The following is a 134,425-nucleotide window of genomic DNA, read 5'->3' as shown; positions in this document are numbered from 1 at the left end:
CATGGGGTTTGCTTTCGCAATTCATTCATTTAATAGAATTGTACATCTCGGAATGCAAGGGATTGGAGGAGATGATTTCAGTGGACAATGATGACGATGATGAGATCAGAAATAATAATAGTTGTACACCGCTACCCAAACTGAAGTATCTAGAACTAGAGAAATTTGTTGGTTTCTTCTCCGAGGGGAATAATAATGTTCTGCTGCTGCTGCTGCGTTGGCCCTCATTGGAGGCACTTCATTTTTGGAACTGTCCAAAACTGAAAAGATTTCCTTTTGGAGCCGACGATGATGATTTGCAGAGACTGAAAAGAATTGGTACTAGGAAACCTGCCGAAATTTGCGGGATTCGGTGACGGAGATGTTTCGTACAGGAGGAGGTGTTGGCCCTCATTAGAGGAGGTTTGTATTGTGAATTGTCCAAAACTGAAAATGTTACCTTTTGGAGCACATGGTGATTTGCAGAGTGAATAAACTGAAACTTGAGGAACTGTCGGAATTCGTGGGCTTCAGCGAGGGAGATGTTTCGTACACTAGTTGTTGTTGGCCCTCATTACGGTGGCTTACTCTCAAGAACTGTCCAAAACTAGAAACATTTCCTCTTGCCCCGCATAATTTGCCCAAACTCCAGTATTTGATACTTGACAATCTGCCGGATTTGGTTAGCTTGGGCGAGAAGAAGAAGAATGATACTAATACTTCCTTCACCACCATGTGTTTTGCATGATTCTTGGTCCACCATTTTGTCTTTCCTCCAAAAGTGAGTAGAGAAAGGAGGAAAGAGAAAAATAACAATCATATATAATAATGTAAAGGGCTATTACTTTCACAGACGATTCAGGATGTGACGAGAACTATTTCTTCGTATCTTGAATAATGTTAAAGCTTATGACGACTACTTCATCCAAAAAAGGGATGCAATAGGTCGTTTAGGGGAATCATTACAAATAGTTCATTTTTCCAGATGTCCAAAATTGGAAATATTTCCTTTTAGTGTAGATAGTGCACCTAATTTGGAGAAGATCGTCTCAGAAGAAGATTTAAAATGGCAAGAACATGCCACCAAATTACGATTTAGCCCTCTCATGGAGCGGCCATACCTTTCTCTCTCCAACAGGTAAATCTTGAATCATCCCTTTCTCTGTCTCTCTCTCTCTCTATATATATATAATTGACTTTATTATTATTTCTAAATAGGTAGTGAAGGACGGTAGATAAAGGTTATGCACCATCAACTGAAGAACTACTGAAGCAATAGCTCCCATGATGTACCACATAACATATATATATATATATATATATCCTCTCTTTGTTGAAACTGTCATTACAATATATTGCAATATGCCTCAGAACAAGTATATGCTATAGTTATTTTTCTTTATAAATATATGTCTGCACAAAATATGATAGTCTCAACCAGATGGCTGTTGAGGATTAATATTTAAAGATCATGAAAGTATGCTTATCATGATAAATTAAAGAAAAGTGAATGAAAAAAATTTTTGAAAAAAAAAAAAATATATATATATATATATATCATAAGGAAGACAATCCTACTATTCAACTCAGATTTTTAGATCCTCTTTCTGTCTCATCCCAAATACAACGAGTGATTTCATTATCACAATTAACGATCATTTAAATCTCAAGTGAGATTGAAGTGGGCCTAGATATTAAATTTTGGGCTAGCTTTGTTGGGCCTCCAAATCTTTTGGTATGAGCACTATTCTATGCGTCCCTGATGATAGTTCGTTGAGCTATATAATCAATAGATTTAGAGTTGTGACGTTGATGTATTCATGCCATCTATTTGATGCACCAAATCAAACCGGGCATCATTTATCATTTAATGACCACAAAAGAAATTTCATTAGCAACAGCTGCAATAACGAACAAAATTAATAGTAACCAAAATATGCCATTTACAATCATTTGATTTAGCCAACCACGTTACATTAAAGTGGAATTCTATAACTTAATTAAAATTTTGATTTCATGATAGAAAGTTGCTAACTGGTTGCATTTGCAAATGTTCATTTCTTTAGGCTAATAAGAATGCTTTATAAAACTCGATTGATATAATTAAACCTCTTCAAATTAACATAGCTTTTGTAAGCAAGAACAAGAAATAAAAGTTAGGCAACGCTTGGGATAGGTTTGAAGCTCTAATACATAAATAAATAAAATGATACTCCATTTGCGGTGTCAACTATTAATTGATTTTTCATTTCTTCTTGCTTCAAATTATTAACTTAGCTTTAGAATAACTTGAAGAGTAAATGCTCCACTTGCATCTCATCTTTAATTACCCGCAAAGATAGGAATTCTTGTTTGTAAATGAAAAGTATTGACAACAAGAGAAACATACATCTTGTTTTGAAATATTAATCTTCTCTTAACGATCAATAATTTTATTCACAATAATCTATGCAAATTAATTCGGTAATTAAAGCATCTTCTATAACTTGTATTTAAAGTGTACTCTTTCATAAATAGATGCTGCATTATTTTTCCATCCTTCTTCTCTATAAAAGCAAGAGGTTATCTCATCCATCTTTCAGCTTCAGTGACAGAAATCAGAGGTGCCAATTGTGAGTGTGGCTTCAATTTATTCAAAGATCTCTCTATAAGAAAGAATACACAATTGCAACAATTAGGTAAGCAATTTGATGTCCTTACTATACCTTTAAATATATATTGATTCATTTGATTTATTTTTAGGGGGGTTTGTTAGATGAAAATTAAAGGTAAAAATAAAAGTGAAAGGTGACAAAAATGAAGATCAATTTGTTTAGCAATTTGTTCAAAATGAAAAATGTTTCAAAGAAGTTATTGAAAAATACCATCTCATAGTTTACATAGCATGAAAGTTACAAGAAAATATAGCGGTTTATCTAAATTGTTCTCCTCTCTCTTTCTATTTTTGTATCTCTCTCCTTTGCTTCAACTTGTTTGTTTATTGAGTGATATAAATCAGAGTCCTCAATTGTGAGTGAGATTTCAATTTATTCGAAGATCTCTATAAGGATACACTACAAGAACAAGTAGGTAAGCAATTCAATGTCCTCTTTAAGCATGGCCTGTATTCCCAATTCTTTAAAATGCAGATTCATTTAATTGATTCAAGTTATATATATAACTTGAATCAATTAAATGAATCTGCATTTTAAAGAATTGGGAATACAGGCCATGCTTAATATATATATATTGACAGATAAAAAAAATTGTCGTTAGTCCAGGCTCTGCAGACTCCAATTGATTGAACTTGAAATAAGGTATGTTTGAAAATATATAACTACCTTTACATATTTCAATTTGAAATAATGTGTCTACTAGAGTAATGATTGATTCATTTGTGACTGAATTATTTACCTTTCCTCATGAATTCTGAAAATACATTGTATTCCCTTGAATTTTTAAAATTATAATGCCACCCCTACTTTTATGTTTGCATTACACATGCCACCCGCAATTTTGCAAAAATTCAACCAACCTGAATGATACTCAACATTGGTATATGTATATGAATATATATGTGTGTGTGTGTGTATTTATATATGAATATTTATAAACAATTTTTGAAATAAAATATAAATTTTTATGTAGCCAAATTTTACAAAAAAATGTAGTAAGCAATTCAACTAAAACAGCATTCCTAGACTCAAAATACAATTTTGAGAGAAACAAAAGTACCAAATTAACATTCCTCAACTAAGTAATTCTATGTACTAGCAGAAATTCAGGTCTCTTTGGTTAAATTAGGATCATAGTTTCGGAATATGTATGTGAATCAAGATCGAGAAAAGAAAGTTTTCCAATCACCGACTCAAACCCATTGTCGAATCCTACTCAGCGGAATATGGAGCTCCTTATGGATAATTTTTTTTTAACTTAAAAGTTTAGTGATCGCGAGAGAGAGGTAGAGATCCGAACTTGAGAGAGATAGAGATATGGATGGAAGTAAGTTAGATGTTGAAGACAAGCAACGAAAAATTCTTGAAATAACCCTTCCTACCTTGATCCTTTGATCAACTCATTTTTAATTTCTCATTCGTTGAATTATTGATCTAAATAACAAAAATGTGAACTTTTTGGTAGCTCTTGATCCTCTATCTACATTTCATCTATAATTAGTGAAGTTACAATCTATATATTTACTTATTTAGTATTATTAATATTTATTTTAAACTTTTTAATTCTAGAACTTCTTTCTAAACCTCTAACTTAGCATTTACTCCTCTAGTTTCATAAATTAAAACAATATCATTAAATCTCATTCTGAATGTATTTTATCGGTAAAGATCTCATCTTGAACTTGTTAGTTCATCTAAAATGAAGGCAAGAAGATATGGGTAGAGAAGAGAGCCTTTCGCTCTTTTCCTTTTCTTATTCCCCTAGTAGATTTCTAGCCTTCGTTTACTACTCTTTTTCTACAATGTTGTTTGATCAAATTGAAAATTAAGTACTGAAAATTTTAAGTGCTAAAGTTTTTAAGTGGTAATTAAAAATAAATATTTTTTTTTTTTTTATATTTGTTTGAATTTTCAGCATTCAGTGATAATTGATGTTCCTATCACTTAAAAAATTTATCCCATTTTTTAGTGACGCTTATCATTTTTAGTGATATTCAAATTATGTTACCTAACACGCTTAATTGGATAAGCTCTTAATGTTGGGATTTATATGCCCTGACATAGCAAATTCCTGTTTGGATTAAAGTGACATATGTTCCTGACGTTTCTGAAATATTTATGTTTTATACAATTGGTGAATTCAATGTATTATATTTCAATTCATTATAGAATTGATAGTATCCATTTGATTACAAGAGATATTTATATATATGTATGTGATGGCAATCAATGCATGATATATAAATAGTAATCATAAATGGTTCATAGTCGGTAATTATGGATGGACCATAATTAATTAAGATTTGAACTGAATCTGCGTTAGGTTGAGATATATTGCGAGAGTCATCGTATGCAATTGCTCCTTATCACCGTCATGGCATTTGACTCTTAAGCATGAGAAAATTATAGACTCCTTTATTAATTAATAATTACTTTGATTTGTTCGGCGGATTCTTCGGGATCCTTAGACCGACACTTTGGGTAGTTATGTAATTAATAGTTAGAGGGTTATATTTTCAATATTTGTATCATTGCTACTTGTATTTATTTTGTATTGATTATGGTTGATCACAAAGTAAATTCGAAAGCCTTCGTGTGTTTTTAGACAAAATGATTTATTATATATTTATTTATTTAAATTGTTATTTTTGTCAAACAAATGTTTTATTGTGATCGAGCCAGAAATAATCAATGGTACCAAAATAAATATATTAATTAAGTAGTCGAATTGATGGCTTTATTTATCCGATAACTAATTATGCATAGAGGGGTCAAAGTGCAATATTGACTTAGAGGTTATTTATTATTTAATTGGAATTCAATTACTTTCTTTTAGTGGAGTAGAAATTAATTTATGAATTGATTGAATTGGGTCCATTGACCGGGCCAATTATTAATTCATTGTAGCCAATAAAATAATAAGCCCAAATGATTCTCACTCATAGCCCAACTTGATATTGGAATCATATTAGATGTGAGACATGTGAATTAGAGATTGAGAAGGATTTGTTGTTTCCTTTTCTTTATCTTTATGTTGCCTATAAATATACATAGTTTATGTATATTTTGGTGGTGATTTTTAGTAGAAGGAAAAAGGAATATATTTTCTCTCTCTAGAAAATTAGGGTTTATATTCTCATCTAATGGAGGCTCCCACAAGCCTAGTTTTCCAAGGTCATTCATGGAGGCTTATGAGTGATTCCTAAAGGCAAAACAATTACCAAGAAGATGGAGATCTAAGGAGAATGCATCTTGATAAGGGATCTACAATAAGTAAGAACATTCACTTTAGAGGAAAGATTTAAAGGTTTACTCAGACCTTTGATGTAAGTATTCAATTCATTAATTGAATGATACATCATATTTTTATTTTTGCATAAAACTTGTTTCTATGTGATGAATCAAGATCTATGAATCAAAATCCCTCAAAAAGTTTTTAAATCTAGCACGTTTCCCAACAGTGGTATCAGAGCATGGTTTGATTCATTACTAGAGATCATGTTTTTATCAAAATTCATCATTCATGGATCCAATTTTGATATGCATATATTTATTTATTGATGTATGTTGATGTATGAATTAATATATTGATATATATTAATACATGATGATGTATGTATATTTGTGAATGAATGATGATGTAAGTTTAGGCCATGGATGAAACTTATAGCTTAATTGAATGTAATTTTATCTTTGGATGAATGTAATTAGAGCTTTGATTTAGCCGTTTGAAAATTCAATGATGTAATTTAATTTTTTCCATTGTATTTCAATTTGTAAATTTATTTAAAGCCATGTAATCTTCATCAAATGATGCTATGAAGCTTCAGGAAGGTTCAAGAGAGTTTATTTTGGCTTCAGGAATTTTCTGGAATTTTTTAAAATTTTTCTAAAATTTTTTCGGAATATTTTAGGCCAAATAATATTTTCTGAAATTTTTTACTATTTTTCTGGTATTTTTCAGCATTTTTCCGATGACCGAAGCATTGCCGGTGGCGAGACAAGGTGCTGGAGGAAGCTGTAATCAAGTGCAGCACAAAACAATTGCATCTGGTGCGTGAGGAGCACGCGCCAGAGTGAGGATGCTTGCTGGCGCGTGAGGAGCACGCGCCAAACCAAGCAACGATCTCCACGCGCGTGGCAGCGCGTGCCACGTGCCAATCTTCCTCCCCAGCGCGTGGCAGCCCGTGAAGGCACGTGCCACGCGCCTAAACCTCTCCCCAGCCCGTGCAAGCGCGTGGGGATGCGCTGCAGCTCCTCCAGGCGCCTGCCAGGGCGTGTAGGGTCCTCCAGGCGTGTTCCAAGCGTCGTTTTGCTTCTCCTAGCGCGTACCAGCTCCTACAGGTGTTTACAAGTCGTTGGTGGACGCCCGTACAGTAAGAATAGTATTTAAATGTTAAAAGCTGAATCCATTGACCATTTAAATTGCTTCTGTCTGTTATTTATTTATTTATCTAATGCATGGAATAATTAATTATTTATTATTATTATTCATGCATTAGATCCATGATATTTATTTAAATGACTTGATTTATATTAATTAAATTATGAAAATTAATTGGATTTGATTACTAATTAATTTGAGGGCACTTATTGGGAAACGAAAAATCATTTTTGTAAATTATTTTTGAAGTGTGCCTCAAATTAAATATTAGTGAATCGTTTAAAATCCAAATATTTTCTAAATTTAATTGGATTAAAATCAAGACGTTTTGCATGCATTATATTATGTAAATGAATAAAATGAAAACCCTAATTATAAATTATTAAAAATTGAGTGGGAGCGGGGATTTTTATACAATGCCCCATGGCCTTCATTATTAAAACCATTGTAATTAGATCTTCAAAAATAACGCCCCACACATGATTTGAAGAGTCTTAATATTATAAGAATGGTTATCTCATGAAAATTAGATCTTTAAAAATAAGGCCCTACGCATGATTTAAAGAGTCTAGATTATAATGGCAAGATATTTAATATTTTTATTTTTCATTAGAGCTTTAATAACGTTATACACTCAATCTAAAATCAATAGTGTTAGCTCCTCAACGGAGTGGTCTACACTAGGTGATTTTAGAAAGGCTAAACATAATCGGGAATCATTTCATATAGATAGACAAGGCATTGTCTTAAGATATATGGAGATGATGGGATTTGCTCGCCAATAGTAATAATGAATTTCACCAACCGAATAAGTTATTGGCGTATTGGTTATCCAATTTTTCATGCAGTGGTTAAGGGACCCACATATTATTATTTTAATGGAAGTGCTCACCTAATAGCAAATGAATCTCTACAATAGTAATAATGAACTCCTTCAACAGGATAAGTTATTGACATATTGATTGGTTGATTTATTATGCTACAGAGTTGAGGGACCCGCATTAATTAAAAGGGATTGTTCACCAATAATAATAATGATCTCTTATTCAATTGAGATTTATTATATTATATGGCTAACAAACTCATTTTAATTTTAAATATGCATGATAGTATTAATAATTCACCTTGCATATTGTATGAATCCATTTATATTCAGATTAATTATGTCTAATTCATGTTATCTACTTGCTAACATATTCAATATATGTGGACCTCTTTTATAATGACTGGAAAAGGAACTTAGATATTTTATTCACAACGTAAGAGTACAAAATGTATTTAATACTCCTATACCTAATTCCTTTATTTTAAGATACTTAATGAGATGTTTTAGTGAGATTAGATAGGGCATATGCCTAAGTACTGTGTCAAATTTAAATACCATCAAGATAGCCTGAGGAACTCCAGTTTGATATCGGATTTTGAAAAATGATTGTTTATTATTTAAAAATTGAACTGGAGGTCAATAGGGCTGACTTGAATGGTAAGTTTCAAATTGACATGATTATTGCCTTGTTACCAAAGTGGTTCGGTTTTTCAAGAGTAAACTAAATAAGGAATCAGTTTGAGTTCACACTCGCTGATATTCTTATAGAATTGGTAACAGATATAGGGATAATCAAAAGTATAGGCAATCCTATTAATCTAACCTAGTCTATACCATCTTCTTCTAGGCCCAAATGGACGGGCAAAGTAAAGAAGAAGGATGATAATAGGACTAGACTAGCACAAAAACATGGGTATCCAAAAGGTTAAAGGGAATAAGGCAGTGTATGTTGAAGGCGAAGAAAACTGTTTCTTTTGTCGCTAACTAAGACACTAAAGGACGAACTGTCTAAGCAATGACATGGCATAGGAAAATGTATATTTAATCATTGAACCATGTTATGTGGTTGTATCTATTAATTCCTGATGGATAGATTCTGGAGCCACTAAACATGTTTGCAATTGTTGCAAGGATTTCAGGAATCCAGAAGCCTCGATATTATGGATATATATTTATACTTGACCTGATGTCAAGGTTGTAGCAAAGTCAGTGGGAGTATTATATATGAAATTAGAGAGTATGAGGATATTAGTATTAGAGAATTATCTTTATGCACAGAAGTTAGACACAATCTAGTTCATGTTTCACTTGTGATTTATAAAACTGTATTATTATTTTGTAAAACTGGTTTTATAAAATTGAATAGATATGCGATTACTTCTGGTGCATTAAAAGATGGTTAATATACTATAATCACAAGCTCTTAAGATTTGCAGGATGTAGAAACTAATGTTGCATCTTCTAGATTGAATGTTAAGAGAAAATTTGTTATTCCTGACTCATTGTATTTTTAATGTCTATTTTTGGGTTGTTATCAATCAAAATGAGATTCAAAGATTGGTCAAAGAAGGTTTATTACCTAGTGAGGCAGAGGAGCCTAATCCAAACTTGTGAATCCTGTTTTGAAGGATAGATATCTCTAAGGGCTTAATTAGCCAGATGAAATAGACATAAAGGACAATTGGAGTCGGTACACACTGACACGTGTGGTCTTATGAACATCCAAGCAAGATTACTCACGTTTTGGATAAGTTTATCTGATGCAACACAAGTCTTAAACTCTTGGTATATTCTGAGAAGCTCAAGACTGATGTGGAGTACAGATTAGATAAACTTATCAAGACACTTCGATCTGATCGAGGATATGAATATTTCTTGGGATAGTGCAAAGACTATATGGTCAACGAGGGTGTTGCGTACCAGTTTTCCGCAATTGACGCTAAATGGATTTAGATGTCAAATAGGAATAACAGAATTCCGCTTAACATGGTTAGATCTATGATCAGTTATACTACATTATCTCTTTCATTTAGAGTTTAGCTTTGACGATATCAATGCACATTATGAATTGCATTCCATCTTAGTCTGTCTCAAGGATTACCGTTGAGCTGTGTTTTTGACTAAATCTTAGTTTGAATCACATGCACATATGGGGTAGTCTTGCACATGTGCGCTTGATATGGACAAGTAAGTTGGAAACAGATCATACGCATATAGATTTGATAGCTACTTTAAAAGTCACTAGGACGGATCATTTTATGATCTCAATGATAAAAGTTGATTGTTTACACTCACTGTTTATCTATAGGAGAATCATATTATGAATCACATACCTAGTAGCATAGTGTTAGAGAATATGGTATGAGTACCAGATGTACCACAAATGAACACACTTAATATAGAGATTAAGAATTATAAATGAATTCCCTATTGATGCGTCAGCATCATCTAGTACACAGATTCCTTCATCGGTACATTGATGTAGTGGGAGGATTATCATCCAATTCGACAGAATCATGTTTTTAGGTGAGACCATTATGGACATCCTTGTTAAACATGAGTTGGACCCAGTAAGCTACACGGAAGCGTGAACCGATATGGATACAGATTGTTTTGGCAAGTTACTATGAAATCAGAGTTGGAATCCATGTATTCTAATAAATTTTGGGATTTTGTAGAACTTTCTAGTAAGGTGATACCTATGAAAGGCAAGTTAATCTACAAAAAGATACCAGAAGATTTCTTAGTGAATAAATCATGAGTGTACAAGGGAATGTCATTATTTTTCTGATTCTATATATATTGATTACATCCTACTAATTTAGAATGATGTGGAAGTTTTGTCATCAATAAAGAGGTAATTGTTCAATTACTTTTAAATGAAGAATTTTCAAGATGTAAGCTATATTCCTAGGATCAAGCTTTTGCAAGATCAGGTTAAAAGGAAAATAGGCTTATCTTAATAATCTTACATTGATAAAGTTTTGACTAGGTTTGGTATGCATAACTCAAAGAATGAGTTCTTACTTTATTGATATGGATTGCTCTCTCTAGTAAGTAGTTTTCCAAGACTAGTAGAGGAAATTGAGAAAATGAGACTGAAACTATATGCTTTGGCATATGGAAGTCTCATATATGCCATGGTCTATACCAAATAGGACATCCGCTACATAATAGGGATAGTCAGAAGATATCAATCCAATCCTGGACTTGATAACTGGTCTGTTGTGAAAAATATCATTAAGTACCTAAGGAGGACCAAGGATATCATACTCATTTATGGATGTGATGATATGGTCCTAGTCAGGTATGCTAGTTCTGATTTTCAATCAGAAGTAGATACTATGAGGTTCATGACTTAGTGTATGTTCACTTAATGGAAGGGAAATCAGTTGGTAGATTGTTAAGTAGATTTCAACTGCTGACTCAAACCTGCAGGTGGAATATATTGCAGCCTTAAAGGCGGCAAAGGAAGCCTATTGGTTTGATCTCACCGATTTAGAGGTTATGGAGTATACTAGCCTGCCTATTGAGCTATGTTGTGACAATAGTGCAGAAGTAGTCCAAACCAATGACCCAAGGTTCTATAGAGGAACAAGATACACTGAGAGGAAGTATCATGTTCTACATGATATTGTCCGGCAAAAAAATGTACTTGTAGCTAGAACATTGCATTGGAACACAACTTTGTTGATCCATTATCAAAGGTGTCATTGATCAATAATTTTGATCATCATCTGGATAATATTGGAGTTAGGTGCAATTTGAATTGGCTATGAGGGTAAGTGGGAACTGTTGGGATTTATATGCCCTGGTATAGCAAATTCCTGTTTGGATTAAAGTGACATATGTTCCTGACGTTTCTGAAATATTTATGTTTTATACAATTGGTGAATTCAATGTATTATATTTCGATTCATTATAGAATTGATAGTGTCCATTTGATTACAAGAGATATTTATATATATGTATGTGATGGCAATCGATGCATGATATATAAATAGTAATCATAAATGGTTCATAATCGGTAATTATGGATGGACTCATAATTAATTAAGATTTAAACTAGATCCGCGTTAGGTTGAAATATATTGCGAGAGCCGTCGTATACAATTGCTCCATATCACCGTCATGGCATTTGACTTTTAAGCATGAGAAAATTATAGACTCTTTTATTAATTAATAATTACTTTGATTTGTTCGGCAGATTCTTCGGGATCCTTAAACCGACACTTTGGGTAGTTATGTAATTAATAGTTAGAGGGTTATATTTTCAATATTTGTATCATTGCTACTTGTATTTATTTTGTATTGATTATGGTTGATCACAAAGTAAATTCGAAAGCCTTCGTGTGTTTTAGACAAAATGATTTATTATATATTTATTTATTTAAATTATTATTTTTGTCAAACAAATGTTTTATTGTGATCGAGTCAGAAATAATCAATGGTACCAAAATAAATATATTAATTAAGTAGTCGGATTGATGGCTTTATTTATCCGATAACTAATTATGCATAGAGGAGTCAAAGTGCAATATTGACTTAGAGGTTATTTATTGTTTAATTGGAGTTCAATTAATTTCTTTTAGTGGAGTAGAAATTAATTTATGAATTGATTGAATTGGGTCCATAGACCGGGCCAATTATTAATTCATTGTAGCCAATAAAATAATAAGCCCAAATGATTCTCACTCATAGCCCAACTTGATATTGGAATCATATTAGATTTGAGACATGTGAATTAGAGATTGAGAAGGATTTGTTGTTTCCTTTTCTTTATCTTTATGTTGCCTATAAATATACATAGTTTATGTATATTTTGGTGGTGATTTTTAGTAGAAGGAAAAAGGAATATATTTTCTCTCTCTAGAAAATTAGGGTTTATGTTCTCATCTAATGGAGGTTCCCACAAGCCTAGTTTTCCAAGGTCATTCATGGAGGCTTATGAGTGATTCCTAAAGGCAAAACAATTATCAAAAAGATGGAGATCTAAGGAGAAGGTATCTTGCTAAGGGATCTACAATAAGTGAGAACATTCACTTTAGAGGAAAGATTTAAAGATTTACTCAGACCTTTGATGTAAGTATTCAATTCATTAATTGAATGATACATCATACTTTTATTTTTGCATAAAACTTGTCTCTATGTGATGAATTAAGATCTATGAATCAAAATCCCTCAAAAAGTTTTTAAATCTAGCACATTTCCCAACACTTAATCCATTCAGAATTAAGTGCTGAATTAAGTTATCAAACAACACCTACGTCTCTCTTTTCTTCACTTCCTTGTTCATTTGATTCTAGTACATCAGATGGCTTGAGTTTCTTTTTTTTTTTTAACTCATCTTTGATTTTTGAGCTTTGAGTTTCATCATCATGTGGCTTATATATGTATTTCAAATTCATCATTAACTTTGAATCTTCACATCTGTGCAAAGCTTTGATTAACTTGAGATTAGTTTTAAACATGATTAACACACTCAAGTAAGCTCATTAGGTTCATGCTACAATAATTTGCTATAATCAAAATTGCTAAATATCATTGGATTGAAACATCCGGGTTAACAATCCTTGCTACAAAGCTAGCTTTAAAAAAAAATAAAAAATAAAAATAAAAATAAAAATAGTTAGGAGATGCAAAGAATAGCACTAATGCTCCATTTGGTAGGATGGGAGAAAATTTGATAGAAAGGAGAGAAGAAGCAATGAATGAGACATCCTTAGAGAAGAAATTGTGTGCTTCCCTTTTTTTGTTTAGTTTGATGGAAGAGAAAATAATTAAATAATACATTATTTTGTTTGTTATGAAAGAAGGGAAGAGAAAGTAATAATTTTAAAGAAAGTTTTGTAATTTAAAATTATTTATAATAATATTGTTTTTCTTCCTTCATATTTGGAGGGAAGAAAATTTGTGAAGGAGACAGATGATTCATCCATCCTCTTTTATCTTCTCCTTTGTCTCATCTTTACCAGACGATAGAAATTTGTTTATTCCTTCATGTCTTCCCTCCATCTCTCTTCCTTTTTGTCTTCCCTCCATCTCTCTTCCTTCTTTTCTACCAAATAGAGCATAAGTGCACAGGTTAGGAAAAGTAACATAATCTAGATTAATGGTAAGAATAATGGTAATGATATGAGAAGGCTAAAATTAACATAATTAGAGTTAATAAACATAGGATAATATGTAACTTGATTAAGATTATGCTTTTGGAAAGAGTAAAATGAAATAATAAGATTTATATGGAACCAACACTAAGTTGGAAAGAGACGGTTGGAAAGAGACAGATACGCTTTTTTATACTAGTAGTTGAAGTAGGTCTAAACTTTTGAAAACCAAAAGTAAATTTTTTTTTTTTTTTTTTTTTTTTTTAGTTAGCACCAAGAACTCACCTAGGCAGAGTCCCTTCGCGACCCACCCTAGGCTACAAATCTGGGAGTACAGAGTCTCGCCCCAATGATACACCGGATAAGTCGGAGAAATTGAATGACTTGGTAGGAGTCAAACACTGGTCGATTGGGTGCCAGCCCCAAACCCCTACCATCACTGTCAAGTTCTGGGGGCAAACCAAAAGTAACTTGCCCCCCAATATAATCTAATTATTAATAAAGATATTTTGAATTTACTAGTTAGACTTTATGTGGGAAGCTGTAGTACCCGCATTATTATCCATTATTTTTATTTTGACAATACTGAATTTTTGACTTCACATGCTAATAATGATGTCTGGTTGTGAAAATGTGCAGTGGCCATGGGTTTCTTTCAGACTCTATTCCAAAGACATTTCTAGGACAATTTCTAAAGGGGCCAAAGACGTTGCCGAATACACATATGGCAAGGCCAAAGACGTTGCCAGGCGAATTTCTAAAGGGGCCAAAGCCCTATGGCATAGCCCGTTTTCTAAACGGGTGGGAAAGATTGCAAATGTCGTGGGTGCCTTCCAGACTCTGTATGAAGTTGGCAAATACGCATATGAAAAGGCCAAAGACATTTGGAGGGCGATTTTTAAGACAAAGGAAGTTGAGAGGCGATCAGAGCGGTCAAAGGAAGTTGAAGAGCGGTCAGAGGAAGTTGAAGGGTGGTCAGAGGAAGATGAAAGGCGGTCAGAGCAGTCAAAGGAAGTTGAAGGGCGGCCAACGATCCTTGTGATTCGTCTGACCAGATGATATTATGTATTTGGTTAGCATTAATTGTTTAAAAAAAAATTGTGAAAAAGTATTATTTTCATAAGTTTGGATGTTAGGAAGGTGAAAAGAAAATAATTTTATATATCAAAACTGTTCTTACTAATTTAATATAAATAATATACATGGTATAAAAATATATATATGATTGGGTTATGAATAAATAAATAAATATATATATATATATATGTCAAAATACAAATTTGGTGATTGAATAGTTTTTTTTTTTTTTTTTTTTTTTTTTTTTTTTTTTTTTTTTGTGTGTGTGTTTTTAAGTTTGCAATATTAGCTCACTTCTTTTGTTAGTGAATAAATAAATAAATAAATAAATATATATATATATATATGTCCAAATACAAATTTGGTAACTGAATAGTTTTTTTTTTTTTTTTTTTTTTTTTAATAAAAGGGTGGGAAAGTTTGTAAATGTCGTGGGTACCGTCCAGATTCTGTATGAAGTTGGCAAATACGCATATGAAAAGGCCAAAGACATTTGTAGGGCGATTTTTAAGAGTGAAGTTTGCAGTATTAGCTCACTTCTTTTGTTAGTGAATAATATATATATATATATATGCCCAAATACAAATTTGGTAACTGAATAGTTTTTTTTTTAATTTTTTTTTGTAGTTTGGAATATATATTAGGAATCTACTACTGTATTTGATTAGCTCACTTTTTTGGTAAGAGTGGAAAAAAGTCCTAATTTTAAGAATTATAAAGTTTAAACTAATAATAGAATTCTAATATATCGATGAAGAAAGAAGGGCATAATAAAGTATTAAAAATAATTAATAAGGACATAATAAGAAATCAAAATATAATTATATAACTTTTACGGGCGCATAATAAAGAATGCGCTGGGCTAACCTACCAGCCTGTACATATATGTCTATATTCATATCTATCTATTGAATTTTACGCAAAATTCACATTTAAAAGCACTTTAATAGTTTAATTTACAGTTCACAACTTTTTTGATAAATAAAATAAGAAATAACAAAGGATATTGAATCTACAATCTCTCATTCACCCACTTTTATTAATAGTTGGTGAGCCTGTTCTTATTGTAAGTTTGTAACTAGCTTTAATTTTTTCCTTTTAAAAGTAATTAATTTAAGGAAACCCCCAGAAGTTCCAATTTGGTTTTCGAAAATTTGGTTTCTTTCTAACATGTTTTCAACTTCTTTTAGTAGTTAGTGTTAGGATAACTATTATAATTACATGTCCATTTTTAGAGTGTTTGTAAGACCCCTACCGATTATAATTAAATCTCCTTATTTATGGAGGTAGTCCAAATCATGTTAAAATATTGTGTTGTGGGTTTGTCGGTTGGCAACGAGCCGGAGATGATGACGGCAAGGGCAGACCTAGAACTTTAAGTAAGAGGGGTAAGACTAAAATTTTATAATAATTTTAAGGGAACATTAACAATATTTTCAGAGTATATATTAAAAAAAAAAAATAGCATAGTATATTAGTAAAAAAATAATAATAATAAGATTTATTGTTTGGACTCATTTATCATTTTCTCACACCCAAGTAGGAAATTAATACACACAAATAACCAATATATATATATATATAAAGCTAGCTAATATGGAACCAAAAAAAACAATAGTTTGTTAGTACCATAATGAAATACTCCATTGTGACAAGCATCCACCACAGAATGTGGAAGTATAAAATTGAGGATAAGTTTTCAAGATGATAAAACAAGTTCGAGAATTTCTTGTCAAGAAAAAAATTAAAAATCTACTAACATATCAGTTGCAAAGTACCGGGAAGTAGAAACCATAAATTAAGAATTGGAATTTACTTATTTGTCCTGGCACTTAAACTTCCTATCTTTATCACCCCATATTTAGAATCTAATTCAGAAGGTAAAAACTACATCAGAAACTCCATCACACTCTTCAATCCAAGGAAGGTTCAAGGTCAGTTCTCCATCAGTAGCCATCCATTCAAAGCCAACATTGGCACCATTCAAACAGCACTTCTTTGGTGACACACTTGAGTAAGCCAAGAACTGCCCTCCACCTTTAACTTTAATTTTGGCACTAATCTCTGAACCACCCTCACTGTAATCCAAGCCAATTATGGTCCCTCCACTGTTGAACATGTTGGTCAATCCAATGGGTGCAAATTTGGTGGTCAGGCCTAGCTTCTTAACTGGCACAAAGCTGAAAATCTCAAATGAAGATGATTTAATGATGATCTCAATAGAGGACATGGGCGTCGCTAAGAATAGCTTCTCAGCCTGGTTTTGATAGACCGCGAACTCCTCTGCTTCACCCATTTGTGTTGCTTCCATCTTCTGGTCCCATTCGATGTCACTGACACGCACATGACCAGCCATTGGTTTGTAGCAGTGTGAATAGCCCTTAATTCTTTGTTCCTTGGGGTCCCAGCCTGCTCCTTGGCAGTTGAAAGCACCCACCACCCCTCCATACTGTAAAACATACAGAGATTTCTCATGTCATGATTGACATAGTAATTCAAATTAATTACACATACAAACTAAGGATACAATTGAAAATTTTGTTTCAAGAAAATTTTTAAAGTATGTGGATGGGTCCTCATTGAATGATTATAAAACCAGGAAAAATTTAATCCAATTGTAGCCTAACTTAAATCTTTTTAGTGATAGACATTGATGATGGTATAAGATATATAAAGCAGAATATTAAAAAAATTAACTAGATCAAAGTGAGGGGCAGAAACCTTGTTGAAATTCCAAATCTTGAGAATGGTCTCACTGTCAAAAAGAGGGTTCTTGAAAAGGCAGTCTCTGGTTGGGAGAGCAAAGTGCTGGCACTTGGGAATGGTACCATCTGGGAACACAAGTAGCTTTAAAAGATCGAAATTGTGACCTCCCACTGAGTCACTCACATAAACAGGTCCACCACAGATAGCCCTCGATCCAGCATGAAACTTGGCACACAAATGGTCTGATTGAAACATATCCCAATCAGGCTGTATAATCTGACCCATCCACAAGCTGTTGTAGGCACAGTGGATCATATGAACCCCCTGTAACCAGTACACTCCATTTGGATCTCCATTTGGATCTTGGAACCAGAAGTCATCACCTGCAAGGAATATATATATATATATATATAACTCCAATTTGACGATTTAGCTCATACCTCGACTAGAGATACTCTATTTTTTAATCCAATCGGGACTTCTTTAGAAGTGATTAAAAAATCTTACCAACTCTTCCCATAGAAATCTGCTGTGTCCCGAGTAAGAAGAAGTCATTACATTGTTCCATGCTAGAGATGAGTCCAGTTCCTTTGAAGTTCTTGGAAAGGGATTTTGAAAGCCCCTCGTAGTAAGCCTTTGCAAGCTCAATCCGGCCTCCATATTCCTCACCAACATATTCAAGTGTCTGTAAAAATGTAGATTTTAGTTATGCAAGAGAGTGGAAAAGCTACAAAAATATAGTAAGAAAAGATAGGGACTTACATTTATAACATCCACTTTGACTCCTGTAATTCCAACTTCGGAAAGGTAGGAGTGCATAGAGTCATAGAAATCACTGGCTTGATCAGGATGAACAAGCCCAATGCCTCCTTCAACAATTTTCACCACTGCAAGATCACTCATTGTCCCATCAAGCCCTGAAGAGACTTTGCAAGGAACTGTCTTTGAACTGAGGTGAGTTGTTCCTGGCCTAACACCGCCCCACGCGCCACATAGAGCGTGCCAAACATAGATATCATCCAAACCTTTGAATTGTGCTCTCATATCCCTTGTAAAAGCCTTCATTCCATTATTTTCTGCTTTGCAGGAACAGCTCCCACAAGTTTGGCTTGAACCACCATCCTGTTCTCCACCAAACATAGCATTGTACTCTGGTGCCAGTTTTTCAATTTGTGATTGAAACTGGGACAAGTCAGTGACACCAGACTGAATGGCCTTGTCGCGAGCCTTCTCTACGTTCTCAAGCTCAATAGCTTTCGAGATAAGCATCTTTGGCCTCTTGGAATCAAATGGAGGTGGATTAGGACCCAAGATGGACCCTCCCTTGTATTTTTTAAACTTGTCACATTCATCAAGCCTATGAATCCTTGCAGTCATTTGAGTCCCACCCAAAACAAGATTTTTGGCGTCCTCGTGGGGGTCACCACCATCTAGATTGATGCTTTGCCATCCATCATCAATAATTAGAAATCTTGGTGAGACACCTCCATCTGCAAATTCCTTCACACCATGCCAGACACCGGCAGGCTCAACCGTCAAGTAGAATGCATCCCAAGTACACCAACCAAACTTGTCAACAAGGGATGGTATTGACTTCTCTTCTAAGAGCCTAAACGTATTGAGATGGACCCTAATAGCACTATAAGCCTCTTTCATCAAGTTGTAGGGATTATCAGACATGTGAACATAAGCAATTGCATCAAAAGAAGATGCTTTGACTCGAGTGGAACCACTTTCAGCACATATCATGACATGACCATCTGTGCCCGGACGTAGAGCAGACCTGAAGGAACCATCAATGATGGGCATGATGAGGACATATGACCTTATTTCAGGGACATCTAAGAGTAACCATTGGGTTTCCATCTGCAAATCTGACCCACAACTCCCCACCCACTGTGTAGTCCACCATGTTTTGAATCGAAAAATGCTCAGAAAGTCCCTACCGTTGAACATACCTAAGGAATTTATCAACATATCAGATGGTTCCTCCTTACTGAATCCAAGGAACCCACCCTTGTTTGATATGGACTGGACACGCTGAAACAGGGGAAGTGGAGCAGCAGAGGAGTGACATATGGAAGAAAAACTTTTGAAGGAGACATTGCTCGGGACTTGAGAGAGCAACGGAACTCCTTTGACACAGAATTTCCCATCAAACAAGGAAAAGCATTCATCCTTGTTATCATCGGATATTAAGCTGAAGATGGAGTTGACAGGAAGAGCCATGACAGAGGAAGAACAGGGGAATGAACTGAACTGAACTGAACTAAACAGGAATGAACTGAACTGAACTGAACTGAGAGATGAGAAATCAAGTAGAAACTAATTGGGTTTATATAGAAAACAAAGGATGTGGATATAGAATAAAAATCATTGAAAATTTCCAATATGAATCAAATCTACGCTTGAAAGGAAACATGAAATAAAGCAAGCAAGCACAAGATGAACACAACCGTTTTTGAGGAAACCCAAAACCGTGTCTTCAGATTGCTGCTCCTTCAACAGATTTAATCATTAAGCAGCCCGCTTTTCCTTAATGCAGCATTGATCCCTACGGCTAGTTGCCCGAAAACTAGATTGTGGAAATCTTTGATCATTTAGGAGAATATGGTATTTGTATTACAAATATGGCAGCTAATTTTTTTTAGTAATGTCACAAGTTACCAATTAAAATATGAACATAAATTATCAATTTAAAGTTACAAATTAAAATATAAACATAAGTTACTAATTAAAAAACAAACATAAAATAAATAGAATAAAATAAAATTAGAGAAAATATATTTAAAAATGATCTTGAGGAATAGAAAAAATATAATTAAAAAATAATATTATAATTATAGAAATAGAATTAGGAAAGACCTCGGTGACTAAATTATTATTATTATTTTTTTTTGGAATATAAAGAGAAGTTTAGATTAGAGAAGAAATATAATTATGAAAGACCTTTAAAAATAGAAGAAATAGAATTAAAAAATACTTTGAAGAAAATTTAAAATTTTAAAAATATATTTATTATAATTCAATAAAAAAAGAAATTTAATTATCTATCTATCTATATTATTATTAAAAGTACAAGGGGGTGTCAAGAATTTCAAATCATCATTATTTATAAATAAATTATTAAAAATAAATAAATAATAAAATAAGTTACCAATAAAACTACAAACATAAGTTACCAATTAAAATATAAACATAATTTACCAATAAAAAGTTTCCGTTAATGAAATAAGTTACCAATAAAAAGACAAACATAAGTTGCCAATGAAAAGTTAGCAATTAAAATAGGAAGGCGATATCCGCACTCCACTTTTTAACTTATTTTATATTATTAAAAGTACAAGAGGTGTTAAGAATTTCGAATTATCATTATCTATAAATATATAATTAAAAATAAATAAATAATAAAATAAATTACCAACAAAACTACAAACATAAGTTACCAATTAAAAGTTACAAGTAATGAAATAAGTTACCAATAAAAATACAAACATAAGTTGCCAATTAAAAGTTAAAAATTAAAATATAAACATAAGTTATCCTTAAAAGTTACAAATTAAAATATATATATCTATATCTATATCTATCTATATATCTATATCTATATCGATATCTATACTATTATTAAATGTGCAAAGAGGTTCAGTATTTCAGTATTTATTTATTAATATAAAAAAATTATTATTATTTGATATAAAACTCTAAAACTTACCTAATAAAATTTAAATTACCTATTTATCTATCTATTTTATTTTTAATAAAACTCTTTCACATTAGACAAGATATATTTAAACAGTTTTTATAAAACTCTAATACAAATTACCTATTTATCATTTTATTATGAGTTTTTTAAAAAATGAAAATCTAATTAGACAAGAATTATTAATATGAAAAATATTTATTAATTGATATAGAAATATAAAATAATTACCTTTTATTATGAGATTTTTAATAAAAGGAAATCTAATTGGACAAAAATATATTTAAAGAAAATAATATAATTTCTTTAAAACTCTACCACAAATTACCCATTTTATTTTCAAAAAAACTCTATCACTTTAAATAATGATATATTAAAAGAGTTTCTATAAAACTCTAACACAAATTACCTATTTATCTATTTATTATTTTGCGTTTTTTAATATAAAAAAAATCTAATTAGACAATAATTATTAATATAAAAAATATCTATTAATTGATATATAAAATAAAATAATTTTTTGAAAACTCTACCACAAATTACTTTTATTATGAGTTTTTTATTAAAAGGAAATCTAATTAGACAATGAAAATTTTAAAGTAAATAAAATAATTTCAAAAAAACTTTACCACAAATTACCTATTTTATTTTCAATAAAACTCTATCACAGACAAAGATATATTTAAAGAGTTTCTATAAAAATCTAACACAGAGTTTTTTCATAAAATAAAATCTAATTATAGGACTATTAATAATATAAAAAATTATTTATTAATTTTTTTTTTTTTTTGAAAAAAAAAAGAGGTTTTAAAACAGTTTCAATAAAACTCTAACACAAATTACAAAATTAATATGAAAAAATATATATTACAAAATTACAAAATTAGTGCACAGAGTTTCAGTGTTTCAGTATTTAGTGTCTTAATATTTCAATATTTATTACAAAATTACAAATTATTTATTACAAATTACAAAATTGGTGTAAAGAGCTTCAGCGTTTCAGTATTTATTTTTTAATATGAAAAAAATATTTATTAATTGAAAAAAATATTACCTAATAAAATTCAAATTACAAATTACCTAATAAAATTAAAATTACCTAAAAAAATTATTTCAAATTACCTAATAAAATTAAATTACAAATTCCCTAATACTTTTATAAAAGAGTTTTTATAAAATTCAAATACTTTTATAAAAGAGTTTTAAATTACGTAATAAAATTCAAATTACCTAAAAATTTATTTCAAAATATAAACAAATATTCTTAATTAAATTCAGATTTTTCTAAAAAAATATTTCAAATTACCTAATAAAATTCAAATTACAAATTACCTAATACTTTTATAAAAGAGTTTTTATAAAATTCAAATTCCAAATTACCTAATAAAATTCAAATTACATAAAAATTTATTTCAAATTACCTAATAAAATTCAAATTAAAAAATACCTAAAAATAAATAAAATTACCCAAAAATTTATTTCAAAATATAAACAAATATTTATTAATTGATAAAAATAAAAAAAAAAGAATTTTTATATAAGAGTTTTTAAATTAACTAATAAAATTCAAATTAACTAAAAATTTATTTCAAATTATCTAATAAACTTCAAATTACAAATTACCTCATAAAATTAAGATTACCTAAAAATTTATTTCAAATTACCAAATAAAATTCAAGAGTTTCAATAATTACCTAATAAAATTCAAATTACAAATTACCTAATACTTTTATAAAAGAGTTTTTATAAAATTCAAATTAAAAATTTCCTAATAAAATTCAAATTACCTAAATATTTATTTCAAATTACCTAATAAATTTCAAATTACGCAAAAAATTATTTCAAAATACAAACAAATATTTACTAATTGATAAAAAAAAATAATAAAAAAATAAAAAAAAAAAAGAAGAAGAGTTTTTATATGTTTTTATAAAATCTACTACAAATTACCTAATTTATTTTATATAAAACTCTAATACATATAACCTTTATTTATCTATTTAGTATGAGTTTTTTAATTTCAGTATTTCAGTACTTATTTATTAATATAAAAAAATTTTACTAATTGATATAAAAAGAGTTTTTAAAAGTGTTTCTATAAAATTCTAATACAAATTACTTAATTATCTATTTATTATGAGTTTTTTAATATAAAAAAATATAATTAGACAATGATATATTTAAAGAAAATAAAATAATTTCCATAAAACTGTACCACAAATTAGCTATTTTATTTTGAATAAAAGTCTATCACATATAACCTGTATTTGTCTATTTATTATGAGTTTTTTTAAAAAGTAAATCTAATTAGACAAGGATATATTTAAAGAAAATAAAATAATTTCTATAAAATTACTCTACCATAGATTACCTATTTTATTTTCTATTTCTATAAAACTCTAGCACAAATTACCTATTTTATTTTTTATAAAACTCTATCACATATGACGTATATTTATCTATTTATTATGAGTTTTTTAAAAAGGAAATCGCATATCTTAATTATCTATTTATTATGAATTTTTTAATAATAAAAATATATAATTAGACAATGATATATTTAAAGAAAATAAAATAATTTCTATAAAACTCTACCACAAATTACCTATTTTATTTTCAATAAACTCTATCACATATAACATGTATTTATCTATTTATTATGAGTTTTTTTAAAAAGTAAATCTAATTAGACAAGGATGTATTTAAAGAAAATAAAATAATTTCTATAAAATTACTCTACCGCAAATTACCTATTTTATTTTCTATTTTTATAAAACTCTAACACAAATTACCTATTTTATTTTTTATAAAACTCTATCACATATGACGTATATTTATCTATTTATTATGAGTTTTTTAAAAAGGAAATCGCATATCTTAATTATCTATTTATTATGAATTTAAACCCACTAATAAACGTTGAAATAAATAGATAAATATACGTCATATGTGATAAATATGTTAATTTAAAAAATCTATTAAAGCTTCACACCTAAAGTCAAAAAAGTACTTAGAATTATTTTATACACTTAGTTACTTAATAAATTTTAGTACTTTTTATCTTTTATTATTTTATGTTGTTAACCTATTATGATTTACAATTATGACTAATTGTTTAAAATTATGAATTTTAATATTTATCTAAAATTAGTATTTATATCATAATTAATAATTATTTAAGTAAAATTTTGTAACTCCTTAAATTTTAATCTTTACTATTAGAATACTATTTGTTCATGATTCACGACTATGCAAAAAAAAACAATGCATTTGATTTCATTAATATTTTAAATTGTAATTACTCGAACAATTTGCTAATTAAATATTTTAAAATAAAATTTATTTTGATAATTCTCTATAATTTTTAATTAAAATTATAAAATAACTTTTGATCACGTGCATCGCACGTGGTTTTTACTAGGTGTCTTGAATTTCAAATCATCAGTATCTATAAATAAACTATTAAAATAAATAAATAATAAAATAAGTTACCGCTAAAAATACAAACATAAGCTATCAATTAAATAATAAACATAAGTTACAAATTAAAAGTTACCAATTAAAATACAATCATAAATTACCAATTAAAATACAAATATAAAATTAAATTAAATTGAAGGAAATAGATTTAAAAATGACCTTAAAGACCTCGGTGACCAAATTATTTTTAGGAATGTAAAGAGAAGTTTAGATAATTAGGTTAGAGAAGAAATATAATTAGGAAAGACCTTTAGGAATAGAAGAAATAGAATTAGGAAAGACCTTTAAGAAACAGAATTAGAAAAGACGTTTATTTATAATGTATTTATAATATTAAAAAAAATATGGAATATAATAGTATAAATTTACCATAGCAATTTACTTTTTCTTTTCATTATATTATATTTCAAACTCTTTCTCAATTATAAATTAGTTTTAGTATTTCAATACATTAATTTATTTAATTATATAGTAGTAGAAAATTCTGAAATTCAATAAAAGAAATCTAATAAGAGAAAGAAAAAAAATACTAAATTTCAATCAAAGAAAATATATAATATTAAAAAACTTATTTATTAACTTAATAAAAAGAAATCTTATTAGAGAATAAAATATATACTGAATAAAAAAAAAAAAATCTAATTAGAGAAGGAAAATATATAATATTAAAATATATATATTAATTTACTTAATAAAAAATATATATAATTAGAGAATGAAATGCTAATAATAATAATCATATAATAATAGGAAATACTGAAATTTCATAAAAGGAAACCTAATTAAAGAATAAAATATATAATTTATTTCAACAAGTACATAACAACAATTATATACCCATAGAATCTTAAAATAAAAAATTTTATATACAAAATAATTTTAAAACTAATCTACTAAAATTTAATAAAATAAAATATAATTAGAGTAGGAAATATATAATTGTGACGTTTCCGATTTTCACCATTTTTACTTTTCCGAAAAAGTTTGCTGCCGCAAGGGCATTTTCGTCTTTTCACCTTTTTCGCATGGGATTGAGTTGGGTTCATTTGCATTTTATGCATTTTAATTTAAGTGGTTTATGTGGTATTTGGATGGTGGTATGTTCTATATGCATTTATGGTGTAAAATGAAAGTGAAAGAAAAAGGGAAAAGAAAAGAAATTATGTGGGACCCACCTTAACCATTTAAGTGGTCTAAAGACCACTTTGGCTTATCACTTCTCTTTCACTCCCGTAACTCTCTTTTCTCCTCTTATTCTTTATTTTTTTCTTCTTTCTTTTTGCAAGCTTCAATCCTAGATTTCTCCCTCATTTCTTGGTATTTTTGGAAGCCGTTTGAGGCAAAACGAAGAGCACGGCGAGCTCTACGCGTCTTCCTAGGGGTTTCAAAAATCTAGACCCATTTTGAGGATTTTGCATCAATTTGAGGTAGGAGTTTCTAATCCATGAGTTTCTTGCTCCCTAGTAAATCAATCTTTGTAAATTGATGCTTAACATGCTTAATTGTGTTGATTACCTTTAAAATAGTTTGGTTTTGTGTATAGAATTCATGATTTTGTGTACATGTGAATTTATGTAAAAACATGTCTAAATGTTGATGTTATGTACTTGTGTGTTTGATACTTGTCAAAGCTTACTATGTGAAAAGCATGCTTACTTGTTAATTTTCATACCTATGGTGTTATTAACATATTGGAAGTTGTACAATGGAAGCATGTTGATATGTGTAGTGTGTAAAATCTTCCATCTATCATGGCATTGAGAAAGTATTCATTGTTCATACAAGTCATTGGGCATGAAAATGGGGAAAAGTGTTAGAAAATGAAAAGGGAAATTTCGGGAATCAAGGTTTGGACAAAAAGAGTTTTGATAAAACCCGGTTGCCGCAGAGTCACCAAAGGGCCGGTAGGTTAATGTAACTCAGAGGGAATTAGGGAGATTGCCCTAGCGTGGTTGAGCTATCTAGGCCCCTCGATGACGCTGCGGAGTCACCAAAAGTCTAGGGACAGTAGCCAATCCTTCTCTCGGCGCTGAGGGGGTACCAAAGGGGGTTACATTAACAATTTGAAAAGTGACCGATGAATGGTTTTGAAAATGGGGAGCGACATTGACACGCATTGCATTCCATTGCATTAAATTGTTAAAATTGAACTTCGATATGATGTGTGCTATTCCGACTTAGCATGACCCTAACTCTTATTGTTCTATTCCATGTTTGGGTTCACGGGGATACAAGAGGTGTGTCTTAGATACCACCTACTGAGCAATTTGCTCATCCCATTTTATTTAACATTTTTCAGGGCCGAAAAAGGAATTAGTGGATGCCGATCCCTCTCAAGCATGAAGAGGACTAGAGATCTATTTTGGCACCTTTTGCATATTAGTTAATCTTTTGTAAAGTCACAAACTGTGGAAAAAAAAAATAATAAGAATATTCATTTTTGCAAATCATGGTCATATAACTTAACCAAGATACTTGATTACTTTTTATGTAAATTGAGACTATGTAAATGCTTATGTTGAAAGGGGGATGATGTTATATCTTTGAGAAATTAGTAATGGTTATATCTGTGTAATGTGGTACATTTTGCTGTGAATTCGGAAAGGATAGATAAATTTTGAAGGTTCAAGAGAGGCCATTGCATATTTTTTTATACATTTAAGCAGGTTGGCGTAGGCCCCTTTTTAGAAGAGGTCATGCCGAATTTTATTTAAATTGGCATCAATTTAGGGTCGTTACAATAATATTACCAACAGGCCAGTGGTCTAACTGTACCAGACTCCTACTCCCCAAAGGGAAGTCAGGAATTTGAGTCTCAGTGGAGACATGTGTGTATAAGTACTAATTAAGAAAAAATATATATATTTATATAAATAATATTTAAAACTTATTTATTTAATTTAATAAAGAAATTTAATTAGAGAATGAAATAGTAATGATAATAATATAGGAAATACTAAAATCAATAAATGAAAATCTAATTAAAAATGAAATATATAATATCTATACATTAATAAAATTCTAAACTTATAATGCAAAATTATTATTTTATATATGTTGAGGCTGAAATTCGCGCAATCCGATACGATACCGTTTTCCTGCAAGGAAGAGAAGAGAAGAGAAGATGAACCTTGACGGCACCGGTGTGGTGCCTGCCAAGAGTTCTCCGATGATCAAATTAGTCACGGAGGTCTAAAAAAAAGGCAGGGATTAATAATAGTTTTTACGTCGTACCTTCTTTAATGGCTTGATGCCCTCTTTATGACTGTCGATTGGAATCAAAATCGTTCCGCTGATATCGATGGTTGACCTTATCTTCCGCTTGTGCGAAATCATAGGAGATTTATTATCAGATTTGTCGGAATATGATTTAATCCTTTTGACCTCCTCTAGTTATAGTAGGATTATTCTTACTTGTTGAACCACGCCAGATTTGATTTCATTATCCTTGATAATGAAATCTAATCAATCTTATCGAGGGTAGGGTAGGTTTATATTCCCTATCAGTTGCCCCCCATTCCCAAGCTTGCACGTCTAACTTTGGGAATGTAATAAATAATAATAATACTTTTTCTTCTTCTTTTTCTTTTTTTTTTTTTTTTTTTTTTCAACCTCGGTGAACAGTACCTGCGGGTACTATTCACGTAAATAGTAACTTAGGGAATTTTTTTTTTTTAATACCCCTTTGAACAGTACCCGCGGGTACTATTCCCGCGGGCACTATTCATGTGAATAGTAACTCAGGGTGTTTTTTTTTTTTTTTTTTTTGCACCCGAGGGAACAGTACCCGCGGGTACTGTTCCTGAATGTTTTTTTTTTTTTTTGGCACCCGATGGAACAGTACCCTCGGGTACTGCGGGTACTGTTCATGAATAGTAATAATAATAATTTTTTTTTTTTTTCAACCCCGGTGAAAAGTACCCGCGGGTATTATTCCCACGAGCACTATTCATGTGAATAGTAACTCAAGTTTTTTTTTTTTTTTTTTTTTTTTTTTTCACCCGAGGGAACAGTACTCTTCCTTTTATAAGGGAATAAATTATACGAATTTCACTCCTTAATAAGGGAATTGAACTTTACGAGTTTTACTCAGCTCGTCCCTTTAGTAAGGGAATTGAACTTTACGAGTTTTACTCAGCTAACCTCTTTAATAAAGGATTTTTATTTACTATCCCTTATTGTAAGGAGATATTAATTATGGGATTCATCCAACCCAGGTCCTTGTAGTACAGGACATTCATTTATTATCCTTATATTACAGGGATATGGATTACGGGATTCATTCAACCCGGGTCCTGATAATACAAGATACTTATCCCCTATAGTCCAGGGATATGGATGACGGGATTCATTCAACCCGGGTCCTTGTAATACAGGACACTCATTTACTATTCCTTTATAGTACGGGGATACGGATTACGGGATTCATTCAGCCCGGGTCCTTGTAATACAGGACACTCATTTACTATTCCCTTTTAGTACAAGGATACGGATTACGGGATTCATTCAGCCCGGGTCCTTGTAATACAGGACACTCATTTACTATCCCTTATAGTACGGGGATACTGCACGTATAAACTAAAAAGAATTTTATTAAAGACCATCATTATTAAAAACAAAATAACACGTGATGGAGCTACCCTCCATTTAAAATGATTAACTAAGATGCCCCCAGTCTTTATTGTGAATGACTTGATAAGGCTAATTCCAGCCGCGAGACAATTTCTAGTCGGTATACTCATTTGAGTCATTCTCATGATATGTGCTGTCACTCTGGCTGAAGAACGATTTCTTATATTTGGTATTATTTTTATCACTGGCGAGAGGGGCTGGCCTCTTCTTGTCCTCTCCTTCCTTCCGTGCACTCATGGTGTCTTCAGCGTTGATGTGTTTTTGCGCTCTGACTAACAACTCTATCATGCTGGTGGGAGGTTCTTTTGATAAGGAGAACAAGAATTTGGAGGTTTGGAGTCCTCCTATGAAAGCGGTCAAAGCTACCTTGTCGTCCGCCTCTTCTATCTGCAACATCTCTGCGTTGAATCGGGTGATGTATTCCCGAATCGACTCTTCCTTTTGTTGCTCCACGGTAAACAGGTAGGTAGCCAGCCTCCTATGCCTCTGACCTGCAATGAAGTGGCTCACAAATTGCTTACTCAATTCTTTGAAGGTGTTGATGGTTCCTGGCTTCAACTTGTTGAACCAAACTCTCGCTGATCCCTTAAGTGTAGTGGGAAAAGCTCGGCACATGATTTCATCTGGCACAACGTGTAAATGCATAAGAGCTTGAAAAGTTTCCAGGTGATCGAGGGGATCTTTGGTCCCATCGAAGCTTTCCAACAAGGGCATCCTGAACTTGCTAGGTAGTGGACATTTCATAACGGCGGGACTGAAAGGCAAGTTAGTCCTTTGTACCAGGTCATCTACGGCGGCAGGACCTTTCCCTTTCATAACCTGCATTACATCTTCCATTTTCCCCTTGAGATCCTTGATCTGCAAGTCGAGATGGGTAACTTTCTTTGTCTTTTCCTTAAGACAGAATGCTATGCTTTCAGGAGGTCGGGAACTCCGTAGGAAAGATAGGTGAACCACCTCTCTATGTCGGGTTCCCACCTGATTTTGTTCCACTTCAGTCTCATTTTGGGGGGAATGATTATCCCTCTCTTCAAGATTTTCATTACCTTCGTTTGGACTTGAGAGATCTTGTCCTGGAAAGTTTTGTTGAGCCGGTGGAACAAGGTGTTGCAAGAGTGTTGCATTTTGCTGGATTAACTGGTTCATACCCTGACTCAGAGTTTGAACCTGTAGTTCCAACGCTGCAAGCCGTGCCTGGTCGTTTGGGACGTCCAGGTTTTCACCCGACTCTACCCTTTGACCAGATCCCTGCGACGGTGTTCCTTCGGTAACCATACCGGACTGCAAACGTATATACCCAACGAGTAATTAATTGATTCAAGGGAATCGTGATTCCCACAGACGGCGCCAACTGTTGAGGCTGAAATTCGCGCAATCCGATATAATACCGTTTTCCTGCAAGGAAGAGAGGAGAAGATCGATGAACCTTGACGGCACCGGTGTGGTGCCTGCCAAGAGCTCTCCGACTATCAAATTAGTCATGGAGGTCTAGAAAGAAGGCAGGGATTAATAATAGTTTTTATGTCGTACCTTCTTTAATGGCTTGATGCCCTATTTATGGCTGTCAATTGGAATCAAAATCGTTCCGCTGATATCGATGGTTGACCTTATCTTCCGCTTGTGCGAAATCATAGGAGATTTATTACCAGATTTATCGAAATATGATTTAATCCTTTTGACCTCCTCTAGTTATAGTAGGATTATTCTTACTTGTTGAACCACGTCAGATTTGATTTCATTATCCTTGATAATGAAATCTAATCAATCTTATCGAGGGTAGGTAGGTTTATATTTTTCCCTATCAATATATATATATATTGATCCTTTACAAATTTTTTACTTTAAGTTTTTACACACTTCTACACACGTGCATTGCACGTATATATATACTAGTAAAACATACAATATATTTATATACATACGTGCAATGCATATATATATATATATATATATATATATATATATATATATATATATATATATATTAAACAAAAGTTTATATTAATAATTTTTTTTTATTACCTACCAAAAAAAATTTATTTTACTTTACTAACGAACAAAATTATTAGAGCCCTAACACTAACGGGTCCATTTAGTAGCCCTTTTTGTTGTTTTTCATTTCCTAGGAAGTAGAAACAATGTTCGTGTTATACTGTTATTTATTTTGAAAAAAATAATATGTTTGATAATTAAAATTTGTTGCACGATGTTTAAAAAAAATAAATTTTATATTATACGAACTTTAATAATATACCATCACTTTCAAATAGAAAAGTCTAAAGAAAATTAGTATGACTCATGACAAAGACAAAGAAATATTGTAACAAATTACCATTAAAAAATTATTTAGGTAAGTACTTATTTATCGAAAATGTACATTAAAAAAAAAAAAAACTATTAACATTTATATGGTAATATAGTAATACTCCGTAGTATTCTAGTAGATAGATAGAATAGATATATTTATATAGTTAATAGGATGAAAAGAAAAAAAAGTTAATAGGAGTGAATGATGAGAGCTGAAAAGTACACATTTAAACCCCTTAAGCTTGAGTATTCTAGGACCTTTATCTATCTTATTTATCCGTTTTAGTACTTATTTGTGTTTTTATCTATCTCAGGTCAATAATGTTAAAATGGGCTAAAAATGAGTTCTTAAGGCCTTTTTGGAGTCAAACTAAGTCTTAGCGATGATTCGGAGCAAAAAGAGGCTGATTTGGAGCAAAAAGAGGCTATACTGAAAAGCTAAAAAGTTGGATGGATCGTAGAAAAAGTTGGATCGATCGAAAATAAGTTGGATCGATCAGAAAAGTTGGATCGATCAAAAAATAAGTTGGATCAATTGAAAAAGTTGGATCGATCGAAAATAAGTTGGATCGATCGAACTGGACATGCTGGCAGCAAGCTGTCACTTTTTCCGTGCGCGCCCAAAAGTTCACCTACCAAAAAGTTGCGGGATTAGATATTTTTGAGTATATATTCTAGACTTAGTGACTAAGAAAAGGACCTTCTTTATAAAGGGAAGCAACCCATTTGTAAAAGAGGATTTTTAGCTTTTATCATTTTATTTTCTAGATTGTAATTTTTATTTTCTCTCTCTAGAAAAGTTAGAGATTAGGGTTAGAAGAAAAGAGAGAAGTGGAGGCACATCTCAAGAACACAGTTCTAAATCTACTATCTCTCCATCTCTAGAGCTTAAAAGAAGAAGAAGAAGAAGAGGAAGAAGAAGATGGAGCCATGTTTGGAGCTTGATTCCATGACTACATCCACCTCCTCCATGATTGACTAGATCTACACTTAGGGCTTGGATGAGCCCTAAGTCTTGTGTAATCTAAACCCTTGTATTTCTATTTTTAGGGATTTATATATATATTGTTGTGATTAGTGTTCTAACCTTGTGAATTTCATGAATCTTGGTATATTTTTATGATTTCCATGGTCTAATTCTTCCTATTAATTCTCTAGTTTATTTACATGTCTATGTGTGATTAAATTAGTTTTTATGTCTCACATGATTCATATGGGTTAATTCTTCCATTGATTCTCTATTTTAATTACATGTTGTCTTATGTGTGATTATTTGGGGAATTGATCTCTACACTAGTTTTTCTATATTAATTGCATGTCTATGTGTGGTTAATTGAGAATCTAGTGATGGCTAAACATTAGTGCTTAATGGAATGCTCTTGTTATGTCTCTTAATGGTTCATACTTATTCCTTGATGGATTGTGCCTCTCCTTTAGTTTATTTTCATACTAGTAGTGTAATTGTAGTGTAGTGTTAGATGGGGAGACAATTCATGCTTGTTCTTTGATGTTCCATGTTTTTGAATGTAAGAAGCATATGCTCTAATATTGTGGTGTAATGGAATTTTGAGCTTAATGAAGGATTAATGACTTGTTATGATATATTGTATCTTTCACATGTGTTTAGACAATATATTCCTCTCCCAATAGATATATTGTGGCCTCTCACATGATGTTTAGACAATACATGTTTAACTAAGTCATCCTTGTGAATTATTTGGACTATGAGCTTAATGAAAGGTTTAATGACTTGATTTGATATTTTGTTCTCTTCACATGTTGTCTAGACAATATATTCCTCTTCCAATAGATATATTGTAGCCTTTCACATGTTGTTTAAACATTATACACTTGTTGAGTCACCTTTGCTAGTCGAACCAATTTTGTTCACAACAATGTATTCCCCATTAATGGAAAGCAAGTGGTTAATTACATGAGCTTAGTGGTGATTCCAACACCCTAAGTCCTCTCTTCTCATCTCCTAAATCCCTATCTCTACTTAGTTTTATTTTTATTGCATTTTAATTAATTCTTTTCTAGAAGTAATCAACCAACCCAACTCTCTTTTGCAATCATTTGGTACGCTAGAGTCGAAGTTGAAATTCCAACACGTATAATCCCTTGGGACGATCCCTACTCACTCTTGCTACATTAGTAGTGGTGTTGGTAGTAGTTTTTATAAATTTAAATTTGACATAAAAGGTTTTTCTTGAACCATACATTCACTACATTTAGTTTGGCGTTTACAAGCGACCTCGTCAGTGAACGTAAAATAAAAAAGTAAAAAAAAGAAAGGGTAAATTACATCGACACCCCTGAGGTTGGGTCATATTTCACCTATATGAACATTTTGGTTTTAATTTTCATTTATATTTGAAAGAGTGGTTTAATATTTCACTTACACTCCAAATATTTAAAAATATTAATTTTTAGTACTTTTGAGATGTTAAATGACTATACTACCCATTTGACCGGTTGTTGACTTAGAAAAGAAATTTTTTGACAAAACTACCACAACAGAGCTCCATCACCACTAAACATCGCCACTTCCCAATTCTACACCTCCATTAACGCCACTGCCCAATCCTACACCTCCATCGTCGCCGCCACCCGCCACTACCACCACCCAAAACCTCCATCACCACTGCCCCATCCAACACCTCTATCACCACAGCTCCCACCCAAAACAAAACCCAAAACCGCAAAACCCAACTAAAAGCCAATCCATCTTACTGTACATTCCCAAACCAAACCTACAGCTCGTCACCACCAACAACTAACGCCGTAACCATCGTCGAAAGGGAGCCCATCTCCTTCCGTCATCATCCCTTTACTTGAAGCAACAGTCTAAAGCAGAGCTCAGATACCAATCAATAAACTGATAAGGGAACAGAGGAAAACGGCGACGATAGCGATAGGGATGAAGACAACCAGACGGCAAAGAACGAATTGTCGCCATCGCCACTGTCGCCGACAGCACCACCATCCCTATCTCCAGTACTTCTCGATCGCCAGAAATATCTCGTCGATTTCAAATCTCCAAAGAATCACGATCGTTGATCCCGACGCCAATACTACCGTCGCGAACGCAGCTAAGCTGTATATGTGGAACAGAGCATCGGAAACCATACGCTGCTGTCGCCGATCATGGAACGATCATCGTCACAGCCGCCGTGTCGCAGATCGTCGTCGTTGACGCAAAAAATAACCTCTAAGTCAATGTTGCACTTTGACCCCTCTATGCATAATTAGTTATCGAATAAATAAAGCCATCAATTCGACTACTTAATTAATATATATATATTTTGGTACCTTTGATTATTTCTTACTCGATCACAATAAAACATTTATTTGACAAAAATAATGTAATGACCCGGTCATTTTCATTCCCTTTCTTTTTGCTTAAATTTTACGGATAAATTTTTTTCGTTATCTTTTCTCTTCTGTATTTGGTTTCTCGTCACTTAGTGTCATATCGAGTGCTCGAAAATGGTTTCTGAGACTCTTTTCTTGGGATTGACAACTTCCTATAAGGACCGAGTCATTTCCACATTTTTCATTTTTCGTCACTATTCACTTTTAGTCTTTTCCCGGTTTCCTTTTTCGTTGCATAACCTCACTTTTTGCCCTCATAATTTACTCCGGCTTTGCATGCACCCATGATATTTAATTTCTATGATATCTAAATTTTTACTTTGTATAAAAGTATTTTGAATGTTTACTTTTCTTGTAAAGGGCATGGATGCATAACTTTTGATAATTTTCTTAACTTTTGGGATTTTAGTGTAATTATGTAAAGTAATTATTTTTCATCTTATGGACTATTTTGAAATTTAATTTGGAAGATATTTTCAAAAATGACCTTTTTGCAATTTTCAGAAAGTGTGACAAGTGTCACACTCTCATTGGTCCACTTGTTGGGACACTTTGATGCCTTAGATGATGACATGTGGAGGGTGGAGATTGAACCACTTATTGACCTAGGATAGGTGCACTTGTTGGCTTGGATGGTTGCTAAGTGTAGACTTAGGATTAAGCCCACAATGGATGCTTGGATGAGTGACAAGTGTATGCTCCAAATTAAGTCTTGCAATTATTTTTGGGCCATTTTGGGATTATGGTTTCAAAGAAGGGTTTTTGTTCAATTGGCCAAGACTTGTGTGTGTTGACCATGGTGTAAGTTCACATATTGAGTGGAAGATTTCTAATTCCTCCACTTACACTTCAGCTCATTGTTTCATTTCCTCCCTCACCAAAAACCCTAGCCACTATTAGAAGAGCTTGATGCTTAAGCTTTGACCTTGATTTTTGAGGCCCTTCCACTCACCTTAGACCATAAAGCTTGGAATACTTTTTGTTCCTCTCATCCTCTTCTACATAAGCCTTGAAGGGTTTGCCATTTTGAGTTTGTTCGCCTTTGATTCTAGATAGACACTTCTCTAGTAAGGTAGGAGGTGTTATAGTTTATTTTTCAAGTGTTTTACTTGCTTTTGTATGAAATATAAGTTGTATGCATGTCTTTAATTAATTTGAGAAATTAATGATTTATCTTAACTTGCATATAACTCATTTTAAACTTGATATATGCCATGGCCAAGACTTAATCTTTGTTATATATTAAATTGGAATGATTTAAATGAGTTTTTATATCTAGAGATTAAATTAATTTAATTTGATTTAAATTCTAGTTAATTGTGTTTTGTTTGTAATCCACTTTAGACTTGATATATGGTATGACCATGACTTAGTGCTTGATATATATTAATTTGAGATCATTTGAACAACTTTTGAAATCTAGAGATTTAATTGATTTAAATTAGTTAAATTATATATGATGATATCTTGTTTATCTTGCACTTTTGATTGGATATATGTAATAACCAGGCTATGTTGTTTAACATATATTAATTTGAGGTTATTTGGAATTGATTTGAAATCTAGTGAATTTAATTATTTTGTTTAATTAGATTCTATCTAATGGCTCCATAGATCTATTTGTGCTTTAGAAATTGTTTCTATATTCAAATCATGGGCTTAGACTTGTTGTGTATTCACTTGGTTGTGTTTTGAGCATTTAATAACATTGTTGTTATATTTATATTCATGAGAACATGTTTTCTTTATGGAATATATTATTGCCTTGTGTAATGAATTGCACACTTTATAATTGACATTATATATGCCATTTTAGAATGGTAATTCTAAGGTATGGATTGTGTGGTTTCAACCTACTTATGCATAGAAAGTGATTTCGTGCATTATTTAAATTACGTATAAGTTGTAAACTTATTTCATTATTTTGGAGTCACTTGGAACATTGTTACTGAGATATGACTAGAGTTTGGCTCTAGTACAGAAGGTATGAGTTCTCCCTATTTTATAGTGCGCACTAGGGTGGTATTCCCAGTGGGTTAATGACCGGAATAACCGTTTAGGTCTTGGCTTTATCCAAGATTTGATGTCCAAGTCTTCCACTATTTGATTTCGCATTCAATTTCAAGTTAACAATCATGTTTAATTGTGACTTTTGGTTTTGGTTATTGGCAATTTAATGTTGTTAAGTACATTTGTGGCATTATGATTTTTTTTTTTAAGGAATCATCGCATGTTTTTTATGTCGTTAAGTACATCTATGCTAAATTGTCATATTTAGATGTTTTTGCATTTTAGATTTCAAGTTGATAACCTTGAGGATCTATGTCTTGATGCGTTATATTAGAACTTATAATTATACTAAAGTGTTATATTTAGTTGTTATCGTATTTTAGATTTCGAGTTGATAATTTGAGAATCTATATCTTGTTGCTGTATAGCATACTCTTATGTTGTTTGAAATTACATGAAGAATGTGATTTATGCTAGAAATGATTTAAGGTAACTTAGGATACTCTCTGAGTCTCACCTTTGACATAGACGTTAGGTGGCATGACCCTTTTGAATTATTTCAAGTTAATGTAAAAATCTTTAAAAAAATTGAGTCTATGCATGCTCATTATCTACGAGTAAACTTGTTTACTCACCCCGAAGTTACTGAGGGATTTGTTCAAGTACGAAGACTTGGTTTGTGATGTTCATCATTTCTTAGATAATTGTAAACTTGAAGGTTGTAATTCTTGTAAATGTTGGCTTAAAATGCAACTTGTAGTCTTTTAGGTCAAAATATGTATATTTGATTTTATTTATGTAATGTATACATAAGTACACTTTATACAATGTATTTGACTTGTATGTAATGAGGTCAAGGGCCAAAGACACTTATATGATATGTATGCAAACTTTTAACTTCATTGTTGCTTATGGAAGTTAGGAAATTTCATACATTGAAGGGTCATATTTTACATACAACATGCCATGAGGCCGCAGGACATTGTAGTACGTCTACCTTATAATATCACATATACTTACATGTTCACTTTGGCAAACAATACCCTTCTTGATGAAACAAAAACTTAAGATTGCATTTTTTTGAGTTTTTACCCTATTCTGTTCTAGGGGCATTTCGGTTATTTCATAATGTATTTTTTTCATTTTTGCCCGCGAATGTTGGGTAGAAAACTCGATTTCGGAGGGGGTTTTTTCTTTGTATTTTTCCAGAAAACGTCATTTGGCCCTCAAAAACTCCTTTTTTTCCGAAAAATCCTTGCTGCCAGGTTTTTTGCTGATTTTAACACAAGTGTACTTGGTACTATTCATCAACTTTTTTTTGAAAAGTGTGACGACCGATCCGAAACTTCCGAGGGTCTTGTGGGTGTATTTTAAGATTGTATTTTTAATTTAGGCAATTTAAAAACCTCCCGAAGCCCCATTTTCTTTCCTTGGGCAGTAGCTAGGAATGATTTTTAACCTCTTGACCTGATTTTCTTGGGGGCATTCTGGGTATTTTGTAATGCATTTTTTTATTTTCGTCCATATTATTGGGTAGAAAACTTGATTTTAAAGGGGGTTTCTTCTTTGAGATTTTCCAAAAAAGTCCGTTTAGATGCCCGTTTTTACTCTCAGTTGCAGCAGCAATAGGTCGACAGCACTGTAGCTGTCATAACCCTCTTTTTGTTTTTAACCTTTCTCCCTCGTCCGGACTCCAAATCGAGTAAAAAAAAATTTAAACTTGACTTTTTTTTTGCTGCCTTTCCAACAGTGTGCTCGGTTGCACCTAGATCTTCTTGGATAATTACCAGTTTATTCTTTTTGCTTTGCATGTCCCCTTTTTGTTGTTTTACCGTTTCTTCTTCGTCCGGACTCCAAATCATGCGATTCTTGAATCCATCTTGATTAATCTTTCATTGTCTTTCCATTGGTGTGCTCGGTAGCACCCGAATCTATATTTTCAGAAATGACCATTTTGCCCTTGGGGCTATCTTTGTCCGGTTTTCTTGTAATTCGCTTCCGTTACTTTCTTTTAAGTTCTGTGACTTCACGAGAAGTCATGGATGTGTCTGGGGAATAATATACATTCTAGGGGCGTCATTTCCATGTAAAATGACTATTTTGCCCCTGGGGGCTTATTTGTCATATTTCTGATCTTTTACTACCGCGTCAGTTCTCATTGAGTTCCACGACCTCAAGGAAGGTCATCAAAGTGTCTTAGAGGTGTGTTGTGCCTTAGAAGACCGTTATCTTGTTTCTTGCTTCTGCATTCTGGATTCGTTATCGGATCTACCTTCGGTTCATCACAAGACGCGCTGGCCTAAAAACCAGGGCCGTCACAGGTGGTATCAGAACTCCTAAGTTTAAATACCTTGGATGACGGGTTTTTGGTGGATATCATGCTTATGTTGTCATGCTCTATGTGCTTATATGATTCATGATAACATATTTTGGTTTGATAACATGTTTATATACCTATGTGCTATATGTGGCATGTCGTTGTTTAACATGATTTTATTCTAATATAAAGAGCATGGCATATGATGTATGCTAGGTTAGATTTGTATATGCATAACTGTGTTGCATATTTGGCATGACACGGGATTGGTCATTAAGGCACGAGTTGAAGTTGATGGTGGTTGTAGTCACAGTTTTGTGGTAGTGTAGGTTATTGTCGACCTAGCATTGGTTTTGGGTAGGTGGTAAGACACCTTTTGTTTGGACTCTCTTGAGGTGAGTCATTTGGCGTTGTCGTAGTGCTGGATTTGTTGGTTTTGGGCCATGATGAGGTTATGGACCTCTTAGGATCCTTGGTTGTTCGGGATGATTCCTCTGTGATTGCAATTTTCATGGGTGGGTACGTTTGTGGGCAGGTGCATGGTACTGTCATGCTACCGTACTGGCTAGCTGCAAGTGCAGCTCGGATGGAATCAATGTTGGTTTTTTTTTTTATAGGCGTTGTCCTTTTGATCGATGATAATGATGGTTGTTTTGGGGATCAGTCGTAGTGATTGATTTGGTTGTTATTGGTATGGCTATAGTTGTCACTTTCTTTGAGTTCTCCTTACGTAATGACGTTTTTGGGATCAATTCAATTGATTGATGCTTCGGGTAGTGAGAGCATTGCATTGTTAGTGTCACTTATAGTGTTACCTCTAGATTCGGAGATGGATTGTTAGAGTCTTACCATTGTGGTAAGGGTTCACGTTTGTTTTTGAGACAGGTTGTTGTCACCTTTGTTTTTGGAGTCAATTTATGGCTAGGATTGGTTTTTCCTTTTACCTAGACACTCTAGGACACGATGTCCATAGGGTTCATTGTTGCATCATTTTTATCTTCTGCAGTTTTGTTTACTACCATGTTAGTAATATAATTTATGATATTATGATGCATAAGTATGTGAAAGTGTGTCCACATTGCTTTCTTGTTGTATGGCATTAGCATGCCTCCTTTATATGCTTAGAGATGTCATGTTGTTACTGTGATTTTGTGCTTATATGGAGATGTACCGCATGTACCCTTGATTTTATCTATATAAGTAGATTTACCTTCTTGGTAGTTGCATTTCCTTGTTATTTGCATGACTTCCATGTTTAGTTCTCCATTTTTGTTCCCTTTTCGTACTCGTCATGTTGACATTTGTGGGAGAATAGGGTTTCTTCTCTTTTCTTGGTTTGAGTAAGGGACTTCACAAGGAATGAGTCTCTTCTCTTCGTTGTGTTATACATAACCTTGGGGTTGGCTGGTCCACGAGGATCACCATTGTTGCCTTGAGTCCTTAGTGAGGATTTGGTTGATTTTAGTCGACTTACTTCCATGTAGGGGGTGAAGTCTTTGACCTTGTTATCTTTCGTTTCAGAGACAGAGTCGTGGTGTTATTCTTTTTAAGACTGGTGGTTCCCTTTCTTTTGTGTCTTCCCTTGGGGAGTTTTTGCCATGGTTGTTGATGGAGTTGTGGTGCTCGGTGTGAGTGGATTGGTGTGAGATCATTTTCGGGAACTTGTGTCCATTTTATCGAGGATTTGGTTGACTCGTTGTGCAAGTTTGAGGCTATTTAGGGATGTTTTTTTTTTGGAGACTTGTTTCATTTTTGGAGACCTTGATGTGGTTGACTCTTAGTAGGAGTTTTGGAAGATCGTTATTGGATCTGGCTTGTTTGTGGAGTTTTCTCATCCTAGTTATGACTAGGCATAGTTTTGAGGAATCATAGTTCCAGTGGTTGTTTATTGATTGATGAAAATTGAGGAATTTTGATTTAGCTTGGTGACGCCAAGCACGGTTTTGAGAGATTCATTTTCTGACCTTAGTTGTCACGATTTTGATATGTGTGCCACTTGGTGGACTTGTATTTCAATGATTTAGTTATCCATGATAGGGATGTGGATCTGATGTTTGATTACAGTGTGATCTTGTAGTTGATCTGTTTCAGGGAGATATGAAGGACTTTCGATGAAATGTCTTATAATGAGGTTCGTTTTGATTTTTAGAGGTTTCGATTGCTTTTTAGGCATTGGATTCTTGGTTGATATTGTTGATAAAAGTATTTTGAGACATTGGAGATGTTGTTTTGTTGTATTGAGGATTGAGACCTTAAGCTGGAAGGTACCTGTAACATTACCGTCAGGATTCTGAGAATGGCCAGGATGTCGACGTCTTTGGACCATATCTCAACTCTTGCGGAATGCCGGGTTATCGGATTGCTTTTGGTAATGATGAATTACGACATTGATGTCATTTGTATTGAGAGGTTTCATGGGTAGACCTAGTGGGGGGCAGGTTATGAATTAGTGTCTTATACTGTCATGCTATCGTACAAAGTTGTGTGTTGTAGGCGAGTGCTAGTTGCCGTCGATGCTACCTTACTGACGAGTAAGTGTGGGCGGGCACCAGGCCCTGTCATTACTACCATATATTTGAGTACGTCGTGGGCGAATTCTGGTCGCTATTCGTACTGTAATGTCGTGTTTGTTCGGTACCCTGATTTGATATGTGGTTATTTTTGAGCTTTTTTGGTGGTTGTTTTTGGTTCCTTATGATGGTTCATCAGGAGGGATGCTTTCAGTTGTTGTCTTCCGTTCCTTTGTCTGACCTTGGGTTCTGTGTATGAGTTTGGACTTGTTGTGTGGCCGTGTGGTCACTTTTCTTTTAAGAGATTTTCCTGTCGTGAGCACGTGGGTGCGAATAACATTGGTTTGTACGTTGTCTTCCAGTTTTGGGATTGCTTTCGTAGCATGTTGTGTAGGATACTCGAAGACGTACTTCATAGTTATCTTAGTTTCGCCTTTTGTTTCGTTGGGGCTGGATTTCGGGGATGAAATCCCTTTAAGGTGGGAAGGTTGTAATGACCCAGTCATTTTCATTCCCTTTCTTTTTGCTCAAAATTTACGAATAAATTTTTTCCGTTGTCTTTTCTCTTCTGTGTTTGGTTTCCCATCACTTAGTGTCATATCGAGTGCTTGAAAATGGTTTCTGAGACTCTTTTCTTGGGATTGACAACTTCTTTTAAGGATCAAGTCATTTTCACATTTTTCATTTTTCATCACTATTCACTTTTTGTCTTTTCCCGGTTTCCTTTTTCGTTGCATAACCTCACTTTTTGCCCTCGGATTTTACTCCGGCTTTGCATGCACCCATGATATTTAATTTCTATGATATCTACATTTTTACTTTTGTATAAAAGTATGTTAAATGTTTACTTTTCTTGTAAAGGGTATGGATGCATAACTTTTGATAATTTTCTTAACTTTTGGGGTTTTAGTGTAATTATGTAAAGTAATTATTTTTCATTTTAGGGACCATTTTGAAATTTAATTTAGAAGATATTTTCAAAAAGGACCTTGTTGCAATTTTCAGAAAGTGTGACAAATGTCACACTCTCATTGGTCCACTTGTTGGGACACTTTGATGCCTTGGATGATGACATGTGGAGAGTGGAGATTGAACCACTTGTTGACTTAGGATAGGTGCACTTGTTGGCTTGGATGGTTGCTAAGTGTAGGCTTAGGATTAAGCCCGCAATGGATGTTTGGATGAGTGACAAGTGTATGCTCCAAATTAAGTCTTGCAATTATTTTTGGGCCACTTTGGGATTATGGTTTTAAAGAAGGGTTTTTGTGTAATTGACCAAGACTTGTGTGTGTTGACCATGGTGTAAGATCACATAGTGAGTGAAGGATTTCTAATTCCTCCACTTACACTTCATCTCATTGTTTCATTTCCTCCCTCACCAAAAACCCTAGCCACCATTAGAGGAGCTTGATGCTTAAGCTTTGACCTTGATTTTTGAGACCCTTCCACTCACCTTAGACCATAAAGCTTGGAATCATTTTTATTCCTCTCATCCTCTTCTACATAACCCTTGAAGGGTTTGCCTTTTTGAGTTTGTTTGCTTTGGATTCTAGAGAGACTCTTCTATAGTGAGGTAAGGGGTGTTATAGTTTATTTTCCAAGTGTTTTACTTGCTTTTGTATGAAATATAAGTTGTATGCATGTCTTTAGTTAATTTGAGAAATTAATGATTTATCTTAGCTTGCATATAACTCATTTTAAACTTAATATATGGCATGACCATGACTTGATCTTTGTTATATATTAAATTGGAATGATTTAAATGAGTTTTTAAATTTAGAGATTAAATGAATTTAATTTGATTTAAATTCTAATTAATTGTGTTTTGCTTGTATTCCATTTTAGACTTGATATATGGTATGACCATGACTTAGTGCTTGATATATATTAATTTGAGATCATTTGAACAACTTTTGAAATCTAGAGATTTAATTGATTTAAATTAATTAAATTATATATGTTGATATCTTGCTTATCTTGCACTTTTGATTGGATATATGTAATGACCATGCTATATTGTTTAACATATATTAATTTGAGGTTATTTGGAATTAATTTGAAATTTAGAGAATTTAATTATTTTGTTTAATTAGATTCTATCTAATGGCTCCATGGATCTATTTGTGTTTTAGAAATTGTTTCTATATTCAAATCATGGACTTGGACTTGTTGTGTATTCATTTGGTTGTGTTTTGAGCATTTGATAACATTGTTGTTATATTTATATTCATGAGAACATGTTTTCTTTATGAAATATATTGTTGCCCTGTGTAATGAATTGCACACTTTGTAATTGACATTATATATGCCATTTTAAAATAGAAACTCTAAGGCATGAATTGTGTGGTTTCAACCTACTTGTGCATGGAAGGTGATTTCGTGCATTATTTAAATTACGTATAAGTTGTGAACTTATTTGATTATTTTGGAGTCACTTGGGACATTATTACTGAGATATGGCTAGAGTTTGGCTCTAGTACAGGAGGTATGAGTTCTCCCTATTTTATAATGCGCACTAGGGCGATATTCCCAGCGGTTAGTGCCCGGAATAACCGTTTAGGTCTTGGCTTTATGCAAAATTTGATGTCCAAGTCTTTCACTATTTGATTTCGCATTCAATTCCAAGTTGACAATCATTTTTAATTGTGACTTGTGGTTTTGGTTATTGGCGATTTAATGTTGTTAAGTACATTTGTGCATTATAATTTTTTTTAAGAAATCATCACATGTTTTTAATGTTGTTAAGTACATCTATACTAAATTGTCATATTTAGATTTTTTTGCATTTTAGATTTCAAGTTGATAACCTTGAGGATCTATGTCTTGATGCGTTGTATTAGAATTTCTAATTATACTAAAGTGTTATATTTAGTTGTTATCATATTTTAGATTTCAAGTTGATAACTTTGAGAATCTATATCTTATTGTTTTGTATAGCATACTCTTATATTGTTTGGAATTGCATGAATGATGTGATTTATGCTAGAAATGATCTAAGGTAGCTTAAGATGCTCCCTGAGTCTCACCTTTGACATAGACGTTAGGTGGCATGACCCTTGTGATATCCCTCGGATCCGAGACATGGGTTGATCAGGCCTAGGCCCAAACCCGAGGGAAATATCAAACAATTAATATTTTAATGCGAACACAGAATAAAAAATTTAAAGAATAAGAAATAAATAATAATAGCTGAATTGAATTCTAATGAAATTCCTCATAATATAATTATTAAAATCCAAACTCCAAAACCTCTTATTAATTAACAACTCGGGAATCCATCTAGTGGACCCCTAATAAAAACCCAACTGTAAATGAAATAACTGAAATAAGATCCAAAGCTAATAAGTAAGCAATCCTACATAGTCGGTGGAATAGAAGTCTGTATCTGCTCTACACAACCAAACTCTAACCCTGGAACTGACGAGCACCTGAAAAATAAAAGAGTGGGTCAGGCCCACATGCAAGTCCTGATCTACTACAATCCAAACAAGAATCCGATACGCAGATACATCCTAGATAGACTCAATAATATCTAGAGTAGTCTATATATGTATATATTACACACTGTAGGACGCTCACTAGTCCAATAGGTCTGTCTCAGCCTGAGTAGAGATACCATGCAAATCGCACATTACGTGGTCATGTGTACCTAGACCTAGGGAACAGCAACTACTGTCCAGCTATCCATCCTAGGCGATATACACACCCTAACCATGGTCCTGAGACTCAAGCACATACCATGGTACCATATAATAAGTATATAAAATCCGTTGTCCATCCTAATACAAAATATCATCCAACTGGTGTAGTGGCTTAATATATGTATTACAATCCATCCCAGAAAACCAAGTTATGTCATTCAGTTATTTACTGACCTAACGCTAATAGGAGTTGGAATTAACCTCTATGGTTATTCCACACCTTAATCCATTTTAGGTAGGACTTAGTATCTGAACTAATCCATCCCTAGTATGCCACCGTACCATACGGGTGCATACAGTCCTCCAATCCACATAATTGATAAAAATAATATTTAATTAATTTATCAACAGTTCTCCGAAACATGCATCTGTATGATTTAATACAAATATAATAGCATAAGGTATTCCCACCAAAACCTAAAAATCACGCTCCAATTACTTACAATGCTAAAATAATCCATAGCGTTCAAATCCTCCAAAGTGATAAACTGATACAATTTTAGCAATTTAAATATCAATTAAATCCAACTAAGTATGGTTAAATATAATTAATTCACCATACTTATAACACTGAATAAGTATATGATTATATATAATTAAAATATATATAATAAAAATAAAAATAAAAAAACCTTACTCAGTTCCAGGAAATAAAGCTAATAAAACAGTGAGCAAACTACCCATCTTCTCTTAGGTTCATCTTGCTCTAATCTTTAATTCAGTTATGAATTTATATTTTCCACCATAATACCAGCCTTAAACAGTCCCACATATCATTTAAAACAATTTAAATTAATTGCAGAAACCCTGAAAATCAAACAGTTAAAAAAAAATGCACGTTATAGTGCTTTTCAAGAAGAACAGGCTCTAAAAATGAGAGTCTGCTCCATGTTTTCACCTAGAGCCGGCTCTGGGCTCTTAGAGTCGGCTCCAAGACACCAAGAGCCGACTCTCCTGTAACGACCTGAACCCGGAGGCCCGAACATTTAGCCGGGTCCTTACTCGAACCCGAGGTGTCCTAGGTCAAACTCGATCCTTCTAAAGTTAAACACCGCTACAACACTTGTATTTCACCCTTAGTAAGCCTCAAAGTCCAATCCGTCATTGAATCAAACTATTTCCGGGAAGAATGAGGAAGCTGATTAAGGAGCTTCATTTCGGTCGACCGAAGTGAAGCTTCGGTCGTCCGAAATGGAGATCCCGAGAGCAACAAAGAGAAGAAGGAAGCTTGGTCACAAAGCTTCATTTCGGTCGACCGAAGTGGAGCTTCGATCGTCCGAAATGAAGATGCTGAGAGTGAGCTGAAGGTTCGGTCGACCGAACCTCATTTCGGTCGTCCGAACATGACATCCTGAGAGTGAAGAGTTCTATTTCGGTCGACCGATGCACCATTTCGGTCGACCGAAATGGCCTCTTCAAAACCAAATGCTGAGTCTGATCTGCTGCACTCATAAATGAAAGAAGAATTTAAATGGAAGCTCCAAAATAGTTTGGACTTGACATAAACATTCAGAAAAATTTCTCATACATTAATCAAAGACAAAATACTAGCTCATGATCCCATTACAATGTCCTTAATACAATTACGTAGGGCCATACATCATGCTTACATTAATTCTATTTACATCACCTGAAAGTTAAGCCTTATACTTAGGTTATAAGATCAAATGTGTCAACATAGTTACATTTCCAAACTATGAGTATACAAATGAATGACCAATTACAAAAGTAGCAAAAGTAGTCTTCTAACAATTCTCAACTTTGAAGTGGATTGTCATCCGCCGGTTCTTGTCGTGACCTGGAAAATGGTTAAGTATATAGGGTAAGCTATATGCTCAGTAGGTGGCACCTAAGACACGCATCTTATGTCCCCGTGAACCCAAACAAGGAATGGGACAATAGGAATCGGGATCATACTGTGTGGGGAAAATACAACATAACATACAGTCTCAACACAATCAATATAAAGCAATGAAATGCAATGCATGTTGATATCGCTCCCCATTTTCAACAATTCAAATCCACCAATTTCAAACTGTTAATGTAACCCCCTTTGGTGACTCCGCATCGCTGAGAGAAGGATTGGCTACTGTCCCTGACCTTTGGTGACTCCGCAGTGTCATTATGGGCCCAAATAGCTCAACCACGCTAGGGCAATCTCCCTAGTTCCCTCTAGGTTACATTAACCTAGCGGCTCGTTAGTGACTCCGCAGCGACCGGGTTTTCTCAAAACTCTTTTTCATCAAAACTTGTTTCCCCCAAAATTCTCCTTTTTGTATCAAAACAATTTCTTTCCCATTTTGATACCCAATGACATGCATGATCATTATATGCTTTCATGATGCCATGATACATAAAAGATTCATACTCCACACAATTTAACATGCTCCCATTCAACAATTTACAAAGAAATTACTAGCACCATAAGTATAAAGGAATCTACACATGGACATGTTTTCCACATAACAAATTCTACCAAGATACAAACACTGAAGCATGTAAATTCCACATCTAAGCATGTTTATCTCATAAATCCACATATACACATAATTATGGATCTCATATACAAAATCACATCATTCTAGAGGTAATCAACTCGATTAAACATGTTAAGCATCAATTAACAAGAATTAATTCACTAGGGACCAAGAACTCATGGATTAGAAACCCCTACCTTTAGATTGCACAAAACCCTTGAAATGGGTCTTGAATTTCAAAATCCAAAGGGAACACCAAAGCTGGAATTGCTGGTATAGATGTGTAGAGCTCCTTGTGGGCTTCGTTTTGCCTCAAACGGCATACAAATCCGGCAAGAATCAAGAGAGTAATCAAACTCTAAAGATTGCTTGAGAGAAGGAAAAGAAAAAACAATGGAAGAGGATGGAGAGAGGGACTTACGGGAAAGAGAGGAAATGAGAGATTTTGAGACCAAATGTGTGGTCTCTAATTTACATGTGTGGTAGTGGTGGGTCCCACCGCTATCATTTTGTTTTATCTTTTTCTTTTTGCTTTAATTTATACCACATAACATGCAATTGCACCAAAGTCAAATATCACTTAATTCACATAAATTGAAATGCACAAAATGCAAGTGCTCAACCTGAATCCCGTATAAAAAAAAAAAAATTGTGAAAAGACCGAAATACCCTGGTGTCAACGAAATTCGGGAAAAATGAAAAATGGCGAAAGTCGGAAACGTCACATCTCCCCTTTGGGAGCCAGCTCTAAGAAGGTTGGGAGCCTTCTCTCCCTCCTCTTAGCAGCCTCGTCCATTCTAGCTTCGTTTTCTTCAACTACAGTGATTTACAGAACCTCTGTAATGTGTTCTAAATCATATTCTAGGTTCAATCTTAGTCCTAAATAGATTTTAGACCACTGATATCCAATTAAAACATGTATGGAACATAAGTTTTAAAGCAACGATTTCAGAAATTTAGTTAGTAGTTTAAAGCAACTCAAAACAGATTTATTCCATGAATTTTAAATACTGTTTTACATATCTATTCTAGGATTTAATCTTCGACCTAGATCAATTACAAGGCATCCATTCGCATTACTAACCTCCATTAAACAAAACTTAAACGTGAACAACAAGAGGAACAAATAACAGAATGTCATAGATTCATGCAAACTAGTTAATTCCACGAGATCAAATAAAATTCATATATGTATAAAATACTTGTTATAATGTTGGTTTAAATCCATTTTAGTCTTTATTAAATCCCTAGAGTCTAACTAGGCATGCACAGAACACAAATTAATGGGAAAGAGAAGAATCAGAGACTTGCCTTTGAGTTTCAGATTTGAAACTCAACACCACTGTTCTCTGAATTGTCTGTTAAACTCCCCACTGCTGTTCCACAAAACCACGTTCCTTCCTCCTTGATCCCACCTAGCCTTCCTCTCCTATCCCTCTCTGTTTTCCCTTTATATCTCACGGTCTCTACTTTTACAGAATTTACGTTTATTTTTTCTAAAACCCTAAACCGTGTATTGCTTTATATTTATAGGTGTATATTGACACTAACCCTAATCCATATACAATTAGAGGCTAAGCCCTAATTCCAATCCTAACCAGCCCATGAAACTATCCAAGTTATAACATATGGCGACTACCTTTACATGAATTTTTATCCAAAGTTTAAAACTGTAACTTAAAAAAAAAATACTAACTCAATTTTACACTATCAAAATTATAGTAATTAACTACCAAGTTTAAAACAGCAAAATACAACTAATTAATTAAAACACTTAAACAATTAATTCCAAATAAATAACCCAATTAAATAATTAAATCAACTAAATAATTAATCAATTAAACAAGTAATTCCAATTAACAAAATTAAAAAAATAAATCAAGTAAGTCAATTAAATTACCACAATAGAAAATAATTAAACAACTAATCCAATACAATGGCACATAATCAAATAAAATGCGACTAAATAATAAATGAAATAAAACTTAAATACCAGGAATATCCTTTAAAATTAGGAGTAGTACAACCCTTTTGAATTGTTTCAAGTTAATGTAAAAATCTTTAAAGAAATTAAGTCTATGCATTCTTATTCTCTACGAGTAAACTTGTTTACTCACCCCGAAGTTACTGGGGGATTCGTTCAAGTACGAAGACTTGTTTCGTGATGTTCATCATTGCTTGGATGATTGTAGACTTGAAGGTTTTAATTCTTGTAAAGGTTGGCTTGAAATATCACTTGTAATCTTTTAGGTCAAAATGTGTATATTTGATTTTAGTTATGTAATGTGTACATAAGTACATTCTATGCAATGTATTTGACTTGTATGTAATGAGGTCAAGGGCCAAAGACACTTATGTGATATGTATACAAACTGTTAACTGCATTGTTGCTTATGGAAGTTAGGAAATTTCATGCATTAAAGGGTCATATTTTACATACAACATGCCATGAGGCCGTAGGACATTGTAGTACGTTTACCTTATAATATCACATATACTTACATGTTCACTTTGGCAAACAATACCCTTCTTGATGAAACAAGAACTTAAGGTCGCATTTTTTTTAGTTTTTACCATATTCTGTTCTAGGGGCATTTCGGGTATTTCATAATGTGTTTTTTTTCATTTTCGCCCGCAATGTTGGGTAGAAAACTCGATTTCAGAGGGGGTTTCTTGTTTGTATTTTTCCAGAAAACGTCATCTTGGCCCTCAAAAACCCTTTTTTTTCTGAAAAATCCTTCTGCCATGTTTTTTGCTGATTTTAACACAAGTGTACTTGGTATTATTCATCGACTTTTTTTTGAAAAGTGTGACGACTGATCCGAAACTTCCGGGGGTCTTATGGGTGTATTTTAAGATTGAATTTTCAATTTAGGCAATTTAAAAACCTCCCCAAAGCCCTATTTCCTTTCCTTGGGCAGTAGCTAGGAATGATTTTTAACCTCTTGACCTGATTTTCTTGGGGGCATTCTGAGCATTTTGTAATGCATTTTTTTTATTTCCATCCATGATACTTGGTAGAAAACTTGATTTTAGGGGGGGTTTCTTCTTTGAGTTTTTCCAAAAAAGTCCGTTTAGATGCCCGTTTTTACTCTCAGTTGCAGCAGCAGTGGGTCAGCAGCACTATAGCTGTCATAACCCTCTTTTTGTTTTTGACCTTTCTCCCTTGTCCGGACTCCAAATCGAGTAAACAGTTTTTTGAACTTGAATCTTTTTTTGCTGTCTTTCCAAAGGTGTGCTCGGTTGCACCCAGATCTTCCTAGATAATTACCAATTTACCCTTTTTGCTTTGTATATCCGTGTTTCGTTGTTTTGTCATTTCTCCTTCGTCTGGACTCCGAATCATGCGATTCTTGAGTCCATCTTGATTAATCTTTCATTTTCTTTCCATTGGTGTGCTCGGTAGCACCCAAATCTATATTTTCATAAATGACCATTTTGCCCTTGGGACTATTTTTGTTGGGTTTTCTTATAATTCGCTTCCGCTACTTTCTTTTGAGTTCCATGACTTCAAGGGAAGTCATGGATGTGTCTCGGGAATAATATACATTCTAGGGACGTCATTTCCATATAAAATGACTATTTTGCCCCTAGGGGCTTATTTGTCATATTTTCGATCTTTTACTTCCGCGTCAGTTCTCATTGAGTTTCACGACCTCATGGAAGGTCATCAAAGTGTCTTAGAGGTGTGTTGTGCCTTGGGAGACCGTTATCTTGTTTCTTGCTTCCACATTCTGGATTCCTTATCGGATCTATGTTCGGTTCATCACAAGACGGGCTGACCTAAAAACCAGGGCCGTCACAAATAATAATTTAAATAAATAAATATATAATAAATCATTTTGTTTAAAAACACACGAAAGCCTTCGAATTTAATTTGTGATCAACCATAATCAATACAAAATAAATACAAGTAGCATTGATGCAAATATTGAGAATATAACCCTCTAACTATTAATTACATAATTACCCAAAGTGTCGGTCTAAGGATCTCAAAGTATCCGCCAAACAAATCAAAGTAATTGTTAATTAATAAAAGAGTCTATACTTCTTTCATGCTTAAGAGTTAAATGACATGACAATGATAGGGAGCAATTGCATACGACGGCTCTCACAATATATCTCAACTTAACGCGGATCCAGTTCAAGTCTTAATTAATTATGAGTCCATCCATAATTACCGACTATGAACAATTTATGATTACTATTTATATTCATGTATTGATCGCCATCACATACATATATAAATATTTCTTGTAATGAAGTGGACACTATCAATTCCATAATGAATCGAAACATAATACATTGAATTCACCAATTGTATAAAGCATAAATATTTCAGATACATCAGGAACATATGTCACTTTAATCTAAATAAGAATTCGCTATACCAGAGCATATAAATCCCAACAGTCACTGCCGCCGCCACCGCTGGAAATTGCGTCGATGATCGTCGGATCGTTTTGTGGTGTGGTGTGGTGTGGTGTGTCGTCATCATTGTTGCAAATTGTTGTCACTGCCTCCGCCGCCGCCAGAAATTACGTGGATAATCGTCGAATCGTTCTGTGGTGTGGTGTGGTGATTGTTAGGAAGGTGTTTTGGAACTTTGATGGGGAGAGGGAGTGTGTGATTTGCTCTTAATGATTTTCACGATGAACAAGCTTCCTGGTTTTGCCGATGGCGAGATGAGAATCTCCGACCAACCTGTGATGGCGATAGTGACTTGAACGATAGTGGAAGGGGAGGCGATGGTGATGTGCTGCGGCTGCTGCCTATTTTTTTTAGATAGATGAAAGAGAAAGAGAAATAGTGATTTGGAATATTAGTATTACATAGAGGTATTTCTGTCATTTTAGTTTGTAGAAATTTTGTATTAAATTGAATTGAAAAAAGAGATGGTAAATAAGTCAATTCACATACATGTGTCAGAGTTCAACAAGCAATATGGGGTGTAAGTGAAAGTTAAAACTAAAATTTTCATGTAAGTGAAATTTGATCAAACCAGGGTGTCCATGTAATTTACCCAAAAAGAAAAGGATAATATTCCCAAATTGCCCTCTGAAAGTGAAAGATAGGGTGCTTCGAGAAGAAAATCCAGTGTTACTCGTACCACAGAAGTATGGTCCTTGCGGAATCTCGTCCCTCGATTCGTGTAAGATGATATTTCAATCGATTCTAATCCACCATCATTGTCCAAAGTCTCACTTCAGTCCCTCGCTCATCATATTCGATGGCTTCAGCGAATTCGTGCAGGTAATTGATTTTTATGCGTTGTATTTATACATTCCTGTGTGTGTATATCGAGGCATATTCTTGTCGGAATTTTTGAGTGACGTTTGGTTAGGGTTAGGGACCAAAATTGGAAGTTCATAGACAGATGACAATGTATCATACAGAGATGAAACATAAACAAGCACGCGTATATATATGTCTGTGTATATTTAGTTTCCTTAGTGTTATTTGCAATTTGGGAAGAAATAAAACATATTGTATTAGTTTGTAGGGCCTGTCATCGCTCTCTCTGAGGACACACTCTGCTGATATACCACAAAATGCATACAAGAGATTGAAAAGGCCAATCCTTTGGATAAAAGGCAATCATCATTCAGAATAAAGTGCATACATGCCATGTATTTATCTTTGGATATGAGGACATACTCTGATGTACCAATCTTTTGGATATGTACAGAATAAAGTGCATACAAGCCATATTATTTCTATTTTTAACAGAATATATATATATATATAATAGGTTTGTAGTAGTTCATTTTTTGCCCCAATTTAAGTGTACTTAATTTCCTTTTACATATATTTGGTGTGTTGGCCTAATGATAATTGAGGGACTACTATGAGACGAAAGCTTGGTTCGAGCTTCACCCACCTATTAATAAAAGTCATAAAAATATTTTTCATACTGCTTTAGGTCAAATTTGATGAAATTGAAATGTTCTTATATATGAAAAAAAAAAAAAAAAAAAAAAAAAACAAAAAAAAAAAAAAAAAAGAAAAAAAAAGAAGAAATGTTCTTATACTAATTGAATGGAAATGGTAAAATAATGATCTTGCCTTCTCTGTTTATAAGTACTTTTCATTTTCGGTTATACAATTGGGTTATTTATTAGTCCATTAATCGTACTCTGGTGACATTTGATCCTAAAAGTTATTCTCTTTGGAAAAGGGTTTTGTCATAAAAATCCTTTCTATGTAGAAATTCTATATTTGTGAAGCCGTTGCTTTGGTGTTGTTAATATCATTAGTTAATTCATAGCATGTTTCTTCAATTCTTCGTATTCAGTTCTTAATGTTGCCCTTGACACATGGGTACTGCCCTCCTTCGATTGTTCCAACGAAGGTTTAAGGTTACTACCACCTATATGCCCCAGGAAACGACTTTAGTGACTCAACTGTCACCACATATTCATTTGCCCGTTGGTGTCCTCAGCAGTAATTGCTATGTGATTGACCCAATCAATCTTAGATCCTCTTGACATTTATTTTCTGATCAACTTTCTTGTAATACTTTTGTGTCTTTAAAAAATGGAACTATGCTTGCCTACTTTTGTTCTGAGGTGTTTGTTATGTACTTGGCATCTAATCGTAGTCAAACAATAAATTATTATGATCTTGCAGAAGACTTGGATAATAAATTCAGTGTGCAAAGTGTCCTTCACATATGCACTATATTTTTGGCATCTAATCATAGTCCAACAATAAATTTTATGATCTCGCAGAATGACTTGGGTAACAAATTCAGTGGTGCAAAGTGTCTTTTGACATATGCACTAGATTTTTGGCTTCTTGGTCCTTTTGCTTTATAGGGTTGACAATTGTGGTAAACTACGTCTCTTGGTTATGGCCTTATGAAATCATTGTCGCACTAATTGATGATTGGCCTTGTTTACTTTACAAAGCAGGTAACACTCATTGATATCTAGTGCCTTTTCTCTCTTTGAATACCAAATGTCTGTCCACTTAAGTCCAATGCTTGAAACACCTCCATGCCATATCTATGCCACATGAACGTTGGTTTCCTTAAACCACTATGAGATGTTCACAGCAGGAGAAGTAAAAAATTGTAAGGATAACAGTCTAACTTAAAGTACACTGCTCCACAAAATTAAGAGTAGGTTTAGCTCTTTCGTATAATCAAGATGATTCCATATCCCATCACCAAAGAAGATTCAGGATCTTCCCTTGCACATTGATACCCTGACCTAATGGTTAAAATGTCCACAGGGGAACATATGCTTTTCCACTTGGGTTAAGGTCATGATCAAATCTTTCCCTTTTTGAATTTAATCCTGACATTGTGGAGGTCACAGGTAGGTGAACAAGATGTGTAAATCATTCAGTGGAAGTCGCACCCCATTGTGGCTCAACCTCAGCTGAGATTTGAAACCATGCTTTTTCAGGAAAATTATTACTTGTCGAGTTCTGAAGATTTTGGTCCTACATTGTTTAGATACTATACATCATCCACGGGCTATTTTTGGTATTTTTAGTAGTGTTGAACTCATTGAGCTCACTATGTAGAATGATAGATGGCCTTTTACTTTTCATCGACCTTTTATAAGCTTTTTGCTTTTGATATATATATATGTGTGTGTGTGTGTGGTTCTCTGCGATGTCTGTATTCACCTTAAAAGACTAATCAAAGGCAATGCAGAGCGTGCTTACATGCTGAAAATTGTCCTAAATTGATGTTCATGTTTCACAAAAAATATAGAAATTTCATTATAAAACATCTGTTTCAACAAGTGGGAGTTCCAGTAATTGCCAAAATTTTACAGAGTTGAGTGTGCAAAGGATGAAAGACAAGCAGATTGTGAATGCTGAGCAATCTCTAAATTCCAAACTGATCATCAATCTCGTCTGCTTGCCAGGGGAACCACCTCAGCCAAAGGAGTTGAAAGAGGCGTTGGAATTGGGGAGGTTCTGCAGACCGGACATGTCGAGTGCAGCCGCAACCAGGGGTCAACGCATTTGAGGTGGAAGAGGTGGCCGCAATCAGGCAGCAGCCGGAGCATATCGCTGCTCTTGTAATCCGCCAAGCATATGGAACAGCACAAAGCAGTAGAACCCTTGTTCTTGAGCTTGGCTTCTGAGTAAAGCAGCTTTGGGTAATTCAATAGGGTGGCCTCATCTAGCCCCACATGAACAACGCAATCTTGTTGTTCAAGTGGCTCCCTAATAACCCTCCGAGCCATTGGGGCTGTCGCAGGTGAGTGAGCCCGGCTGCAGCAGTATGAAGCCAGGGTGATGGTTGTGATGAGCAAAAGAATTCCGACTGAAACCCCGATGGCATAGCCGAAGCTCCCGATGTCACCGGAACCCAAGATCCCCCCGGTGCCAGTTGTGCTATTCATCATCTTGGGTGATAATGGGAAGAGAACCTATTCTTTCCAAAATGGAGAAGATAGAGGTGGTTTGGTCAGCCATTGGTGAAGCAAAGCCAGTGGTTATTTGGGGGTTAAAGATTTGGAAAGTCAACGGTAAGAGGGAGAGATTGGTTGAGTTTTAATTAAAGCGAGATGCATTTTAACTTAAGAAAAGAGGGTGATGAGATAATGAATGTATGTGAATGAATGAATATATACATAAAAGTTTCTTTTGCGTGTTAGTTTATGAGTTTGTGTCTGCAAGTTCTTGGATGTCAATGGTTTCTCCAATCTATATCCTTGACTTGCACGCTTGTTTCATGTGATTAACGTCTTTCTTTTAACTTAAATTTTCTATCATTTTTATTTCTCTCTCACGCACGTTCTACGCACCACAAAATTAGTTGGTGCCTAGTGCTTCTTTAATAAAGTATATATATCACATTAATTACTCATATGAATTTACTTATATTATATTAGATTTATTAATTATATTTATTCTTCAGCCATAGACCATGGAATAGTTTGTGCTAGTGGCTCCAGCCAGCAGACCTCTGTATAGGTATGCATTGTTGCATATTAAAATTAAAATTTTGAGGGCAACTGTATTTTTGTAGTTGAGAAAGCCATAAATGTAACCACTGATGCAATTGGTCGTTGTAACCAACAAACAATATCAAATTGGAGGGTTGGCTTTGGAGTGGTTACTGATTATTCAAACAGTGTGTCGCTAATAATCCATATCTATTGTTCAGTTGGTGGCTAACTTAGATGGGGAGCGACTGCATAATTTGTATTATCATTGAATTTCATGCAAACTAAATTTGAGATAAGTTAATGATACATTAAAAATAAAAATAAATAATAAAAAAAAAGTGTAATTAACTAATTCTTTGAAGTAACTTATTTCTTCTTCTATTAAAAGGGGATATCCTCAGTGGAGGCAAGGGTGTGTGAGTTTGCTTAACATTTTTTTTTTTTTTTAAAAAAAATGTAATTATATGTTTAATGAAAAATAGAAGCATAAATTATGTTGACCTCCTTGACATTTATCATAATTACAAGAATCTCTCCTATAATTTTCAAACTACTCTTTATCTTTCCCTAAAAAGCAAACCTTCTTAACTAAATGGAGCCCTAATTTGGAAAGTTAAGATTTGATGGGTTTTGAAACTCAAAATGGAATTACTAATGTTTAGAAGCAATGTAATTTAAAATGGTATTGGATTTCATAGGATTTGAAATCCCAAACTATAGTTATCAAATTTCATAAAAATTGGTGAAAGTTGACCTTGTAAAGCGTGTCCTTTCACTCTTTTATTCAGAATGAATCAAATCTCCACAAGTATGATTCAAACCTACAACCAATCAGTTAACGGGAGATTAGATCTCATAGAATTCAATTATTGTTCTCAACCCATGACCAATATAAGCTTGAAGCTTCCTTTGTAACTCTCGGAACTTCTTCGTAGTGGCTCCCTTCCACACCTCAGTTCATAAGGAACCTCAAAGTGGCTCTATTTCATTATATTCTATCCATATCCCAATTCCATTCATTTAATATCCCTTTGGTGTCATTGACATAACAGATGTCGTTTCTAGTCTCTCTCTTTCTATTTCTATATATATACATGGAAAGTTAAAAATTCATCATATAATAATCCAGAAATTACAATAGAAAATAAAAGGGAGGTTTGTGTTGAATTTTAAATCTTTTCAAGTAGGTAATCTAGTATTCTTTTGCATAACGATAATCTATTTGGTGTTTGTGGTTGGACTCTATTATGGATTTCTGACCACATTCTCCATATGGCCCTCATATCTCTTCATTCTACGAGCTCAGGTTATGGAAGAAGGAGAATAAGAAACCGAGAAGAAGGTATTAACAACAATTGATTTTATTACGAGACAGCTCATGATGTTCATATCGATCTATTATGCGCATCTGCATCTACCATTAGGTAAACCTCATAAATAATTTTCCTAACTCTACCGTATCTTTTGTTTCATTTCTTCTGGAACAATCACAAACACTTTTTCTATTATGGATCTACTACCAGAAATCCAATGCGTAATCTCATCATTCAATGTGTATTCATGAATAATCTCATTTTACCAAGTTTAATGTTAGCCAAATTTGTCAATATTTTATATGTTTTGATGCAACAAGAAGATGTTATTTGTAATAAGTAGTTTTGTTGGTGGTTAATTGGTCACATTTTATTCATGAAATGGGTTGGATTGGTGTTAGTCTGGATATGGCAAAATCAATTCTATTAGATCGAATGTGTAACGACCCTCACCCTAGTAAGACATAATATTGTTCGCTTTTGGCTCCCCCGGACCAGAGACTTCTCAGGAGGTCACCCATCCTGGTACTACTCTAAGTTGAGCACGCTTAACTCCGAAATTCTGGTGGGTTCACGGCCATCACAACTTTAAAACATGTTGTGTCATAGAAGGGTGTTGAATCTACATACAGCACTAGCTCCTTCCATACCCAGGCGATGTGAGATTATGCACCTGTAGCTCATCCAGTGTAGTAGCCTACTGGTGCACAATCCTACATCGCCTGGGTGTGGAAAAGGCTAATGCTATATATAAATTCAATACATTTTTATGATACAACAAGTTTTAAAGTCGTGATGGCCGTGAACCCACCAGAATTCCAGAGTTAAGCTTGATTGACCTAGTGTAGTACCAGGATGGGTGACCTCCTGGGAAGTTTCTGGTCCGAGAGAGCCAAAAGTGGACAATATTGTGTCTGGCTAGGGTAAGGGTGTTACAATTGGTATCAGAGCCCGACCCAGCCGGAAATGTAACCAACAGGGACGTTGGGCCCCAAGGGGGTGATTGTGGCGACCTTTTGGGCGGGTGTGTACGAGCATGTGCAAGTGGCACCAGTAGGCTAACACACTAGGTGAGCTACAGGTGAACAATCCCACATGGCCTGGGTATGGATGAGGCAAATACTATATGTAGATTCAATACCCTTCTATAACACAACGCGTTTTAAAGTCGTGATGGCCATGAACCCACTAAAACTTCAGAGTTTAGCGTGCTAAACCTGAAGTAATACCATGATGTGTGACTCCTTGGGAAGTTTCTGGTCCGGTGGAGCCAAAAGCGGACAATATTGTATTTGGCTAGGATGAGGGTCGTTACAGAATGTACTTATTAGATTGAATAAGTACCTTGTTTCAGAATTGAGAAATTTTATGGCTCAGATCTTTAGTATTCTTTTATTTATTACATGTGTCTACTATTTGGGCAGAATACCGTCACCCATTCTTACTAAAAAAATGAAAGAAACCTAAAAAACGGAAGAAATGAGGGAAGTGCGGAAGAAACAAATCTAGAAATAGAAACAGCTTCCGAAACGAAAGGAACTAAATGGGAATAAGAGGAATTCACCGAAGTAGATACTTCTCCTTCCCTTTTTTCGAAAGAAAGGAGGATCCAGACAAAATTGATGAAACTGAAGAGATCTGAGTGAATGGAAAGGAAAAAACATGGTATCAAAATACCCAATTTCTGAGACTTCTTATTTGGATGGGAATCAAGAAAATTCGAAGTTAAAAATACATGAAAATAAAGAAAACTATATAAAAGAAAATAAATAGCTCTTTGTTGATTTATCTTTTTGACTATAACTGATGGAATCGACCATTGCGATATATAATAAACCAACACTTTGAAAAGGCCGCAAGAAATGAAATGTCACAATATTTTTTTTATACATGGCAAAGTGATGGAAAATAAAAATATAGATATCCTATATGTATCCACCCAATTTGTCAACCTTCTGGGAAATGATACCAAAAAAAAAAAAAAAAACAAAGAAGAAGATGATGATGTCCTTGTACACAATAGAAAAACTTCCCTCTTATGACCTATACAATAATTGAATTTATACCAACGAAGAAAAAAGTAAGAACCTAAGCAACGAATTTATAAACAAAATTGAGGCTCTAAACGGAGGTTCCCTTTCTTTGGATATACTTGGAAAAAAAAACTAACTAATTGTAATATGATGAAAGTAAACAAGAATATTTGCCTAAAATGTATGATTCTTTCTTGAACGGATCATCTCGTGGAACAATCAAAAAATGGTTTTCGCCTTCAATCATAAATGAAACTTCCCTAGAAAATTTTGTAGAAAAAAATTGGATAAATAAGATTCACGGTATCCTTTTTACTGATACAGATTATCGAGAATTTGAACAAAAAATAAATACATTTAATAAAAAATAAAAATAAAAAACTTTTATCAATGGACAAAAGAATTGATAGGGCAAAATTTTTGAAATTTTTATGTAATGGAATTATAAATGATCCTAATGAGAAAAAAATATATTGAAATACAATAAATCAGTAAAACAAGTCCCTCGGTGGTCATACAAATTAATCAACAATTTGGAGGAACAACAGGAAAGAGGAAATCAAGAAGATGGGACATTGCAACAACAGATTCGTTCAAGAAAAGCTAAACGTATAGTGATTTTTACTAATAACCAACAAAATATGGATACTGAGACTAATAATTTTAATAAAAAAAAGACGAAGTTGCTTTAATACATCATCGGATTTTTGGCAAAACATAATCAAAGGTTTTATGTGCGCTCAAAGACGTAAAATAGTTATTAAGGAACTGTTTCAAGCAAATGTGCATTCCCCCTTTTTTGGACATAATAGACAAATAGCTCCTTTTATCTTTTGATATCTCCAGACTAATGAAACTAATTTTAAAAAATGGGATGAAAAAAAAAAAAATAAAAAAAAAATAATAATAAAAGAATTCCAAATTTTAGATTATAGAGAAGCATCAATAAAAAAAGAAGGGGAAAAAAAAGAAAAGGAAGCATGGGATACCATTCCACTTGCTCAAGTAATAAGAGGTTCTATGTTAGTAACTCAATGGATTTTTAGAAAATATATTCTATTACCTTCATTGATAATAGCTAAAAATATTGGCCATATGTTATTATTGCAATTTTCCAAGTGGTCTAAGGATTTAAAAGAAGGGGATGGAGAAATGCATGTTAAATGCATCTATAACGGTAAATAAAATTTTCAAAAATTTGGTTACTAGATGATATTCAGATAAAAATCTTATTTCCTTTATGTCTTGGCACAAATCGAAGCTACGACCCTTCCATAAAGATAAAAAGAAAAAAAAACAAAACAAAACAAAAGGTGCAAAAAACCGATTTTTGCTTTTTAACAGTTTGGGGAATGGAAACTAACCTTCCTTTTTTGAACCAATTTTTAAGGAACTCATAAATAAAATTGGACAATTGTAAAAGACGCCCTTTATAGTTCTAATGTTGCATTTGGTGTACAGAAATGAAATGGAATCCAAGTGGAAATGAAATGAAATGGAATTGTCATTCTTATTCTATTCTTTGGTGTAAATATGAAATGTGTAGGAATGGAATGATAATAAACATTCTAGTATTTGGTTGGATCAATTTAAAATTTAGAATGGAATAAATTTCAAATTGAGTTCTACAAAATATCCCTCTTATTAACAAATAAATTAAATTAACAAAATAGCATTCTTTTATAATTTTTAAAAAATAAATAGTGGCTGTGGCGGTGGTGAATGGTGGGTGGAAATGGAAAGCGGTAGTGGTAGTGTTGGAATGTGGCGGTGGTGGCAATGGCGGAAGGCGGCGGCAGCGACGACAGCGATGATGGTGGAAGGCGGCAGTGGTGTTGATGGAAGGCAGTGGTAATGGTGTGGTGGTGGTGGAAGGCAGTGGTAATGGTGTGGTGGTGGTGGAAGGCAGTGGCAGTAGTGAAAGGAGATGGCGGTAGTGGTGCTGAAAGTTTAACAATTAAAATAAAATATTGTAGAATTTAGTTTTTTTGAAATGATTCTTCTCATTTCCAAAATCTCACAAATGGAAATGAAATTTTCCTATTTCATTTATGCTTTATATGCCAATCAGTCTAATTGACCTCCATTAAGGTGTCCGCAAATATCACACTGATGGACCGATTAGACTTTATTACTTTGATTTCCCCTTACATTTGCTGCACATGCTCAATGACACCCCACATTTTTTTTTTTTTCCCCGGTAAAACAGTTATCCAATTTTTCAAAAAAGCCCCTTTAGTCCTTATATTGTATGAAAAGACAGTAATAGCCTCAACTATGTAATAAAATACATAAAATAAATGAATGGCACTTCGATAGAAATGGCTTGACATTTGACAAGATTACTACATGACCTTTGAACTCTACCCCCAATCCAAATGAAATTAAAATAGAATGTGAATGCAATGAATCCTGTTCCCACATGGATGTGAAAATAAAGTCTCTCCCTCATAAGAGTTTTCTCTCCCTCGTGAGAGTTTTCCCTTTCTTGCGAACCCTAGCCGCTGCCGCCATCACCAACATCTCACACATCGGAGGGTTTACTCTTAGGATTGGGTTGTTCCTCACAACGTCGAGGTCTTTGTTTTCTCTATTTGTCAGAGATGGAGTTGATTCCATAGCCGTTTATCTGTGGGTTGGCTTCCCCACTTCCTTTCGTTCACCGTTCTTATGTGTTTTTTGGCCGAAGGGGATCTGGTGAACAGTTTGTGGTCCAATCAAGTGTTTTGACTGCTGGACGGCATATTGGCCCATCCTTGTCGCTTTTTCCCTTTGATTTAGGTATTTTTATAGTTTTATTGGTTGCCTTTTGTGTATTAAATTTCTATATGTGGTGTTTTATTTCTTGGTCTCTGTGTTGGCGAAGGGTCTCTCTGGACACCGGCGTTTCCGATTCTATTGGATCAGCGACGCTTTCTTTGTTTTCTCCGGTATGTGGGTTTCATGGTCAGGTTAGTTCTACCTCTCCTCCGGCCGCCATCACCTATAGGTCATGGCTGGATGTGGCTGTTTCTTGACAACACTCATCCACCTTAAGCTTGTGATGGCAGTGTTGCTGATTCCTCCATTCTAGAGTTTAACAGCCTATATTCTGGTTACTTTTGGCCATGCTGCTTTCACTATTGGGAGCCATCTGAATAATTCCTTCATGGATTTCGTATGGCCATGCTTCTAATTGTAAAGTCCCTTTGCTAGACAATTAATTCATCGTTGCCGTCTTGGTCGCTGGGGCTGGAGTATCGATCTCACGGTGTCCTCCGTTTATGGTGTTTTCTGGTGATGGTGATTTCCTTTGGCGCCATGCTGATGTTGCTCCTTTGGCGTATAGATCACGCTAGGTGTGCAAAAGTGGGTCCGGGAGAAGTTTTTGGTTTTTGTGGGCGGGCATCCTATCCTATGGGTTTGTTTTGTTGGGGCTTAGGTCTAATTGTAAAGTCCCTTTGCTAGACAATTAATTCATCGTTGCCGTCTTGGTTGCTGGGGCTGGAGTATCGATCTCACGGTGTCCTCCGTTTATGGTGTTTTCTGGTGATGGTGATTTCCTTTGGCACCATGCTGATGTTGCTCCTTTGGCGTATAGATCACGCTAGGTGTGCAAAGGTGGGTCCGGGAGAAGTTTTTGGTTTTTGTGGGCGGGCATCCTATCCTATGGGTTTGTTTTGTTGGGGCTTAGGTCCAATATTTGTTCATGCCTTTGAGGGCTTTATGTCTCTATTGGGCCACTCTGTTTTTTCAAGTGTTTGCCTGTGCCAAACTCATCTTCATCTTCATCTTCATCTTCATCTTCCTCTCTTTTTTTTTCTTTTTTTTTTTACTATTGATTCTCTATCAAAAAATTTAGGTCAGATTACTGAACCCTCCACTACCGAGTACTGATTAACACAGATCTAGAGGACTTCATTATAATCTGTCGAGAACAGAGCCAATCTCTGATAAACCCCACCACGTGTACTAAAACCCATTTTCCTCCTCCTCACAACATTCCACTAACCTTCAGCGCACTCTAGCACCACATAGCCCACTGAACTCAACCAAACCTTGGGAGCCACAGAAATGGGCTTCGCCGGAAATTTTCTCAGGTCCACATCCTGTATAGTCCCTAATACAACTAGTGATTTCATCACAAGTATACGTACAGAACATAAATCGATTAAGAATGGAAATTTTGTACACCTTTATCTCACAACACTTTCAAGATGAGCTGTTTTTCTTCAACAAGATAACAATTCAATTTCAAGTAACAATGTAATTGTTATATCAACCAACCTTTTTGAGAAAAGAAATGATTGTATAGAAATAATAAAGCCTTAAATAGATAAAGAAGTGACATATACATCAACATGTGCTTCCCAAAACACTTCAAAAATCAGCTACTTTTTCCCAACTAGAGATATCTATCCCAACATTCACCATGAGGGCCTGTGTTGTGATTATGGGGCCCTGGCTAAACGTACAAGTGGCAATCAATCAGATCATACCATCAACTTCCGGGGAATAAAAAAATATATATATCACATCATATCATCTCCACAACTAACTAGATTCTTGCATAACTTCCTTTTCTGTGGGGGTATAACTGAATATGAATCTCCATAATTAATCTCATGCTTGTTTGTACAAAAGAACATAAGCCTGGTCATGCAACACCTTGCTTGTGCCAATGGCAGTAACAGATGTGTCATCAAACCGTAACCATTGCCCGTTGGAGTAGCGGGCATCAGCAGTATAATGCCCTTTTGAGGCTTCCCTACCATGGTGGGTTATTGTTGAAACAAGCTCGTATCTCCGGCCCTGTAGGAGCCAAGTAGAATTCATTAAAAATTTCATCAAGGAGTTCACAAACTATAACCTAAATCAAACAACCTAGTAGGATGTATAGTAAACGAAAATGAAATTTATTTCAATATACATGCCATTTGAAATGACATTGGTATCAACACATCAATAAAATATTATGGGGAAAATAAGTCAAAAAAACACGCACACACTAAGAGACATCCCGTATACAATTAAAAACCCCAGTGCATCCCCAAAGCCAAGGGGGATTAAGGTTTCCCCATGATTCTCATTAACGACCATACAAATGCTTAAAGTATTTAAGCAATAAGCAAATAAGCAGATGAGGTAACAATTTTTTTTTTTTTTTTTTTTTTTTTTTTGACACACACACAGTAAACAGTATATAAGCTACAATAAGATGATGTTATTAATAATTTTCATATTATATATAATATATGTGATCAACGTGTCTCACCTAGATTAGAAGGGATGTTCTATAAAACAACTATTACATAAGTCATTCTTCATGAGATTGGGCAGCTAAGAAACAACATATGCTTAAAGTCCGTGCGGCGGAACTATGCATGTTGAGATGAATGGGCGGTAAGACAAGAAATGATAGAAGAAGAAAAGAACATGCTTGTTATTTAATTGATGTCCCACCAATTAGAGTAAAATGGGAGGAATTCAATTTAGTTTGGATATGTGCAAAGCCAACAAGAGTGACACGCTCCATATTGAATGCAATACTAGAGGAACGGGAAGACCAAAATTAGCTTGGGTAGTAAGTAACGGAGGATATGATAACATAAATTTTGTCTGAGGTCACAACCTTATGCTTTGTTTGGTAGGAAGGAAGGAATAGGGGTGGAGGGAAGATAGGAAGGAAAGAACAAACTTCTTTCGTTAAGTAGATGAGATAAAGAGAAAAAAGATAATAGGATGGATAAATCATCCTTCCTCCTCACAAATTTTGATCCCTCCAAATATGGACGAAAGCGAATGGGAAGACAAGTGGGGCTATTAAAAAAGTTTTAAATTATAATACTATCTTTCATAAATATTAAAGGTTCAAAGGAGTAGTATAGATAGTGATGGATATAATGGTAAAAACAATTTACAACTCTCTCTTCCCTTCTCTCCTAACAAACAAAGTAAGTTGTCAGCTTCTTCTCTTCTCTTCCATCCAATCAAACAAAAAGAGAGAAGGACACAATCTATTCCCCAGGGATATCTCGTCCATCCCTTTTTCTATCCCTTCCAACCAATTTTCTAACTTCCCACCGAACAAAGCATTAAAGTAACATGGGAAAATAGGATTCATGTAACCCTAGTCTAATAACAAAAACTACCAAAATTTAAGAAAAGAAAGAAACAAAAAACCCTCTGGGTGTAAGTAATTCCCTCCAAACGCATGGCAGACCCCAATGCCACGAGTCAATTTAGTCCAAGAAAAATTCCTATGAGACTGGCTTCAATGGAGGGCCTTCTTCAAAAAATGTATAAATAAGTAACAATAAACTTGCAAATTATTTGTTGTGAAATGAAGTTGATTTAATGGAAATTGTGGTTCATAAAAATCTACAGAAAATTGCATTTTTGCCATGAAGTTTATAGCAAAGGAGATATTTAGTTAAATATAAAATATCATTAAAGAATTTGTGTTCACCAACCAAAAATGAAAAAAAAATAAAATAAAAAAAATATATCACATCACAAAAGATAGAAATAAATAAAAATAAAAAATTGGAGTGTAAAGGAACAATACCTCAATTGATGGAGAAACAAGCAATTCACGACCTAGCTTAAGTTCAAGAGGGAAGTGCACAGGTTTATGTAGTTTGGTGCTTCCATGACTTCCATAGCCAAAGCGCATCAGGTGCAATATCATTATCTTGGGAAGTGACTGTATGTTTACAGCTTTTCTGGCAGTCGCAATGCCAGTCTGAAAACAAATGAAATATATCAATATTTTATCACCCATAAATATCAAAAAGTCATCCCATAACATCATAGAACCGACATCAAATAGGCCACTGAATCAGGGAACTAGACTGTGCTGCAACATATATACTAAAGATATTTAGTATTAGCATTGGTAAACTAGCGCTCATGAACACTTTGACCAAGAAATCTCCAAAAGCACTCCAACAAGAAGAAAAGCATTATTTATAACACTAAGCGTGAAATACTGAAATTGGACATTAGAATGAAAGTGAAACAATCCATAATCACAATCCAATCAAAACAAGTAGCGTATCAAGATCTACTGTTGACATTGATGCAATATCAAATGTGAAACACAATTGAGCAATGTTTAGCCAACATTAACAAGGCAGCGGCAGCAGTATCCACCAAAAGCACATTAAAGGTATGATGGATGAACACTTGTAAGCAAATGGAAGCATTTCCTGGGCGTGCTTGTGCTTGTTCTTGTGCTTGTGCTTGTGCTTGTGCTTGTGCTTGTGAACTATTGTCTTTTAATTTAAGCTTGGGTGACAACTGAGAAGCAGTTTCTTCCCTTTTCCTCAGTCTACAGTCTACACTAAAAGCATTAATAAATCATGTGATTTAAGCAACTTAGGTAACAAATTCTATATAGATATATTTACATGTAAAAGATCATCATTTTAACTACTACTAAAATGATGAACAACCAATCTTGGCTGAAACATGAAGCAACAAATCTAGTGCTGGTCAAAATTTCGGCACCTTTTGGAAACACCACCGGTGAATAGACACTTGCTAGATGTGAATTTGAGAACACGAATGTAATGTTCAAACTTCATTTACTGCCAGAATGTGAACTTAGGAAAAGAAATATAGGACGCAAAAGGTCCCCTTGCATTGTATTAACTGTAAATATTCTTACTGCTTTATTAGGGTGCTCCCTTATTTTATTTTATAATTATTTTTTATTTATTTTCTTTTTTTTTATTTTTTTCAAAAGTAAGATTTCACTATGTTTGGTATAATAGGAGGGAAAAGAAAAGAAAGAATAACAATGGTTATGAGAGAGAGAAAAAAAATGATAATGTTATCCTTTCATCGTGTTTGGTTGATTAATGAGAAAAAAGAAAGGAAACGATAGGCTTAATACTTAACCATGTTTGAGAAAGAAAGGAAGGAAACTATTTTAATGAATTTACTACTACCCTTTCACATTTAAAAGAAAAATGTACAAGGAGTGGTAAGAGAAATATAAAGATTATGCTAAACGTCATTCAAGTCAAACTGACAATTTGAAAACAAAGAAATGGTTAAAGAGAATAAAAACATGTCCGAGGACGCATGGTATTTTTATTTTGTCTTTATAAAAATAAAGGCAAAATCGGTATTAGAAAAGTTTCATTAAACTTCGTAGTATTTCCTTTCATTTCCACCCATTTTTTGGAGGCTAACATAACCTACTTGGCATGCCTACTTTGAATCCCTCCAAATCTCTCGATTTCCTTTTCTTTTCTTTTAAAATTTTATACCAAACACAATATATCATCGCCCTGCATTACCTTACTTTTCTTTTCCTTCCATTTCTCTCCAACCAAACTGGGCCTAAAGGTGCTCAAGAGGGGAGCGCGCCCAAAGGACAAAGCACAATAGACTAAGAGACTACCTATCGCTGCCCACCCAGCTTGGTAACTTTAAAAGCAGTCAGACAGAAAAAGCACAACCACAAATGAACCAGCAAAGTTAGGACCACGTTTGATGGATATGTGCTACATTCTCTTTTCTTTTTCATTGCTAAAGAAGAATTTTCGGGGAATATACTACAGCTTTTGGTCATAATGTTTAACATATCAGTATTCCTCATGAACTATATTACATGGACCCTTCAAAAGTAGTGACGTACCCGTGTCAGACAAATATTGCTCAAACATGGGTATGGAATATGTGTTCGACACTTTTAGTTGGACATGTACTTGAACAGCATATCCAATCATTCAATAATATTGTATTATTACTTTAAAATGAGTGAAAAGCCTACATATCAGTTTTCCTTACGAACTATTTTACATAAAACCTTCAAAAGTAGTGATGTACCCGTGTCGGACAAATATTGCTCAGACATGGGTATGGAATATGTGTTCGACACTTTTGATTGGACATATACTTAAAAAGCATATCCAATCATTCAATAATATTGTATTATTACTTTAAAATGAGTGAAAAGCCTACATTGAACACTATGTTAGATAAAAATATTACTATACTCTAGAAAATAAAACAAACTAATCAAATAAAATGAATATTTAGCAGTGTCCGTGTGTCCATTTGTTCAGAGATTTGAAATGTCCGACGCATGGATACACACACGCACCCGAGTCCACGTAACATAGATTATGAATATCAAACTTCCTTATTATTTTAGCATTAGACATAAACAAAGTTTTCATGAGAGTGTAATACTGGAATGGTTATGAATATCAAACTATAAGATGAACATCAAACATTATTGTAGTTGGTGCAGTGATCGTTCGTTGGCATGCTCCTTTCCTAGACTTTTCCAGATTGCTACGGAAAGGCAGGCTTTGGTGGCCGACTGTTATTGGCTTCATAGCGGGAGGACGACATGGGATGTTCACTTTGTGAGGCATTTTCAGGACTGGGAGGTGAATAATGTTTTTAGGCTCTTGGAGATGTACCGCCAGGAGGTTGTTGGCGGTGCTACTGACACTAGAGTATGAGTGTTATCTTCTCGCGGGGGGTGGAGTGGGAGGGAGGGAGTTGTTGTGCGCTTGTTTTATAGGGCCCTCAGATGGGCCAAGGCTTGTTTTCCCATGGAAAGCCATTTGGTGCACGAAGGCCCCTCTTATGGTGGCTTCCTTTGCTTGAACTGATGTCCTGGGAAGGATTCTGACACTGGACAATCTGAGGAGGAGGAAACAGATTGTTGTTAACTGGTGTTGCATGTGTAAAAGGAATGAAGAGTTGGTTGATCATCTTTTGTTGCATTGCCCTCTGGCTAGGGAAAGCTGGGGGGTGATCTTGGCTTTGTTCGGAGTTCAGTGGGTTATGCCTTGTTCCCCACTCGGTATAATTGAGGCTTGGAGAGGGTGTACAATGGGTCTCCAAGGCAGTGACTTTTGGAGGGTAGTGCCCTTGTGCATCTGATTGTGGAAGGAAAGGAATAGGAGATCCTACGGGTGAGCTGAAATTCTTTTTCACAAGTTCTCTTTTTGTTGGGTTCATGGGACGAATTGTAAATCAATGGGGGAGATAAGTTGATTTTTTTGAACAGTTTGAGAGGAGTTTGAGACATTAGGGGCCCTATTTGGTCCTTGTTTGTTTTTGTGGGCTGCAAGACCCATTTGAACTCTCTTTAATATAATCTTACTTATCAAAAAATAATAATAATTAGTTCGTGCTTTCTGTTGAATCTTTCTCCGTTAGATAATGTTAAGCCATTTTGTCCCCTTGCTTATACAAAGGGAAGATATGCGAATTTCAAGGAGCTCTCTTATGGACAGTTAGCAGATTATATATTTTAGGATGAATATCTATGGAGCCTCTTAAAACTTTTTAAGATTTTAAAGACGCTATTGAAGGTTTTCTGCATAGGTATTCAATTTTCTCCAAGAGAAAATGAAATCCTGATAATTGGGATACGCGACTCATGAGGTGCAGATACATACTTTGTATGAAAAATTACAATGACCTTCCATTATAAATTCCAATAGATGGCAGTAACGGAACTTGTAATTTAATATTTTGCCCTTAATTTTACTTTTCAATAAAAATAAAAAAAATTAAATGGAATTGATATTACATGGGCAAAATTGAAATTTTGAAATTCTATATTGTTGACTTAAGCAAAAATCATCATTGGCATGCATTGACCAGAGGGATCCTATTAAAAAACTATATACAACAGTGCAAATTTTCAAACAAGAAGGGATATTCATGTGATCATGACAAATCTCGTGGGAAGTCACTGTAATCTACCATTTCAAAACATTAAAAATAAAATACCTTTCCAATAGCTGATGTACGGTATTCCTCAAGTGTTTCTGGTGCAGAAAATAAACGAAGAGCATCTTCAATAGTATGAACACCTTCATTAGAAATATCAAGATGGAGCAGCAAAAATGGTTGAACAGTAGCTGAAGCTTTATTTCCTGTTGCAATACAGGCATACAGTGGCATAAAGCTCAATATGTTACAACAGCAGCATATTGCTTCTGAAAAGATTTTAGCAGAAAATAAACACGTCAACAAGAATCTATGATGTTTGGCTAGCTGGCTCCAAGAGTATGATCTTAAAATTTTTTTTTTTTTGATAAATAAAAGAATATTATTAAAAGACGCTCAAGAGGGGAGCGAAACCCAAGGAAAAACAAAAGAGCACAAAGGACTCAAGCCTTCATAGAGGTCAAAAAATCAACAATTTCCCTCAACGATCTATGATCTCTCCCTGAAACCCAACAAAAAAGAGTTGAAATAATCGAGAATTTAAGCACCGACATCGACATCGCCTTTCCTTCAAAGTATCTCCTATTCCTTTCAAGCCAAATACACCACCACACACAAAGCGGCGTAGCTCTCCACGCATCCTGCCTGAGAGCCCCCACATGGCAACCTCTCCACATCTCAATCAACTCTCTAGTAGATCCAGGCATAACCCCATAAAACCCAAATAAGCCAAGCATCAAATCCCAACACTCTCTAGCCAAAGAGCAATGAATAAGAAGGTGATCCATAGATTCCTCATCACGAAGACACATATAACAACGATTGACCACCACCTGGCTTCTCCTTCTCAAATTATCCTGGGTTAAGATCCTACCCAGAATCGAAATCCACACAAAGAAAGCCACTTTGAGAGGAGCCTTAGAACGCCTAACAGACTTCCAAGGAAAACGAACTCCAGGATCAAAAGAGAGGCACTTGAAGAAAGACCTCACCTCAAAACGCCCCTTGGAGTTTGCGACCCAATACCAACAATCCGAATCCTTCACCACAATCCTTTGGCGATATAACAACTCCAAGAGACGAATTGCCTCATCAATCTCCCAATCCTGAAAGGCACGCCTGAATCGAACATCACAAACCAGTCTCCCATTATCAAGATGATAACAGTTAACCACCAAGGCTTGCCTATCCGAAGCAATTCTGTAAAGCTGAGGAAAGGCAAGAGCAAGAGGAGCATCACCACACCACACATCCTCCCAAAAACAAATCCTCCTCCCATCTCTAAGACGAAACCGAATGTGCTTGGAAAAATCATCCCAACCCTTCCGAATAAATTTCCAAACTCCCACCCCCCGAGAATTTCTAACTTCCAAAGAGCTCCACCCTCCTCTCATTTCTCCAAAACGACAAGCCACAACCCTCCTCCAAAGCCAATGTCTCTCCACACCAAACCTCCACAACCATTTTCCAAGAAGGGCCTTATTAAAGGGCACCAATCTACGAAGACCCAGCCCAGCATTCCGAATAGGCCTGCATACCTGATCCCATCTCACCAAATGGAACTTAAACCCTTCAACCCCCCCCCCCCCCCCCCCCCAAACAAAAAATTACGCTGCAACCTCTCAATCCTCTCCGCAACTGAAGATGGAATCTGAAAGAGAGATAAAATAAGTGGGAAGGCTAGAGAGGGTACTCTTAATCAGAGTGACCCTACCGCCCCGGGAAAGATACTGCTTCTTCCAACCTGCCAACCTTCTCTCAAATCTATCCACAGCTGGATCCCAAATCCCCACACACCTCGAAGGAGCTCCCTGAGGCAAACCTAAGTAAGAAATGGGAAAAGCACCAGTGCGACATCCAAGGATGTCAGCAAAAGTCTCAATCTCAGGAACCTCCCCAACCGGCACCAAAACGCTCTTGCCCACATTCACCTTAAGGCCGGAGACGACTTGGAACCAAATCAAGACACATCTCAGATATCTAATCTGGGACACATTCGCATCACAAAGAACCAGAGTGTCATCAGCAAACATCAAATGAGAGATCTCCAACTGAGAAGCAGCATCCCTGCCTACCCGAAAGCCTCTCACAAGACCGAAATCAGCAGCCCTTCGCATCAATCTACTAAGGGCCTCCATTACAAGCAAGAACAAGAAGGGGGAGAGAGGATCCCCCTGTCTCAAGCCCCTTGAGCTAGAGAAAAAACCGGTAGGAGCACCATTAACAAGGACTGAAAAGCGAGCACTGGAAATACAAAACTGAATCCATCTCCTCCACCTAACACCGAACCCCATCCTCTCCATCAAGTACAGAAGAAAGTTCCAACTCACATGGTCATACGCTTTCTCAATGTCCAACTTACAAAGAACACCCGGGACCCCACTACGCAATCTGTGGTCCACACACTCACTAGCAATAAGGACTGAATCCAAAATCTGACGGCCTCCTACAAAAGCATTTTGAGAGTCCGAAATGATACCATCCAAAACTTTCCTCAATCTAGAAGTGAGCACTTTGGCAATCAACTTGTAGATACAACCCACCAAACTAATAGGGCGAAAATCCCTCACATCCAATGCCCCCCCCTTTTTCGGAATGAGAGCAATGAACGTGGCATTCAAGCTTTTCTCAAAAAATCCCCGAGAATGGAAAGCATGGAAAGTGCCCATCACCTCTCCTTTAACCACCTCCCAGCAATCAAGAAGAAACCTCATGGTGAAACCATCTCGACCTGGGGCCTTATCCCCATTGCAGCTCTTCAAAGCAATCAGCACTTCCTCCTCAGAAAAAGGCACCTCCAAACCCAAGCACTCCTCCTCAGAAATAGAGGCAAACTGCAACCCTTCAAGCAAAGGTCTCCACTCAACAGTTTCAAAGAACAACTTCTCAAAGAACTCTAAAATTCCTTTGCAGATGTCCTCCTCCTTACAAAGAGTAACCCCCTCAACCCGAATCCTCCCTATGTGATTTCCTCTTTTCCTCTTCTATGAGCATTGGCCAATTTGTGGAAGAATTTCGTGTTTCTATCCCCCTCCTTGAGCCATAAGGCTCGAGATTTTTGCCTCCACGAGATCTCCTCCATAATAGCAATCTCAGAAAACTTGGCCTTGCACTCTGCCCTCCTAAGCTTCAAAGCTTCCACCAAATCCCCTTGACCCTCCATACGGTCAATAGCCGCAATCTGCGAAAGAACCCGATTTTTTCTCCATTCCAGATTCCCAAAGACCTCTTTATTCCAAGTCTTAAAATTCTCCTTTAAAAGACGCAATTTGCCTGCAAGCAGATGACTAGGGGTACCCACCGCACCATACCCCTCCCACCAAAGACGAACCCACTCAAGAAAGCCCTCAGCCCGCAACCACATATTCTCAAATCTGAAAGGAGATCGTCTACTGCACAACCCGCCACAATCCAACAACAACGGAACATGGTCAGAGATAGGACGAGGCAACGATGCTTGAACAACTTCCGAGAACCTCTCCTCCCACTCCCCCGACACAAGGAATCTGTCAATCCGGGAAAGGGTAGGAGGGGAACGGCCACTGGACCAAGTAAACGGCCCTCCAACCAAAGGCAAATCAACCAACCCGAATTCATCAATAAACTCCGAGAAAGCCACCATATCAAACGTCCACCTACCACCCGTTGACCTCTCAAAAGGAGAGCGAACCACATTGAAGTCCCCACCAATACACCAAGGCAAACACCATCGACTTCTAATCTCCCCCAACTCCTCCCATAGCAAGTGGTGCACACCATCCTCCGAAGGACCTTAAACACCCGAAAAGACCCAATTAAAACCATCCTCAACCAAAGCAAGAACACAAGAAACAGAGAAACGCCCCACCTGAGCCTCCACTTTAGACACCTCTCTGTTATCCCACATGATCAAGATGCCCCCCGAGGAACCAATAGCATCCAAAGCAATCCACTCCACAAATCTCCCACCCCAAAGACTCCTCACAATCCTATCAGACATCGAAGAAAGTTTGGTCTCTTGGAGACATACCACATGACCCCGACCTTTACGAATAACCGACTTCACCACTTTCCTCCTGACCGGATCATTGAGACCCCGAACATTCCATGAAAGAATGTGTAACTTCATAGGGAAACACTTTAGAAAGCAAACCCTCCCTTCCTTCCACCCCCTCTCCCTCCTGATCTGGACCCCCTATTTCTCCTTTCATACGTGAAAAAATCATTGGGGCTTTGCAACACTGTCTCCCCTCTCTCCTCCTGCAACCTTATCTCACCACCTGCTTTATCCTGAAAATGAGAATTGAGGACATCATTAAACAAACACAGTGCCTCATCCACTCTACCCTCAAAAGAAACCCCCAACAAAGGACACACTTCCAATCCCTTCTCCCTTACCCACTCCTCCTCAAGATCATTCACTCCAACAACATTCAAGTTGCTAACCCAATTACCCCCAGGCGGAACAACAGCCAAAGGAACAGCCAAATTCACTGCTTGTTCCAAGTCTTCCCATGGAATCATGCCCGAGTCACCATCCAGAGAAGAACCTGCAGCTCCCTCCCAATCATCAAGAACAGAAGAGGAATGCGAGCAAAATTGTGAAACAGGCTCCTCCTCTGTCAAAACTCCTCCTGAATCACCAAGAAAGCCTTTCGACGCCAAATGGTCCCGTATCTCCTTCAACAGAAAGGCAGCCGTATCATCATCAAGCTTCAGCTTCACATCCCGACCAACACAAACTGTAACTCCCTCGCACGAACCTTCACCTCGCCGAGAGAAACCATGTCTAAATCCAGAATCACCATCCTGTCTGTCCACAAGAACGGAGTCCCTCTCACCCTCCGATTCTTTAGAGAACGAAGCAGAAGCTGTCCCACCCTTCACCCGTTCCAAAGACATTGTCGACTCCCCCAAAAAAGGAGAAGAAGAAGAAGAAGAGAAACACGGTTTAATAGGAGAAGAACCAGAAGGAACTGACAACATACCCGATTCAAAACCGGATTGCGAAGATACCACCCATTTTTGCTTATCCTTTCGTGACCATTTCTTACGAAAAGCGGGAAGGATCACCTTTTTCTTCGGCAACCGACGTCTCAGGACCGGAACCTTCACTCGCCGATCAACATTCGTTCTCGTTTTCATCGACCCAGCAACACAAGGAACTCTATCATCTCGCATGGAAGGCAAGGGCTCAAACCTGTTAGACACCGGCCCAGATCCACAACTCGGCCCACCTTTTAATCCCGCAGACCCGTCAACATTAACTTCTTTAGAAGACTGGACGCTCGGCCCACCAACCACAGCACAAGGAACATGCACATCACATTCAAATCCCAAAGAAACAAAACTAGGCCTCTTAGTAACTGAAATAGGCCTTTCAGGCCCAACTAGCGGCCCAACAGACTTAGGCCCACCATTGTAAGAGATAGTAGCCTCGACACCAAGCCTTCCAACAGGCCCAACTGAATGGGAAGCCAAATTTGAAGTGAAATTTGAATTGACCGTGGGGACAGCTGGTCTCCATTGGGAATGGACAAATCCTGAGCGCCAACCACGTGGAAGCTCTGAAAACCTCTCTCTCCCACGCGCCTGATGTGCGGGGAAACCACCTCTTCGTCTTGATTGATCCCATTGCTGCACAAAAGTCCGACGACCAAATCCGGCGAAACCTCCGCCCCACTGCATCATTCGAAGCCCACCATTCCGACGGCGATTCTGCAAAAAAGGAAGCCCTTCCTTCCGCTTCTGATTTAAGATCCGTTTAAAGCACTCCGAATTACGAATCCAAAGTGTGTCCCTCCATTCTTTCCATACCTGGAATTCTGCCATTCCTTTTTTCCCCATGGATTCCCACCGCAGCCATTCTTTCTCCTTAAGCAAGTGCGAACCATCACCCCCTTCCAAGCTATCTGTCGTTGGAACAAGCTCGGGAGGCTTCTCCTCCCAAATAAACACCTTATAGCAAAACTGATCATCGTGAATGAACACAAACGGAGGGCAAACCCGACCATCAGCGACTATAATACGGACTCTTTCAGCGTCCAAAGCTTCATCAGCTTCCACCCAAATAAACCCACCACAAAGATCACCAACTGTCACGAACAAAGCATGACACCAGAGATGGAGAGGAAGACCGTACAGCGTCACCTTCTTCAGCCCCTTCTCTTTCAACACTTCCGAGCACCCAACCCTAAAGCTCCAAGCCTCCAAACAAAGAGATGCCGTACCCCAGTCACGGCGACCCCCTTTAAGAACACGAGAGGCTTCCGTCGATGAGGGAAACCGGAAAAGCAACAAAGAATCCGGCAGAGTTGAGACCGTCACTCCTGCGGAGATCTTCCAAGTACGCTCGGCCCAAGCTGCAATCTGAGCCCTGTCACCAACTTCCTTGTCAAATTTCCCAACCAGACACGATCGAAGATCTTCTCTTCTTCTTCGTACCGAATCATCATCCAGGAAAATCGATGGGCCTCTATACGGATTTGCAGATCTAGCAGATCCACCTTGGAACAACCGAGGCAATCTAGCTACCTCCAAGAAAGATCGCATGACTCAAACACTTACTCAAAGATCATGATCTTAAAATTTGGACCTTTAAGATGGCTATTAAGCTGATAATGGCTACATAAATGTAGCACCTTTTCAGTAGTCTAATAAAAATCCCCCTGGATGAAATCGTTGCACAAGACTGACTACATTATATATATATATATATATATATATAAACTATTTCTCTTCGATTTTCCTTTTCCTCATGGAGCATTGTCCAAATGTAAAAATCTTTTTAATGGATTTTGCAGCCAACTGCCAGTTTACAGCAGGCTGATAATAAGCATGCCAAATTCTACATCGAAATTAAGGCTAATTTTTAAAACAGGCAGCAACCATTGAAATTAAGTCAAATTCATTAAAACACGAAAAGACTTATTATCAGAGTATCATATAGTTATAAAGAGGAGCGGACTACAAGCTGAAACACGAAATTGCTCAAATGTTAATGGATGTATGAGAATTTTAATATAGACACCATGCATAAAATTATTTTTCATCCAAAACAGGTCAAACATAAAGGACGCATTGGAAAATAGTTTATCTGTAAAAGAAAAAGAACTTCAAAAGTAACCAAAAAAATAATAATAATCACATAATAGGAATCTAAAAATGGTAGCACAATAGTAAGGACAATGTGAATGTTATGGGGTGTGTGCGCATGTATATAACTATCACACAAACACTAAAATATATAAACAGATTGTATACATTCATATAACCACCACATAACATTTATATGTTTGTCTATCATCTATGTTAGGCAAGTTAAATAGTCCTACCTCTTGACTTCACAACACTTTTCAGTTGTCCTCCAAAAATTGCACTTATTTCCGAAGGAACGAAATTTTGTGTTCTTGTAACTGCAGATTTGTTCTTTGGGCCAACGGTCTCCCATTCATCATCTTCCCCTGAAGAAACCAAAGATGATTTTCCTCCATTTAACCTTGATAATTTTCCTTCAAGCTTAAGTAATTCGTCATGCATTTGATGCATGATGAAACTCAGAAACTCCTGTGCATCTTCTTGTCTGAAAAAGGATGTAATAATTGCCAAAAAAAAAAATGAACTTGCTTCCAATTTGATCAAAATTATGCTTATTCAAATTACACTTTAATTTTTGAAATAAAATATACAAACGGCATACAAAAGCAACCAGTATTTGTGCATAAAATATTATAGGTTCACTATGCAGGTCAGATAATTGTTTTCCTAATAAATTGTCGGGTTGTAGTGGTATACTCCAAAAAATTCTTCCCTTTCCCAATTTCATGCTCCAGCACCTGAAAATGTGATTTGGTGGAAATATATGTTTGTTTTAGCTGCAAATTGTAAAATCATGTTTCCGATCTAGCATTTGCCTGTGATAAATCCTTGACAAGGACACAATTAAACAATCTAGACAATTGCAACAGCTAAATTTGCTAAGTGCAGGAGCAAGGATCATGGCTTAAGGTGAAACAATTACAGAAGCTAACCATCCAACGATTTAAACAAAGAAAACAAAAGAGAAAAACGCTGATGCAGAAATGCACATACCTTGGCCTGCCTGAGATGCTACAAAGTACATCAGGAGTAAATTTTTTCAGCACATTTTCGAACATGGCAGGGCGAAAAGAACTACCAGTTTCAAGAACAGTCATATCTTTTTTGTTTGAGCTTGCACCACAGGGCATGTCGAAGTCAGAGACAAACTCAGCAAATGCAGCTAATGTTGGACAGCCAGCCTAAAAAGAAGAAATCAAAGTTCATAGAGAAATATATGATCATAAATAAGAGATGTTTCAACCATAAATGTGATCATGGAATTGGAACACTAAAATCTTTTGTAGATGTTTCAACCATGATATAGTACTATCAGGATCCAAATATAAGAGATATAAACATTAGCAGAGCAAACCTTAGGAATCTTGCGAATTCTTAGTTCCTGTAAGAGCTGAACAAAAGGAGAACAGGATAGAAGAGCCTGCAGAGTTGCATTAAGAAAGCACAGATTCCCTGAGTTGATTAAGCCTCTGGGTAATAAGTGTCTAACAGTTATAGCAGACCCATTAGATGCCTTGTGGGTATTCTCTTCAAAGAGCGGTTCTGCAGATGAATTATCAATGGTACCATTTGAATGTCCTTTCTCTGGGCTTCCATCAAGGGTTTCTGGTTCCAAGCCAGAGGATTCAACTGGAGAGCCATCTTCATTTTCACAAACTTGTAGAGGACTTAAACCAATGCTATCTTTAATTTGAAATTCTTTCCTGCCATTACTAAGGGTAGAACAATGAGCAGAATTCTGAATGCCTCCATTTTCCTCTAAACTTCCCAAGGCTCCAGCCAAGAGATCATTTTCTGTTTTTACACTCCTGCCTTTATTGTCTCCTTGGATATTAGAGGGCTGACAACCTACTGGCACTTTTGAAGAATCCAGCTGTTTGAGTGGTTCTTCACTGAATCCACCAAAAGATATTTCACCTACGAAATTCGTTGAACCAAATTGCAGCTCTTTCTTTTCCACGGGCTTTTCAGCATTTTTAGATGACTGTCCCAGCAATGACTTGGTTTCATCTTCAGTGAACGACCCAAATACTAATAGCTGCAAGAATGAAATACAAGCAACAAATTAACAAATAAACAATGAAGGAGGAAGAGGAATAAGGATCTACATTGTTTCAGCCAATCAGCAATTCTACCAAAAGGAGAAGGGGGAAAAAGTTGAAAATAGTTCAGAAAAGAACAAAAAGCACAAGCAGCATGCAACCATATGTAATCTTTTCTAAGAAATCAGAAAGTCAAAATAGAGCAGCCAACAACAGAATTGATCAAGGGAATTATATTAAAGAGAAAACAGAAGTTCACAATATTGCGAAAAAAAAAAAAAAAAATTATTATCATTCATAACCTGTTTTGTCACATCACACAAGCACCAAACATTTAACACTTGTGGGCTAATTTTGTTGCATGCAAATTCTAATTTATGATTCTAATTATTCGAGGAATCTTTCTGAATGTTGGGCCCTATGTTCCAGGATCGTATATATGTGTCGCCGTGTCGAATGTGGGTGTGTGGCTATGGGTCGAATTTATCCATCTCTAAAATTAGAGGATATGGGGACTAGGCTAAGATTGGACACCGATATTTGGACATATGTAGTACAGACAATGAAAATGTAACCATTGATTCTCTTTTCTAATGTAAAAGAAGTTATGCTTCAGTTTGTCACACTTAGCAAAAGAAAATGTTAAGATAACAGTTTTAAGTAATAAACAATCTTCAAAATATGGTCCATCTGTTTTAAGTAGTAAACAATTTTAAATAAAAAAGCACTTACAACCTGTCCTCACCTCCTCTTTAAAAAAATAATAAATAAATAAAAAGAAAGGCATGTCATTTGTTTTTGTCATTGATTGTTTAAGTATATATTAGTATTTATCACATTAATTATTACTTAAATAAGTAGTTGTGGTTTCATAGAAGTCTAATAAAAGATAGTACAAGAAGTAGTCTTGGACGTCAGAGCAACTCCAATGGAGTCACTAAATTTGGCACTCCAGATTTGCCATGTCAGCATTTTCTAAGAGCCACGTCTGTATTTTCAAGAGCCACGTCTGCATTTTGGAGTCTCCAAATTTTATCATTTGACTTATTAATATCCATTATCATATGACTTATTAATTTATAGAGGTGAAAACAAAGACACATTTTTTTTTTAAATCATCTATTAAAATAAATATCAATTTGTTAGGGAAAAAAAAATCAAAAAATTTGTTTGGTTAGCCAATATAGCCGTTAAGACACTGTTTGGGTCAGCCAAACAGTGCCTAAAACGGCTATAATGCCAATAGGAACACTGAAAAATTAAAAAATAATAATAATAACTTTTCCCAATTTTTTTTTACCTTTTTGCCCAAAAAAAGCCTTCAAGGCACTGTTTGTGTCAGCCAAACAGTGCCTTAACGGCTCTTTGGTTCAGTTATGTTGAGGGGGAAAAAAAAAGAAAAAAAGAAAAAAGGCCAAAAAAGGCAAAAACAAAACTGGTTTCTGGAATTTATTTCCAGCCAAACACGCCCCTAAATGGATTTTTTGGCTACAGTAATTGGGCCACAAAATTTTAAAATAAAAAAGCAAAGCGGGCCGCGATCGCCATATGGGTCGCCCTTTTGGCGACCCATTCTCTGATCCAAATGATGTGGCCCAATTTTGGCGACCCAGAATGGAACAAATTGGGTCGCCAAAATGGGCCCAAATCGCTTAAAAACCCACTGTTGGACCTGCACTGAAAAAGACAAAAGCAAACGGTTCAATGTGATATCACACAACAAGAAGGGAAACATGGAATCCAGATGGCAATTAACTGAGCAACAATCAAAACATCAAATAGAGATCTGACAGTCTGTAATGTGTGTAAATTCACTCTTCGGCCAAACGCAGAAAATCCTGCAACGGCAACACATGAAAGAAACGATCGTCTTCAGCCAGTAAAAAAACTTCTACTCTCGAACTAGCAACCTCCATGGACATGACAGACAACACTCGATCTAACAAAAACAATACTTAGAAAAAATTTCTAAAACCCTCACAACTAAAACAGTCTTCTATCAGCTCAAATATATACTTTCAATTTACATCCAGTTCTCCATATCACTCTGAATCACTCACCTGTCACCTTCAACTTTCAAGGAGTGCTTAACAAAGAAGAACTTAACAATATCTTATGCATCTTAAATCCAAGCACTGGTTCTAATATCCGACAAATTGTTACAACAGAAGAACACCTTGGGTTTATGCCATTGTCTCATGAAAAGTTGAAGAATTTTGAAGTATCAAACTAACAAACTACACAGTACTCTTTGCCAGTGTTTGAAAAATCAACCACCATAAGAACTAAGAAGTGAAAACTGAATCTAGATTTAGTTGTTCTTTGTCCCTGCAATTACTACATAGTTGCAGTGACAATTGTTTACCAGGATCTTCACAGAAATAGGAATAAATTGCATGTAGTTCATTAAAACAGTAATTATAAAAAGAAGTTGATTTACATCTAGTTTATAATTTCCGAAAAATAAATCATATATAGAACACATAAGAACTATGCATTTACAACTACTATAATTATGGAATGATGATAATAAAAGAAAACTCTTTTCCCTTCCTTCTTTCGCCTGTGTGCTTTTTAAAGCTTTTTATTTCCAGTAACTTATTAAATAAGTAAATTTATTCTATCTTTTTATATATTCTTTGGCATTTATACTTGTCCATAAAATCCACAACTTATTCTTGTATGATAATGTTCACATAATCATATCTCTCAGTCTCTTTCTAGTTAAAATCACATATAACTACAGGCAGCAATTTTTTATTTTTGGCTACCCTTTACAACCTCTATACTTCAGTCTATATAAATTACAAGCAATACAATGCCTAATAATTCCCATTCATATTTACCATTCCATTCCACCAGAGACGTCTCTTTTACATTGATAAATCTAATAAAGAAAATCACTGATAGCCTAATAAATTGCCACTTCTGTATGAATAATGCCACTTCACGTACAAAAAGATCAACAATTCCACTCGATGTTGAACCACATATTAACAACTCTCTCCCTCTTTCTCAATCAAACCACTAAAATGACAATAATTTCACTACAATAACTAAAACCAAAACATTAAAAAAAATTGAAACTTCCTATATCTCTATCAATTAATTACAAGTACCCAAATATCAGAAACAGGTATGAGCAATATATCAACAAAATATCATATAAATCGATACTAACCTCAGAACCACTCATGTTATACTGATGATTGAAGATTTGAACACAAAACCCTTGAACTGATAGTAGATTTTTGCCGACGAAATTGACAATGGAGGTGTATAGATAATGAATCAGAAACTATGGTTTGAGGCCGCTTTGTCGGAGAGAGAGCACTGGAGAGAGAGATGTCGATGGAAGACATGAAATATGGAGAGATTGAGATCGAGAAAGAGGAACAGACCATTTACGAATTGAACCCTCCCTTTGGCCCTGAAGGAGCTTAGCAGAGGATCTGATTGTCCAAACGCGCATCGACCGTAACGTGTGTAGAGAGAGAAAAGAAGAGAGAAGAGAGAGAGGTTAACTCCCTTTTCTGATGCTGTTTAGGTTCAGGTCTAGGTTTTTCACAAGATGGGGGCGGTTGTATACACAGCATTAGGGCATTGTTTGGGAAAAGCAACTCGTATATTTGGGTACAAAATTAATACGTAGTAACAAAAAATGTTAATATACACCCCGAAAAATAATATAAATGTTAATATTTCAATTTTTTTTTTTTTTTTACATGCATCACAATACTTTTAATAAAGAAAAATATAAAAAAAAAAAAAAAAAATTTAAGTAAAATTTATACTTATAATTGCACCAACATATAAATTAAAATCTTATATATTTACTCATATTATATATTATTATATTATTTGTATGATATATATATTTTTATATATTGTGTACATATATACGTAGTATAAGTAAATGAGATGGCCATTGGATAAAATAAAAAAACAGATCTACAAAAATAAATTTTAATTACAAAAAAGTTATTGAATGATATAAAATAATAGACTTTTCTCTATATTTTTTTTAATAGAAAAAAATGAGAAATAAAAAATATATTATAGGATTTAACTATGTTAGACTTTTGCTAAAGAAATAGCATGTAATAGCACGATAAATTTTACTTTTTAATTTTATTTTATATATAAATACAGGGGCGGGGCCAGGATTGAATTTTAGAAGGTGCGTATTGTACTTGACAAAAACAAAAAAAAATCCAATTAAGACCAGAAAAAATATATATATTTCACATCAAAAAAATCCAACTAATATCAAAAATTATTAAAAAAAAAAAATTCAAATCAAAAGGCAAACAAAAAAATCATTCAATGCCAATATTGATTTGTTAAACTGAAAAAGACAGTTAAAATACTTGGCAATTATAAGAACCAAATATAGATTTTGATAATATTTTCATTGAATACCAAAATAAATATTTACAAATTATAGTATAAAATAGCAATTATAGTATAAAAGAGTTACAGTCATGCAAATCAAATGGCTGAATATTTTGATTGGTAAAATAACTGAATTACTCTCAATATATATTAAATATTTTTTAGGGACGCATATTTGAATTTAAAAAAAAAAAAATACACACAATAGTACTAATTTTTGTTTTTTCAAGGGGCACACTGTCCCTCCGACCCTTTATATATATATTTAATTAAAAGTACGGTAATAAACAGTAACAAAACATATAAGTTCAAATATTATTATTCATGAAATATAAAAAAATAAAAATAATATTTTAGCTAAATTTACACAATTAGACAAATTACATAAAACCCCGTTAAGTTGGTTGGTGCTGGCGTATTCTCTCCACAATCAACACTCTCTCTCCACGGCCTATAAGCCAGAAATTTTTGTCTGGGGCAGATTTCTACAGTTCTACTATGCAACTCAAATTTTAAAAAAAATTACTTGTATAAATTAATTGTAATATAATTTTGTTTTAATAATAGACTAATAGTCATAGTATATAACTATATATATCTCGAAAAAAAAATCAAAAATGAGAAAAATACAACTTAAATAAATAGATAGAAAATTGATATGAGAAAGAAAAATATAAATAAAAAAAAAAAACTAAAGATAAATTACGATTAAAAAAAAAGTGATAAAGAAATAAGCATAGATAGAAAATTAATTTCCTTCATCAATTATTTATGTTTTTCACAAATCTAATTTTTGAAAGAAAAAATTTTGAGTACAAATCTAATTTTTGATAGAAAATTTTTTGAGTACTTTAATTCCATTTTGAAAAAAATACTCAGTATATCATTATTACCAACAAAGTCTCTCAGGCTTAAACTAAACAAGATTATTATTTTAATAACGTACACAAATACTATTTCAAGCAGGTACGAACTAAATTTATTTGGGGGGCTAATTTAAAGTTTTTTATAAAATTTAAGTACCTATTTGCAAATAAATTATCACCTAGGGATATTAACAAAAATTTTGTAAAATTTTGGGAGGTCCGTAGCCCCTACCTCCAACCACCCACCTCCACCCTCTCCAACCCCACCCCCACCCTCGTCTCTCACCTCCACCGTTCTCTTTCCACCGCTCCAACCGGCCCACATATCTCTCTTTCTCTCTCCATTACTCCAACGCCCCCATTCATTTTCTCTCCCCCACCTATTTTCATGATACGGATCTTGAATGACGTGGCCTAATTTTAAAAGGAAATAGTTCTAATAAGGGTTAGTTTTAATAGGTATTCAAGATCCGAAAAAATCAAACTATAATTAAAATTAGGTTTTTATTTTCATACTCGCTCAATGAAGGTAAGCCTGTAACGCTGTAAAATTTTATTGCATACTTTAAAGTTTAAAAAATAAAATGCATATAATGAATAAGTATCTTTATTTTTTTTTTATTATATATTTAATGAAAACTTATTATTTTCTGTCCCTCAAATTTTGAAGAGTTTTTAATTTTTTTGAGAGAGCAAAAGAAAATAATCACAAATCGAAAACAACTTCCTTGTTCCATATTTTTAAATTCACAAAGTAAAAATTCATAACACTATACCGTTTGAATATATTAAATCATTTTAACATTAAGAAAAAAATTCATTAATTACTGATTTTAAAAAAACAAATTCTGTAGGATTTAGTATTTTGGTAATGGGGTAGAGGGAGAGTTTTCAGTTTCCGGTTTGTGAGGCAAATTTTCCTTTCTTTTTTGTTTTTTTGCCTTTCCTTTCCTTTCATTTTCATTTCAGTTCCATGTAAGGATCAAGTCTTGCTATTTAACTAGACAAATAAAAACCTTCTACCTTACTAAGTCAATACTATTTAGAAAATTGTAGTCATTTTTTTAAGTTTTATCTTAATATAGTATCTTTATTGACAATTAAAGTTTTAATAACCGTGTATATCAAATTGTGTATCTATTATATATATACATCACATTACATCTTTGTAAGAACTCAAATCCTAGGTACCTTATACCCTCCCTCTAGGTACCTTGCCCTTTTTCCTTCTAAATTGAATGTTTAATTTTTCAAAATATATATTAAACATTTATATAATAATGCATATTTGATGGGAAAAGTATACCCAAAAAAAAAACTAGTTATATTATAAGGTAAAATGCAACCGTTTTGCAGTAAACCCTCATTTACCGTATTTTTGCCAAAAAAAAACCCCTCAACTAACCGAGGGAGATGTTTTTTTTTTCATTTTTGCCAAGAATTCCCCCAACTAACGAAATCAATGGGGGGTTTTATGCAAGTTGCCCAATTGTTTGAATTTAGCTAAAGAATATATTATTTTTCTTTCTTAAACTATAATATTCGAACTAATATTTTTTTCGTTACATGCATCACCATATTTTTAATTAATATATATATATATATATATACACACACATATATATAATTATAAAGTAAAATTCATAGTTATAAATACAACTACATGCTATTTGTTTAGCATATGCCTAGCATAGTTAAATATTGAAATATTTATTTATTTTAATTACAAAAAAAAAAAAAAAAAATCTCTATTTGGTTCATTCGTTACATGCATCACCATACTTTTAATTAATATATATATATATATATATATATATATATATATATATAATTATAAAGTAAAATTCATAGTTATAAATACAACTACATGCTGTTTGTTTAGCATATGTCTAGCATAGTTAAATATTGAAATATTTATTTATGTTAATTCCAAAAAAAGAAAAAGGAAGAGAAAAACGTGTTTGGTTTGTAATTATGAAAACAGTTTTGTGTTATCATAAAACTAAAAATAGAAAACTATAAAATACAAAAAAAAAAAAAAAACTAAACTTTGCTTGGTTCAATTTTCTGCAAATTGATTTTTGAAAATTTAGTTATAAAAAAGGCTTCTTTTTAGATAACAGTCTTTTATTATTTTTCAAAAACTGTTTTCTATTTTTTTAATTTCTGATAACTGTTTTTAGAATTACAAACCAAGCGGGCCCGTACTATTTTATGCCATTCAATTACTTTTTTGTAATTAAAATTTATTTTTATCGATCTAATTTTTCAATCAAATGTCCATCTTATTGAAGTCAAATATAATATATATGGATAATATATTATATACTTATATATATATACACATGTACACATTATATAAAATAAAAAATATAATATAAATAATAGTATGATAATATACAATATGAATAAACATGTAAAATTTGAACTTCACTCATAACTATATATATATATATATATGTTTTTCTTTAATTCCAACTAGGACAATATTTAAGTCCTCACTAGTAAGAATGTACAATACACTAACCACTAACGTGGACCAATAATAAATGAATACATCCTATTTTAATTACCAAATCATAAATGGTAATCAAACCACAATCTCTAATTTGGTAAGTAAGTGTCTTCCCACTATTTTTTATTTGGTAATTAAATATGACATGCCCATTTATTATTGGTCCACGTAATCAGCATGTTGTTCTTAAAAATATGGTGATGCATGTAACAAAAAAAAAAAAGTTTAAATATTATTATTCGAAAAAAAAAAAAAATAGCTAAATTCACCCAATTGGGCAAATTGTATAAAACCTCCTTTCACTTGGTTAGTGGGAGTATTTTTGGCAAAAATTTTAAAAGTCACCCCCTCTGTTAGTTGAAGGGGTGTTTTTTAACAAAAAAAAATAGTAAAGGAGACTTTAATACAAAACGGTAAAATTTAAATGCACTTTACCCTATATTATATACATATAAATCATAGCATGTAGCATATATGCTGTGAAAATGTATATTTGTCCTAACAAAATTTTTAATGATCATTTCACTCTTATATTCAACTGCCAATGTTTGGAACTTAGGGTGCACACGAATAAGTTTAAGTCACTTCTGTTTTTTTTTTTTTTTTTGGTTTATGTTTGGACTCGACCCCTCCTCTCCTTGGCCAAAGGCTCTTTGACATATTGGTTTGGTTATGAATCAAATTTTAGTAAATTTAGAAGGATCATTTGTTTTTGAGGATTGAGAGTTAATATATGTATATATCCATCCAACTCATCCAAATTAATCAGATTCGTCATCTATATAAGTATACATTAGCCTTCACATGATTGGTCCAATGGGATTACCCCACATAGAATTGATTCATACAAATTAAAATATATCAACACAAGAACACGACTTGAAATCCACATGGGCCACATTGTCCTAAAAGTTTAGGGTCGGTGTATCTGAGCAAGGCAAAGAAAGAGGAGGAGTTTCTTTTTTCCTTTTTTAATAGTTTTTTCTACTTTTAAACAAATTTCACATGTTCTATGTATGGGAAAAAATCAGAAGAAGTTTTATGTCTGAGGTTAAACAAGCTAGATAGCACTTCATAAGAGGGTAAAACAGACATTTAAAGTCGCAATAGCTTCATAACAACAAATATAAAACAAAAAACAAAACAACAAAAACAAAAAACAAAAAGCTCTTCTACTCTTCATACGTACAATTTACAAACACCATCACAGGTAGCTTTTACTTTACACTAAGAATATAATATTTTAAATTATTTTATTCCTTTTGTTTATGATTATTATTTTTTGAAAATTGAACTGAAAAAATTTCAAGAATAATCCCACTTTCAAATCATTTAATCTTTTTTCGAAAGTACAAAAAAATGTTCAAATTTTTTTTTTGAGTGTAATGTGATTTTGAAAAAAATAAAAATTGTGTACAATATATTTAAAATTATAATTAATTGCGCAAAATCCTCTGAATTTAAAAATTACAAATTATAATCCTAGACTAAAAGTTACTCCCCTAAAATAATTGAAGTTTACAACCAAGGACAACCAGTCGAGCAGTGGCGCCATTACATTAATTGCATAATACTCTTTTTGAACTATAAGGAATTTACTTAAAAAATAAAATTAGTAAAATAAAAAATTACTAAATAAATAAAATTTGGTTTCCCAAAAGAAGGTTCTAAAAGAAACATTTTTTTTCGTAGGTGGGCCTAACCCGAGCAAACCAACTCTTGCCCAAAAAATTTACAAGCGTGAGCAAATACTTTCGATCATGGAATTGGATTGCGTTTGAAATTTAGAACCCGAATTTATTTTGGGTGAAATTTGAGCAAATGTTTTACTAACCCAAGTAACCTAAAAATGCATGAAAAAGTTTGTACTTAAATGATTTATAATGTCATATATATTAATATAAATTTGATAAGCTTGCTTTAAAATTTTTTATAAAAATTATAATAATTGACTTTTGGTTAAAGAAACAAAATAATAAAGAATATACAGTTTTGAGTTATTTTCAAATTCTAATAAGAATAAAAATTATTCAATTTCACAAGTTTTATCACATAATACGAGCGATTTTATTTAACGTCAAGCGTATGTAGTTATATATTTTAATTTGTTTTTGTAACGTTTACTAATTAATAGTTTGTTCAAATATCGGACAACTCGAGGAACTTGAAAAAATCATAAAACTTGTGCAGTATGATGAGAGTTGAGATGCAATGAGTGTTTCGAGACTCGAGATTTGTATGAGTATAAATGTTACAACATTTGGTTTAAGCGTGGGCTAATCTTACCCGCCTAAGTTTCATCCTTACAGTGATAACCAAACGGGAAGTTTTTTTTTTTAAACAAGAACTTTTGAAATTTGAAAGGACCTTTTGAAGCCTCATAAAATTCTCCAAACATGACCTTATTATATCAAAATAGTTATTTGTTAAAAAATTGAGTATATATGCCTTTTATTTTTTTATAATTCATGAGAGTTATTTAGTAAAAGTTAAAATTTTCTCTCATGACATACAACTTAATGGTACGTAGTATTTGTTTTGAAAAGTTGAGAATTTGAGTTTCTTCACTGGTGCTGTGGTAATTTGTTGGGAAGAAATAAAAATAATATATAAAATAAATGTGACATTGGTGATTCAGTTTTGTAGTCATTAGTTATTACTAACTTTGTTATTTTTATTAATTAATTAATTTATTTTACCCTCCAACACCCAATTGTCATTATTTGAAATTTAACAATCACTTAAATTACTACACCATACTTAATTTTGTAACAAATACCAGCAAGACTTGTAAATGCGGTTGTAAATTGTGATGACAACTTTTTGCACAATTTTGAACTGCACTTTTAGAAGGTAATTAATCATTTTCAAAAAATTCAAGACCAATCCAAGATTACAAGAATATTACAGTACTTTTTTTTTTTAAACACCAAACAGCCCTGAGAACTCCGTTGAAATCCAAAATCTCACGCAGCATCTTTGTCTGTGCTCTCTCTCTCTCATGGCGGGTCTGTACTCTTCCCTCAGACCCCAAAATTCATCATCCAATCACTCTTTCGCCTCCAAGCTCCTCCTCCTCCTCACTCTCCTTCCTCTCACCCTCGCAGCCTTCGCTTTCATCCTTCAATGGCGAGGCGGTGCCGTGAACGACCCAGTCGCTCGATGGTCTCCCGAAGAGGCCCACAAGTTTCCGGGCATGGACAGCTCTCCTCTACCCACAATCGGCCACTCCTCATCCTCCGACTGTGTCCATCTCGGCCACAGTTCTTCGCCTTCTTTTCCTTACTATCGTGATTGGAAGTTCAAATTTCAATCCGATCTCAAGCCCAAGGTTTGATTTCTCTTCCAGATTGTTGGTTTAATGGTTTTTAGGATCGATCTGTTTCTGGGGCGTTTTTAAATTATTGTTTGCTTGTTGGGTTTTGCGAGATTCGCATTTCGATGTGTTTAAGACGTTTAACTGTATGTTAGGGCTAGTTTTGGATTGATGCATAACTGATGAATAGAAAATTAGATTAGATTTGTGTTCAATGGTTTATGCTGTTTTGGTATCTGATTTAAAATGATATAATTGACAAATACGAACTGCATGGTAGGGCTATCATTTTGGGTTGATGCGAAACTGAGGGATAAAAACGGGAATAAATTTTGTCTCACATGTTTTATGCTGTTTTGGTGTCTTGAATGAAATGATAAAATCGACACATACTAAGTTAATCAGGGTTATTAGGTTCAGCTGAGTGAAGTTTTTGCCTTTTGGGGTCCCAAATATGTTGAACTAATTTTTCTCCAATTTCAATTCCAATTCCAATTCCAAGGTACCAATTCCATTCAACCGAACATAGCACTAATTTTGAGGTTGAAAATTTTAAAAGCGTATTAGATACTCTATTTTCAAGTAGTCTTGATGAGCGAACATGTTGAAATTGAGGAGAGTTCTTGAATGTGGATTCTGGATTTTGTTGTATGATTGACGGATGTAGTTGGGTTTGTCAAAACTAAATTAATGAATAACAGTGGTGATTGGTCAGATATATCATAAGTATATATCCACTTGTATTAATAACAACTTTATGTACCCTAATCTAATTTTATGTGTAACATTGTGGAGTTGATTTGACGATGATTATGGTGCCAATGTCCTGTAAAGCGTACATTTTTATTCTGATACTGCCCAAGGTGTAGGAACACGTGTGCCTGGTTACAGGATGTGTGCTTAGACATTTGAAGCTCGGATTTCTTAGATTGACCATCTATAACCTTCAGCACCTTCATATGCTAACAATGCAATGATGATGATGCTGTACAACATAACTTATTATTCTGGGTTCTTTTGTCAATTATACGGAGAGGAGCTTAGCTGGGCCTGGGCCGTTGTTCAAGTTTTCTTACCGGCAAGGTCCTAAATTCTGAGAATACCAACTTGAGAAAACCAGCCAGTTAGAATCCTAATTTTGGTCCTATACGTTTTAAAATGACAGTGATGATTATGGATTTTTAAGGCTTGTTATTATCCGTTCTAATTAGATCTTGTATGGATGATGTCTACTTTACAGGCAAATTGTGTTCATTATACTTTTATTAATTATTCAACTATAACGATTGAGATTTTTTGAGGTCATGTTTAACTTTACTCTCAATCTGCAGATATGTATTACAACGAGTACATCAGCTGGCCTAGAGCAGATATTACCATGGATGTTCTATCATAAAGTTATTGGAGTTACAACATTTTTGCTTTTTGTTGAAGGAAAAGCTGCATCTCCTAGTGTATCTAAAGTCCTGGAATCTATTCCTGTGAGTTTGTATCCTCTGCCATCAAACTTTCTTAGTCTTTTGGTTTGCCTTTTTTTTTTTTTTTTTTTTTTTTTAATATTAAATTTCGCGGTATTTAGTTTTAATTATGTGAGCCTGAGCTTTTTGCTTTATTCTCAGGGAGTAAAAGTAATATACAGAACAAAAGAGTTAGAAGAGCAACAAGCAAAAAGGTTTGTCGTTTTTTCCCTTTTGTTACTTATTATGTCTTTAATCATTAAGTTGCCTAATTATGTATGTGTTTCTGTGCACTGTTTTTGGTATCGTTAGCCGGATCTGGAATGAGACATGGCTGTCAAGTTTCTTTTACAAACCCTGCAATTATGAGCTTTTTGTGAAGCAGTCACTCAATATGGAGATGGCTATAGTCATGGCAAGGGTACATTTTCTTGTCTCTTTGAGTATCAAAATTGTAACTGTTGTTCTTGTTTATTTTATTAATCAATAGATACTATGGTGTTTTTATGAATTTAGAATGCTGGCGTGGACTGGATAATTCATCTGGATACCGATGAATTACTGCACCCAGCAGGTGGTCGGGAGTATTCTTTGAGGCAGTTGCTGCTTGAGGTGCCTGGGAATGTGGATATGGTTGTCTTTCCAAATTATGTGAGTGAAACAATAAGTATTTGTTGTTATTCTTCTATAATAGAAACAATTCTCATTGGTAATTGTAGAAAGATGGTTAATCACATTAGTTCTGTTGTCTCTATGTACTCTTGTTTTCATAGCCATCAATTAGAAAATGTCTTCAAAGAACTTCAAGAATGATGTTGTTGTTATTATTTTAATTTTTGATCCAGGAAAGCAGTGTTGAGCGAGATGACATCAAGGATCCTTTCACGGAGGTAAAACTCGCATTCTGTTCATTTCCCTTACTTTATACTTTGTTCTCTTTCGGTAGATCTCTGTGTTCTCTTTCAGTAGATCCATATATAAAACTTTTGAGTTTGAAATCTAACACAAAGGTATTTGTGAAATTTTTCAGTGTATGTCTCATATCATTTTCTATTTGTACGTTAATTTGTTGGAAATCTCTGTGTACGTTAATGGACTGAAAAATTGTATCACGTTCTCCATTGATTTTACAAGTTAGTAAACCTTGTATAGTTGTAGAAATTTCTACATGTACACTGCTTATAGTTACAATTTAAACTCTGGCTCTAAGGAATGAAAAATTATGAATAATCACATGCATTTCACTCATAATTCTTGCAACCATTTCTCAAGGTTAGGTATCATAAAAATGCATAAGCTTGTCTAGTTTCTTTTAAAATCTCAGACCTTAGTATCTTTGATTGAAAGAACATGAATATTATTATTTTTTTTTTTTTTCTGGCTAGTTAAGGAACATGTAGAAATACATAGATTGTTAAAGACTTTTTCTTCTACTAACTTTTGACTAAGAAGACTGTTATACCTGTTAGTGACCATAATAAAGATTCAATATCATGACTTGACCTGAAACAAAACTCATGAACCACTACCACACTTGCATCAAGTATATGTGAAATTTGATAAATGTCGACCATGTTTACAGAAGTTGACCAGACACATAAATAACATGAGTCCAAATAAGATGCATTATAAAGTTTTGCTATCAGCATATTAGTCTGATATTAACAAAGATTCAAAGTAAACTGAAACTTGATTAAACAACGTTCCAAATGGGTTCTTATGAAATTGTCAATATATATTTTTTCTTGTTCTCATGTCATGCATCAGGTATTCAAGTTGGAAACAGTTGATTTTCTTTTTCTTCTGTCGAATCTGTCATGAGATCCAATTTCTCATTCAATCCAAATGATATGTCCAGAAATTTTGAATTACTATTTTTGTTTGTTGATCCCATAGTCATGGAATAAGTTAGATGTTAATTATGATCCTCTAAACATGCCAATGGAAAAGATGTATGAGGAGTGAGAAAATATTGTGATGCAGCATTTGAAATTTCACCCAATACGAGGACTTGGGTTGGTTGTATTGTTATCATCAGGCTCTGAGATGAACAGTAGTTGTCATCAGGCTCTGAGATGAACAGTTGACGTGATACAAAAATTATACCCTTTGTGGCCCTCTTGGGATTCTTCTTTGTCTTTCTTCCCTCTCCCGTTCTTTGCTCTTCGTCTTTCTGTTTTAGAGTGCTTTGACTTTATTTATCTAGTTATCTTGTGTAGGGACTGTGACATTTATTTCATTATATTAGCATGAATTTGAGGATGCATTCTACTGAAAACCTCTTTTTTTGTTGTATCTATGCTGCAAATAGGTATCAATGTTCAAGAAGAACTATGACCATCTTCCAAAGGATACATACTTTGGCATGTACAAAGAATCAACCCGTGGTAATCCAAACTACTTCTTGACTTATGGAAACGGGAAGTCAGCTGCTCGAATTCAAGATCATCTTCGACCAAATGGTGCACACAGATGGCACAACTACATGAAAACCCCAAAGTATGCTAAATTTGTCATCTATATGGGCATGCCAGAGATACCTGCTTACATATGCACATTAAGCATTCCCACTTGAAGCCTTTGTTTAATTGTTATTTATGTCATATATATATATATATATATGTATATATATATAATCTTTGGTCAAAGGAGCAGTATCATTTTTACATGTTTTAAATGTGATTTTCATGTAATCTTTGACAGTGAGATCAAATTGGAAGAGGCTGCTGTTCTACATTTCACATATTCCAAATTTTCAGATTTGACTTCCAGACGAGATCGATGTGGCTGCAAGCCTACTAAAGATGATGTGAAAAGATGCTTTATGTTAGAATTTGACAGATCTGTAAGTTCAGTTTCTTCTATCTGTTCCTACTTCATGTTATTAGTTGCAATACTATTAGTAAACATTTATTGCACAAAAATTGCTAATGAAAGCACGCTACTTTAGATATAACAATGCATATATTTTTTAATTTTCACTGTTAGTTATACTCATTTTGTTTTTCTTAATTAAATTCCCTAAGTTCTATCTACAGAAGTAATGATTATTATATTTCATATGCTGCTACTCCTACTTTGTTGTCATAATTATATTCTTGTCCTGTATAAAAAATTGTCATTGCGAGCTTGACTTGTTTTGACCATTTGTTTACTAAGAAAAATTTAAAAATGGTGGACACTTAGATATGTGTTCATTTTGTTTTTGAAATTGTTAGACATAGCTACTCTTAGATGTGTTTTTTCTTACAAAAAACTTGTTATGGGAAGTCTATAGAATGTGTTGACTAAGTGTAGGATGTGTTTGCCAAGGTTCAAATAATGAAATTTATTTTGAAATCATGGACACGTCCATAAAGGATTGGACATGCGTTCAGGAATATTAATGACGTGTTGGCATCCATTATGTGTCAGACCGGACACAAAACCTTTTTAAAAGTATCTGTGCTGCTTAAAGGGCCACCGTGGGCGTTCCCTTCTCCCTTAGATCTTGTGCGTGTTGACCTTGTGGAGAGAGTGGGAAAGGGACTACTGGACATATGTTTCTCTTGAAGAGTGGCAATGCATTAGATATATGCCATAGTTTCTTGGTTGTCCTTCAAATGTGCACAACTGCATATGTTTGACATGTGGCCTTATGTACCCGATACAACTGCCACTTGCATAGAAACTTCTCTCCACCCACTTTGTGGACATGGGGGCTACACTCTCTCATTTTCTCTCTCCTTCCTCTCCTACCTCCACCAACAACTTTCCCGGATCCCTATGGAAGGGTGTATAGTAAATCAATATCTGCAAGTGGAAAAAGTTAAGTTAATCAGGGCAGCTTGGTTTGAAGAACATCATAAAATATTTGCTATGATGTTGTTTTAAGTCAGCAGAGTTAAGTGGGGTTTTTTTTTTTTTCTTCTCAGTAATTGTTTTTTCCTTTGAAAAATTTTAAATTATTGTTGGGCCCGTTTTGTAACATCTTCAGTGTTTGAACATTAGTCATCTGACATGAAATTAAAAACCTTGGTTTTGTATGGTCTTGGATCCAAGTCTGTACCTTACATCAACTGTTCTAAATCTTTGTTTTCCTTTTCTATTAGTTTGTTTGCGTACTTATCCACATGCAAGAAATGGATGCACGTGGAGGGTTTTAGAAGTTGATATACATTGCCGAGTCTATTCCCTTCTCAGCATAAGTTTTTGAGTCGATTAGTACTCTAATTGGATGAGTAACAAGGATATGATCACAGAAAGTTGTCATCATTTTTGACGTTGTCATGCAAGAAATGGATGCACGTGGAGGGTTTTAGAAGTTGATATACATTGCCGAGTCTATTCCCTTCTCAGCATAAGTTTTTGAGTCGATTAGTACTCTAATAGGATGAGTAACAAGGATATGCTCACAGAAAGTTGTCATCATTTTTGACGTTGTCATCATTATCATCATCCCTGTCTTTTTCCCAAACGAATGAGATGGCCAGGGAAAGTGTGATCAGCAATGTAGGCTATTAAACATGGAGGTTTGATTGATATATTCATTTATTTGGAACAAAGAGTTCTATTGCAAGTTATTACTAATGATGGGTGATAACAGGAGGCCAATAAAGACATAAATTGGGGTAACGGAATTGTGAAACCAGTAAAAATAGAGTGACATAGCAGGAATTTTTACCTGATAAGTGCTTGATAGTGCTCAAGAGAATGATGACGATGACAGATGTGATGCAGATGGGCCTCTGTGAACTCTCATGCAAAGTTGTTCGTGAAGTGGTTATGCTGGTTTGGGTTAGGAGTTGGCATTAATTTCTTTTAGTAGTTAATTTTTAGAAACCCAATTATCATTGCTTTTGATGTCAGGACAACATGACACACAGAATGACACTAGCTTGTTAACAGGAAACCGAAGAAGCTACTTCTTTTGGGAGTTTATACTGTGTGTTATCATCAATCATGCTCTTTCCCCCACCCCCCCCCCCCCCCCCCCCCCCCCCCCCAATAATGAATGGGCCTTTTCAAATCCTTTTCTGGAGTTGTTTTTCATCCAAATGTCAAATATGTTCTTACTTACGAATAGTAGAGGCATTGGGTATACTGTTAGTTTCTATATTATGAAATTATCAGGAGCAAGTAATAGTCATTTGGTTAATATATAATTAAAACCTTATAGCACAATAATGTGATTAAATATGTAACACATTTTTATTTAGTGAGTTGAGTTTGCTGTGAGTCCTATTTTCCTTTTGACAGATATTTCATTGTAACAAGTGCACATTGCTAATTGCAGGCATTCATAATTGCTTCAACTGCAACAGAGGAGGAAATGCTTAGCTGGTATATTTGAACTGCTAAACATTAGTATTATTTTCCTTGAATTTGTCTCTTCAATCAGAATATTCGGAGAATCCTTTAGATCTAATTGATTCAATTCCATGGAAATGTTATCAATATATACTTCTTTTCCGAATCCTTTATTTTTCAAACAAATTTACGATTTGTTATTTTTGCTTTTGGCTTAGGTACCGTGAACATGTAGTTTGGACTGACAAAGCACTGAACACAAAGCTATTGAGAAAGGGTATTTTAACTCGCATATATGCTCCCATGGTAAGAACGATCTCTGCTATGTTCTAAAATCTTTTGCTGGGAAAAATGAAGATACGTGAAACAAAAATTATTAAACCTAATATTCTCATCTATCCATCTAAAAAAGCAGCTAAGCAATAAAAAAGTTATCAGTAGGTAAGAGCTAAGAGAAGGGAAATGCATTTGGTATGTGGCATTGCCATTAAATGGTTACATTTTGTTTCCTAGTTCCCTTTGCACATGTACATCTGTAAAATTTGTAACTGCTACTGAAAATGGTCAACTTATATTTTTGTTGAAATCCTTTATGATCGTCATACACATGCTGACTTATAGAAGATTGTTTCTTCCCTGGTGGCGGAAGCTTGGGGAAAGGTGGGTCTATCCCATCTGGTGCTATTGCATGTCAATATCATCGATAATTCTATTACATGAACAACAAAAATAGTTTTATTTGTATGTTTTGTCAAAATGCTGTATTTGCTTGTTTTTATAGTCCCTCACTCTTTCCCAACCAACAAACGCTTTTTATCTTCTCATTTTTATTATTGGCTGTTGTGTGGTTCAGGCCATCGTTCAAGGGTTGAGAGAGTCTGGTGTTTTTAACTCTGTTATTACGTCTGCCCCAACAACTCTATCAAAGGACAAATTCTTAGCATCGGTTGAGAGTAGTAACTCATCTAGAGCAGTTGCCTCTGAATCACATCCGTCAAGAAAGATTGGTAGAATTAGCGAGTCTCAGGCAACTGCTAGGAAAGTTTTGGAAATTGCCACTGTTGCATCTCATGAAGCAGCAGTGCCACCATCGTCTCCCCCAGGCATGGATCATGACCTCCTTATTGAAGTATGATAGCTCTCTATTCATGATTGCTGCTGTTCTCTTTATTCATTCGGGGTTTGGAAGAGAACGTGTAATTTTCTTATTTGCTTCAAGAAGAATCCAAGGAGAGTCGAAAGCAACGTGATATGTGGCTGAGGCTCATTTTTTTCAATTCATGGGTTCTTCCCGATCATTACCCAAGCGCAGGTGTACATGAAACGTGGAGCGGGGTTTTCCAATTTAGCTTTTTTTTTTTAGGCGACATGGTGTTGGAATGGGTTACATTGGCTTCTGATTGTAATGTATAGAAAGCAGATGGTGGTGACATTGGTGCTATACTTTTTTTTCATTATATATGATAAACACTGTGTTGTAGAGTACTAACAGAGTCCAGAAAGTTGTCAGCTTCATCAACTTATTAAAGTCATTCCTTATTGAGTTTGGAATCTCAATTGAGGGGTGAGAAAATTGTGGGCAGGCAATTGATTGATTTATGAAGAATCAGTTTCCTTTGATCGATTGATTGTAAAGGGTTGGCAACTATTTTTGTTTCGTGTTTTTGCTTTAGAGTGACTATTTCGAAACTTGTTTGGTAACGTAAATTTGTTGCAAGATTTTTGACAAAAAGTGTTACAAGTTTGAAAAAGTTGAATGGCTAGTTAAAAATGTCATTTTAAAAGGAAAAAAAAAAAGATTTTTTTCTTTTTGTTTTTTGAACAGTGTTTTGTAATAGTGCGGAAGCAAACAAAAGCATCATTTTTATGCTTAACGCTTTCGATTTTGATCTCAATTTTGAAAGCGCTTCAGTACTACTCAAGCGTTTCCTCCTACCAATTGGTGAAACCTTGTTGCGTCCCTCTGCTCTTTTTTCTTTTTCTCATTTTTCTTTCTAATCAAACAAAGCATAAACATGTGCCCTTCTAGAGCATGGCCTCTGCATGTCTTTTACTCCCTCCTAAGCAAACAGTGAGTAAGCAAATGAAACACAATGGAGAACGATAGAAGAAAAAGAAGAGGCATTCCAAGGAAGTATGATGGTTATGTGCACTGAGCAAACATCACTCATCTAGTGATCCAATTTATTTTATTATTATTATTAATTTTTTTTTTTTTGGTGGTGACAAATAACACAGCATTTTGTCTCTACAAGAAATTGAACACTCCCTTTCATTCTTGAGAGAAGTTGAGGAGATATTTGTATGGTAAGTGTCCAATCCCAAGTCAGTGATAGTGGCATACCACCACAAGGCATCACTTGGTGCGGAACAGGGCCATGACATTAGGCGCCACCACTCACCTTGGGCAGACCCACCGGGGGAAAAAGAAAGGTAAATCATCATCCGGTGATTTTAAGAAATGGTTGAATGTGTATATATATATATATATATATATATATATATTTTGGGGTCATTAGCAAAAAAATACGCACCCCGTGTATACCATCTACTTTGTTATTTAAGAACTCGAATCCGCACTGTCTATTTTGAAAGATAGAAAAGATATCACTACACCACACGATCTTGATAATTGATAATAATTAGATACTATTTAACTTTGTCATTTTAAGACCTTCCTAATCAACTCAGATGGGCAAAATATTAGACTTGACTCTCTAACTCATGAGGCTTTTTAGTTGATTTGGCTGTGAGTGTCATCAATTATCCCAACGAACCACTTGCATTTAATAATACCTAAAACAAGTTGGGCATTAGAATGGGCACACGACTGCCATAATTTCCTAGTAGGAATTTTGTGAGAAAACTGATCTGGTTATTAAAAGAAATCATTTCATAATCATATGTTATGCATGGCTGATTATGGACTTCTTGAGAAGATAATTCTCTCTCTCTCTCTCTAACCGAAGATGAGTTTACATATATACGTACATACATATATATACGCACATACATATATATATATATATACATATATGTTTGACAACACTTGGGCCCATAACAGCTGTATTTTCTTCCTTACAACCAAAGGTTGCTCTGTATTCTTCTTTACATTCCCTCATCTATTGCACATTGGTACTTCCCCACTTTCTTCAATAATGGATCTCCCCACTCTCTCTCTGATGTGTTTTTTTGGTAAAACAGTATCATATGTTCATCTCTCCTAATCCTTGGATGAGTTGACCACAGGGGCAAAAGAGTAGTTTTAGGAAAAGGTAAAATGTAATCTCTAGTTATTGCTTAGTTGGTATAGCTTCTCTTCTTTTAAAGGAGAGACGAGAAATTCGAACCTCACAGCGGATAATAAAATGTATGATTTAGATTGCACATTTTCAATCCATTTCAATCAATGAGCTTTTTGATGTTCAAGTTTAAGCTCTATAACCGAACTCAAGTTTGAGCTCAAACACATCAAGCGATTCAAGCCCGTATGTAGTATTCGACCTTAACTTGAATATTGCGCACATGGTTCGTTTAATCAATTTGAAGTTTAAACTCAAAATTTAAATCAAGATTGATGGAGATAAAACTAATTATATATCTGTAGAAGCCTTAACAAAAGAGTTACGAATTTGTTATGAACATATTCGCAAGCTTAACGAAGTGATTGATGAAATGTTCAAATCTAATTCATTTATTGAACGCTTAGACAATGAATTTGAACTTGACTCGTTTATTCAGTAAATAAATTCAAAATAAAATATAGTGGAATTGACATTCATAAATCAGTTTGGTTCATTTACATCTAGGATTACCGAAAATTATAAAACATGATAGTTATGAGATCTAGACAATTAATGGTGGAAATGGCAACAATACCCTTTAGATCTATCATAAGTATGGGACCTATCTAATTGGCATGAACCTCGGCAGTCCCATCCCTAAAAGTGGGCTGCCACTTGATGCTGTTTGGCACCAAAATAAAGCTGAACCAAGCGTTATTTCAGTAATTTAATTTGCAACAACTGTTTAAAATGAGGAATTGAGAGAAGCAGAGGCCCCATGGAGCACAAAAGATTCTCATAATTCAAAAGAAGGTTCCCTCCATGAATACATATGACTGCCTTTTTCTATACAATTCTGCTTTAACACCCACGTGTTGAACAGATGAAACTTATCATGAAAAAAGGATCAGAATTATGAATTATTGAACGCAAGCAAAAGAAAGACCATCATCAACTTGAGCGTCCTTGGAGCTCTCAAAAAATCTGCCTCTTTCTGCTCTTTGATATCATAAACAATGCTTCATCTGAATTTTAAAGCTACTCTTTCTGAATTTCATGAAAGGTAGTATCCAAGTTCCAATAAGATTTTTGATAATTCACAGTTTTTGCAATTTTGGAAATTGGGTAACAAAGTTTTGTAGCTTAAATTCATAGTATGTACCAAAATCAACAATATATGTATGTGTGTATATATATATATATATTATAAGCAAGCTTTCCATTAAAGAAACAAACTAGTACCAAAATCAACATTATAGTTCATATAGGCAAAATGGGTATTTTTTTTTTGGAATTGTTCATCGTATTTATAAATGTTGAAGCTTTTGGAAATCACTTGACTTTTGCTTGGTTTGATGTGAAGTGATGGTTCTTAATGGCAAAGAAGAAGAGCTGGTTCAATCTACTAAAGAGGTTGTTCATTTCAGACACACATTCAAAGCCAGAAAAGGTGTATATTTTTGCTTCTTTGATGAGTTTCAACTCTCACTATTTGTTTGCTTTACTCAATGCTACAACTACTACTTTCCAGAAGGAGAAGAGAAGGAGATGGGCATTTGGAAGGCTTAAAATCAAGAGATTAGCCTCAATTGCAGCGCCGTCGCCATCAAGAGAAGGCGCGCTATGTGAAGCAGACGAGCAGAGGAAGCATGCTGTGAATTTGGCTATTGCAACAGCTGCTGCGGCTGAAGCTGCCGTGGCTGCTGCAGAGGTTGCTCGGTTAAATGGCATCGATCAATTTAGCTATCAATACGAGGCAGAAACACGAGAATTTTCACCCCATCACATTCTAACCATTGCTCCTCAATTGGCTCATCAATGTGAGAAGGAGATTCAAAATCGCGCTGCCACCAAAATTCAGACTGCTTTTCGCAGCTATCTTGTGAGTTTCCTCCATATGCTCCTCTATTGAAGATAAAAACATCTCATCTTTCTTTGTAGTTATTGAAATCATGTCAATTGTAGCACTTTTTGCAATATGGAAATGGAAATATAATAATAAAAATACTTAAACATGATCTGAAACCTTCAAGAGTTGATTTGAGTAGGGAATGAAAAACTATGTCTAGACTAAGAAGGAATTGTAGTTAGGAATAAGTTTTTTTGTAATGGTGATCTTAGACTCTTACTGCTCATGTTTTTCCAAATTTCACAAGAAGAACAGAAAAAGCAATTCTATGTATTGAACTGGTCCAGAGAATACTATCTAACAGAACAAATGTTCTCAAAATGGATTTAACATTGATGTGGAAGCATTGCAGGCAAGGAAAGCTTTGAGAGCATTGAAGGGACTTGTTAGGCTTCAAGCCATTGTTAGAGGCCGAGCCGTTAGACGCCAAGCTATCACTACTCTAAGGTGCTTGCAGTCCATTGTAAATATCCAGTCACAGGTCTGTGCAAGGAGAGGTCAAAAGGGGGAGGGAACTTGGCATTGTGATGACAAACAAGAGTTGGGAGATTTGAGAGACAAGGAGATAAAGGTATGTAAAAAAAAAAAAGTTGGTCTTTCTTGATCCACAGAACTCAATTGAACTAAGCAATGCCTTAAATCAACTTATTGAGCTTTAAATCAGTGATCTTGTTTCACCTTTCTGCTCTACCAAGAACTATGTGCTCAACACTTCAACTGTAGACGGATTTGTCTTCTTCCTCCACGCGCATCTGTGCTCCTCTGGTCATTCCTTAGACTATGCACTAACAATTTCAAGCATATCACTCATTACAAACACAATGATTGATCTTCCTTGTTCATTGCCAAACCATTTCAACTAATTCTTCATTCTTCTGATTAATGCTGTTTCTCTCTAAGGAAAGCATTCATATGAGTCAGACTTATTTGTTTAGTCAATGGTCTTGATCAATATGAGTAGCAAAAACTTCAAATTTGCAGATTGATTCAAACAGTCAGAGAAGGTGGGATGATAGCATTCTATCAAAGGAGGAGGCAACTGCGCTGTTCTTAAGCAAGAGAGGGGCCCTAATCAAGAGAGAACGAATGAAGGAATACTTGAGCCATCGCGTAAATTCCTTACATAAAAATTCTTTAAATTTCTTTCATAAGACTTTGTTTTTTCTAGCTGGTTGTTTACTTGTGAAGGCAAATGTTTTCAGAAGTCAGCAGAATCAGAAGAGAACAAGGTAAATGGAAGATGGAGAGACTTGTTAGAACAATGGGTGGACACCCAATTGGCTAAAAGGGAAGACCTTAAAATCCCAGACACAGTTTTCTCTCCAAAGGCAAGAGTCAGAGAGGAATTTGGAGGAAAACAACTCAAACTGAGAAATTCCCCAAAACAATATCACATAGAGGGACTGGACTCACCAATGCATGTCCCCAGAAGATCATTTAATCATCGAAAGCAACGATCCATTGGAGATGGCAATTCCTTCGCAGGCTCCCCCATTGTTCCAACTTACATGGCTGCTACTGAATCTGCCAAGGCAAAAGCAAGATCAATGAGCTCGCCGAGGTTAAGGCCAGTGAGTTTAGACACTTGCTCTGAAACAAATTCACCATACAAGTATAAGCTCTCTCCTATATCTTCTCTCAACAGCGACGTGTTGGGAAGCAGTAGGATTGGCAATCCCAGTGTTTTCCAACAGAGATCTCCGTGCATAAAAAGTCTTCCAAGTCACTTGAAATCAAGCAGAACCTTGAAGGATCTCAGCTTTGATTCAGGGTGCTCATTGCCAACTTGGGATCACATGGTGCCTTCAGCCGATTCACTGGCTGGAGCAAGAATTTACAACAGTTGAGTTGGTTTTGAGTACAGAAAGTAGTGATGTTGTGTTGATGTTTCATCTGCTAGCCAACAGATCATATTTGATTGCTAAATGGTCCATTGTAGAAAAAATTCATCAACAGTCTCTGCCAAAGACTAACTCATCTCAACTTAGGAGGCTTTGAATATATCAGTAATTTATAATTTTGGTGACCTAAACAGTTGTAAAATCCTATGTTTCGATTTATTTTTTTCATCTTTCGACCAAGTAAGGAAGTGGATAAGATTCCTTCTAATGCAAGAAGAAGAAGAATTTTCGGATGCAAATCTTGACATTTCAACATAGGCAATGCAGCAATGCAACTTTCCCAGTTTCCCCCCATCATTCTTCTTGCTTGTTGCAATTCATGAAGTGACAACACCCAAGAGCTCTTTGTCGCCTAAAATGCAGTCATCTATCATGTACAAAATTGGCATTTCTCTACCGTTACTGATCTTTTCATTTTTCATACGGTTCATTCTTCTGATTACAAGTATGCTTCATCTAATCCTGTCCAGGCATAAAATGTTTTGCTACAATTTCTAAAAACTCACTAAGTACAGCAGAATGTTCAAAATTGTAGGAAGGTATATCAAGAATTAATATGTGGACTAGCTAGCCTCTCAAATTCCACACAACACATCTCTTTCAAATGGCTATGCACCTCTGTTGAAAATTTGGGATGGTTTAGGTCCCCAGGTAGAAAAAATGTTTTCTTAGCAAATATTTGTAAGAAGCTTCATTTCCACCTTAACAAAGTCAATAAGAAAAAAAAAATTCAACCTCTTAATCACAATGGACATTCACTATTGGATGCATAAAGAATATATCATGAACCAAAGAAGGTTGTCCATTTTTCTGGTTCTTTTTTTTTTTTTTTTTTTTGAGTCCTTCATTAATATTACCAAGCCACACTTCTAGTTTTAGGCATGTCAATGGCCATGGGGATTATTGTCCAAATCTTAGATAATATGCACTAAAAGCTCAATTGCAGCAAATTGTTTCAAGAACAAACCATTTGGAATAGTTTTCCAAGTTCCAAATCTAGATGATGTATGGGTATTGTACAAAATACACCTTTATGGAATGGAAGGAAATACTGCAACAAAGCTCAATTGAAGACACAAAGGAAAAAGAACTGACACCCATACACACACACACACATAAATAAACACAGTTAATACACCTGAACCATCTACCAGGTCCTCCTGTATTTGGTGAAAGAAATACATCAATCCCAAAAAAAATCCCCAAACCATTGGATTGTTCCCAAGTTAATCACCATGGAAGTTTAACTGAAGAAGATTGTAATTCCAGACGAAACCTATGTTTCTTCAGCAAGCTCAAGCCAATGCGTTATTGAAAATTTAGTGTATGCCTTGTGAAAACTAAGTTGCCCGTTTGACATGCCATTTGATCAGTTGATGTTTTGCTATGAATTAAAGACTCTGTAAGAAAAGTATCTCCTCTATATTAAACAATTTTGTTTTGTTTTTTTTTTTTTGAAATACTGTTTTGCCTTATCCAAGAGATTGTGGAGAAGTATCCTGACTAAATACAAGCCAAAATTCCAGAAGATTGACAAACCAAAGCTTAAGAATATGTGAAATGTTTTGCAGCAGCACAAAAATAAGTGAAAACAAAGTCAGATCATGATCTACATATCAGTAACTGTGAATTTAACAATTAAATGAATGGATATATTAGTTCGAGTAATTTCTAGGGGGGAAAAAAAAATAGTCCAAGCCCTCCTAAGCCAGTAAATGCAGATATTAGTTCAATCTCTATCACAATTAAACTCACAAGACCCCTCAATACTCAAATATAGAACAATCATAATCTAAAAGGAGTCAGGATTGTAAACGTACCTATTGTAAGGAGTTGTTGCTCCTAAAGTGGCATGCATGGAGAACTTAAATCTCTGTGGTGTTACCTACGGGAAAAAAAATGTAATGTCTGTGTCTAATATAAAGATATATGTGCATATGTGTATATATTTGTATGTGTGAGGGTAATTTAATTTTTTTAAAAAAAGAAAAAGAAAAAAAAAAAAAAAAGTCAAAGGGTGGTGGTGGGACCCACCACCCACTCACTTTTAATGGTCTAGAGACCATTTTTTGGATCTCACTTTCTCTCTCCCCGTCAATTTCCTTCTTACTCTCATTTCACATCATTTTTCTTCTCTTCTTGGAAGCCAACTTTGAATCAGGATTCTAGCTTCATTTCTTGCCTGATTTAAGTGCCGTTTGAGGCAAAATGACGAGCACGATGAGCTCTACGTGCTAGTACCAGAAATTCCAGCTTTTGGTCCTCTTTGGGAGCTCTAATTTAAGAACCCATTTTTAGGAATTTTGCTCATTTTGAGGTAGGGGCATCTTCATCCAATCCTTTCTTGTTCTATTGTGAATTACACCTCCTTGTTGTGTCAAACATGTTTAATTGGGAGTTAATTGTATCTATGATTATATGAATGATGTCTAGAGAATTTTCAAGAGCTTAATTATGACTTGTTTCATGTGTAAAGTATGTTTAGATGTTGTTTTATCATGCTTATTATATGTTAACATGCTGAAAATGACTAATGAGAACATGTTTATTTAGATTGTGTCAAATTTCCCATTGTCATAATATTGAGATTATATGTACATCCATGCACATGTCATTGGGATGCATGAAATGGGAGAATTTGTCTTGAAATGAAAATGGGGAAAATTTTGGGAGAAGAGTTTTGTCAAATAGTTTTGATAAACTCGATCGTTGGGGGGTTACCAACGTGCCGGAGGTTAATATAGCCTAGAGGGGACTAGGGAGTCGCCCTAGCGTGGTTGAGCTATTCGGACTCCTCGATGACGCTGCGGTGTTACCAAAGGTCTAGGGACGATAACCAATCCTCCTCTCGTGTCGCGGCGGGGTTACCAAAGGGCGGGCTGTATTAACATTTGAAAGTGATGGTTTTGTGAATGAAAATGGGGAGTGGCATTAGCATGCATTGCATTTCATTGCACTGCATGGTTTATAATTGGAATTGATGTGCATATTGTTTTAATTTCTTATATTGCATGATCCTTATTTCCCATTGGCCTATGCTTTGTTTGGATTCACAAGGACACAAGAATTGTGTCTTAAGTGTCACCTACTGAGCTTTATGCTCACCCTACTATTTATATTATTTTTTTTCAGGTCTTGGAAATGAACCGGTGGACGACAATCCACCTCAAGCTTGAAAGTTGTTAGAAGGTTGTTTGCTATTTTGTATTTTTACAGTTTTATGTATATTCATAGTTGTGGGAATGTAACTAAGTTAGTATGCATGTCTTTGTAACTTAAGAACGAACTTGTCTTTTGTTTGATGTAAATGAAAATAATGGAATTATGGTATATGTTTCTATGCAATTGTATCATGTAACGTTGTAAGACAGGGACTTTAAATCTTAACCATGTATTTTGGGACTGTAATTATGATAATTTAGATTAATTGGTGTGTGGATGTTCCACTATGAGAGGAACTATGTTGAGGTATAATGAACGGATGAATGGGAAGCTGGATGATATTATGTGTTTTGTGTATTGGGACAGGTTGTTAAAGGCCCATTTTTAGGGGAGGTTATGCCGATTTTTTTTTTAAATTTTGGAATCAGCTAGGGTCGTTACAAATTTGGTATCAGAGCCCATAGTTCGAAAACCATTAGGACAACGGGTAGAGGCCTACATAGGATTGCGTGGAATGTTGATTTCATTGTGTATATGACTATTTGTTACTTGTTTATTACTTGAACAAGCATGCTTAACTGCTTATGTGCTTACGTGCTTAAATGTCTATGGTAAAATATTTCTTGCATGGTTTTGCATGCTAAGTGTCATTACGACATCATTTCACGTTGAGTCGTCTATAGTGGACTTTAGTGTAATGTCATTGAACCGTTTTCTCGTTTTGTAGCACGATGTCACGGCGTGAGGAACAAAGGGAAGTTGGGTCCAGGCCGACTAGGGGTGGTGTTGGTGAGAGCTCCAGCTCCAATCTGGAGGAGCTAAATGATGAGGACACACTTCTTAGGGACTTGATTCCCCCGAGAGTTGTCCCCACAAGGAGGGATAATGTTGAAGCACCCGTCGAAGTGGGTGAAGGTTCTGTAGCACTGGAGTTAAATCATTTGTTGCAAAATGTCGTGAGGGCAACGATTGCTGCTCAGTCGCAGTCGACACCACAACCTACAGTTCAAGTTGAGGAGATGCCAGCTCAGAAGCGTCTCAAGATTATTAAGGGGTTTTCTCAGCTGATGCCGGTTATGTTTGAGGGCGGTGCGGATCCAATGATAGCAGATGACTACATGGAGCAAGTTGAAACTCAATTGACTTCTATGGATGTGACGGAGGATCATTTGAAGATCATCCTAGCTACTTATAAGTTTGCTAAAGATGCCAAATTATGGTGGAAGTCGGTTACGAGCCGGTACAAGGTGGAGGAGATGAGTTGGGACAAGTTCAAGGAATTGTTTTATGAAAAGTACTTTCCGCTTTCCAAAAGATGGGAGTTACAAGACCAGTTTCATAAACTTATTCAAGGGAGCATGTCAGTGGCAGAACATGAGAACAAGTTTACTTCACTTTCTCGCTTTGCTCCAGAAATGGTGAGAGATGAAGTTAACAAGACTCGGAAGTTTGTTTCTGGTCTTAATGATCGGATGAGGCCGTTGATCACGGCACAGTTCATCAAGGTATATTCTGAAGCAGTGGAAAGGGCTTTAATGTTAGAAGCGGATAACAGAGATAAGGATGCGAGAAGAAAACAGTGGAAGGAGAAGAGGGGTGCAGGGCCATCCTCAGAAGAATCTTCTTGGAAGATGAATAAGGGTGGTTCATTTCAGTTTCAGGGGCAACAATCTACACGATCTGTTCCTACCACTCTTGTGCCAGTTGAATTTGATAAGGGTGGAGTTGTTTGTTATCAATGTCAACAGCCTGAGCATTACAAATCCAGTTGTTCTATGAGATCATCTTCAGTTTCTTCAGTTCCGAAGGTTTGTTATGGGTGTGGCCAGTAGGGCCATTTGATTCGGGACTGTCCGAGTCAGGGAGCAGGCACCACTAGTGGCAAAGGGTCACGGCAGAGGCCGTCACAGTCGGCTACGGTTCAATCAGGTTTCAGACCACCGCCACCACCACAGCCTGCTTTGTCTTCTCAGGGTTCATGACCAGCTAGGAAGGATACTCCTACTGTGTCGGCACAACAGTCTGGTGTTCAGATTAGTAGTTCACAGGTACAGGCACCGCAGGGGCGTGTCTTTGCCCTTGCATCCACTGATGCATCTCTTGGATCTTCAGTTCTCCGAGGTATATTTCTAGTGTTTGGTTCTTGGGCCTGTGTTTTGTTTGATTCTGGTGCATCCCATTCTTTCATTTCATCATCATTTGTACTTGCATCGGAGTTAGAGGTCAGTTTTATGGATCGAGCGTTGTGTGTTGATACGCCAGTTGGAGTTTCAATGTTTTTGAGCTGAGTCGTGACGGACTGTTCCATTGTGATAGTCGGGCGGATTTTTGTGTTTGACCTTATCCTTCTGGAGATGACTAGCTTTGATGTCATTCTCGGGATGGATTGGTTAGCTTCCTTTTATGCCACGATCAACTGTTACAGAGGAAGGGTTACAGTTTGTACTCTCGAGGGAGACTGTTTCTTTTTCGTGGGAGATCGGAGTGATTCCCACATTTCCTCGTTTTATGGAATTCGTGGACGGAGTCATGGTGATTACTTTTTGGCTAGCCTTATGGCCGAAGGGGATGATGTTGTGGAAGAAGATTATCCTGCAGTTGTTCGTGATTTTCTAGATGTGTTTCCGGAGGATTTGACAGAGTTGCCTCCACACCGAGAAGTGGAGTTCTCTATTGAGTTAATGCCAGGTACTGCGCCGATTCTATGGCACCGTATCGTATGGCACCAGTTGAATTAGAAGAATTAAAAAGGCAGCTTGATGATTTGAGGATGAAAGGTTTCATTCGACCGAGTGTGTCACCATGGGGTGCACCGGTCTTGTTTGCTAAGAAGAAAGATGGTTCTTTGAGGTTGTGCATCGATTATCGGAAGTTGAATAGCGCCACCATCAAGAACAAGTATCCTTTGCCAAGGTTAGATGATTTATTTGATCAGTTGAGGGGAGCCAATTGTTTCTCGAAGATTGACTTGAGGTCTGGTTATTATCAGTTGCGGGTTAGGGATGAGAATATCCCAAAGACAGTATTCCGTACACGGTATGGACACTATGAGTTCCTTGTTATGCCTTTTGGTTTAACTAATGCTCCAGCGGCATTTATGGACTTAATGAACCGCGTCTTTCATGATTACTTGGACCAGTTTGTGGTAGTTTTCGTGGATGACATTCTTGTGTATTCACGATCTCGGAAGGAGCACGAGATCCATTTAAGTATTGTTTTACAAATTTTGCGGGAGCACCGGTTGTATGCCAAATATGAGAAATGTGAGTTTTGGCTACAAGAGGTGAAGTTTTTGGGACATGTTGTTTTAGAAGGCGGAGTGTCAGTTGATCCATCAAAGATTGAAGCTGTTTTGAATTGGGAGCAACCCAAGAATGTGTTTGAGATCTGTAGTTTTCTTGGTCTAGCGGGTTACTACAGGAGATTTGTGAAAGATTTCTCCCGTTTGGCAGCGTCTATGACCCGTTTAACCCGGAAAGGGATTAAGTTTGCATAGAATGAAGCTTGTGAGTCATCTTTTCAGGAATTGAAGACAAGATTGACTACGGCTCCAGTGTTGGTGATACCTGAGCGTGGCTTGGGTTATGTGATCTATTGTGATACTTCACGTGATGGTTTAGGGTGTGTGTTGATGCAGGATGGTAGAGTAATGGCTTATGGGTCTCGATAGTTGAAGACTCACGAGTACAGCTACCCTACTCATGATTTGGAGTTAGCGACAGTTGTATTTGCCTTGAAGTGTTGGAGACATTACTTATATGGTGAGAGATTTGAGGTGTACTCGGATCATAAAAGTCTCAAGTACCTTTTCTCCTAAAATGACTTGAACAATAGACAGAGAAGATGGGTTGAATTCTTAGAAGATTATAATTTTGACTTGCAGTATCATCCGGGCAAGGCAAATGTGGTAGCAGATGCCTTAAACCGAAAATCTCGTGGAACTTTGGCCTGTTTGGCTATTCGGAAGTGGAAGATGCTTAAGGATTTGGCAGAGATGGGATTGTATTGTTTTGATGACGATGTTGATAGCGAGCCAGCATTCTTGTTTAGTCTTGTGGCTCAGCCTACTCTTATTGTATGAGTGATTGAGTCACAGAGACAGGACCCGGATTTAGATGTCATTCACGTTTTGATCTCCTGTGGTGAGACAGTGAAAGATTGGGCCTTGTATACAAATGGGGGTCTACGGTTCAGGGGTTTGTTGGTGGTTCCTACGGTTTGTCGTGAGGATGTCTTACGGGAGTTTCACACTTCTCGCTTTGCAGTTCATCCAGGTGGTACCAAGATGTATCATAATTTGAGACGTCAGTATTGGTGGAACGGGATGAAGAAAGATGTTGCACAGTTTGTGGCTAGATGCCTTACCTGTCAGCAGGTGAAGGCCGAGCATCAGAGACCAGCCGATTTATTGCAACCATTGCCTGTAGCACAGTGGAAATGGGAGCATATCGCTATAGATTTTGTGACAGGTCTTCCAAGGTCACGAATGGGTAATGAGGCCGTATGGGTCATCATTGACAGATTGACCAAGACGGCTCACTTTTTGCCTATTAAGGCAACAGATGATGCAGAGAAGCTTGGTGTTCTTTATGTGAAAGAGATTGTAAGGTTACATGGAGTTCCTGTAACCATTGTGTCAGATAGGGATGCTAAATTCACTTCAAAGTTCTGGGAAGGACTTCAAGCAGCGTTTGGTTCAGCGTTGCATCTTAGTATGACATTTCATCCACAGACGGATGGTTAGTCGGAGCGGACTATCCAAATTTTGGAGGATATGCTTCGAGCATGTGTGCTTGACTTGGGTGGTAGTTGGGAGGATCACCTTCCACTTATTGAGTTTGCTTACAGCAACAGTTACCAGGGGAGCATTCAGATGGCTCCATTTGAGGCGTTGTATAGTAGACCTTGTAGGTCTCCTGTTTGTTGGACTGAGGTAGGCGAGACAGCCGCCTTAGGACCCGACATTGTACTCGAGACTACTGAGAAGATTAAGTTGATAAGACAGAGGTTACTTACAGCTCAGAGCTGACAGAAGAGTTATGCGGATAAGCGGAGATGGTCGTTATCCTTTGAGGTGGGAGATCATGTTTTTCTACGGGTTTCTCCACGGAAGGGATTGATGAGATTCGGGAAAAGTAGCAAGTTGCCGCCACGATTCATTGGACCGTTTGAGATTTTGGACCGTGTAGGAGAGGTTGCCTACAGACTTGCTTTGCCACCACAGTTGGACAGGGTCCATAATGTTTTTCATATATCGATGTTACGGAATCCATCGCACATTTTGAGTTGGGTTGATGTAGACATTGATGATGATGTTTCATACGAGGAAGGACCAGTTCAGATTCTTGACACACAACAAAAGGTGTTGAGGAACAAGACGATACCAATGGTGAAAATCTTTTGGAGACACCATGGAGTCGAGGAGGCTACTTGGGAGCTCGAACAGGAGGTTCGCTCCAGGTACCCAGAGTTGTTTTCTTCCCCAGGTATTGGTTGATTTCGAGGACGAAATCTTTTTTAAAGTTGGGGAGAATGTAATGTCTGTGTCTAATATAAAGATATATGTGCATATGTGTATATATTTGTATGTGTGTGGGTAATTTTTTTTTAAAAAAAAAAAGTCAAAAGGTGGTGGTGGGACCCACCACCCACTCACTTTTAATGGCCTAGAGACCATTTTTTGGATTTCACTTTCTCTCTCCCCGTCAATTTCCTTCTTCCTCTCATTTCACATCATTTTTCTTCTCTTCTTGGAAGCCAACTTTGAATCAGGATTCTAGCTTCATTTCTTGCCGGATTTAAGTGCCGTTTGAGGCAAAACGATGAGCATGACGAGCTCTACGTGCTAGTACCAGAAATTCCAGCTTTTGGTCCTTTTTGGGAGCTCAAATTTAAGAACCCATTTATAGGGATTTTGCTCATTTTGAGGTAAGGGCATCTTAATCCACTCATTTCTTGTTCTATTGTGAATTACACCTCCTTGTTGTGTCAAACATGTTTAATTGGGAGTTAATTGTATCTATGATTGTATGAATGATGTCTAGAGAATTTTCAAGAGCTTGATTATGACTTGTTTCATGTGTAAAGTATGTTTAGATGTTGTTTTATCATGCCCACTATGTGTTAACATGCTGAAAATGACTAATGAGAACATGTTTATTTAGATTGTGCCAAATTTCCCATTGTCATAATATTGAGATTATATGTACATCCATGCACATGTCATTGGGATGCATGAAATTGGAGAATTTGTCTTGAAATGAAAATGGGGGAAATTTTGGGAGAAGAGTTTTGTCAAATAGTTTTGATAAACCCGGTCGCTGTGGGGTTACCAACGGGCCGGAGGTTAATATAGCCTAGAGGGACTAGGGAGTCGCTCTTGCGTGGTTGAGCTATTCGGGCCCCTCGATGACGCTGCGGGGTTACCAAAGGTCTAGGGACGATAGCCAATCCTCCTCTCGTGTCGCGGCGGGGTTACCAAAGGGCGGACTGTATTAACATTTGAAAGTGATAGTTTTGTGAATGAAAATGGGGAGTGGCATTAGCATGCATTGCATTTCATTGCACTGCATGGTTTATAATTGGAATTGACGTGCATATTGTTTTAGGCAAATGATTATTTGGCCAAGAATTTCAAACTACAGTTTATGCGAAAAGGAAGTATGACAAAAACATAATACATGCATCCTAACATACCTTAAATATGAACCTGTCCTTCGGATCTACTACATACATTGCCATTCAAGGATAACTTATGCAAACAAATCATTCAACTTCTGAATCTGTCAAGTGCACTAAAAATATACGTAATTGAAGAAAGCTAGAGAGTAAAGAACCTGAAAGAAATCATATTTGATCATATAAATTAGCATACAATGCTAATTAAGTCCATATAAATGGTAGCTTCAGGTAGCCAGTTCCACCTCCTATGATATAGGATTGATTTCAACCAGGTTCTTTCGATTCTTATACAAACTTTGAGGATGTATTTTACCAAAAAGAAACAAAAAACTTTCCCGACTATATCTATTGATAGTATGGTATACCAAACTATCCAATCAAGGCATGTATGCATATATGATACCAAAACCACCACAAAACAAAGCAAAGCAAAATCTAATCTGAGTCGGAGAAAGAAGCTTCTTCACTAGCATCAGCTTCATTGTCGTCACTTTCTGAAGAACCTCCACTGTAATAGTCAGCAATCCAAGGGCTCTTAAAGACCACAAGTTGTTCACATTTGTCCTCAAGATTACCATTCAACTCCACGCTCCAACATCCTTGAATGTCAAGATGGGTAAGTGCCTTACACTTGGTAAGGATAGCATCAAGGCCACGATCGCCAAAGCGACCAAATATAAGTTCAAGGTGGTGGAGCCCCGTCATTGTATCAGCTATGATCGTCGCCTCACTATCATCAACCTTGGAAGCCACTGCTTGTTTAGGCGCCTCCAACGGTGGGGGCATGTTCCTTTTCAAGTGAATCAGGGACTTGCATTGCTTCCCGAAAGCTTCAAGCCCTTTGCAAGTGATCTTCAAACAATTGCTAATGTCCAACAATGTCAGATTAGCAAGTGATTCGGCATGTCTTTCCACCATTTGGTCAGTGACCTCACTCATAGGAATTATCAGAACTTTGAGACATCTCCCACTACAAGTAAAATGAAGAAAGAAAAGTTCTTCATGTTTGCAATAATTGGAAATTACACTGTTTTGCTCTAGAACTTGAAAATTGTTTGTATATATGTGATGTAAATATTAGTGAATGGAACTTCTGAACTTAATAATTTTGTGGATCATTTCTAAGAAAAAAGATAAACTTAACTGAACTTAACTATCAAGAACTTTTTGTCTTATCCTCAAACGATCAACTGTCTTAAATAATGACATATATATATATATATATATATATATATATGTATATTTCATTATATATTAAAGAGTATAGATAAAGAATTTTGTAATCACAATGGTTCTCTGCCATACCATTTTTTCTTAAAAACAAGGAAATTATATAGCACGACAGGTTTGGAAATAATAAAAAAAAATTATAAAAAGAATATGAGACAACAGACTTGCTAAATTAAATTTCAAAGTGCTCCATCACTAAAAAAAAGTACTCCAGCTAGGTTCTGTTTTCCAAAGGTTTGTAATTCATTCTCAATCTATTAGTATTGCTTCATAAAACAAACCAACTCATTATGTTTAAGCAAAGTTATATCAGCCCATGTAAGTCACAATCATCAACATTACACTAAAATGCAGGACAGATATACTGTATATACTTGTGAGACAAAAAATTCCAAGAGCGCACACAACAATTATTCCGGCTAGGTTTTCTAATTTCCAAAGTCGTGTAATTAATTTTTTATATTTTGGAATCACTTCATAAAACAAACCAACTCATTTTATATTTAAACAAAGTTAAATCAGCCCATGTATGTAATAATCATCAACATTACGCTAAAATGCAGAACAAATATATAAAATTGTGGGATGAAAAATTCCAAAAGCACACACAAATGAACAAGTACGTTAAACCGATATGAAATTCAAGACTCCTTGAAATTTGTATCTCCTCAGTTGCATTTAGATGAGTTGTAAACTAAACATCATCCCAACACCAGCAAATTTTCTTATTTTTCTTCTATTTGTGATCAGATGAGTGTAAATTTCATTTATGATCTAAAGAAAATAAATGGTATATTCGCCGTAATGCATATAACTACATTTCTAGCTAAGCCAACAAATTTTGATTCAGACTCTGTTTCTCAACATAAAGATTAACATTTTATTATAAACACTAAACTCAACAACTCCACTATAATCTGTGAAATATGAGTAAATCTAAAAAAAAAAAAAAAAAATGTACCGTATTCAAATCTAAAGATTAAAACACTGATTTTCATATTAAAAATCTAACAAAAGAACAGAACAAAGGTCCAATCGACCACACTATACCAACAATTTGATCTTAAACCCAACACAATATACGTTCTATTGGCTTTGTTAGACCAGAGTCGAAAATAAATCCCAAAACTAAGAAAAACCCAAAAATTACCTCGATATACATGTATATACATGAAGAAATGCATTTATCATACATCACCCTCAATAAAATACACTCGTGTGTATATATACATTACCATTTTCTACAAACGCATCAACTTTTTCCTTTTTTGTATATATATCTACATATGTATATTTATGTATAATATATGTATATTATAGTATATGTACCAGTTGGCGACAAAGGAAAATCCGCCATTGCCGAGCTTGTAAGCGCAGAGTCGCTGGAAGGTGCATTTGCTATGACGGACCAACTTCCTGACGGCGGAGTCGATGAGGTACGGCCTGTTACACCGGCGACACCACTGCTAGAGGTCGATGTCGGTCCAGCAGTACGGTCCGGCGACCGCCGCCAGGCACGACCTGCAGACCAGAGGCACGGACCGGACCATCTGGTCCGCAGGGATTCGTACGAATATCAGAGCCAGTATCTCCGGGTTCAGACCATCCAAAGACCGATAACCCACTTCGTCTCGGTCGTCGTTTTCACCGGTGTCGGAGCACAGCCTTTTGTGGCTGTACATCTCTGGCTTTCTCTCTCTCTCTATATGTATAGGTTTCTCTCACTATAAAGATCTTGACATGCCGGGAGAGAGCTTCTTTTTGTTGGGAGATGATTGGTTTTCCTGTGTTTAGTGAGGAAGAGGTGGTCGGATGAATGACACGTCGGATTATTTGATTTTGTGAAACGTATCCAACGGTCGGGGATCATCTTACATGCGAACGTTCAGACAAGGACGACCTTCTACATTTGTCCTTAAAGAAGAAAAGAAAAAAAAAAAGAAAAAAGAAAAAAATGCATAAATTACATGATCATCTGGTCAAATATTAAAGTGTTTCTCTCTGAAAAATAGAAAATAAAAATAAGTTAATTTAAAATATTATAAAGTAAAATTAAAAAGAGGAAAATGTAAAATTTGAATGATTTATATGATCTATTTTAAATGAAATTTTAACGTCTTTTAAATTGTATGTCTCATCAATACTCATGAAATCCATCTTACAGTAACAATATTTAAAGAATAATAATAGAAATCACCAATATTTTTTATTTATTTATTTTATTTCATGATCTTCTCAAGTCCATTGATTCATTACTCTTTAAAATTAGGATTTTTTCAATTTAGATTGTTTGTTTTTTTTTTTTTTTTGGTAGAAAGTTTAAGATCTTCTCGAATTTTTTGAATTATTCAATGCACTTTATCATACTGGCTTAATATTCATTATAAATAAATAAATATTCATTATCTCAATGATTTGGGTTCTAATAATGCAGAGAAATAGATTACCAATTTCACACAATTCAATTAGATGCAAACACCAATGTAAAATAGAAGAATATTTTATTCTATGTTTAAAAATGTTTCATCTTCAAATAATGAATGTTACATTCTTGATTTATTTATACAATATATACAATATATAAATGTGTATTATAGAGGATATTTTCAATCGTGCATTTCCTCTTCAAAATTGTAACATAAATAATTTGCCTAAACTACATCTTCACGACCACCAAGGCTTTGTGGTCTATTAATAATATATCTTCTCCTTTTAAATTAAAAATTCAAGTTTTTTCAAGAGTATTTAAGGAGTATTTTGCCAAAAAAGAATAAAAAAGGATAAATTACACTTACCTCCCCTCTTGATAGGAAAAAAAATACACAAACCACCCCTACATATTTGATTATTACAATTATCTCCTTCTAGGTTGCACTTTTGTAACAAACAACATGGTCAACTACTCTTTTTCAAGCACGATATGCGATCCGTATTGGCCAGTTTATATTAACTTTGTTCTAATCCGTTATACCGCAATCATAACCGATACTCCGACCGTGACCAATACTGCAAACTATTTTGGGATTAAAATTTTAGTCTCAAGACTAAAATTTTTGAAAGACAATTTCATCCTAATAATATATGTGAAGACACATAATTACATTTAGCCTCGTACTAACTTATAATTTTCTTCCATTAATGACCATTAACTCTCTCACTCTAAAAACAATAGCCTCTCTCTCTCTCTCTAACACAATCTGTTGTCTCACTCTTTCCTCCAGCGCTAGCCAAGGGTTCAGATATAGAAGGAGAGGGAAAGCTGAGTTAGGATAGGTCTGCACAACTGCAATTAAATGGAAGGCTTTACAGAAATTACATAAAATGGGAAAGATTTTTTACTGTGTGAAAGATTTAAAGACATTTTGCATACGTAATTTGATAGACAAAGATCTTTGGTTTAAAAAAAGAAGAAGGACAAAGCACATTAACTACCATTTCTCTCACTTCCACTATAAACACAAACTCATTCATATATGTATATACATATATGACGTGATAAGTGTAAATTTTCAGAGAAATCATCTCAATTTTAACTTTTTCCTCAACAATAGTTGAGATTCACTACAATACAACATGCTGTTATACTGTATCGGACGGATCCCAACTCACACGCATGTAAGTATTCACATATGTAACTGTTGGGATTCATCCGATGCAAACATCTGTACCATAGAGTATCCGGCTCCTCAACGACACCTCTCTTACATGCATAAAGCTTTTCCAAGCCCATGATAATTCACCATAAACTTTTTTCTTTTACCCCATTCTCATCAAGTAAAGCTGATTATTGTTTGTAATGTTCATGCAAATTTAATCTTAAAATTGAGTTTGGATCAGCCAATGTAAATGAAATTGGACTTATTTGGACCCAACCCAACAATAAATAACCCACAAGTACTGTGGCTAAATGAAATTGGACTTATTTGGACCTAACCCAACAATGAATAACCATATGCAAACCCGTCCATATTTGGACCCAACCCAATAATGAATAACCCACAAGTACTGTGGATAAATGAAATTGGACTTTTTTGGACCTAACCCAACAATGAATAACCATATGGAAACCTGTCCATATTTGAACCCAACCCAACAATGAATAACCCACAGGTACTGTGGAAAACTGAAATTGGACTTATTTGGACCTAACCCAACAATGAATAACCATATGCAAACCCGTCCATATTTGGACCCAACCCAGCAATGAATAACCAAATATCCAAACCGGCCCAATTATATTGAGATTGATTTTTGGTTTTAAAGCCCCAGGAGCTCTACTAATCTTCAGGCCTTCTACTTTCTACAAACTCGTGGAGAATTGAAGATAAATGAAATGGACTTTCTTTGGACCTAACCCAACAATGAATAAACCACATGCAAACCGGCCCAATTATATTGAAATTGATTTTTGGTTTCAAAGCCCCAAACCATACAACAATTATTAAAATTGATAAACTCCCTCCCAATCCCAAGTGTATTAAGCTATATGATTCTTTGTTAGAAAGAAATTGCAAAATATTTTTTTCATTAAGTAAAAATGGTATATTCTTGCCCTTTTGAAATGACTAAGAATTGTCAAAGTGATATCTAAATCCATTAATTCAAATAAAGATAAAAATTTCGAGAACAAGAAATCACCGTCATTGTCCGATCGTGGGTTTCCTTGTCTAGAAGAGAAAATTGAATATATTCTTGAATTTTGACACTAATACGTATGACATGAGCTTATCTAAGATAGTGACAAGCAAACTGAGTAATTGAGTAATTATATATACTTACACATTATTGGTAGATGTAATTATCCAAAAATATGTAAAACAATATGAGGGGACACGTGGCATGGTCAAAGATAATTTCAACCATGCATTGACACTATTAGCAACACTAACCAATAATTAACCACACATGCATATGGTGGTGGACCGGGCAATTGAACCGAAAGTTGGATAATAAAGCAAGCTACGTACAACCCATTTAGATGAGTTTGGGGTTTAATAGTTATGATTTCCAATGATTTTCTACAACAATTAGGTTAAATGTGACACTTTGTCTTCTTCTAGTCAACCACAAAAAAGAAAAAGTCAATGTCACTCACACGTGTCAATTTATTTCCACGTGGCATAAACCCAATTGATGAGAATACAAGTGTGCCTTTAACTCTTTATCAAAAGGTGCAACAACCACATATGGCTTTGAGTGTATGGGCCAGAGATACTATGGTGGCTTCATGAACTGAGACTCCTCGTCTTTGGGAACTATAGTTAATCTTTTGTTTTGGTCAAGTTAGATATCTAATTGTGTTGGTTTACTCGAAAATATAGTGTTTGGTTTAAATTTTTTTAAAAAAAGTTTTCAAAAACCCTAAAAATAGGAATCAATTTTAAAACAATTATGAAACGTCATTACGAGATATCTAACATTTTTTTAACTGAATTTCTAGAAACTTTCGATCAAACATGTAGAAAGCTTGCACCGATTTGGCTCAATTGATATAGAATTGATATGATCGATTGACGCTATGTGCAATATAAATCAGTGCACCAAATTAACCTAGATTTACATATATAATGTACAATTTCAATGTCACATGCCATCCAAAGCCACAATAAGCAAGTGGTTTAGGGGGTACCTAATTGCTTAAAAAGGGTTGTTATAATAAGCTCTAAATAGTTGAGATATAACTTTATTTAATTTCTTTGCGTCATGTAACAATAGGTGAATATTATGTGTGTCACTTTCCTACACGAACATTAATTTTGTCTTCCACCAGAATGATCAGAGCTACATGTTCAAGAAGATCCATGGTCAATAATTATAGTCTACAATCAATATATATATATATATATATATATATATATGTATGTATGTATGTATGTAATTTTAGTGTACACTAATTGCATTCATGAAAGTGAATGTGTAGCACTATGGGTGTTACTTTCAAAATCTTCTCACTTCTCATATTTGTTCTTTGAAAAGATTCCTGGTCAAGTCCAATTAGCACATGAATATCTGATCAGTGATATATTTGCCAAGAATAACAAACAAAATCCTAAATTGACATGGGTGAATGAGCTTGTGATGGGTCAATAAAGTATTAAATATGTACACATTGCGACCGGATCGCGATAGTTATCAAAATTGAAGTGATTTCTCCATAATTTCTTTCTGGCCCTTCACTGTAAGTTAGATCTCCAATATATAGTCTATATAAGTTGATTCAGGCTATCACTAAGCCAATGCTAAGACCAAAAAAAAAAAAAAATTATATGGAAAATTTGGAATTATGCTTGAACTATGTGACATACAAGCTCATGTAGGCCAACAAATCTTTTTCTTTTCATTGCAGAATCAAAGAACAAAATGTTAGTCACTTCAATGACCACCATATGCTTGTTGTTACAGGGCCCGTCAAGGGGCTAACACTTGTCCAGTTACTTAGACTTGTTACAAAAGAACAAAATAAAAAAAGGAAGACTTGAACTTTCATCAGAATGGTGAGAGCTACATAGATGTTCCCACAAAAAAATAAAAAAAATAAAAAAAAGAAAAGAAATCATAGTCAATAATTGTAAGCACACTATTCACATTCGTGAAAGTGAATGTCTTCCACTACATATAGCTGCAACTTTCAAGATGCCCACACTCATAATCAATTATGTAGACATCACTTAATTCTCTATATAGTAAATAGATTTCTGGAAAACAATACATTTGCCAAAAGAATTAAAAAAATTAAATCATAAATAGTCTTTGATAGGCCTCGGACTTAACCAGAAGTCCAAATGACATCTTCTTTCATTCGTAAAATATTAGTTTAATGATACAATCTCTCATCTTTAAAGGAGACGTTGAGTGTTCGAACACAATATTGTTAGCTCAGTTACAAAATGACAATAAGAGAGTTTGCCAAGTTTCATTACATATATATATATATATATATATTTGGATGCAGGTTATTTAACAATTTTGGTTGGACTTAGAAAGTATGAATCAAGAAGTTACGAGTGTCCCTTATTTGTCACGCTAGACTAAGAAATCACTTACCTTTAACCAAAATGGTGCATTGTAACACATAATGGCACATTTGAAGTCAAAAGGACTCGTATATTTAAATCATTTATTCTATTCGTGAAAGTGAATATGTCTTCCACCAACATTGCTGTATATGTCAGTGTGTTCTCCATTTGCTCATTGGATATGAACCTAATCAAATTGTTTGTAGCACACAGATTTCTAGAAGAGATATATATATATATATATATATATATATATATATTATATGCAGAAGAAACATAAGAAATATCTGTTAATTGACATGTGAGAATGAAAGATGTTTCAATGGGTCAAGAAAGTTGAAGCTGTCAACATGTATACTACATATTAAAACTCATTCAAGCATATTTTTGAATATGAAACATTCTCTCTCAAGATATATTGCTTATAGCTTAAGACAAGCATGGATTTAGACTTGTGTGTGAATCTATTCATATATTATTTAGAAAATGACACCCAAATTATGGGACATAGGCGTGTTGAATTGGGACCATTTGACCAGTTTTTCTCTATTCGTCTACGGCTCTGCAATGTTAGGAGGAGCTCGATCATGCAGTCATGGCAATGAAGGCCAAGAGTACGTAGTTGAAAATTTAGGCCATTATTAGGTAAAGCTACAAGTTTAGAAGCAAAGAAAAAAAGAATAGTTCCATGAATAGTCCGGTGCTTCGACTTGACTAATTTACAAAAATCTAGAGGAATGCATTGATATATACAAATGAATTCAAATTTGTCATACATGCCGTTATAATATGCAATGGAGTAAAAGAATGATAAAACATTTATTCTCACTTCTATAAAATATTGATTAGATAGACCCTATTCCAATTTCCAAGTATGCCCATGGTTGTAATATTCTTATTGTGCTACAAAATTAACATAACCAACATTTTAAGCTAATAAAGAAGGATGTAACATTATTGAGTAATGCTATTTACGTCTATTTGTCTGGTCGAGGAGTGCACTGATGGGGTTTCAATGTTTCAATCTATTTGATATAGTAGATAAGTTCAAGTGTGGATCTCATTCACTATATCAAAGGAATAGAAACCTAGACAAATAGGTTTGAGAAGTCGATTTAAGAATCATTTTTTATATTCAACAAGTAGGACTCTAAATATACTACTATAAAATTATACTTGCACAATCTAGGGGCGGAGTCATGATTGCAAAATGAACTGGGTTAAGAGGAAAAATAATATTACATATGAATTGGATTATGAACAGTAGTACTTTTTTTTTTTTTTTTTTTTTGGGACCTGAATTATAGCCTAAGTTAGCCCTTCAATAGCTCTCCCTGGGCATGACAAAGTGTGATGAACTCAGAAACAGAAAATTTTGGCTCCATGTGCACTTCCTATCATATTTGTCTCCAAAAGTATCAAAGGTGTTTGTGAATTGGGTGTGATAATCTTATCTACTCACGTGGCGCAAAACTAGGATCCAAATTTGTGGTACATATATTTAGAATTTGCAAATTATTCTAGAATTCAAAATTACTAACGACTAGATTGATTCTTTATTTTATTTTATTTAAAAAATAGAGAATCTTACCTAAAAAGAAAAAAAGTATACTTAAAAGGTGGCAATTTGTGGCATGGTGAGCAAGCTCCAGCTAGTCGACAGCAAAAGAGCACCATTAGTGGAAGAGCTCTCTCACACACACAGTCACACTCATTCATTTTTCTTCTCCAAGACCATTTAACTAAACAAACAAACGTGTTGGAAATACTTGGAAGTAGGAGAATCTTCCCTTTACATCTCAACTTTACACCATACCTCATGTCTAGCAACCATATCATGTCCCATACCTAGCCTGTGATGGAGGGATTTTCATGAATGAAGATGGAATTTTGAGACAAATTAAGAGAGATTCTAACGCTATTGAACTAAACAGTTACAACAGTACCCTATAACTATAAGTGAGAGTCACATGGGGATGAAAAGATTTTACATATATATACGCACATGTTTGATGTTTCCTTCTTTGCTTTCTTAATTTTGAGCTGGAAGATTCTTTCTACTTTTGGAAAGGAAGCTACATAGGCCTACCCTATACCTAATTGGGACCTTTACCTTTACGTAGTCCTTAACCGTACCTTCTCCGTAAGTAAGGTCATATAAATAGTCTCTCATGCTCACCAAACCCTAGAGTTAGACAGCCTAATTCAATGTATAAAGTTAATTGAGTATATTTAGTGAAACTTGAGGTAGAGAGAGCCTAATTCACACATAGTATACGTGTAAACGGGACGGATTTTAAAAATTATGTAAAATAGAGTTGATCTTTAACAATAAAAAGATTAAAAATTCAAACTACGTATATATACATAGCTACATAAAAATGCACACATGTACATAGTAATTATATATATATATATATCAGGTTATTTTTTCAAAAAACAAAAAAAGATAAAAGAATAGAATAGAATATAAAAAAGAGACTACAAAATAAATTTTTAAAAGAAATTGTAGATGTCTAAAATTTGTGACTCAGATTAGTCGAGAAGACAAACATTCTTGATTAATCAAATTTTTTTATTGCAGGTTCCAACAATGGGACCGTATCAAAAATTCTAAAGGTTCAAACCTTTAAAGAAAAGTGCGGTTTAATTCAAATTTGAATTTGAATTAATTTTCATATAAAAGGAAATAAATCTTTTATTTATGGGAGAATTGCATGATCATTGGAAGTTTTCAAATCGAACACCCAATCTTTGTCCTCACCCTGCATATTTGAGGGATATATAGAGAGAGACAAGCAAAGTACCAAAATTTTGACTTAACAAAAACTAAAACTCCCAAGTTTCTAAAGAAGAAAAACAATAAGCGTGCCACATCTACACCGTTCTTTATCAGAGGCCTTCACTCACCAATTGTGTAAATCTTCCACAAATAAAAGATTTATTACATTTTATATGGAAATAAATTCAAATTCAAATTTCAATTAATTTGAATTAAATAGCACTTTTTTTTAATGGTCTAAACCTTTAGAATTTTGACATGTGTCCATTAATGGAACCGCATATATGGATTTTAATTAATAAAAAATATTTAATTTTTTGACCAATCCGACGGTGATTAAACCATCACAAATTTTAAACGTGTAAGAAATTTTCAACAAAAGGTTTTTTTTGGTTAGGTAAGTAAGTACTATCACATATTCATGAATATTTTGGTGCAAATCCCTTACCTTCCTCTTTAATAACGAAGAGGTTATATTATTGGAGTAGAGACCCATTAAATTATTTTTTTTAAAAAATAATAATTGCAAGAAAAAAGAATAAACTTTCTAATCATGAACTTGACGTTACTTCTGTAGATGAAATAGAAGCAACCAATGGCTCAAGTGGTATGAGCTTCACAAGAGGAAGTGAGTGGGTTTGAGTTCCACACGGGAAAAATAATGTAGCGTGTGTGAGAGCGTATTTGTTGCTCACCTACCAACAAAGACGAAAAAACAAAAGGAGAAAGAAGAAACAAAAAATAAAAAAAAAACTAAATAAAAGAAAATCAAAAAGAGTTAAAAGGCTTGTCATTAAAGGGAATTTAAGAAATGTGTCCTCTCGTTGTTTGCAACTTTGCATGGTTTTAGGAAGTTTCTTTAATTTCTTTTTTCGTTTTTCCTTTTTTTTTTTTTTTTTTTTTTCATATAGTTTTACATTGAAATCTTTTTAGATATTGTTATATAGCCCTTCCTTGACATCATTAAATAAATATTCAGTTCCCTAAGAACAAAATTATGCTTTTTTGTTTCTCTAAACAATGAAAAACAATACCATTATGTTTGGGATGATTGAATCTGTGCTTTAGATCTGGATCTTCTAATTTCAAACCCAAACTCGGTGCTCCCAAACCAAACATGCATTTAATTAACATTGATATATTGTCACATCAATAGTACAGAGAAGAAATCTTAAGATATAATTAGCAATACTAATATACTCTTGTCATGCTATGTTGCATGAATTGGTTGAATTTTAGTTTTAAGACATCAATTTCATGCGCAATTGAGAATATCGGTATATTCAATGTTTAGCATATTTCTCTTTCAAGCAATACCAATACTCTCTAGTCTCCACAGAGTTTTTCTTATATCAAAACAAGTAGTAATTACAATGAGGGTAAAGTAGAAAAACACTCTTAATATTTAAAATTTGGGCAAATAACACCCATAACATTTATTTTGGATGTATAAGTCTGTTAAGTTTTAAAAAATGGGTAAATAAGGGCTTGATTAGTATAATATATCAAAAAATCATATTTAAGTAATAATGTGTGATGCACATGCGTATATTAAATAACAAATTTTCTAAATTGTCCTTTTGGTCTCCCCAATGCCTTATAGCATTTGATCATTAATGCCTTGTGCCTTTTGGTTGGGGAACTTTGATCATTTTACATTTATTTTGTTTTTCACTAATTTTTTTTTTCTTTTTCGAATACATAAGGACACCTTAATCTTTTAATCGCTCTACTGACAACATGCTCTTATTCGCACTAAAAATAAAAATTAAATTTTTTTAAGAACCTACAAGAGTTATATACCCTATTTGTATATAAGGGTGTTTATTGTTCGCGATCCTTATAACGATGATCACTTCATATAAACAACTTTTAACAAAGAAAAATAATTTCCTCAACTGCATATGTGAACCCGACAATGGATTGTGTATGCCACCAAGCCTCCATTCTTGACCGAAATTTGTGCCTATTATGCATGTAGCTAGTTTTGTTTCGTTCATGATTAATATTTGCTAAGCCATCACTAGTGATTGAAACTTGCATGTATATAATAGATTTTGAGCCGATGAATAACAGTTCAACTATCCAATCATTTTATAGTAGTGGGATTAATTTCTAGATTGCAAATTTGGGTCAAACCACTCACAACGTTCACATTTGAAACGTCTTATTTAATTCGTTACTACATATGATTTAATTCCTTTTTAATAGAACATTATTTAAGCAATGCCATGAATTGTTGATACATAGTCAAAAACCATGTAATTTTAATTCCCATTGAGAATTGGAAACAATGGTCGCAGGAAACAAAAACAGGTAGCATAAACAAGACAGGAGGCTTGGTTGCTCTTTAATTTATTAATTAATCTTGCTCTGACTTGAGGTCAAATGGAAGTTTCCTATGCCATGGATGCTGCAAATTTTTTCAGTTCAAACTAGTGCACACTTTTGAGATACCTGTGAACCGTCTGGCAAAGTAACACATGTATTATACTGCACCGAATTCCACTCTTACAAGTAAACTTTATTTCAAGACTTCTCTATATTTATTTATACACATAATACAATACAGCTTGTTCCTCGAAATTTATAAATGACTCATTAGTTTGCCAATAAATAAATATATATATATATATATATATATATATATATATATATATATATTGTGTGTGTGCATATGTGACATAATGTGTTAGGATCCTTTGCTATTATAGTACAATATTGTAATAGCATAACGCGTGTATACAATTAAAGCACCATGTTAAAACAGCAGAAGATCCTGACTCGTAACATATATAATACTCGTATCAATTTTTCCTGAACTTTTATACACTCTGTTGCACGAAACATGCAACGCGTGTGAGAAATTTGGACATTGAAGCAACATTTTCTCCAGTATACCCCACAGGAAAAGTGCCTAGTCTACTTACATTTAGGCAACATAATTATGGTGTATCTTAGGCAAAATAACATAAATGAAAGTAAGAAAAGTAGTTGGTGCATGACAGGTGCAATGGCCATATTAAAATGGTAAAGCAACATTAATAATTACAGGACAAGGATTAGAAATATATGTTAAAAAATGTACTTAGCTCCCTAGGTTACTCTTTGTCAATAGAATTTAGAAAAGAACGCACCTCTCTTCATTAGTTTATGATAGTGTAAAACTACTACAGTGACCTAAACTAAAGTCACCTTAAACTACACGTCTTCTATTATTCTCATGTTGGGTTCACCACATTCCTTAATTCTTCCTAATTTAACTTACTATTTACAACATTTGCATATCATTACATATGCTCACTAGTAGAAACGAAAACATATCTCCCCATAATTCATTTCTGAGCTTAATCCTCTCTAATACTGGAGAGAGTCATGCAACTTCGGTTAGGGTGGTGATTTATATCATTAGATGGGATTCAAGTCCAATCTCATTGCATAATGATGTAATCTCCATTCTTGATCGAGTAAAATAATTTTTTTTTTTAGTACTAAAAAGGATCCGAGCCCTTCATTTATAGAATTTCTTCATAATCTTTACACGCGTGTGTGTAACTTCAGTTAGGGTGGTGATTTGTATCGTTAGGTAGGATTCAAGTCTAATCTCATTGCCTGATGATGTAATCTCCATTCTTGATTGAGTGAAATAGCCTTTTTTTTAGTACGGAAAAGGATCCGAGCCCTTCATTTATAGAATTTCTTCATAATCTTCACACGTGTGTGTGTGTGTGTGTGTGTGTGTGAGAGAGAGAGAGAGAGAGAGAGAGAGAGAGAGAGAGAGGACAAACACAGGATGGGTAAAAAAAAGTTGTGGAGTTTGGCTTTTTAACTTCATGGGTGGCTAGAGACAAGGAGACATTGATTAAAGTAGAATGAATTTGAGATAGGAAACATGATAAGAATAATTGATTAGTTATAATCTCACAGATTTGAGTATCCTAGATCAACTTGTGCCCTACCAACCTCTTTCTTTTGCAATTTTCTACTCTCCATGACGAGGGTGGTGAGTCTGTTCACAACCCAAACGTGTCAATCCAACCATTCGCCTCCGGCCTAGTGGCATTTACACCCACTTGCCGCGTTGTCATTCGCTCATGCTTAATCCAATTTTAGCCAATAGAATGCTCGAGACGATGCTGATGTGGCATTATCTTCCTCTGTCATTTTGTTGATCAAATGACTTTAGACCATAAAAGTGCCACAATTTGATTTTTGATTTGTCCAAAAAAAATTAAGGATTTCACCGGCATCGGACGGCCATGAGAGGTCCCACATGTTTAGGGTTCTTCCCTGTGTAATCAATAATCTATTAAGGATGGCCTAATCCCATTTTAATTACTTTATTAATGGTCGGTCTCCTTCTAGAAAACATGTAATGAGTATTAGGTTTTTCACCACAAATGACAAAGTTTAGGTTACTAAGTTCACATTTCACACTACAGTCCATAATCTGAGGAATTGAGTGCAGTATCTATTCCATATTATTAAAGTCTCTGTTTTCATTATAATAACAAGAAAGCATAACTGTAAATTCTGATTAAGACATTGGTAGGGTATCTATGTAGGACTCCAAGCCTTAATTGTGCATTAGAAATATGTTACTTTCATGGTCCCAAAGGTGCAATTGGTTTGAAAGGAATTAAAGATCGAAAAACTTATTATATGGCCCGTGACTATTGGTTTCGGTCAATTATCAATTGATACACAAGCAAAAAGTGAAACAAAATTGACATAAAACTTACACTTCCTTGCGTGTCAATCGGTGATTGGCAGGGCCAATGGTCTCGAGACTATGGAATAATTTCTCATAAAGAATGAGGGAAAGGGTAATGGGCCAAAGAGATGACATGTTCTTTATTATACTTGCTGCACTTAGATTATTTGGTTGCATAGAATCTTAAAAAACACCCCCAAACACCAACAATTTGGCAGAAAACATGGAAAAACCTTATGTCTTTAAAGCATACAAATCATGTCCTGACAAGGATCTAAACAACATACCCTCTGTCACATACTGATCTGCTTGCAGGCTTTTTCATATCAATCATGATAGCTGATGGAATGTCCATCCATTGATGCTCATCTCTGAGATAAAATAAACCCTAAAAGCAATACTGTCTTAAAAAATGCAGGCACCTAAACTTTTACTTCTTTTTCTGCATCATAACACCTTGATTCTTCAAGATCTACTAGAGAAGCTTTAGGGTAAAAAACCAGGTGCCCCATATCCTCCATCCGTACAGAAAATGATCAATCCTAATATATATTAAATCTGCAAATTTCGAAGTACATAATTGCTCATGAACAAGTTGTATCTAAACCCAAAATGTAGTAATTGTGCAAGACTAATTACCTTGCAAATCGAAGCATAAACAAGATAATCACTCTGGCTTGTCCCTTTTGCAGGGAACTAAGGCTTCAAATTCATTGCAAGAGATTGGGAATAGTATTTTGGAGTTCCAACAACATGTCATCTCCATCTCCATGTCCATTCTTCCATTCTCACTAAGGCCACACATAGGCCCCAAGGGGTCCCCAGCATAACCAATCACAGCTCTTCCCCCCACAAAGCACACATTTTCTTGAAATTCACGTGGCGCGGACCCATCATTGCTCTTTCTGCGCAAACGAATCAAGGCAGGTCCGCTAGTCCTTCTCATCCAATCTGAAAGTAGATACACCATGTTTGCTTTTAGACAGCAATGGATTCACAAGGAATATATGCACTCATTAACCATGTAAGACACAAAATAGCATACCTGTCATCGGTGGCAAAGAAATCCACATTCTGGCAAACTCATTACCTCTTTCTATAAATGGCAAAAATATCCTCAAAAATGGTTAATAAGAAAATATTTGAGGTACGCTAGCATTGATAGAAAAGGTGAGAATGTGGTTGCAACTGTGAGAAAAAGTGCAAAGATTGTGAAATCTTTCTTTCTTGTGACTTTTCGCTTCAACTTGGCAATATATGATGGCTTATTTTATAAACAAAAGAGCCCAAAAAGAAGAACTAAAAGGAAAATCCTAAAACTCTTCCACCTAAGTAGGCAGTCTTCATACGGATTCTCACCACTGAAGATAGGTTGACTCTGCCACCCAAATCTCTCTTTAAATACCCTTCTCAACCCTCATTCCCTTAGCAATTCTACGCCTCTACGTTTTCTTTTGCTCTCGAAGAAACAACAAATACAAGGTCTTCCACCTTTACCTTCTCTTCCCTTCTCTGAAGAAGACAGAAAAATGGGATACCCACCCGTTATTTTTCTCAGACAAAGTAACATTCTTTTCATAAGAACCTTCATGATCTTTTTCTTAAGCTGCATGATTCTAAAATTGAATCTCTGTTCTTCTGGTGTCCCTTCTTCATTGAAAACCCTCTCCCTTGATGGGCACTTCAGTTTTGATGACATTCACCATGCAGCCAGAGACTTTGGCAACCGGTACCAGTTCTTTCCTCTGGCTGTCCTTTATCCCAAGTCAGTTACTGATATTGCCACTACCATAAAGCATATTTGGCAAATGGGTCCTAGTTCAGAGCTCACGGTTGCAGCAAGAGGGCACGGTCACTCACTCGAAGGCCAGGCACAAGCTCACCGAGGAATTGTTATCAACATGGAATCACTCCACAGACCAGAAATGCAGGTTTATACTGGAAAGTTCCCTTATGCGGATGTCTCTGGTGGCGAGCTCTGGATAAATGTTCTGCATGAAAGCCTGAGGTATGGGTTAGCGCCAAAATCTTGGACAGATTACCTACATCTATCGGTTGGCGGAACTTTGTCCAATGCAGGCGTTAGTGGGCAGGCATTTCGGCATGGCCCCCAGATAAGCAATGTCCACCAGCTGGAGGTTGTTACAGGTTGGTTTAATAAAAAATTAAAAAAGCACAGTGTTGTGGTGATAGACCACATGATGTAATATGAGAACAAGGTCAAGAGCCGCCGCATGTAACATTAAAATGGGCAAACCACATAAGTAGCAACTTTTGCTTTGTCCCATCTGATTTCTTTATTCATAGTAAACGGGACTAGCAAGCTGCCAAGGTTTGCTTATCATATTGTGTTGGAATCTTACCTTGTTCTCATGAAGAATACATCAAAAGTAAATTCTCTTCATCTCATGCTTAAAATCAATATATGGATTGACTGGGTGACCGATTGCAGGAAAGGGGGAAGCGGTGAAGTGTTCAAAGGAACAGAATGCAGACCTCTTTCACAGCGTTCTTGGAGGACTCGGTCAGTTTGGCATAATTACCAAAGCAAGAATTTCACTGGAACCAGCACCTGAGATGGTAAGAAAAAAAATATATATATATATCCACTGAGCTGTACAAATAAGTTCCAAGCATAGTAGAAACTAACTGTTTCATAAATCAAATTATGCTCGATTTAACAGGTTAAATGGATCAGAGTGCTGTACTCGGATTTCTCCACATTTGTCAGAGACCAGGAGTACTTAATATCTGCAGAAAGAACATTTGATTACATTGAAGGATTTGTGATTATAAACAGAACTGGTCTCCTAAATAACTGGAGATCGTCCTTCAATCCAAAAGACCCAGTTCAAGCCAGCCAATTCAAATCAGATGGAAGAAGACTCTTCTGTCTTGAATTGGCTAAGAACTTCAACCCAGATAAAACTGATACAATAAACAAGGTGAGGCAAGTCAGAACCCAGCAATTCCCAAGTCCTTATTACATTATAGCGGATATAATTGCATTACTGTACAGACTGTACATAAACAAAATGGTTCTCATGTCTATTTTTATTTGCTTGGTGCAGGAGATAGAGAGCTTATTATCTCAATTAAACTATATTTCATCGACTCTTTTCCTGTCAGAAGTTACCTATGTAGAATTCTTGGACAGAGTTCATCTGTCTGAAGTTAAACTACGATCAAAAGGGTTGTGGGAAGTTCCACACCCTTGGCTCAATCTTTTCGTCCCCAAAAGCAAAATACACAATTTTGCTGAAGAAGTTTTTGGCAACATTCTAACAGATACAAGCAATGGTCCTATCCTCATCTATCCAGTTAACAAGTCAAAGTAAGTTTCACAAAGTTATTTTTCTCAACAATCCATTTACATTTTTGTTGATTGATTGCTTTATTTATTTATTTTTCTTATTTATTTTTCAGGTGGGACAACAAAACTTCAGTCGTTCTTCCAGAAGAAGACATTTTCTACATGGTGGCTTTCCTTTCCTCTGCGGTTCCTTCTTCCACAGGAACTGATGGCTTAGAACACATTTTAACGAAGAACAAAAGGATTCTGGATTTCTGTGAGACAGCCCACCTTGGGGTAAA

At 34.8% G+C, this 134,425-nt stretch overlaps 7 protein-coding genes and 3 pseudogenes across 9 annotated transcripts in view; 5 read left to right on the top strand and 5 right to left on the bottom strand.

The window, feature by feature from the left end:
* Positions 1-16,626: 16,626 nt before the first annotated feature.
* LOC132301088 (stachyose synthase-like) lies at positions 16,627-19,962 on the bottom strand. The gene is made up of 4 exons (XM_059798375.1): positions 18,496-19,962; positions 18,241-18,418; positions 17,749-18,116; positions 16,627-17,476 (listed from the first exon to the last, which is right to left on the bottom strand). Exons 1-4 carry the CDS (start codon positions 19,960-19,962, stop codon positions 16,901-16,903), a joined length of 2,589 nt encoding a protein of 862 aa, XP_059654358.1. The 3' UTR covers positions 16,627-16,900.
* A 35,992-nt stretch (positions 19,963-55,954) lies between these two features.
* LOC132298653 (RING-H2 finger protein ATL70-like) lies at positions 55,955-56,907 on the bottom strand. Its single transcript, XM_059795048.1, has one exon. The coding sequence runs from the start codon at positions 56,612-56,614 to the stop codon at positions 56,108-56,110; it is 507 nt and encodes a 168-aa protein (XP_059651031.1). The 5' UTR covers positions 56,615-56,907; the 3' UTR covers positions 55,955-56,107.
* LOC132301087 (putative protein TIC 214 N-terminal part) lies at positions 56,626-59,982 on the top strand (annotated as a pseudogene).
* Positions 59,983-60,016: 34 nt separating this feature from the next.
* On the top strand, positions 60,017-61,749 carry LOC132301086 (protein TIC 214-like; annotated as a pseudogene).
* Positions 61,750-64,773: 3,024 nt separating this feature from the next.
* Positions 64,774-83,936, bottom strand: LOC132299389 (ubiquitin carboxyl-terminal hydrolase 24-like). The gene is made up of 7 exons (XM_059795952.1): positions 83,496-83,936; positions 79,627-80,310; positions 79,266-79,453; positions 78,509-78,756; positions 71,256-71,401; positions 67,054-67,230; positions 64,774-65,297 (listed from the first exon to the last, which is right to left on the bottom strand). Exons 1-7 carry the CDS (start codon positions 83,508-83,510, stop codon positions 65,109-65,111), a joined length of 1,647 nt encoding a protein of 548 aa, XP_059651935.1. The 5' UTR covers positions 83,511-83,936; the 3' UTR covers positions 64,774-65,108.
* Positions 83,937-91,026: 7,090 nt separating this feature from the next.
* On the top strand, positions 91,027-99,772 carry LOC132299388 (glycosyltransferase-like KOBITO 1). Its single transcript, XM_059795951.1, has 11 exons — positions 91,027-91,421; positions 92,738-92,887; positions 93,026-93,078; positions 93,176-93,284; positions 93,380-93,514; positions 93,709-93,753; positions 95,175-95,362; positions 95,567-95,708; positions 98,139-98,185; positions 98,371-98,458; positions 99,006-99,772. Exons 1-11 carry the CDS (start codon positions 91,092-91,094, stop codon positions 99,285-99,287), a joined length of 1,569 nt encoding a protein of 522 aa, XP_059651934.1. The 5' UTR covers positions 91,027-91,091; the 3' UTR covers positions 99,288-99,772.
* Positions 99,773-102,190: 2,418 nt separating this feature from the next.
* On the top strand, positions 102,191-105,669 carry LOC132299387 (protein IQ-DOMAIN 11). 2 transcript variants are annotated; one of them, XM_059795950.1, is made up of 6 exons: positions 102,191-102,499; positions 102,800-102,886; positions 102,968-103,318; positions 103,698-103,916; positions 104,327-104,455; positions 104,551-105,669. In XM_059795950.1, exons 2-6 carry the CDS (start codon positions 102,812-102,814, stop codon positions 105,190-105,192), a joined length of 1,416 nt encoding a protein of 471 aa, XP_059651933.1. In that variant the 5' UTR covers positions 102,191-102,499; positions 102,800-102,811; the 3' UTR covers positions 105,193-105,669. The 2 variants fall into 2 exon arrangements, with proteins under 2 accessions (XP_059651933.1, XP_059651932.1); XM_059795949.1 differs by having other exon boundaries at positions 102,193-102,499; positions 104,548-105,669.
* A 9,855-nt stretch (positions 105,670-115,524) lies between these two features.
* LOC132301085 (F-box protein FBW2-like) lies at positions 115,525-118,001 on the bottom strand (annotated as a pseudogene).
* Positions 118,002-130,954: 12,953 nt separating this feature from the next.
* LOC132299386 (uncharacterized) lies at positions 130,955-132,152 on the bottom strand. 2 transcript variants are annotated; one of them, XR_009480096.1, is made up of 3 exons: positions 131,877-132,152; positions 131,471-131,782; positions 130,955-131,389 (listed from the first exon to the last, which is right to left on the bottom strand). XR_009480096.1 is itself a non-coding variant. In XM_059795948.1 (2 exons), exons 1-2 carry the CDS (start codon positions 131,902-131,904, stop codon positions 131,499-131,501), a joined length of 312 nt encoding a protein of 103 aa, XP_059651931.1. In that variant the 5' UTR covers positions 131,905-132,152; the 3' UTR covers positions 130,955-131,498. The 2 variants fall into 2 exon arrangements, 1 of the variants encoding a protein (XP_059651931.1); XM_059795948.1 differs by having other exon boundaries at positions 130,955-131,782.
* A 191-nt stretch (positions 132,153-132,343) lies between these two features.
* LOC132299385 (cytokinin dehydrogenase 6) overlaps positions 132,344-134,425 on the top strand; it is a 2,416-nt gene continuing 334 nt past the window's right edge. Inside the window, exons 1-5 of the mRNA XM_059795947.1 lie at positions 132,344-132,979; positions 133,284-133,411; positions 133,516-133,776; positions 133,903-134,165; positions 134,258-134,425. The exon at positions 134,258-134,425 is cut by the window's right edge and continues 334 nt beyond it. Coding sequence (XP_059651930.1) covers positions 132,361-132,979; positions 133,284-133,411; positions 133,516-133,776; positions 133,903-134,165; positions 134,258-134,425 — 1,439 coding nt within the window. The 5' untranslated portion in view covers positions 132,344-132,360. The remainder of the gene's footprint in view (positions 132,980-133,283; positions 133,412-133,515; positions 133,777-133,902; positions 134,166-134,257) is intronic.

This window comes from Cornus florida, unplaced genomic scaffold (genome assembly GCF_030987335.1).
Source record: "Cornus florida cultivar Cherokee Brave unplaced genomic scaffold, ASM3098733v1 CherokeeBrave_3.0.0_Hap2_Chr03, whole genome shotgun sequence".
Taxonomy (NCBI): domain Eukaryota; kingdom Viridiplantae; phylum Streptophyta; class Magnoliopsida; order Cornales; family Cornaceae; genus Cornus; species Cornus florida.
The sequence above is the reverse complement of the archived record's forward strand: the minus strand, read 5'-3'. Positions and strand labels throughout refer to the sequence as shown.

Bases quoted from the DNA above. Each gene is read 5' to 3' on its own strand.
- LOC132301088 (XM_059798375.1), bottom strand. From the start codon at position 19,962: ATGGCTCTTCCTGTCAACTCCATCTTCAGCTTAATATCCGATGATAAC. The intron at 18,419-18,495 runs GTAAGTCCCTAT...ACATTTTTACAG, and splicing joins TCAAAGTGGATGTTATAAAT to ACACTTGAATATGTTGGTGA. The intron at 18,117-18,240 runs GTAAGATTTTTT...TATTCCTTGCAG, and splicing joins GATTTCTATGGGAAGAGTTG to GTGATGACTTCTGGTTCCAA.
- LOC132298653 (XM_059795048.1), bottom strand. From the start codon at position 56,614: ATGATGAATAGCACAACTGGCACCGGGGGGATCTTGGGTTCCGGTGAC.
- LOC132299389 (XM_059795952.1), bottom strand. The intron at 71,402-78,508 runs GTAGGACTATTT...GTATTGCAACAG, and splicing joins AAGTGTTGTGAAGTCAAGAG to GAAATAAAGCTTCAGCTACT. The intron at 67,231-71,255 runs GTATTTTATTTT...ATTTGTTTTCAG, and splicing joins GTACATCAGCTATTGGAAAG to ACTGGCATTGCGACTGCCAG.
- LOC132299388 (XM_059795951.1), top strand. From the start codon at position 91,092: ATGGCGGGTCTGTACTCTTCCCTCAGACCCCAAAATTCATCATCCAAT. The intron at 95,363-95,566 runs GTATGCTAAATT...AATCTTTGACAG, and splicing joins AACTACATGAAAACCCCAAA to TGAGATCAAATTGGAAGAGG. The intron at 98,459-99,005 runs GTAAGAACGATC...TGTGTGGTTCAG, and splicing joins CTCGCATATATGCTCCCATG to GCCATCGTTCAAGGGTTGAG.
- LOC132299387 (XM_059795949.1), top strand. From the start codon at position 102,812: ATGGCAAAGAAGAAGAGCTGGTTCAATCTACTAAAGAGGTTGTTCATT. The intron at 103,917-104,326 runs GTATGTAAAAAA...TCAAATTTGCAG, and splicing joins TGAGAGACAAGGAGATAAAG to ATTGATTCAAACAGTCAGAG. The intron at 104,456-104,547 runs GTAAATTCCTTA...AAATGTTTTCAG, and splicing joins AGGAATACTTGAGCCATCGC to AAGTCAGCAGAATCAGAAGA.
- LOC132299386 (XM_059795948.1), bottom strand. From the start codon at position 131,904: ATGTGGATTTCTTTGCCACCGATGACAG. The intron at 131,783-131,876 runs GTATGCTATTTT...ATCTACTTTCAG, and splicing joins TTCTTTGCCACCGATGACAG to ATTGGATGAGAAGGACTAGC.